Here is a 144,179-nt window from a genome sequence, read left to right as displayed (position 1 = left end):
GTTGTCAGGTTAAATTTTCTTTTTTTTTATAATGTTAGAACAATAGAGTGAGAATAGTTTATCTATTGTTAGAAGTCTAAGGTATATTTTAATAAGAAATTTTTCTTATAAGTAATGAGAATGATTGTGGTGGTCTTCCTTCTCTTTGTTTGTATTCTTGGGTGACTTGAGTGACTATCCACTTGTCACTATACTATCATTCTTAAGCTCTCATGGCCATGCTTTACATTGGCATCACAATACTTGATGGGGCACTCTTCTTCTGAGTGCCTACCACATGAACATTTTATGCACCACTAATCATTGAATTTAGGTCGTCCTTGATCCATCCTTGAATGCCTAGCTTTTTCAATTCTTTATTAATCTATACTATTAGCACTTCTTTCTTTTCTTTTGGCATGATAGGAAAATGCCATTCGTTGGTTATTTCTAGAGTGTTTAGGAGTTTTTACTAGAATATATTTTACAAATTTTCTAATCTATTAAGTACCGAACAAATAGAAAGCATGAAAAACCAAGGCAAAAACAATGACCCAATAATTCAAAACCCATCAAACCATGGTGTATTATATCTCCTCTCCATAGAGTTTTATTATCACTTTTCGTGGCTCTCATCATAGGCTTCATCAATGAGAATCAATGATTACTTCACTAAAGAGTGAAAAGTCTACTAAGACAAAATATATATTATAACTATTTTTATACTCTTAAAAATTAAATTCAAATTTAAAGACTCTAAATAATGTAATTTATAACTTATAACCTTGTAGATTTTTGCAAATTGCCTTTTTTTGTTTGATTTTAGTGGCTAAATGACTTTATTTGGACATTGGATGTGAAAGTTATGACACTTTTAAAAATGTTGTCAAAAATAGTTTTTCCAGTGAAACTACCTTGGAAGGTTTCCTACAAATGGATTTCTTTGGAGAATTTTGGGTCTTTCCCATGGCTTTCTCCACGTAGTAGGAAGAGCAAGGTATAATCAGTATGCAAAGTTCCGAGGCTTTTTGTCACCTACAAATATATTGGGGTTGTCATTTGTAGTATACGTGTAGCTTAGGACCTTGAGTCGTATTCCAATGAGAGACGTAGGCTTAAGTGTGGCAAGAAAACATAGTGCATGCATGTGTAAAAGGAACGTGTATCATCATGGTTGAGGTAATGAAGGCTTTCACCTTCATTGGGGGTTACAGGGTTTAGGAGGAGTTTAAGGGTTAGAAGGAGGTTCCAAGGTTTAGAAGAAGGTTTCAGAGTTTAGAAGAGGTTCAAGGGTTAGAAGGAGGTTCCAAGGTTTAGAAGGAGGTTCAAGCGTTAAAAGGAGGTTCCAAGGTTTAGAGAGAGATTTGAGAGTCTAGAAGAGGTTCCAGCATTAGAAGGAGGATCCAAGGTTCAGGGTAGAGTACATGGTGGAGAACTCGTCTCCCTCGTAGATCATGGAGATTAAGGGTTGAGGAACTAAGGGTTTAGGGGGAGCATAGGAGTGGGAGAGGAATAAGGTGTAAGAGCATGGGGGAAAGAAGAGAGAGGAGGGAGGAGGAGGTGGAGGAGGAGGGAGAAGGAGGAGAGGGAGGAGGAGGAGGAGGAGGGAGGAGCAGAAGGGATGAGGAGGGAGGTGGAGGAGAAGGGAGGAGGAGGGAGGAGGAGGAGGAGGAGGGAGGAGGAGAAGGGAGGAGGAGGGAGGAGGAGAAGGGAGGAGGAGGAGGAGGGAGGAGGAGAGGGAGAGGATGGGTTGCAAAGTTGGAGGAGAGAGGAGAAGGAGTTGCGAGGTTAGGACACACTTTTGGACGTGGAGTGCAAGGAAGCATGGACACTATTAGCCGAAAAAGAAATCAAGACCAGAGGCTAGAGGCTAAGCATGCCAATGCTCGAGGGCCATAGAGGAAAGGAGAACATGAGGGTGAAACGTTATCATGGGAGGAGAAAAGGAATTAGAAGGGGAGGGAATGAAGAGGGAGACTATGACACAAGGGGAAAGGGAGAGGGGGAAGAGAAGCGTGTACATGATGGGAGGAGGAATGTAAAGATGGAGACATCAAGGGAAGAGGACCATGCTTTATTTCAAAAGGAAGGGAAGGGAGAAATCAAAGTTCTATCTAGGTGGCTTTACAAGAATGAGCGTGTCTCATCAAGGAATAGCCCTCTCCTTTTATAGCCAAGAGAGAGGGTCTCTCTCAATAAATGCATCCTCCCACATGCATGGTGTGTGTGGAAGAGTCTCCCATGTGGGCTAGGTGGTTACGCACTCTCAATTGTGTGCAATAATGCTTGGCCACATTTTTCCACATATATCAACTCCCATATCCCAAGTCTATGATACTCCCTTGGTGTTTGATGTAGGGCAAGGCGTCGGGTTTCATCTAGCTTCTCAAGTTGCACCAACCGGGCCTCTACATGTTCATCTTTTGTCATCCTCTGTTCTTGTGCCAATCTCAAAGCTGGAATCTCTATCTCTAGTGGTAAAACGGCCTTAGTACCATATACCAACTCAAAAGGAGTGTGACCTGTAGATGTTTTATGAGTTATGTTGTAAGCCCATACAGCTTCTGTGACCTTCTGATCCCACTCGCTCCTATTCCCTGTGGCGATTTTTCACATGGTTTTACAAAGGAGGCCATTGGTCCGCTCAATTTGACCCATGGATGCTGGATAATAGATGCTAGAAGTGCGATGATCAATACCCATGCAATCCATGAGTAACTCCACTGCTTCATTTAAGAATGGACTCCCATGGTCGGAGACTATTTCCATGGGTGTCCCAAACCTTGTGTAGATACGTTCAAATATGAAATTTGAAAGTGCCTTACCATTTGCAGTGGGGAGGGCGATAGCTTCAGCCCACTTAGTGACATACTGAGTGGCTACCAAAAGATGCCTCCTTTTGCAGGCAGTCATGGGCAAGGGCCCGACAAAATATATTTCCCACTTCTGAAATGGATGGATGGACATCACTGGGTGATGTTGCCCACGATGCAAATCCTTCCTACCAAGGAATTGGAATGGTTTACAAGTTTTGCAATACAAAGTGACATCCTTGAACAAGGTCGGCCAATAGTATCCAGCATGTAAAATCTTTTTAGCTATATAGTCACTAGCATAGTGGCCTCCACAAAATCCATCATGATAATGCTTCAGTACCTTAGGTACTTCCAACTATGAGATCTCTTCATGGTTTCCTATTATGACAAGGTCGTCCACATAAAGGACCACGACCATACACCTGCCTCCTTCTCTGTAGATATACAAATTTGCATCAGATGGGCTCTTTTTGAACTCGTTTTGTAGAAAGTAGGCATCAATCCGCTAGTACCACGCTCGTGGGGCCTGTTTCAGCCTATAAATTACCTTCTTTAGTTTACAGACTTTACCTTCTAAACTGGGGATCACAAAACATGGTGGTTGTTCCACGTATACCTCCTCCTTGAGATCTCCATTCAGAAAGGCGGATTTTACATCCATCTGAAACACGAGCCACCTTTCCTGTGCTACTAAAGCTAAAACACTGTGAATTGTGGTTAGTCGAGCTATGGGAGCAAAAGTATCTTGATAATCAAAACCATGTACCTGTGTCAATCCTTTTGACATGAGTCGAGCCTTGTACTTATCCAACGTGTTGTCGGACTTGTACTTGGTCTTGTACACCCACTTGGTGCTGATTACCTTGCGTTTTGGTGGTTGCTCCAAAAGGTCCCAAGTGTTGTTCTTGTTAGATAACAATGCTCCACTCTCATGTAACTATGCAGGAACCAGCTAACTCTACTTGTAAGCCCCCATATGAGGAGAAGGCATTTCAGTAACTCGGTTATGCGGTAGGTCCTGGTTTGGACACCAGATGGGGGCCATGTGTGGCCTGATGGCTGGACAGAGTTGGCACACTGCCAACTAAGCTAAATGCAAGTGCAAGAAGACATCCCATGACTGACCGCATTGAGGGTAGATGGAGCATTTCTCGGGGCAGCCCACTCTTGAGTTGCAGGGCCCGTTTGGAGTCCTAGATGATCTCGGATGGCTGTGGACCAGAACGGCAATTGTAGGTTAGTTGATCTATTTTGCACACCAGTTCTATTGTGTGCTCAGTGGCCTATCGACCCCCAGTCGACCATTTTGGGTGGACTGGGTCGGTCATCTAATTGAGCCCAACCGACTATGACTGATGGCTATACAAGAGCAAGCCTGTGAAGCCCATTTTATCACTGGCTACAACAAGGTTTTTAGTAAGTTCAAGGAATGGCACGTAATGGTCGAGAAAGAAACGAGGAAGAAGGTAAAGGTGGAGAGTTCACATCAACTGAATTCGAGACTTACTACAAAATTCATGGGATCAAGAGGCAGAAACCCCACCACATGCATCACAATAAAATGGAGTAGCAGAACGCAAGATGTGCATCATCTGTGAAATGGGCAGGAGTATGATGAAAAGGAAAGATTTGCCAAAGACTTTCTGGGCTGAAGCATGTAACACTGCAGTTTACATTCTGAATTGTAGCTACAGAAAAGCTGTGAATGGCAAGATGACTCAACTGCAGGCCTTTTTCTGGTAACAAATCTTCAGCTGCACATTTCAGAGTTTTTGGATGTGACTGTTTTGTGCATGTCTTTGATGCTAACAGGACCAAATGGGAACCGAAGTGCTGGAAATGTATTTTCTTAGGCGATAGTGAAGAGGCAAAGGGTGACCATCTCTATAACCCTGTTACCAAGAAGGTAATAGTAAGTCGTGATGTGGTCTTCTCAGAAGAGCCACATCAATTGGAGGAGGATGCTTCCTTCCTAGACAACCAAGACTAGGATATCCATCCAGTACCACCACCAACAACAAACCGAACCCCCCCAATGGTGCTTGGGAGGATTCAAGGTAAAGAAGATGAAGAAGAGCCTGCAGAACCACAACGGCAAAAGCCATTCTTGAAGTGGGTAAAGCAGCTTTTGGACAGTAGAGAGCCTCCAGCCATTGAGGAGGAACCATCCGAACACCACCAGTCCAAGAGATTGGAGGAGCAAAGAAGAGCGCAGGAACACTTGGTCAACTATGCTTTGATGACAGAAGTGATCTGTGCTGATGAACCCAAGTGTCTTGAACAGGCACAGGGTAATGATAGGTGGATGGAGGCTATGTAGTCAAAGTATGGCTCCATTATGAAGAACAACACTTGGGACCTTGTGGATCGTCCACCAAAACATAAGGTAATCGGCACCAATGGGTGTACAAGACTAAGTACAAGTCCAACGGCATGTTGGATAAGTACACAGCTCATGGCAAAAGGATTTACACAGGTACATGGTTTTGATTATCAGGATACTTTTGCTCCCACAGCTCGACTAACCACAATTCGCACTGTTTTGGCTTTAGTTGCCCAGGGAAGTTGGGCCGTGTTTTAGATGGATGTAAAATCTACCTTGCTGAATGGGGATCTCAAGGAGGAGGTATACGTGGAACAACCACTAGGTTTTGTGATCCTCGGTTTAGAAGGTAAAGTCTATAAACTAAAGAAGGCACTTTACGGGCTGAAACAGGCCCCATAAGTGTGGTACTAGCAAAATGATGCCTACGTTCTACAAAATGGGTTCAAGAGGAGCCCATCAGATGCAAATTCTGAAATGTGCAGCTGAAGGTTTCTTACCAGAAAAGGCCTGTAGTGGAGTCATCCCATTCACAGCCTTTGTGTAGCTACGATTCAAAATGTAAACTACCGTGTTACATGCTTCAGCCTAGAAAGCCTTTGGCAAATCTTTCCCTTTCATCATACTCCTTCCCATTTTGTAGATGATGTGCATCTTGTGCTCTGCTACTCCATTTTGCTGTGATGTATGTGGTGGGGGTTTCTGCCTCTTGATCTCGTGACTTTTGCAGTAACTTTTGAATTCACTTGATGTGAACTCACCACCTCTGTCTGATCTCAACTTCTTCAACTTCCTCCCCGTTTCTTTCTCGACCATTACATGCCATTCTTTGAACTTACTAAAAGCCTCATCTTTAGTCTTCAGGAAGTGTATCCATATCCTTCTACTGTAGTCATCGATCAACATCATGAAGTAGTAGGAACCACCCAAAGCTTCCATCTCCATCTTTCCGTAGAGGTCTGTGTGAACGACCCTTTGCCCTGCTGGCCTCTTTAAGAAAGGCCTGCCGATGCTGCTTTCCCATCATGCAAGCTTCACATACATTAGGCAGATCTGTAATTTCTAGTAGGTTTGCAATCATTCCACTTTTATGCATCTTCTTTAAAGAACTAAGGTTTAGATGACCAAACCTCTCATGTCACAGCTTAGTGTTGCTCACATCATCATGAGCACTAAAAGCTGAGAGTTCATAGATGTTGTGCCATGTACCTTTACCAATGACCTTCCCTTGAAGATTAAAATCTGTGCACCATTCTTATCGAAGTTAACTTTGAGGTCCCGATCCCCGTGATCGCAGAAACAGACAACAAGTTCCTCTTGATATCTGGCACATAAAGAACATCAGACAAGTGTTGTACAACTCCATCTTGAGAGCAATCGTACCTTTTCCTTTTGCTGGACATTTTGCATCATTGCCGACTGCTACCAGAATGTCATTCCCTACTGAATGTAGAAAGGTATACCAATCCTTCCGATTGGTCATGTGGTGCGAGGCAACACTGTCAATAATCCAAGGTTCATCTGTAGGTACATGAATTGCCTCCGTGCAAATCTCCTCAATTGCTATGAAAGCTCTACTGGTACTGCTTGCACGCTATTGCTAGACTCTTTCTTTACTCCGTTCTTCTCATCTGCAATCTTCTTCCAGCACTCATTCTGCTTGTGCCCTGCCTTGTTGCAATAGAAGCACTTGATCTTCTTCTTTCTCTTTTTATCATCAGAAGAAGATGGGTTACTAGAGTCCTTACCCTTACCTTTCTTTGATCCAGCCAAGAAAGCTGAATCTTCTCCAGTCCTCATCTTTTGATGCATCTCCTCCTCCAGAAGCATTGCACTGAAATTCTCAAAGTTGAGGGGTGAATTTCTATTCTACGTATTCAGTGTCATAACAAGACTGTCGTACTTTGGTGGGAGAATCCATATGCACCTTTATGCTAGATTCTTGCTGGTGATGGTGATGCCGATTGCAGTCATTTGATCGTGTAAATTCTTCACCTTGGTGATGAACTTCTCTGCCGTTTTAGACTCAGACAGTTTCTTGTTCGTGAGTTGAGTCTCCAGATTCTGAATTCATGTTTGATTCATGGTCTCGTACTAATTTTTCAAGACCGTCCATGCCTCCTCCACTGTGGTGAGATGTTGAATTAACACCATGACAGAATCACTTACACTGCAGACAATAGAACACAGCACATCTGCATTTCTTCTTGTCCACGTGAGAATCTAATCCGTAGTTGGTGCTATCTATTGTCCTACATTGGCTGGATTCGGTCTCACAACCAGCTTCACGTCCACCCCAATAGCAATATCCCAAAGCCTATATGCACTCAGGAGTGGTCTTCATCTTGAACTTCCAGAGTGGATAGTTACTGCCATCCAACTTTTCGCTTTCCCCAAACAGTGGGATTCACAGTTTTGCGGGCTGGGCCATCTCTCACAATCTGCTCACAAACAGAAACACACTACCAAATCTTCTTGCTAGAGCCCAAGCTCTGATACCATGTAAGAAAACAATACAATGTCTGTGCTCAACAGATAATAGGATCTCGTATGCAAGAGAGAAAAGCAGATAGTATGGAGAATCAAAATTTTGATTACTATAAAATTGATACAATAGATGGTGCACCCTTATGAGTTCTTTCGAGCCTCATTGTGGCAGTCCTTATATGATGCCTTGCATGAGGAAGATTTGGATGTTTCTTGCATTCAGCTTTTCTTTTACTATTTCTAATGAATAGGGCATCGGCTCTTTTCTCAAGCACTGCCTTGATATAAAATGGATGTTTCATAATATAATTTTCTTAGTTTCACTCAAAAAAAAAAGTATATGAGAGAGAGAGAGAGAGGGGCATGTGTGTGTGTGAGAGAGAGAGAGAGAGAGAGACCAAGCTTCAATGGCATGTTGGAAACAGTAGAGGACCGGAGGCTAGATGCTAAGGAATCAGGGTTGTTGTAGCTAGTGATGATGATGGGCTTCACAGGCTTGCTCTTATATAGCCACCAGTTGTAGTCAGTTAGACCCAATTGGGAAACCGACCCAGTCAGCCCAAAATGGCTGACTAGAGGTTGTCTAGGCCACCAACCACACATTAGAACCATGGCGCAAAATAGAGCAACTAACCTATGGTTACCGTTCAGCCCAGAGCCATCCAAGATCATCTAGGGCTCCAAATGGGCCTCGCAGCCTGAGAGTCGGCTGCCCCGAGAAATGCTCCATCTACCCTCAGTGCAATCAGTCATGGGATGCCTTCCTGCACTTGCATGTAGCCTAGTTGGGAGTGTGCCAACTCCATCCAGCCATCAGGTCACACATGGCCCCCATTTGGTGTCCAAACCAAGACCTACCAGATAACCGAGCTACTCAAATGCTTTCTCCTCATATGGGGGGCTTACAAGTAGAGTTAGCTAGTTCCCGCATAGTTACATGAGAGTGGAGCATTGATATCTAACACAAACAAGTACTCAACAGTAATGCATATGTGCCACGTCCAAACGAGTACTTAATAAATAATCCATATGTGCCATGTTGAAATGAGTACTCAAGAAGTAATCCATATGTATTCATATGAAAGACATTGAACCTTGCCACGTGCAAATGAGTATGAATATAACCATGTCAAAATGAGTACTCAATAAGTAATCCATATGTGTCCATTATGAAAGCCAGATAAATATGTGTCACATCCAAACGAGGACTTAGTAATAATCCATGTACCATGTCCAGACGAGTAAATATGTGTCACATCCAAACAAGGAGTCAATAATAATCCATGTACCATGTCGAGAAGAGTACTCAAGTAGTTAGCCATATGCCACATCCAAATAAGTACTCAAGCAATTATCCATATGTGTTCATAGGTATTGTCACGTGAAAGACATTGAACCTTGCCATGTTCAAAAGAGTATGCAATAAGTAATCCATAGATGCCACGGCCAAACCAATACTCATTAAGTCAGCCATAGGTGTTTATCATGAAAGACATATAAGTATACCTCACCACATAAAGGGCGAAATAAAAGTATTCCTTGCTTGAACCAATAAGTAAATACATACCATAGGTCATCAATAAGTTAATCGACAAAGAAGGAAGAAATCATTGGTCTAGCAAGACCTTGCATGCACTCGTAAATATAGATGACTATGAAAAACAAAGTAGATATACTCATCCTATAGGTATCAAATGTGCATTTAATCGATTGGGTTATATCTAGGCATCTGTGCAAACCTGCATGTACTCAGAGAAACAACTGAGTGTGATGAAAGAGAATATATGAGCTCACCTTGGAAATAAACAAGTGCCTTGAAAACGACAAGAAAACCTGTGAGAAGCACCTTTGCATATGTGAAGTAATGTATACAAGGAGTAATAATATCAAAGCTAAATAGAAAAGAAACATTGAAAGAAAACATGTTAGAATGTTAACAATGTAAAACATTCAACAAGTCCTTTCCTTTCATAGGATGGACCAACTTATGAAAGTGAAGCTAGTGCTGAATACATGACGAGCAAGTCAAGCAAGATGTTAGCTTATAAGAGAGAAAGAAACATTAGATGGACATTTTCTTTTGCATATCAAGCATACCTACATGATATTAAGCCTACTACTCCAGATCAAATACAATGGATAGCCTATGGGCATGCTTGATTAACAAAGATAAAAGAGAACCTGCTTTCAAAATCTCGAAAGTAACTCTTACCTTCAAAATAACATAAAACATTTAGGAAATCAAAAGTAAATGATAAGATAATCGAAGAAAATATAGCCTTCAAAACAATACAAAATATTTTGGAAGCTCCTTTGAATCAATCAACTCATGCTGAAAGTAAAGCTTCATATAGAATATTTGGCAAGTCTCTTTAACCGAGATTTATGGAAACTTGAAGGTGTAGTTAAACTTGCTAGCAAAACATAATAATACATGTATTATCATTGTGAATAAAGCACCAAGCATATGAATGTAGTGGAATACAAATAACATAACCTTTCAAGTAGAATATTAACAATAAGGAATTGTACTAAACTATGATGATATCACGGTTCCCAATCATGTACAACATTAAAGAAAGTTGATTTATCTTTATACCAACAAGCAAAGAAAAGCTCCAACACATAGATGTATGTCATAGTGATTATTGAAAAACAATCAAGTTTTATGAGGCACCCGAGTATAGATATTGATAGAGCTCTTTGGTTGAAGGACGCTCTATGAATGTTGAGTAGGAAAGCACGTACACAAAGACTCAGCAAGTGATGAACTAAATAAGAAATTGGTCAGTAAAGGATGCACTAAATAAAAACTAGCTTGATATATGTGAAGCATCATTGGCTTTTACTTTTGCAAAAGTAGCATGAAACCACAAGTGATGAAGTACTAAACTCTTGTTTTCACTGATGACCTAAGAGAAATCAAAAATTGCTTTCATATGATAGATAACCTTTTGTCCAAGTGATTTTCTCAATCAACTTTCTAGTCTATTGAACTCATATAATTATCACTGCAAAAGCATGTAGATTGGGCTACTTTACTCTTAACGACAAGATTGAGACTCTACTTGGCATCGATTAGATAAGATCTTGATCCCTAAAGATTGACTACACTTACAACAACGACCCTGGATTGAGACTCTACTTGGCATCGATTAGATAAGATCTTGATCCCTAAAGATTTGACTATGCTTACAACAACGACCTTGCGCTCTTGGGTTTTATGGATATGACCAATGGGTGTTGGGTCTCCTCTTCATCTAAATTTTATAGAGTCCTATAGCTAAAGAAGTTTTCTTTATGTGATTGAGCATCTTATTTCTTCATGTGGGAATGTAAAAGCATGATATGCCACTGTGTTAAATCCAAGGGAACATAAATACTGAGTGCAAGATGGTGTGATCAACTGGTGGAGACTAAAAGTGGGAGGGCGACACCGTATTAGGAAGCGTCTTATCATTAAGTATATATATATATTTATATTTATATTTATATTTAATTGCTTTTGCTTTTGCTTCAAATATTATTGATTCTATGAAAGCATGAACCTTTGCCATCCTCATGTCCTAGATCAATTCTTCTCTGTTATGAGTGTTCATCTTCCTGTCCAAACACTCTTCTACCAGTTTATTGACAGCAGGCAACAAAAATAAATAATGATAACTTTCTTACTTGAAATCAAAATATAGTGATCCAACCAGTCAAAATAACCGGTGCATATGCTTCAAACAAGCTTGCATGGGTCGTTTTCATCAATCATGACGATAACACTAATTTGCAATGCATCTTTGATAACTTTTGCATATCAACTCAAAACCGAGCGATCAAGTAGTCAAAACGATCAGAAAGAGCATTCTACGAATGATCGTGTTGTCAGATTGATTCAAAAAACATATTGATTTCTCCTCACAGTCACACTAGTCTCTGATACCATGTTGAGAGGAAGAGAAAGAGGAGAGAGACGAACACAAGAATTGTGTTGAGAGGAAGAGAAAGAGGAGAGACACCGACACAAGAGTTGCTCCCAAGAAAGTGATTCTATTCATAGATCATAGGAATATAAATAGTTGAGGACTAGGGCAAGCTATATATAGCTCTAACACCATAATGCTATGCTTTACACATCAAACTATGTGAGCACATGTTATGGAACCCCCATTAGCTGTATGTGATAGATTAAAATATTTTTTGATTATAAAATATGGTGCTCAATGTCCTATCTATAGAGAACATTTTGGACATTTTTTTTAACATTAATATCAATGGAAGTATTGACTCTAGTACTTTTCTAGAATGTTTTTTGATGGAAATATCAACAAAACAGAGCATGGTCAATGATTAAACAAGATGGGTTCACTTTTTGGCATATTTTTTTCTCATGTATGGGTTATGGTATTTTAATGATCATGTGTAACCTTTGTAGATGTCTTTATGCTCATCAAAGACCGAAGAAGAGACTAGTAGAGCAAATTTTTATCAACAAGTCCTATGTGATTATGCACGATGCAAAGCACAAAAAAGGAGATCATGCAACATATCAATAACACACATAAAGAGATATGGTCGCTTTCAACCATTACTAGAGATACAACTAAACGATGAGCCATATTTTAGCTTCTTTATGAGTGAATTCATTAAATTCATTTCATGTACTAACTTTTTGTGCTTGTATGTGACTTATGTGAGATGATTAACTAAATTATTTTCATGTAGGGAGATGAAATTTTTCGGGAAGTTTAAGATCACACACACTGCATAATCATCCTCATGAGTCGATGTTGACCCAAGGATATCAAAACACTCTAAGGGAAGATGGAGAGGTAGAAGAGAACCATAAAAGAAGTGGTGAAGAGGAAGATGCCTTGAATGAGGATGAAATAATGGAGGACATGATAAACACTTACTTTGATGCTCCTTCACCCCAAAATGAAAGAGATGAAGATGTGGAAGTGAATCGGGAGCATAACATGAGTCCTGAGAGGAGAGCTTGTGATGTGAAGCATCATGTTGTATGAGGGGGCAAGCCATTCTCGTCTTGCCTCCATTCTTCTGATCTTAAATTTACAAGAAACTTATGGATGATCAAACACTAGCATTATGTCCCTCTTTCGGTAAGAGTTTGGATGGAGTCCAAACTATAGTTTCAAGCAAGTACTTCCAAATTGTTGCTTCAAATTCATTGAATGGGTCAATGTCCCATGTTACTCCAAACACTACTTCCAAAAGGAAATTGAATAGGTCAATGTCCCAGGTTACTACAAACACGACTTCCAAAAGGAAATTAAATGGGTCAATTGTTGCTTCAAATTCATTGAATGGGTCAATGTCCTAGGTTACTCCAAACACTACTTCCAAAAGGAAATACGATGTCCAACTCAAGAAAGTATGCAAAGAAGATGCTGGCATCATTGGGAATGGATTACGAGTCAATTCATGCATGTACCAATGATTGCAACCTTTATAGAGGAACACCTGAGCACTCTATAACCTATCCACAATGTGGTGCATCTCAATATCGATAAGACACACAAGGAGACAAGATTATGAGAAAGGTACTATGACACATGCCAATCTAAACACACATCGTGCACTTGTTTTGTTGTGAATCATTAGCTGGACTTATGGATTGGCATTCTTGCAACACTTGATGGATGGAATATTGAGGATCCCTATGGATAAAAAGGGTTGGAGACACATAGAGAAGAGCTTTGGTCTTGAGCCTCATCATTTGTGTCTTGGTGGGCTAGCTATGGACGATGTTAATCCCTTTGGACATCAATCTAGATCGTGGTCCATATGGCCAATAGTATATTCCTCCTTGGATGACCATAAAGAATGGGCATTTGGTGTTGGCACTCATTGTGCCAAGCAAGCACAAGGTGAAAAACATGGATGTGTATCTAGCCCCTTTGGTGGATGAGTTGCAAATAATATAGAATGTCATGGAAATTTATGGCATTTAAAAGCCTTTGGGTCAACATTTTTTAGTGAAAGGTATTCTAATGTGGACCACCATGATTATCCTGGATCGCATGATTGCTCAGGGACTAAATTTCTATTCCTCTCCATTCTCTTTTGCCTATTATAATGCAAGATGTAACTTCTGCCGACGCTCTTTGCATTGGTGGTCTTTCACTTCTACAAGATGTAAATTGTGTCCTTGCATTCTTCAATAGATCTCCAAGTGTTTGGATACTTTTAACTGATCAAGCTCAACTTTTACCTGCTCAGCAAATTTAAATTTCTGGTACCTTTGTAGACGAATTGTCTTGGCATCTAGTATCAACAAAATTTGGTGATGGAAAATATTGGGTGGGACTTGGATATACTACATAAAAAGATTTTGAACTTCATGGAGTTTTTCATCTCAATAAGATTTGTTTTACCAAATCAATGCGAGGCTTCTATGTGGTTACTCCTTCATCAGTAGCCAAGTAATAATTGTTGTGCTTTCAGGTAGTTTTCATTCATCGCTACTATCTTTTTTGAAGTTCTCAAGATACAGGTTCTTTTGCTCCTTGAGCTTATTATCCTTGATCTTTTATATGTTGGTAGCCACCTAGGAAAGATCTATTTTATCAATAGGAAAGATGTGCATCTTCATTAAGCGAGACTCTATACCTTTTGGGAACTGATTCATCACCTTCTAAATCCTTAGGTTGGTAACTATGTAGCATCTTGCTCAGATTGATTGAAATCTATAGTTTGGTATCTTGGTTTTAATTGTCATCACCGTAGAGCCCCAATTCATGCAATATTTTGGCACTTTTCAATCATGGTCTTCCCAACAAAATGGGTAGGAATTCATTTCCATAGCAATAAAAATTCGACTAAGAGTGTAATGAATTTCAACAATTGTGTTGATGACATCATCAACATTACTTTTGGTTCCATTGGTCTTTGATTGGCCTTTAATTGGCCGATAGTACCCTAAAATGATATGGCTTTATATTTTTTAGCTTTAGGTGTTTAACAACAGCTTCTGAGATGATATTCACTCCTAAGCCAGCATCCACAATGACTCTTAGAGTCTATTGTTTCCTAATTTTGGAAGTAGATAACCAAAACTGCCTTGTTTACCACAAGGGTATCAATCAATGGAATGGTGACCATAGAATCCACTACTAATTGTGCAGGCTTTTACTCTACTCAATAAGAAATTCATGGCAATAAGGAGCAAAATTTCTAAATCTCATCCATTGTTAGGCATTAGGGGAGAAATGGGGTCTGAAAAGGGTGTCATAAGGAATGGATTAGGGGAGCATTAGTGGGCTAATGGAAGCCCCATGGGGCATCCCAAGGAAACCTAAATCTCCCTACCTAGTGGGTTAGCCCAATGGAGCCCATCGGTTGTCATCTTGATACATCAATGATGGGAGCTCTTCCAAATTCATACTTTGAATTTTGAATTCCCTGCCTCCCTCCCTCCTCCTCCTCCTCCAACTCCTCATCAATATTCTCCTCCATGCCTATTACTCCCATGTCTGGATTTATTACTCCTCCTCTATGCCTTCTCTTGCTTCATGGCTCCTCCTCCTTCTCCTTTATGACTCCTCCTACTCCGCACCTTCTCTTGCATTCTTCTCATCCTTCATGCTTTGCTACTTCTCCTCTATGCCTCCTCCTACTCCATGCCTCTGGTCCTCCTCCTCCTGCATTGTGCTCCTCTTTCTCCAAGCCTACATGTTCCTCCTCCTCCTCCTCCTTCTCTTGCTACTGCATGCCTACATTTTGCTTGTCTAGCTCCATGCCTACATTCTCCTCCTCCTCCTCCTCCTCCTCCTCCTCCTATTGCATGCCTACATGCCTGCATTCTATTCCTCCTCCATGCCTACTGCTCTAGATCTCCATTCTACTCCTCCTCCATTCTTGCTACTCCATGCCTACATTATGCTCCCTCTCCATGGTTTTTGCTCCACATCTCCTCCTTCCTCCTTTGCATTCCTACCTTACCTTGCATCAGGGCCTCCTGAGCTTTCCCTTCACTCTATGACTACTCATGGCACTATTGGAGGACATCAGGGACCACTAAACCTCTTCTTATTCATTTCTTATGAGGGCCTTTTCAGACTCTGTGACTCTACTGATGGCAATATTTGAGGACATCACCAACAAGCACCATGTGAAGATAATAGTTGGAGGCTCGATATGTAAGCACATGTAGTTTGGGGAGTTAGGAGAACTTATGAATAGCTCCATAGTGTTTGTTTGCAAGGGCTTACTCTTGAATATCCATGGTGGTGCATTATTTCTACTGAGATTCACTTGTGCTACTTTATTTTTGCTAAGGTTCACTTGTGCTCTTCCTTAGGAACTTCATGGAGGATGTGATTGGATGATATTGACTCTTCATGCAATTTATTGAGACCCAATTATGTCATTGGAATGTTGAATGTCATTGTGTCTTTATGATGCAAGATTTCAAGGGTTTCAAGGGCATGCTAATTCATCATGCTCCATTCCAATGTGTTGCATGTGAGATCACATGGAATTAAAGTTGGATGTGTGATTTGATACAAGTTAACCTTAACGGTGTTTCTACTAGGTTAGATCTAGGGACTACTATCTCGGCAATTCAAAAAAGAGAGATAGATTGTGAAGCTTGTTTGTAATATATTTTGTAATACAAACATCTATTTATAATAATGTTCTCATCCATCTATGGTGAATATTTTGTTTGTAAACCTAGTGCAAAAGTGATAGTTGTTTTAATTAATTGCTATTGTTCCTCATATTCCATGGAAACGTTATATCATATTCCATGCAATTAAGTGCTCTCAATATTGTGTCTACTATTTTAAATTCAATGTAGGGAAATATGATGAAAATCTCAAGTCAATGAAATGCTCTAGGCAACTTTGGGGGACGAGCATTTTCCGAGCAAAAACGTACGAGCGATCTGAGCAGTGGACCTTTAGTTAAGTCTAATTTGATACCTTCAATATATATATTTTTTCAATAAACATCATGTACAAAAAAATAAAGTAAAAATAATATTTCTTCCAAACAATTTATAGTCAAATGGTCTAGAATCTCAGGAAGATTGAATTGAGAGACATGGATAGATTTCTATAAAAGGACCATTCAAACACACCAAAAGTAGAATCTCAGGAAGATTGAATTGAGAGACATGGATAGATTTCTATAAAAGGACCATTCAAACACACCAAAAGGTCACCGAAAACTATAGTGTGGTGAGTAATACATTGTTCATACACAACTCTTAAAGAAGCTGTGGGCAACAAAATACTGTTTACATACATATAGCTATATTGTGTCAAGCAAATGACTATCAAAATGCACCCAAAAAGTCAACACAAGCTACAATGGTCATACAATATTTGTATGCACCTATGCAAGTTCCTTTGATATAACCACAAGTAGAGATAAACACCCTTCTTAGCAAGCAGGTAGAGCTTGGTAGAGTTTTTGCCTACTTAGTGCAGATTGGTGAATGAACATGTGTATCTTCTCATCTAGACCCAAGTATTGCATATAAATGTAATACAGATGTTTGCATGGGATATATCTGTTTTGCCCTTGAGAATGGCCCATAAAGTCCAGACATGTGCATGATGGGAACACTGAAACCACAACATTGTACTTGCTCCCTTTTCTACCTGATCCTGGAGTGGAAACTAGGTACTCCACATGCTCTCTAGGGACAACTATATTAACATTGTGAACAACACATTCCAAGGAAATAGACTTAGCTATCCTTGTTCTCATTTCACATGTCACCTCAGTTACCCATTCCACAACCATGCCATCCCTTGTGCTCGGTCTACTTGTTAAATCAGCAGATTTGGCCCTAGTGCATTGCTTTTTTAATCTAAATCCTCCAGCTACTAATAACCTCATTTCTTCCTCATCCAGGCTTGTCCCCTTCTCAATAGGCCACTCCCTCGGCACCTCAGGTGGTTTTCCTTCAATGCAATTTGATGGTGTCCATGTGTGGTCCATGTTATCCCCACAAAACCAAATCAATTGCCTTCGAATGCCTGCTTTGGTGTTGATTCTCCCAAAAAAGCTAGGTGCAGGAACACCTCTCTTTCCCGTCCTACCCTTGTGATCTATCAATTTGTGGCATTTGATTCCTTTGTCCTCTAAGTATCCTTGACATCTCACCTCACTACCTGCATTAGTTCTTCTTATAGCCCACATAGTCTTGTGTACTACCTCTTCTTCAACATATTGATTTGTTTTCAAGATTGGTGTGGTATTTTGTTTTCTCTTTCTTGGCTGATTTACATACTCATATTCTGGACGATGTGAATCATTTGCATACACTGCTTCTGAGAAAGATTTTGACCGCTTCCTTCTCACAGTCTTCAAATCACCCATACAATCTTGACCTCCAATAGTTGCATCCACCTTGCTAGCCACCTCATTACTGAGATCAATGAACTTGCATGAGTTGCTCCCTATGTCCCCATAAGAGTGCCTTCGAGATAGCTTTTCCAAACTAGGTCCACAACCCAAGTGTAGTCCCTTTAGATATTCTGTGTATCTTGCAGTTTGCAGCAAAGCACCCGTCATATCTGTCTCACAAGCATTTTTTAGTGTGACATATTTCACTCCGTCATTCGATGCCAACCAACTTCCATGGACTGACTCTGCAAGGTTGGCTCTAGGAACTAAAAACTGGTCAGATCCCTCCATGCCCTGTGTGTGCCACAACATAGATTAGTTTCCAATAATCAAAAAACAATAAAGTTGTGAATGAAATAACAATAGACCTACCTTGAGAATGTATTCTCCCCAATGAGCCACTCTTGCATGCCACCACACAATCCATGTTTCTAAAATGGAGATGTCCTTCTTATGTGCATGATGCTTGAACCACGAACGGAGGTTTTTCAACTCGATGTCCGCAGCTTCTTGAGATGGAGCATTCTTCCACTGTCTACACCTTAGCTTGAACTCCTCACGATCAAATGATGGAAGGAACTTAGCATGGTTTTCCAAGCTTTGCTCCCAATGGAATAAGCAAGATCTCTCTTTTTCTTTGAGCACCTTATTGGCATCACCATTGAATACCATTCTAATTGCACGCCAATTTGCTTGTGCCTCATCAGCCATAAACCCTTTAAATTGAGGCTTTGGGAATCCCTCCTTCTCCATGACTCTATTTAACATTTCCCAAAAAAGGATCTAGGCTTCTGTATCCTCAACCTTGAAATCCCCAATAGCAATAGTTTGTAGCTCTTGAACAAAAGGGTTGTAAACATGGCATGCCATTGTATTCCAATCATGCATACGTTTGACAAAATCAAAGCAAACCCAGCACGATCCTAACTCTCCACCTGGCCTCATCTTGTTCACTAGATCAACACCACTACCATGTCCCTTGGTAGACATCTTGAAAACATGACATCTTTCAAAAGAAGAAAATTCAAGTTGTCCAGGGAACACCATGCTCTGAAAATAATCATATACACACTTTCTTTTCAGTTGTAAAAGAGCATCATAACCATCTGCAAAGGATCCACTTTCAATTTGGGCCTCCCTTTTCCAACGTGCGAGCCTATAGTTAAGAACATGTAGCATCAAAATCCCATTACTTATTTTTCATAAAAACTTGAGTACTTTTAATCACATTAAGAGGACAAGTATGCACATACCTTCTCTTGTCCAAAGTTGGGGTAATCTTCTCTAGTAATGATGTCAATTCAGCATCACTCATGGCTTTCGGATCATCTTGAATGACGGCATCCAATATTATTTTTTTTGCTAATGTTTTTTGCAAGGCTTTAGGTCTTCCCATCCCATCTCTTTGTATGAGCTTAGTCAACCTAGCCTTAACTTCCTTCACAGCACCTCTAGAACTTCCTTCACCAACGGGATGCAAATGATACCCTGAGTGTATAACACACCTCTTAAATTGTGTATCACCCTTGGGGTGTGGGTAACATACGAATAGCCTACATGGGCACTCTTGCTCGCAGAAAGGACGAGCACCACAATGCAAACACTTAAGAGTACTATTTTCGCCAACATATGATCTTTGAGGACACACTCGTGAAAGTCTCCCTTGCCAATGCTTCTCATTGGCCTCTTTGGTTCTCTCCAAGTGAGGACAAAATATGTTTTTGCATTGTAGATGCCCACCACATCTTCGAATTCTAACTAAACCATCAAATCCTGTCATATTACTTGTTATATCATCCGTCCAAACATGGCTGTCGTATTTGGTTTCTGTCCCCTCAGCACGGTTAGGGAGGTCCGAAGCGGGAAGCTCAAACAAAATATTGCCATCATACTTTACTGGAAGTGCATCAACTTCTTGTATTGTTGTTACAATGTCCATAGCTTTTTTGAGTGCACTTCTTGCAGGAAGGTTTTTCAAGAGAGGAACCAAACTCATAGTCTTATCGGATTGTTCATCTACTTGTTTTTTATCCGACACTTCCTTACTGATTTCTGTCAAAAGCTTTACACCTCTAACAATGAAGGTGGTTCCAAACTGAGTGTCAAGATGAAACAAGGACTCCTCACCTACAAAGGGAACCTCAAAGGACAAGTCGTCACACTTGCTATCAAGTAGTTGATGCAAAGAGATTGAGCTCGGTGAAAGTCCAAATGCTAAGTGAAGGTATTCCCTACTAATGCGTGCAACACCATTAGTTGTTGCGACTTGCAGTGTCTTCGACCTATTGTCATTGGACACAAAAATCCATGGAGCTTGTGGAACACAATCTCCCTACCAGTGTTGAGATCTATTGCAAGCAAACGAGGCACAAGTGAGCAAGCATGTGAGCAACAGTAGTTCACGCACTTGTCTCCTTTCGAACTCTATACTGACCAACTCTGCACTTGTAGTGCAAAAGCATAGAAAGAGGCCATCATTGTTCTTTGATACTAAATCAGCTAGACGATCAAACTCATAATATAACGACATTCATTGCCACCGCCACGTCCCAAGCACACAAATCCTTGTAACCGCCAATTCAGAAGAATCTACTCATATAATCAATTCACAACATTCAGTCTGACCGCCCACGTTCCAAGCACTCAAGTTGGCACCCCATTTATCATTCATTGAAACTTTCTCTAGGATGGAGAGGATGGGGAGTCATAAAAGAGCCATGTTACTCAAGGTTGATTTTTCCAAGGCTAATGCACACGAAAAAGAACCACTACAAATTAGTTTCGCTGGCGAAACTATATTAGCAGATGCAACTAGCTCAAAGAATGGATGGGAGGTGCTGACGGAAGCTTGGATGGAGGGTTTGTCAATTTCACTACACTAGCAATCTTCAAGTTTATGGGAGCTGTTGCTTATATCTCTTACAATTTCGGCAATGAAAAATATCAAAATGTCAGTACTTTACTTTAAACAATGGAAAACATCATCTTTAGGATATCTCTTACAATTTCGGCAATGAAAAATATCAAAATGTTAGTACTTTACTTTAAACAATGGAAAACATCATCTTTAGGATACCTTTGCCGAAGAGGCCTTAAATGGGTGTGTATCCCTAGTCTAATTTTTATTCTAAAAACAATCATACCAAAGGATGGAATAGTTGCGAGAGAAAAATCATGGACATGATGCCATCATTAGATCTAATCAAATAATAGAGCTCAAGAAGGTTAATGGATTGAAGGTGGTAGGAAAAAGTAAAGACATCGCCAGTGAAACACTATTGGAAGCCATTTCATTTGGAGTTCACAACTATAGTTTCGCTGGCGAAACTAAACGGGGCAGAAAAAGGGGCTTAGCGAAGGAGGAAGGTCAAAGGGAAACGGAGAGGGAGAGGGAGAAGGGGAGGCAGAGGCAGAGAAGTGAAGACTAGTTTCGTTGGCGAAACTAGTTGGCGAAACTAGTTACTAGTTTCGGAAACTAGTTTCGCCAACGAAACTAGTGAAGTAGTTTCGGAAACTAGTTTCGCTGGCGAAACTAGTGAAGACTAGTTTCGCCAGCGAAACTAGTCAAGACTAGTTTCGACTACCCTAGGATGACACCTCCTCCGCCTATGCCTCTATCTCCTCCAAACACCTACAAACGCCCACGCCTACGCCTACGCCTCTATCTCCACCTACGCCTACGCCTTTATCTCCGCCTACGCCTTCAAAAGCCTCCGTCTCGACCTTTATCTCTGTCTTTATCTCTGCCTCCAAACTAGTTTCCGAATCTAGTTTCGCCGGCGAAACTAGTCTTCACTAGTTTCGCTGGAAACCAGTGAAAGAAACTAGTTTTGCTGGCGAAACTAGTTTCCGAAACTAGAAGGAAACTAGTTTCCTAAACTAGTTTCGCCAGCGAAACTAGTTTCGCTGGCGAAACTAGTGAAGGAAACTAGTTTCGCCAGCGAAACTAGTTTCCGAAACTAGTTTCACTGGCGAAACTAGTGAAGGAAACTAGTTTCGCTGGCGAAACTAGTTTCCGAAACTAGAAGGAAACTAGTTTCCTAAACTAGTTTCGCCGGCGAAACTAGTGAAGACTAGTTTCGCCGGCGAAACTAGTCTTCTCGCCATTGAAACTAGTTTTCGAAACTAGTTTCGCCAGCGAAACTAGTTTCGAAAACTAGTTTCGCTGGCGAAACTAGTGAAGACTAGTTTCGACTAGTCTTCACTTCACTAGTTTCGCTGGCGAAACTAGTGAAGACTAGTTTCGCCAGCGAAACTAGTTTTCGAAACTAGTTTCGCTGGTGATGGCCTCATAAAACAGTGGAAGCTATCCAAGCAATCTGTGGGGCTACCGAGGAGTTACGGAAATCAAACGAACGCGTAGGAGAAAGGGTCTTGACTCTTGAGAAAAGGCAAGCTTTTGGAGTAAGGCTAAACTAGGTCTATGGCTCATTGGCTATGGCTACGGCGATGCCCTCGTTGAATTGGCCCCTTGTAATAAGGGGGTTCTTGAATCTTCACCTAAAAATACGGTTTTGCGGCTGCCTCTGAGATATGGAATATGAGCTACTAGAGGCTGCCACTGGCCAGGCTTCGAGACGGCGGGCTATGGCGGGCGCGGCCCTCATTGGGTCCCTGCTCTGGGGAATGTCGGCGACGAAGAAGCAAGGGCCTTGAGAAATGGCTTGGGTTGGGGAAATGGGTTGCTGCGAAAATGGCGAAATAGCCACGGAATCTATGAGCAAAGCGAGCTCTGGCAAGGTCCTGGTCCTGGCTATGGCGGACCTTTCTGTTTTGCGCAGGGCTCCCCAAATGCAGCAAAGTGCTCAGGAAGACGACCCTATTATTAATATAATTATTATTATTATTGATTAATGATATTTTCTTTTCTTTTTCCCAGTTACCGGCACCTGGCTCCCCCGGTTGCATCCCCAGTTGTCACCCCAACACGTCGCCCTGCCTTCCCGTGCACACCAGCCCTTCACCGGCGCCTCCCGGTTATTGTCTGGTTCACTTTTCCATTTCCACAAGCAAAAGTCCTTCTTCCTTTCACTTCATCTTCTTCTTCTTCTTCTTCATCTTCTTCAAGAGAACTTGAGACCTCGGTGTTTTTCTGCTCTCCATGGTTGCCTGCCTCTCGCAGGACTAACACCTCCACAAGCTGTCGCTTTCCCACCTCCATCACCGCCCTCGTCTCCACCGCTAGTGGCTTGCTTGCCATTCTCCAGGAGCCCTACCCCGCTCTCAAGATTCACGCCCTCACCAACATCAACACCTTCGTCGATTACTTCTGGCCCGAAATCTCCACCGACATATCCAGCTTGTATGGTTTTTCGGAACCCCTTTTCCTTTTTTCGCTTGCTTATGATGTGCAGTTTGGAGGGTGTTTAGGGTTCTACTTTTGTCTGTTTTTCTTATCCAAGCAATCTGTGGAGGGATTGCTTATGTACCTCCATCCAAAAACAACGAAAAGCTTGGGGTCTAAGTTGTGGATGTCCACCCAAAAACAACGAAAAGTAGGGGGAAACTAGTTTCGCTGGCGAAACTAGTTTAGGAAACTAGTTTCGGAAACTAGTTTCGCCAGCGAAACTAGTTTCCTTCACTAGTTTCGCCCTCGCCCTCGCCCTCGCGTCGCCCCCCTCCGCTCTCAAGACCTCCAGCCGTGACATTACCCGGAAACAGGACGTAATTGTCTCCCATGTTCGGTAGCTTACGGTTTTGTAAGTAAAGAATGAAGTGTCTCACGAGAGCTCGGGGCATGCTCGTCATCACCTGTAGAAACCATGAGAAAACTGCTGCCCTCACACGCTGGGGGTGCTTGGGGGAGCGCGAGCTCGGGACGCAGAATGACTGTGATGGGGAACCGAATCTGGAACCATGGATTTGTTGGGGAAGCTGGGGGAACAGCGAACTCTGGATGTGTCGATGTCTGTGGAAAGGGGAGAAGGAAGGTGTGGTGATTCTGTTGAGCAAGAAGAGGAGGAAAGGAAGGGACAACGGCAGGCTGAAAGGGGAGGGAAAGATTGAGGAAGGAGAGTGAAAGAAAGCTCTCAAGACCTCCGCTTCCTTGGACTGGCTCCGGCCCCTTCGTCCTCCACGAGTTCGGAGATCCCATGGATTGGGCCGTCCGCCTCAGCGTCTCCCTCGCCTCTGCTGTCACCGCCTATCGCTTCTCCTACACCATGGCTGCCCTCGCTTCTCTCTTCTGGCTCTGGGCTCCCATGTGGTCCGTTGCTTTCCGCAGCTGCCATCTTCGCCTTCGTTTTCCCCACGCAGGTGCTCCTCCTTCTCTTCACGATTCTTCTCTCGTGCCTCCGATTGCCTCAATCATGCACTATGACTGCAATTGAGCCTTTTCGCAGGTGTTTGGCGGGCCAAAGTTCTCGCCGTAAAGTCCGTTCGGCAGTCATTCCCTCGACCTGCTGACACTCCCTTGCAAGAGTTTTTCCGTAATCTCAGGCCATCTCGATCATCATTACGTATATTGATCGGGGATGATAGCCCGGCACGTCTACAGGTTGGCATCAGTTAGTCTTATTCGTAGAGGAGAATTATCTACCCAACTATCTAGAGCACCTTTCCCCTGATTTCAGGAAAGATCGACTTCAAATCAAGGCCATTCGGCTTTTACGAGTTACCCCTCTTCCCAAGTTTCGCTGGCGAAACTAGTGAAGACTAGTTTCGCTGGCGAAACTAGTCTTCACTAGTTTCGGAAACCTTTATCTCCTCCACCTTTATCTCCTCGACCTTTATCTCCTTTATCTCCTCGACCTTTATCTCCAAAGCTTTATCTCCGCTTGCATCAAACCTTTATCTCCTCGACCTTATCTCCAAAGCTTTATCTCCGCCTCCAAAACTTTATCTCCACCTCCTCGACCTTTATCTCCGCCTCCAAACGCCTCCGTCTCGACCTTTATCTCCGCCTTTATATCCGCCTCCGTCTCGACCCTCTGCCGCCATCCCTTCCCCTCTTGGAACATCTCCGCCATTTCTTCCCCTCCTTGAACATCTCGCGAGGATTTTGCCGCTCGAGAACTGCTGGGAGCTTCCCCCCATCTTCTTCGAGGCAAAATTTTGGAGCAGGCGTAAGTCTTCAAAGCTTTGCAGTAAAATTGTAGTTTGCTTCTCGATTTCGGTCTCCAAGTCGGAAATTTTGAATCGAAAAAGCTGAGTGTCGCCTCTGCTTCTTTGCCATCCCTGCTGCAGTCTCCACAAATCCTGGTTTGAAGGGGGTGTTAGGAGGCAAAACCTTGATAAGGTTCAAATACTTTGGAGAGAATGTCGAATGTTGTAGATGGAGTACTTGGTAATTTATGCTCCCCACGTTATTCAAATACTTCTCGATTATTCTCGGCTATGGTTTCGCCAGCGAAAGTATGATCTTGTCTTCTTCACACAGTGCTAGTTATAGTTGAAGGGAGCCTCACTCATAACACGAAATGTTTATTCTTAACTTGCATTTTGTTATCAGAATATTGTATTGAGGAACTCCATTTTTTTCAATCATTTAAAAGAAGTTTCCTTTGGCAAAACTATGAATGGCATTTTTATTTAATCATTTGAAAGATGGTTACACTCTATCATTTTTCATTTAATCATTTCAAAGATGGTTTCACTATGTCATTTATTTGTTTTTCTTCTTGTGTAGGTGAGCTTATTGAAAGTTGTGCAACAAATGCCTCCAGTAAGTTTGGTTTCTTTTTCTTTTTCTAGTTGCATTTCACCTTTGCATTTTTGCAAATCTTGTAATTGAGTTCTTCGAATGTGTAGAGAAAGAAACGTGATGTGTCTAGTCCTATCACAAGAAAAGGTGGTAAAAGGAAGAAGCAAGAGTCAGAGGTCAAGAATGAACTGAAGGAGCTTGAGCAAGTTGACATTGAAAATGATATTGAGGATCCTGGGGACAACAAGGATAAAACTATAGATGATCCATCCAACAAAGTAGGAGTTAAAGATGATGTGGAGGATATCATTCTAGAGTGTGTTGAGAGACCTTCAGGTGCAGATATTTTAGAGCTTCTTACAGTAACTAAAGAAATTCCACCTCCTCGAATTCCCTTGTGTCGTTGTCTCATAAACCCAGTTGTGCGTCAAATTAGGAATGATTTGACCATTTTGAAAAGAGCATTTGAAACAGAGGGATACATTCCGACCAAAGGATCTTTTATTCTATCTATCAAAATGCCTGATGGGTCTTCCAAGGATGTTGATGATGTCACAAGAGAACGTTGGGACAAGAATTGGAGCTTAGTTAATGATGAGTTTGAATTAGAGATAATTGGCACACCATGGAGCTTTCTATCAAACAAAATGTTCTTTGTGTGGGAAGGAAATCATCGTACGGCATCTTGGATGGAAAGCATAGAAGAGCTTTACACAAATATCAAGTCTAGACACATTAGAGTGCAAGCTCAGACAAGCTTGGGCACTCTTGCTCGTGCTCCTGTGAGCTTCCCCCCCCCTACCGCCGCTCGCTCTACCTCCCCTTAGCTCCTCCTCCCGCCGCCACCACCTCCGCTCCCTTCCCTCCCCTTCCGCCCTCGCCCCCCGCTCCCCCTCCCCCTCACCCGCCGGCCACCTCGCTGCGCCCCTCCCCTCGCCTCGCCTCGCTCTCGCCCCCCCCCCTCGCTGTTCTCTCTCGCCCCCCGCCGCTTCGCTCCAAACCGCCCCCCCCTCACTGTTCTCCCGCCCCGCCCCGCCGCGCCGCTCCATCTCCCCTCACCCCCCGCCGCCCCCTCCCTTCGCCTCTAATCCCCCCTTCTCCCCCGCTCCTTCTCACCTCACCCTCGCCGCCCCCTCCTTACGCCTCCACCCCCCCCCTTCCCCTCGTCTCAGCCGCCCTCTCATCCCCCCCTCCGCTCTCATCCACTCCGCCCCCCTCCGCCCCACCTCGCTTCACCCCTCCCCCCCCCTCGCTTCGCCTCACCCCCTCCCTCCCCCGCTCTGCCTCACCCGCCGTCCCCTCTCACCTCACCCGCCCCCCCGCCTCCATTTCGCTCTCCCCGCCCCCCGCTTCACCTCTCCGCCCCCGCCACCCCCCCCCCCCGCCCTCCCGCGCCCCCCCCGTTCCCCGCACCCCGATCCCTTCACCCCGCCCTCCGCTCCAACCCCCCCGCCCCCTCACCCCGCCTCACCCCCAGGCTCCACCTCCCGCTTCGTCCCCCCTTTTTTGGGGTGGCAGCCTGTTCATACTCCCCATCGGAAGCTTGCAGTTAGTCTTGGCGGTATGGCGGCCCCCTGCCCGGATCCGGAGGCCCAGTCGGACCCTCCCTCTCCAGATGCCTACCGCGTTATCCTGACAGAGCGACAGTCATCTCGTGTTCAGGAGGTTGCCATTGACTTTACGCGTACCTCTGTTTACGGTAGAGTCATTGGTCACTCCCCCTCCAGGTTAGCCATCAGGGACTAGCTCCAGTCCACTCTCCTGCTAGAGGATGGCCATATTGAGGAGGTGGCCCTTATGGGAAGGGGCATCTTCTGGCTCAAACTCTCCACTGAGAAAGCTGTGAGCAACCTGATTGCCAGTTCCCCCACCTCGGTGGATGGGAAGATTATCATGATAGTCCCGTGGTACCGTGGATTCAGCGCAGCGGAGTTCGATGCTCGGTTCCGCATACCTCGACACCCAGTGACACTTGTTTTTCCAGGGCTTGCTGCAGAGTTGCGCCCGATTGTCAGGGACTTGGGCTCCCATTTTGGCTGGGTTATGCACGACACCTTTGCCGACGCGGTGACCACGGCGGGAGCCCCCCGAGTCCGAGTGGCGGTGGCGGATCCTGCGACTCTCCCTGCTGTGATCGAGATTGTGACAGGTGCCGGCAGTATCACCCAGAGCATGATAGTCACCGGACAGCCAGGTCAGTGCCTGCGGTGCCACGGCTTTGGGCACTTGGCGGCTGCTTGTCCACGGTTCGCCAGCTCGTCTCAACCTCCCCCGCCCCCGACCCCTCCGCCCCCACCCCCACCCCCTGGACAGCCACGTCAGGAGGAGCCGAGACAGCAGGAGTCGGGTCCAGAGGTTGTGGGCGGTTGGACCGAGGTTAAAAGGAAAAGGGGAAAGAACAAGAAGACTTCGGATAAAGGCAAGGAGGCAGAGGTTACCCTTCCTGCAGCAGCACCCCAGAGACCTGTCAGGCAGCTGCCCCAGGGGTCTGGGAGAGCTTCTTCTTCGACGGCAGCCCGCCCTCCACAGCCTCAGTTCCCCCTCTCTCCCGTTCCCCCGCCCCTTTCCTCCCCGCCCCAGCCCCCTCCCCAGTCTCCCCCCCCCCCCGTCGCCCGACCCGCAGTTTCAGCCCCCGCCTCCTCTTCCTCAGTCTTCTCTTCCTCCCTCTCAGCCCCAGCTCCAGCTGCACCCCCATCCCCCCCCCCCCCTGGTCCCCCTCGCCTCTCCCTCAGAGTTAGCTGCACCACCGGCTTCCCTGCCGTGTGTAGCCCCCGCTCCACCTCCTCCACCTCCTCCGCCAGTCGCCTCCGTGGAGTCAGAGCTGCCTATCCCTCAGCCTCCTCCCCCTCCCCCCTCGCTGGCAGGACACCCGGAGTCTACACCACCAGTGGAGCAGGCTTCCCTTCCCGCTAGCCCCTCAGTGGTAGACTCAGTTGGGTCTCAGCTCCATGAGAGAGAGCTTCCGCGAGACTTCTACAGATCTGGCCCCTGGGACTACCTGGATGTAGCCGACCTTGGGACCTTCCCGGCTTGTCTCGACATCAGTATTTTCCTGCTCCGCAAAGGGGCGGATGGGAGGATTGGTGCCTTGGCTCCCAGGGATGGCCCTAGCTTCGCTTTCACGTTCCTCAGTGATGGCACCGAGACCTGGACAGACGACTCGGTTTGGGAGGCTCTCAGAGAGCAGACGCACGCCCAGGTGTGTTCCTGGATAGGCCCGTCCGGTGGGCAGCTCCTCGAGACTCAGTGGTCCGAGGGCGACGTGCGCTTGCGGTGGCGTTGCGCCGCCAAACGCTTCCGACTGATAGTGATCCTCCGACCTCCCCTGTCATGGCCTCTCCCCCAGGATGTCAGAGCTTGGTCCCCGCAGAAACTCCGAACCTTCTACGGGATGACCTCTTCAGAGATCTCGAGCTGGCTCGAGAAAGCATTTGTTCATGGCACCAAAGGCCTCTCGCCTTTGCTGAAGGTGTTGAAGAACGGGCAGGACGACCCCGTCTCCCCCTCCAAACCTTCTCATAAGCGGCAGCGCCTCCATTCCGATACGTCTGGTTCTTCTTCGACTTCGACCGCGAGCAGACAGTTGTTCGCAGCCCCCCCTCCCTCTCCATGAGCTTACACCTCGTATCCTGGAATGTGAACGGGTTTCACTCCTCTGGCACCCGTGGTCCCAGGAAGCTCATTTTGCGGCAGGAACTTCAGCCTGCAGTGATTGGTCGTTTGGATGTACTTCTGCTCCAGGAGCACAAGCTTTCTGTGGCTCATTCCCGTAGCTGCGGGAAAATTCTCCCTGGACGGTCCTACACTTACTGGGAGCCTTCTATCGGCGCTCAGGGGAGGAGTGGGGGTTTCTGTACTTCCGTGTGCGAGCAGTTAGCCCAGGGAGTTTTTGGTCACGGCACGTTGATTCCTGGCCGAGCCCTTTGGGTAGGCCTGGACCTGGAGGGATCCAAAATAGGCATCCTCAACATTTATGCCCCCACAGACCTCCGTTGCAGAGCCACCTTCTGGAGGACACTTACAGGGATTCTTCCAGACATGGATTCCTGGATTGTTGGAGGAGACTTCAACAACCTGGAGACCCTGGAGGACCAGCAGGGCAGAGGCCCGGAGTTCACAGGTATGGCCCAGGCAGAGCAGTCAGCTTGGGACTCTTTCATCTTCGAGACGGGAGGGAGGGACAGCTGGAGAGACCCGTCCTTCCGGCGTTGGCACGGGAGCCTGGACTTCTCCTGGGGCTTCCGCAGGGAAGGAGGCAGACTCCTGGAGAGGCTTGATAGATTTTATGTCAGTGACTGGGCCATCAGCAGAGGCGGCCAGGCGGGTATAGTTCCAGGGACGACACTCTCCGATCATGCGCCTGTGCTCCTTTCCTTAGATTCGGCAGCCCAGACCCTCCCCTCCCGATCTTGCAGGATTCCCGACTCCATCTTCTCGAGGGTGGACGTGCGCAGTAGCATTTGCAGTCTTTGGGACAGAGATTGGGGGGAGGGCGTGGATCTGGTAGACTCAGTCGCACAGGCTCTGCAGGAGTCTAGCCAGATCTGCCAGCTCGCAGCTTTACAGGTTCGACAGGATTGGTGGGACAGAGAGAGAGCTCTTCGGAGGGACCTCGCCTCCATTCAGCGACTCCAGCAGGCTTCCCCGGGTTCGGAGGAGCTGCGGATCCAGGCCCTTCGAGCCAGAGCCCTCCTGGAGGAGACTTTCCAGCGTCGCTCCGAGTTTTCCTTTCACGCCTCTCGCTCCTTTTGGGCCCGAAAGGGTGACCGGATGTGCAGGGAGTTCTTTAGGACGCATGGCCAGAGAGCTGCAGGTGATCAGCTTCGGAGTCTCAGGACAGCGGAGGGTCACATCGTTACGGATCCAGGGGAGGTCCTGGGGTTGGCCACGGACTTTTACAGGACCCTCTTCCAGCAGGAGCCGCTTGCCCCTCGTGCCAGTCGGGCCCGTGAGGAGGTGTGGAGGCACATTCCATCCCTGGTCCAGCCTAGCATGCAGGCGACGTTGTTGGCGCCTTTCACCTCGGATGAGATGTTGGAGGCCTTGATGGCTATTGATGGTCAGAAGTGCCCAGGTGAGGATGGGCTATCCCGAGCTTTCTTCACCTCCTTCTGGGACCAGATCCATCAGCCCCTCCTTGCAGCTCTGCAGGGGATTTTCAGCAGCGGGCAGATGCCAGAGAGCCTTTCCTCGGGACTGATTTGCCTCATCCCGAAGGGAGGAGATAGACAGGAGATCCGCCAGTGGCGTCCGATCACTCTCCTTACCACTGCCTACAAAATCCTCGCCAAGATGATCAGTGCCAGAGTTCGACCTCTACTTCCAGACCTCGTCCATGACACTCAGACAGGCTTTGTCCAGGATCGTAGTATCCTGGATAATGTCTTCACCTTTTCAGAGGCGGCGGAGTGGGCTCAGTACAGCGGATCACACCTTGCCATTTTACTTCTCGACTTCGAGAAGGCCTACGATCGCGTGGATTGGTCCTTTTTGGAGGGGACTCTGGAGCGGCTAGGTTTCCCGGCAGGCTGGATTCAGGGTATCTCAGCTTTGTACAGGACAGCGTCCAGCAGGGTCATCATTGGAGGCAGGATGGGTGAGCGATTCAGCTTGGAGAGATCAGTACGTCAGGGCTGTCCCCTGGCTCCTTACCTATTTCTCTTCTTCGCCGAGGCCATGACTTACTACCTTCGGGCGAGGTCCACAGGGCTCAGGGGTGTTCGCCTTCCACTCCGGGAGGACACGGAGCTTCTGGACTCAGAGTACGCAGATGATACAGCCCTTTATGTCCAGGACGATGAGAGGATGCTAGAGAGGGTGCGGATGGCCCTGGAGGTTTTCTGCTCGGCCGCTGGTGCGAAAATCAACTGGAACAAATCAGTTGGTTTTCTCACAGACCCGGGGGCGTGTTCTCAGTGGGGGCGATTTCTGGGCTTCAGATGGATTCCACGTGGACAGACAGCTAGATACCTTGGCTTCCAGGTTGGCCTAGACATTACGCCAGCTCAGCAGTTTCTCCCGGTGCTAGATTCCATCCGACGGAAGCTGGCTTTCTGGAGCACTGCTAAGCTTTCCCTTGCAGGTCGTGCTTTGGTAGTTAACCAGGTCCTTCTAGCCACGGCTTGGTATGTGGCTTCCTGTTGGTGCTTCTCGAGATCCAGCGTGGCACAGCTCAGGAGGTTGGTTCGGAACTTTCTTTGGTCTGGGGAGGATGGGCATAGAGATACCAGAGCCAGGGTTGCTTGGCAGACAGTCATTCTTCCGCAGGCTGAGGGTGGTCTGGGGGTCATTGATCCAGAGCTTCAGAGTCAGGCCTTGTTAGGCAAGCTTATCATCCGCGGTTTGACCCCAGGGGGGCAGACGTGGAAGATGTTACTTCAGCAGGGAGTCGGCTCTTGTGTCCCGCGCCGAGGTGGAGAGTGGCTACCGTCCTTCAGGTGGATCTTCACTTCCGCCCCGCTCACTCAGCCCCGCTCCCCACTCGTTCGTAGCCTCCTCATGGTTTGGAGGCGGCTCCGTCTCAGTCTCATTCAGTCCCAGCCCAGCTGTCAGGAGGAGATCGATCGACAGCCGCTCGTCTGGAATGGGCAGGTCAGAGACGCCGAGGGCCTTCAGTTGGGGGAGAGATCACATATCAGGTGGGACGGCTGGATGAGGGGGCCAGCCCGGTCCCTTCGAGTTTGGAGGGATACGTACAGACATCTGGAGATGGCCGATCTTGCAGACGCAGCTGGAGGTGCACGCGGAGTCCAGGCGAGACGCACAGAGATCGACGGTGCGATCCCAGCCGCTTGGTTGGCTCCACCTGAGCCTCAGGTCCTCATGCCTGGAGACACCCACTGGCTGGGACAGTTCACCCCCCGTGGCATCCCACTGGTGGTCGCAGGACGTTTGGATGACTCCTCTATTGCCTTCTTCGCGGTTTCAGGGGATGGACGACTCAGGAGAGAGGATGCGCTCATCGACCCCCTACTCCCGTGGCAGAGGGTTAGGGTCGTAGGCCTTCTGGGGAAGGTCTGGCATACCGACCCTAGTATCGAGCAGGACCAGCTGCAGCTTTGGCGACTTTGGCTCTGGGAGGGGCGGGCCTTGTCAGAACTTGAGTGGGACCCAGGAGAGTGGTGGTGGCCAGAGATTGTGACAGGACAGGGGCCGACTTCCTTCTTCGCTTACAGTACGACTCTGGGCAGGCGAGTTCTCGGGAGGATGCAGAGCCGCCCCCCCACCCAGCGTCCTAGCTGGTACGCACAGGGTATTTCCAGGTTCTTTTTGCAGGCATTCTGGAAGGCCTTGTGGGAGAGCTGGCGGCCGCGGAAGATCTCATACTTCCTGTGGCTTCTTACCCACAAAGTTCTTCCAGTGGGGAGCTGGTTGAGGCAGATAGGCCAGGACGGTTGCTGCCAGATTTGCCATGCGGATGAGGAGTCACCAAAACACTGCCTGTGGAGCTGCACGCGCGCCCAGGAAGTGTGGAGGTGGACTTTCGGGCTTCTTGCTCGAGCAGCACCAGAGCTAGGAGTGATCACTTGGGGCGCGTTCTGTTGGTGCAGCACCGCACCTGGTCTTCATCACTTGTTCGAGGCATGCCAGCAGGACCCCACTTTCCTTATCACACAGGGGACGTGGGGGCCGCTCGAGGGTATCCCACAGCACCTAGCAGAGGCTGATACAGGAGTTCGGGAGCGGCAGCCAGTCTGGGAGATTATCAGCAGCATTACAGGATGGCACATCTGGACCTCGCGCTGCGCGCAGATCCTTGGTGGCACCTCCTTCTCGACTGCCCAGATCATGGCGGAGATTTGGAGTGAGATTATTCATACCCTCAGAGGCCAGTGGGACCAGATTCAGGGAGACTCCCGGGCCGGTCAGGAGAAGCGGAGACGCTTCCTCCAGGCTTGGGACACACAGAGCCTCTTCTTCGAGCAGACTACGCAGGGCCTTCGGTGGCACTACTCACCACCCCGATGGCTGTTCATTCACACTCAGCATATCCCTCCGTGAGAGTATGATCTATTATGCTACCTTTTGGGCTGCGTCCGGTTTGTGAACGCAGCCCGTCAGCTATAAGCTGACCTCTTGTATCTTGTTTTCGAAGTAATATAATTAGCACTGTTTTTTCGGAAAAAAAAAAAAGAGTGCAAGCTCAAATTATTGAACCAGAAGCAAAGGATGAGCTTAAGCTTGTTGCTGCTCTACAAAGATTTAACTTGTAAGCTTTGTTGTTTATGTTTACTATATTGTGCAAGAGGGTTGGATTATTTGAATAATCCTTGAGATGGTAAGTGCTTGTAAATGAAACCAATTTTGATCCATTTAAGTCAATGGTTGCAGGCTTAATGAAGATGCAATTGTTGTTACTAATCTCAAGGATTATTTGTACCACACAAGCACACTCGTATCCTGTGATGCTCAATATTTTACTCAGGATTTTAGTGAGGAGGAGAAAAAAGCTATTGAGTTGGCAAGACAGAAAGAGGTTGGAAGTGGACGAAGGGTGTGGTATCCCCTCACCCAAACTATTCTTGGGAGGATGGTATTTGCTATAAGTATTAGTTCTTTAGTTTATTTATTTTGCTTTGTGTTCCAATAACATTATGATGAGATTATCTGTTTATGTTGAAAGGGGAAATGGAAATCAGATTTTGAGGCTCAATGCAAGAAATTGCATTCTTCCATGCCAAAGGATGAGAGAGAGTCCAAGATTCATGAGATTAAGAAGACTGTGGGAGCAACATATCGAAGAAAAATTACACGGGTAAGTTTTCAATTTACCAAATTTTGTATTTATAGATCACAAATTTGAATTTGTAGTCCACAAAATTCTACGTTTTATATCTCAGATATTTGAATTTATAGTTTGCTAATTTGAATTTATAGTTTTCAAATTCTAATTTTACAACTCATAAACCACAATATATGATTTGAAAATTATAAATCTATAGTTACAACTTGCAAATTTTTAGTTTGTACTTTGAAAACCTTAATATATGGTTTGTTGTGTGTATCAAAGTCTCTTCTAAAACTTTACTATTTGGCAGATGCTTTCAATAGTCAATCCTTCCCATGGCAAGGAGTGGTTTAATATCCTTTGGAATTTACCATTTGAGGATACATCAATGAAGATCACTTTGGAGAAGCTTTACCAAGTATCAATTGCAACCTGTTCCAAGGCAAAGCAACTATCTATTCTTTCTCTTTTTGGTGCAGATGACAATCTAAAGGAGAGTTATGGGATGCCTATGACTGACCATGGTTTCATACCTTGGCTTGCAAAAGAAGTATGGATGGACCATGTGTTGGCAGATGCTGGGCGATTGCTTTACCAAGTGATGAAATCATCAAGCATTGAGGGTGCAGCTACACTTCCAGACAGTCCTTCTATTCTGGAATACTTTGATGGCATTATAGTGAGACACAGGCCTTTTTTGTTTGAGCCTTTAGCTTCATTGATGACAGTTGCTGTTGTTCCATCCAAGCAAGTTGATCTTACAAATGCCAGCAGACGATTGGTTTACAGGTGCGTTTTGGCTTTCGTTTTCAATGGAAAGATATCTTTGTAATACCTTGCATTCTCTTATATTATCCTAAAAATTATTTAGGTATCTCCATTATCTGGCTGCAAATAAGAGTCTTAAGGTGGTACCATCCATTTGCAAGGCTTGGACTATGCTTGCACCTGCTACTTATTGCATGTACACCTCTCATATTTTTAGAGAGAATAAGCATAAGGATGGTCATATATTGCTTACGGAGTGGGAAAGGAAGCACTGCCCTTGGTGGATCGAGATGAAGGCTGGAACATGTATCGAGGAAGAGAAGGAAACTTATGATCGCCATTTAAAAGGTGAGTGCAAGTCAAACTCGGGTTCGTCGGGCAACATGGATGAGGCACAAAAGAAGAGGCTTGAAGAGGAGCAAAAAGCAATAGTAGAAAAGCAAAAGGCAAGTCATGTGACTCCAAATAACAAACGTGGTGGAAGACCTAAACCAACGGGCACTTCTAACACAGGTCTATTTTCTTATAACTCTTTCTTTCATGTTTCAAAGTGATTAGAAGCTTCCTACAAATTTAATTTAGGGTTCTTTGTTATTGTAGACGATGATCCACGAAAGGAGGAGTCTCTTCTTAGTAAGAAAGTGTGTAATACGGATATGGTTTATGTTCCTTTGTCCACTTTCTCATCATTTGCAACTCGTATCTCACAAGAAAACTACAAAGTTTGGGAGTATGATTATGTATCACTTGGAAAAGAAGTTAAGCAATACAAGTACGATGGGGCTTTTCAAATCATAAGAAATTTTTACCATGAACTTGGTGGCATGAAGAAGTCACGCAATGGAAAAAATGCTGCATGGAGTGTGGATTTTTGCTTGATTGACCTTCCTACAGGATCTATAGTGAGTGGAATCAAGGGTGGAATCCCTGGATGGAACATTCTAAATGAGGAGCATATCTCATGCTCACTTGCTATTGCTTCATCTGTGATGGATGATTATGGATGGACATTGGTGATGTGTTCACCTGTATCCACTTCATTCGTTGAGCGTTTGGCAAGACAAATGAGACTAGAGGTTTCTTCTAGGTGAGCAATATATCACAGTTGATAATGTCTGTTTATGTGAATTGCATTCAGCTATTGGTATCTTATAGTTAGTACATGTAGATGGATCGTGGAGACGGGAGATTGCATTGATGTTGCGGATAATGTTGGCTTTGGTGTCAAGGTATGTCATTTGGCTATTTACATGATTGTCATGTTCTTGTTTGTTCGTATTTTAGTATTCTCCATTAACTTTTTCAATCTATATTTCATGTAGATTACTGCCTTTCAAATCCTATTGTTCTCTAGGATTGGCAAGAAGGCACATCACTATCTTGATAGGGCAAATAAAGTTTCCCAATCCCTTAAGGTGTGCATGGACAATTATTTCATCACTCATTACTTGCCTTCAAGTGTACGGTGCATAAAAGAGGGAAAGGGTGGACAGTGGCGTGGTGGGTTGGAGAAGAGTAGCTCCATGATGTTGATGTTCATGGAGTTGTTGTGTCCGATTGGAGGCTCTGTGCTTGAGCTTGGTGCAGGTACAGCACCTGGGATGAAAGCAGCAATTCACTCAGGACGTCCATGCATGGCAGTGGACAATGACAAAGAGATTTGCACAGGATACTTAGAAGGCATGCTTAGAGACAACTTCACAGAGGCAGGGCCTTCAAGTGTGAATCAAGCAGTCCTCATGATAGATGATGAGGAGACAGACTATGACTTTGATGCACCTCTTGATTAGTGAGTAATTTATTTGATGTATGTGTATAATTTAAGCATGGTTAGATACTGACTAATTGAGCTTAGTGTTCTGCCTTGCTATGCAGAAGATGTGGCTACCCAAATGGCAGGAGATAACACATTCGATTATGAGTTGGTGGAGAGGCATCATGGACGTCTAGACTACATAGATGACTTGGCTGATGAGGTCTAGAGAGCATGTCCTGGCTTTTTATGGATTGATGCAAAACTTAATTTCTCATGTTTTCATTATCATCTCATGTAGACCTGGTTTCTTATGGATGGATAGCCATTACCTTCTTATGCAAACCTTAACTTCTTATGGATTGATAGATTATGGCTTCTGAATCATGTGATTTTAATGTTCTTTGACCTAATAATATGAACATGTCATAGTTGTTTTGGAAATGTATGGCAAGTTGTAATTTTTAGGTTTGAATTTTTAGGTGAATTCATAGATTACATCTTTGATTGTTAAAATATATATCCGTCCCTCTATTGAGTTTCGAAAGACTAAAAACAAATAATTGTTGGCAATCTCACAAGCTTGAGGGGAGGTATTAATAAGCATATCTACTTAAAAGTGAACAATGCCACTAGTCCTAATTTTGTTGGCATGTTGAGGCTTATAGAAAATACAATGAATGTGCAAATATAATACACACAACTGCATCATGAGAGCATTCAAACCAAGGGTATATGTCTTTGGCTCTTTGTACCTTGGTACATGCATGCAGTTAATATGAGCGCTGTCGATTGAGGTTTTTAAAAAAAGATATTCCATAAAAAAACATTCATTCAAGTATAACTCCATTGAGTGTTGCTCGGATAATCCGCTCAAGGGTTTCCGCTCATAATATGTACGCACCCGCAACTTTGGCCACATCAACTATCATTTCTAGAAAATATAAAAGGAATTTGACCACAGTGCAAAAGGGAAAGTTGATCAGGTGGCATGAAGTGTCCAAAAACACCAAAACCTACTCTCTCTCTCTCTCTCTCTCTCTCTCTCTCTCTCTCTCTCTCTCCCCTCGTTCTTCCTTTTCCCTTCTTTCCTTCCCTGTGGCCATGCAAGGGGCTACAAAAGAATAAAATAAAAATAAACTAAAATTACGACCTTCCTTGCCCTCTGCTCCCCCCCTTCTCTCTCTCTCTCTCACTCTCTCTCTTCCCCTTACCTTATTTCCTTCCCTAAGCCTTCCCCCTCCATTCCATCTCTATCCCCCTTCCTCTCTCTTTTCCTTCTTTTCCTCTCTTTCCCCCTCCATCAAGATGCATCATTTGAAGGTGTGTTCTTAAAACGCTTTTGAAACTATTGCAAGGTGCTTATTGTTGGCATCATTATAAAGTTCTTTGAGATTATACCATTGTTGCTTTTTAAAACTTTGAAAGGTGCTTATTGGCACCGTCATTAACTCTTGGAGATTTTAGAGTTCCAAAACTCTAAAAAGGTTTTTATTAACACCATTATTAAGTTTTGGAGATTTTAGAAGACTCTCATCATAAACTAATCTCATGCATGGACCTTAACTATGTATATTTGTGTGTGTGTTGTTATGGATAAAATTGTCTAAGGAAAAAGGCATTAATATGTGTGTGTGTTTGTATATGTGGCAATAGTATAATAAAATATGGTGTGCATAGGGCCCAGGGTTGAGGTGGTAGGGCATGACCATGTGCCACCCTTCCATGTAAGAGGACCCATAAGGTGTGTTGTACATAATCCATGGTGGTAATATTATAAAATGTAAGGTGGCATGGCTCCTCCATGTGCCACCCCTCCACCTAGGCTGCATTTAGTGAGTTATGGCACAAAGTCCATGGGAGAAGTAATATAAAATAGGTGGAGATGGATATTATATTGGGTTATTCCCTCCATATAGGATAGGCCCATGTGGGGGAGGTATAGAAGGTCCAAGAGAGTGAGTTAAATAATGGGGAAAGTAGGATGAGGTGGCAAGATTCCTTGTGCCAACCCTCCACTTGTCTCCTAGAGGTTTAAACATATTATAAAATTGGGAAGAGACCAAGGGAGTATCATAGACTTGAGATATGGGGCTTGATTTATGTGGAAAATTGAGGCAAAGGGTTGTCGCACACAATTGAGAGTGTGTAACTGCCTAGCCCACATGGGAGACTTTTCCACACACACCATGCATGTGGGAGGATGCATTAATTGGGAGAGACCCCCTCTTTTGGCTATAAAAGGAGGGGGCTATTCCTTCATGAGACACGCTCATTCTTGTAAAGCCACCTAGCTAGTACTTTGATATTTCCCTCTCATCCTTTCTTTCAAATAAAGTATGGTCCTCTTTCCTTGATGTCTCCATCTTTACATTCCTCCTCCTATCATGTACATGCTTCTCTTCCCCCTCTCCCTTTTCCCTTGTGTCATAGTCTCCCTCTTCATTCCCTCCCCTTCTAATTCCTTTTTCCCTCCCATGATAATGTTTCACCCTCACGATCTCCTTTCCTCTATGGCCCTCAAGCGTTGCCATGCTTAGCCTCTAGCCTCTGGTCTTGATTTCTTTTCTGACTAATAGAAATGGTGTGGCTGCTGGAATCGAATCTCCATGGCTAGTGGCGAATCTTCTGCTCGTACCGGTCGCATCTGCAAAACTATAGCATCTGTGCTCCTTCTAAGCTCCTGCGCATGCATTCGATTCGCGTGTCTACTATGTTCACCCGCGCGACAGTTTTTTGGGCTCCTATGTCTTCTGGTCGTGGACAGTTTTCTCACTTCGCGCATCTACTGTGTTCACCCACGCGATAGTTTTCTGGGCTGCTGTGTCTTCTGGTCACATATAGTTTTCTCGCTTTGCACATCTATGTGTTCACCTGCACAACAGTTTTCTGGGCTGCTACATCTTCTGGTCACAGACAGTTCTTCTGAGTTTCTAAAAAACTGTAACAGCAAATCCCGCACCCCCGCCTCTCCTCTTCTTCGTCCTCTCCTTCTCTTTCTCTTTCTCTTCTCCTTCTCCTCTCCTCTCCTCTCTTTTTATTAAAGAGTAGGATTTGAACCCAAGACCTCCCCCTTCACAAAAGGGAGACTTATCATTGGGCCAACAAGTTGGAAGTGATGAAAATGTAATGATTTTTGTTTATATATTGAAATCTCGGGAACTGTAACTCTCTAACCATGCAGAGTTTGCTCTTGCTGTAAAAAGCAAAAGTACTTCCTTTCATGTGCTCTATTCACATCTCCTGCTAGATCGCCGATCCAAAACTTCTCCAAGTTCACTTCACCGACGCACGCCACATGAGGAGGGTGGATATTTGTCACTTCTCGACGCGTTTAAGGATTTGGTGCCTGGTCCTCTGCGCCTTACGGCTACCAATGCATGAGATCTCTTCCTTGATCTTCATGTCGACCTTCAACGGCTCATTGTCCAGTGCATTGTTCAAGGAGATGACGGGTGGAATGATACACCATGGATGATTCATGGTGAAGAACTACTGATACACTGGGAGAACTTTGATTTTACTTCTACTCATTGTGCGGTGATCGAACTACTTGCTGCTTCAGAGGTAATTAAAACGGTGTCCTTCATCGAAGGGTGAGATGCTTCCCAAGCTTGGGGGGAGATTTGGTGCATCTACTTGTTAATTCATGTGGATAAGCTCGTCCTGAATGGTTTATTCTCAATCTCACTACAAAGCTTTCTAGGCGTCGGCTATGGTTGGTAATGTTTCGACCAAGAAATCCATTTGTACCTAATCAACCTTTTGTGCCTCATTTTGAGCTTCAAGTTGTAATTCTTTTTGGTCTAAAGATAAACTATCAACAAAGGATTGCAAGTTTATTTGGTGCTGAACGTTTGGCTCAAGTGTTGAATTCTCCCCACCCTCTCCTCCTACCTATCTTGGACTACCGAGAAACTTGGGATGTCCAAATTTTAGTCTTGGTGCGATGACATCTTAGATCCTTCAATTTGATGGAGCTTACAAACCTTTGACCAAGGCCGCTGGCGTGGGTATGAAGCCCACTTCATCGAGTGGTAAGGAGTATTATTACAGCAAGTCTACACCTGCAAGTACTTGCAATCAAGCTAAGTACTCGGCGCTCATTTTTGGGCTACAAAAGGCACAAGAGCATCATGCCAACTTGAAGTGCAAGGAGATTCTCAACTAGTGTGTGAACAAGTTAGTGGAAGGTGCGGAGCAAAGGCTTGGTTCCATGACATCAACAAGCATTGGAACTTTGCAACCAATTTGAAGAGGTAAAAATTCAGCATATCCCTCGAGCTCGAAATCTAGTTGCTGATTTCTTGGCACGTGAAGCTTGTACTTCAATCACACACGACGCGAGTGGAAGCACCACCCCAACAAAGCCGCAAGCCATGAAGGAGGGTGATCATTTGTAAGGAATGCAAAGGTTGTGGTCATCACGAAACTAAGTGTTGGGCATACTTTATACGAGTTCACCGACTTCGGAAGATCATCAAGAAGGTCCTCAAGGACATTGCTCAAAAGAAGGATACCAGACTGCACACCCCTTGAAGAAATAGCATGGCGACTACAAGAACTGGAAGAAGCTGAAGGTGATGTGCAAGCTCTCCAACTGTTGACATTTGTCATGGCATTCTTGTTTTCCTTGATGAACAACCTCATGCAGCACTACGTCTCTAACCCTCGCTTGTAAAGATGGATGTGATATCATGAGGGTTGATCCTTTTAAGATTGTCTATGTGCTATTCTATGCTGAAGATTCTTCCCGTGTAGTATTTCACAATACACCAGTCACACCCTACCCTACCTATGTGTGCTTTGTGGATGTATCTTCACCCGATTTTCAGTTCAAGCTTCCTCTTTCTATTGTTTGTCCATGGATAGCCTCATCTTGCCACTCTCTTTTCCATCTTCCAAGAATGGCTGACATTCTTGTGTTCTGTGGATGACTGGAAGAAAATCCAAATGAGTATCTTGTGGCCTTCAAGTGCCGTTGTGTTTCTCTCAACTTTCTTATTGAAGACAGATGGCTGTTGGTTCTTGCCACATTTCTAGAGGTTTGGCTCAAGTGTGGTATGAGAAGCAGGCCAAAGATGTTCGCCAAAGCTAGCCAAGGTTAACAGCAGTAATGATTGAGTATTTCGACAAAAAAGAGGAGCCGGAGAATGTGTACCCGCAGGTGGCAAACTTGAAGCAGTCAGAAGGTGAGATGGCACGTCGATATGTGGATCGAGCGGTCATGCTCCTGGACCGTTTAATTGCCACATAGGAGGACAATGCCGGATTTTGAGTTGGAACGACTCAGCATGTACTGGGCTACCTTGTAGCAGGAGCAAGTGATGAATTCCACCTCAAGCTTAAATGGGAGAATCCAGAAACTCTGGTGCTAGCACATGAGAATGCCCAAAAGTTTGATAAAGTTCAATCTGACCCCGCTTCAGAGAAGATGATTGTCCCTCCACAACCCCCTCAATTCTTGCAACAACAACCTAGGGGGCTAACTCAAGGGCATACCTCCACCCCTCATCAGGGATGTATCCACCGCCTCCACCTCAAATGTATGTTCCTCCCTTAGATGCTTACCCTCAACAAGGTGTATACTCTCACCCTCCGCCTCGAAGATTTCCCCAGCCTCGCCCATGAGCCCCCCTCCTTTCTACTCCCTCGGCCCCTCCACCTAAAGAGGCCCCCCCTGCAACAGAACTTGGAGTCAATGACCTATAGCCAAGGCCCTGAATGATCTTCGGCTTGAGATGGTGGGCATCAAAAATCAAGCCAACCGCCCTCCAAGAGACCGTGCTAATGTTGTATGCTATGAGTGCCACCAGAAGGGTCATTATCACACAGAATGCCCCAATATTCCAAGAGTGAATCTTCTAAGTGAGTCTAGCACTGAGGATTCTGATGTAGAGATCCTTGACCTTGGGAAAAGAAGTCATACCACCTCGGACCCCTCTCCAAACCATGGATCGGGCCGCCCAAGGAAGAAGGTGTCCTTCTCAAAGCCCTCAGATACTGAAATGGCAGACCCACCAATAGAGAAGACTAAAAGATCCCGTAGGAGTAAGTGGTCGCCCTTGGATTTTCCCATCAGCTCGGGGCAAGAAGACTATTTGATCGTTCAAGACCTTGCTCATCGTTCTTTAAGCATCACGCTCCCTCAAATAATAGCATTAAGCCCTAAGGTGAGACGTGAGCTACAACAAGGGCTCTCAACAAGGAGGAACAATAAAAAGGGAAAGGTAACAGAGGTATATTCTATCTCTGAAGAAATTGATTGGCACCCACACACAGTTGATGTCATCATAGATAATTGCCGTGTCAAAAATGTGTGTGTTGATGGGGGAGCTACATGTAAAATCATGGTGCCCCAAATCATGAAGAAATTGAATTTGAAATGTACAAGACGTTCCTCCACTCGAATCAAGGTAGCAGATGGTCGACGACTTGCCACCTTGGGAGTCATTGAGGATTTGTCCATCACTATCAATGGGTTGAACACCACTATCAATTTCTATGTAGTGGACATTGAAGATATAGGCAGGAGTTACCCAGCCATACTCGGGAGACCATGGTTGAGAAAGAGTGATGCACTCAGCTATTGGAAGATAGGACACATCTCTTTTAGTGCTTCTAAGGAGAAGATCTCCGTGCAACCTGGTGCCATGGAACCAAAAGAAGAAGAGGAGCAAGACAGTGATACTCTCTCATCCTCGATGTCTGAATCAATGGAAGAATCAGACGAGGGGGAGGAATTCTCAGAGGAGGAAGTTGACATCATGGGGGTGTCTCCGACCTCGCCATCTACAGAAAAGGTAATAGCTAGTCCTCAACAGCTTGAGTCTATGCTTTCCCCAGACCTCACTCCGAGTGAGAAAGACAAGTTCCTAGAAATGTTCAAAGATTTCCTTGACCTCTTTACAACTAGCTACCACCACCTTCGCCATGTGACTACCATAGAGCACAAGATAGAGCTGAAGCCTGATGTGAAGCCTATGGCTCAGAAGTATCGGAGATTAGGGCCCCTGCAGAGGATGCTTTGTGCTCAGAGTTACGGAAGCTTGTAGAGGCTGGGTTTATTATTCTGGTTCACAATACTGAATGGGTTTCTCTAGTGGTAGTCACCCCAAAGAAAAACAAGTGGCGGGTCTGCATCGACTATAAGAAACTCAATGCAGCCACCAAGAGGGATCATCATCCTCTACCCTTTCAAGACCTCATTCTTGAGAAGGTAAGTGGTCATGAGATGCATACTTTCTGTGATGGTTACTCTGGGTTTTATCAAATCAGAATTGCCGAAGAAGATGTGCTTAAAACCACATTTGCCACACCCTGGGGGACATTTGCATTCAAAGTAATGCCATTTGGCCTCACCAATGCTCCTGCTACCTTTCAAAGATTTATGCAGATGGTGTTTGCTCCTTATTTGGGGGATTTCTTGGAGGTGTTTTTAGATGATTTTTGTATATTCTCGTCACGTAAGGAGCATGTCATGAAGGTTAGGTTGGCCTTCCAAAGGGTCAATGATGCAAACGGTAGTCTCAACCCTGAGAGATGCACCATTGGAACCACTCAAGGGAGGTTATTGGGACATATTGTCTCATTCAAGGGCGTCAAGCCTAACCGCGAGAAGGTAGAAGCTATCCTCAAGCTCTCCCTGCCAACAACCAAATGTCAGGTATGCTCATTTGTCAATCTAGTAGGATACTATCACCACTTCATTAGTCAATATGCTGCTTTGACATGACCCATGACTATGCTATTAAAAGATGGGGTTGATTTCTCTTGGGATGAGGATTGTGATCATGGGTTTGCACAAATCAAGAATGCTCTGGCTTCAAAACCCATTCTACACAATTCAGATTGGTCAAAGACTTTCTATATCAATCTTGGGTTTGGTAAGCACACTCTTGCAGGTATTCTTCTCCTGCAAGGGGAGGATTGGTTCATGTATCCCGTTCGATTTCCTTCTCGACAATTGCTCGACACTGAGCGACGCTATTCAGAGGCTGACAAGCATGCCTTGTCTTTGGTGTTTTGCATTGAGAAATTTAAGCATTATGTGGCTGGAAAGTCCTTCATTATACTCACTAGCATTGGTCTTGCAAAGCAGGTTCTTCAATCACCAAATCCCATGGGCCAGTGGGCCAAATGGCTGGCAGTTCTACAAGAATATGATTTTTCTTTCAAAATTGTAAAAGGGGGTTGTTCCAACTTGAAGAATGCTTTGATTGACTTAGAGGAGTGCCTTGATGTAACCCTTGTAGCAGCCATAGAAGTTGGGGATCCATGGTATGTGGTATCTACAGGTTTCTGACTGCGTTCTCCTTTCCTCCAGAAAGTACTAGCTATGAGAGAAAGAAGATCCGCAGAGATAGTAGGCGCTACACCCTCCTTGATGGGGTGTTGTATCGTCAAGGCATGGATGGGGTACTAAGATAGGCCATTGATGCAGATGAAGTGCCTAAGGTATTGAATCATTATCATGATGGATTTTGTGGAGGCCACTATGCCAGTGACTATACAGCTAAGAAGATTTTATATGCTGGATACTATTGGCTGACCTTGTTCAAGGATGTCACTTTGTATTGCGAAACCTGTGAACCATGCCAATTCTTTGGTAGGAAGGATTTGCGTCCTGGGCAACATCACCCAGTGATGTCCATCCATCCGTTTCAGAAGTGGGGAATAGATTTTGTCGAGCCCTTGCCCATGACTGCCCGCAAAAAGAAGTATCTTTTGGTAGCCACTCAATATGTCACTAAGTGGGCTGAAGCTATCGCCCTCCCCGCTGCAAATGGTAAGGCAGTTTCGAATTTCATATTTGAACATATATGCACAAGGTTTGGGACACCCATGGAGATTATCTCTGACCATGGGAGTCCATTCTTAAATGAAGCAGTGGAGTTACTCATGGATCGCATGGGTATTGATCATCACACTTCTAGTATCTATTATCCAGCATCCATGGGTCAAATAGAGCAGACCAATGGCCTCCTTTGTAAAACCATGGGAAAAATGGCCACAGGGAACAGGAGCCAGTGGGATTAAAAGGTCACTGAAGCCGTGTGGGCTTACAACATCACTCATAAAACATCTACATGTCACACTTCTTTTGAGTTGGTGTATGGTACTGAGGCCATTTTACCACTAGAGATAGAGATTCCAGCTTTGAGATTGGCACAAGAACAGAGGATGACAGAAGATGAACATGTAGAGGTTAGATTGGTACAACTTGAGAAGTTAGATGAAACTCGATGCCTTGCACTACACCAAACAGAGATCCAAAAGAATTGACAAAAGACCCGCTTGGATGCTAAGATTTGCAAGGGATGGGAAAGACACTTTGCTGAGGGGGATGTTGTACTATGCTTTGATAATAGATTGGACCACCAAATGGATAAGAAGTTTCTGCCACTGTCGACTAGTCCATACAAAGTCATCAAGGAACATAGCAATGGGTCTGTACAAGTTCAGGAGCTGCATGAACCATATGGCAAGAAGGTGATCAACAAGCGTTACCTCAAGCCTTTCTTTGTGCATGATGGACCTAGGCATGGAAATGCTATGCATTCCCTGCCTGGGGGGGGGAACTGTTATGGATAAAATTGTCTAAGAGAAAAGGCATTAATATGTGTGTGTGTTTGTATATGTGGCAATAGTATAATAAAATATGGTGTGCATAGGGCCCAAGGTTGAGGTGGCAGGGCATGATCATGTGCCACCCTTCCACGTAAGAGGACCCATAAGGTGTGTTGTACATAATCCATGGTAGGAATATTATAAAATGTAAGGTGGCATGGCTCCTCCATGTGCCACCCCTCCACCTAGGCTGCATTTAGTGAGTTATGGCACAAAGTCCATGGGAGAAGTAATATAAAATAGGTGGAGATGGATATTATATTGGGTTATTCCCTCCATATAGGATAGGCCCATGTGGGGGAGGTATAGAAGGTCCAAGAGAGTGAGTTAAATAATGGGGAACGTAGGATGAGGTGGCAAGATTCCTTGTGCCAACCCTCCACTTGTCCTCCTAGAGGTTTGAACATATTATAAAATTGGGAAGAGACCAAGGGAGTATCATAGACTTGAGATATGGGGCTTGATTTATGTGGAAAATTGAGGCAAAGGGTTGTCGCACACAATTGAGAGTGTGTAACCGCCTAGCCCACATGGGAGACTTTTCCACACACACCATGCATGTGGGAGAATGCATTAATTGGGAGAGACCCCCTCTTTTGGCTATAAAAGGAGGGGGCTATTCCTTCATGAGACACGCTCATTCTTGTAAAGCCACCTAGCTAGTACTTTGATATTTCCCTCTCATCCTTTCTTTCAAATAAAGTATGGTCCTCTTCCCTTAATGTCTCCATCTTTACATTCCTCCTCCTATCATGTACATGCTTCTCTTCCCCCTCTCCCTTTCCCCTTGTGTCATAGTCTCCCTCTTCATTCCCTCCCCTTCTAATTCCTTTTCCCCTCCCATGATAATGTTTTGCCCTCACGATCTCCTTTCCTCTATGGCCCTCGAGTGTCGCCATGCTTAGCCTCTAGCCTTTGGTCTTGATTTCTTTTTCAGCTAATAGTGTGTGTGCGTATAATGCGTACGCACGTACATATGTATGCATGTACCTATTTATGTACACATAGACACACTAACACACACATACACACACAGTTTGTCCATGGATTTAAATTATTTTTATTTATTTAAGTTATTAACAAGTTAAGGAAAAGTTAAACTTTTAAATGAGGATTCTTAAAAATAAAAGTTTATACTAGGATTTTTGCACTATAAAGTAATGTAAGAATTATGTTTCTTAGTTTTGCATTATTATTACAAAATGATAGTGTAATTAAATAAACTCTTTGTTCCAAAATGGTAGTGTCACCTTTTGGTTTGGAAAGCATATTTTCCTAAAGTAGATTTTTTGAATAGAAATTCAAGTATAAAAATGAATCGAGACCATGCACCAGGCTATGTAAGATGTTACGTTAATTTTCATAATTTTAATTTTATTTGCTTTAAAAAACTCTCATGTCACATTAAATTTTATAATTTTGATTTCATTTCCTTCAAAAAAACTCTTAAAATTTGCTTGTTTTTATGTTTTTATCTATGTTTTGAAGAGTGGGTTTTTCTTAACTTTTATCCAAAAACTAGTCTAAAACTATCTATAAAATGAATTTGTACATTGACAAGTCCAAAATTAATGAAATACGTGTTTCATTGAGGTCTTCTTCTTCATGTAAGAGATTTTCATTTGTGAGAGAGAGATCTCCTAGTGTTTGAGAGTTCTTCTTTTCTTAGAGAGATATTCTAGTTCTTCTAAGAGGTATTCAAAGAATGAGAGAGACTTTAGTGTGTGAAACACATAGAGTCATTTCTATGTGAGAGAAGTCTGCAATAGAGAAAGAATCATTTTCATGGAGTATTGAGGGAGTCGTGCTTGATTCGAGAAGCTCTTTACTGAAAATTGCTGGTAGTTGTTCGTGATGGCGAGCTGCTATGTGGAGAGGTCATGTTGGTTGCTCAGACAACTCTAGGGTTGCACCCCATGAACCATCTTGGAGGCTAGTAATAAGGCTCTTGACTAACATTGTGATTCGGTTCACAAAGCTTGGCTCATCGCAAGGCTACTACACAGTTCCACTCTCCATACAAAGGCTCCAAAGGTTGTGTCTCCAATTCCAAACATCACTACAAATGACCTCAACACTCTGCAATGAGAGCTCCACATTGAGCTCCATAACAAGCACCTCAAATAGGACTCTTAGGGACACACAAGGCTCTCTCAACATGGCTTACCCTACTACAAATAGAGCCTCTCCAACCATGACATACCAAGCTCTACAATTCCAGCAACTTCAACCGAAGTAAGCGGCTCATAGACATAATCGACTCTCACATTACTTGGCTCTATGGCAAACCACACATCAGATCAACACCTATCGTCATCACTCAAGCCGGATACCTTTATCCACTCAAGTTGATGCAACACCTCAAATGTCTCTCCAGCTTCAAACACATCTCCAAGCAATAAAGCACATCATAAACCGCCATGCAACACAACTCTTCCAATCAACAAGCATGAGAGACTACAATGAACACAGCAACAACCAAGATCCTTTGACTGATGACTAGGTCAAGGGTTAGCTAACAGCTACCTCCATCTATGTGGACGATGCACCTAGTCAACCTAGCTTGTAACACGACCCTCATAGCCATGCAATAGCAACACCTAAGCAAGCTACAATGACCATGGGTAGTGCATCCGTGCCTCTAATCTTGTATCTCAACAGCCTCTGCCTAGAGATGCCTCCAATGCCAAACCAACCAGCACTCAACAAGCCTCCAAGCTGTACATGACTCCATGAGAACAAGAAACTCCACACAAAAAACCTCACGGCAGAATAAGCAACTCCACACAACCAACCTCATGGTAGAACAAGCACCAAAGCTCAATCAAGATCCATTAGCTTCCTACTTCTAGAAGAGCAATCATTTCTCGACCCACGGCTCACACAAGGAGTCATCATCAAAAATCTCTCTTGTCACCACATCATCATCAACGATGGACCTCCATCTCTCCTTCTCTTCTCCAAGTATCTCTATTGGTTGACACATGGCCCATTGAAAGAAACCATGGTTCAGGTGGGTCATACTTTGAGTTTCTCTTAGTTTATTCAAGTCTGGTCCTTACCTAAGTTAAGGAGGGTTGACACTAGGTCAACCTTCTAGATTGTGTTGGTTAACTCTATAGCAACACAAGGTAGATAAGAGCTACCTTGGGTCAAGCCAGAGTCAAGAGGCTTGATCAAAGTTAGGCCACATGGCAGAGTCAAGAGGCTTGATCAAAGTTAGGCCACATGGCAGCCTCATCCAATCGGTGTTGCATTATATCTTATCCACTCATGGCACATCACCTACCCACATGGCAATGCCATGTCAGCTCTAGCTATCACCTCATCTAACACGTGGCTAAGCCAACTCACTAATACCTTAGCATCAGTGCCTCACAAGCACACTATGCTTCACCATATGCACCCACTATCCACATCATCAGTGCATCCATCATCATTTTTGGGCCCTCTTGTGATTAAAATTTTGTCTTTCTTCCGAGGGTAGTATCTTTTCATCCACGTGGAATTTGGAGGCACTCCAAAAATCAAAATTGCTCGCGAACTCATGATCTATTTTTGACTTTGCATCATTTGTAGAAACCTCTTCATTAACACCCCTCCTTATCAAATCGCTTCCCTCTTCATTGACACCCCTCTGATTAGATTCCATCCTCTCCAAGCCCACCAGCACAAACCAAATCAAGATAAAATCTACATGGTACAACTTCAAAGATATGCTATTAGCAAGATGAAACACAAGGTCTGCAAGTTGAAAAAATCACTTTATGGTTTGAAACAGGCTCCTCGTGCATGGAATACAAGGATTTATTGTCACTTTCTAACATCTAGTTTTCATCCATCAAATTTAGATCCATCTCTTTACATCAGAAAGATTGCAGAAGACATCCTTCTGTGGGGGTTAAAGGTCACTGTGCCTTCACCCCAGTTATGTACAATACTCAAACACATATATAAATGAATGAAAAAGAAGATTAGGGTGGTTCTGCACCCACCAAAACTTGTGTGGCTCTCTGTCTCCCTCTCTCTCTCTCTCTCTCCTTCTTCCATTCTTGCTTCCGTTGAGAGCACTCTCAACTGGTATCAGAGCTCAGGTGATCTAGCTGAGCGTGCATGAATGCTTGAAGCTCGACAACTCTGTGGGAAGAAGGAGAAGCTCTGTGGGAAGCTTTGTGGGTGACTTTACTTGCATCTGAGTGTGCAGAGACCTTGGAGGCACCTTTGGAAAAGTCACTTTGGCTTTGCGAAGTGGTTTTGAGAGCCTGTTAAGTAGTTTGAAAGAAAAAAGTCGTTTTTTGAGCTTTTCTCTATTCCGTGCGACGACAGAGACTCCATATTGATTGTAGAGGCAACTATTGGTTGCTTTTGGTGTCCACTTCACTTCAGGAGCTTGGAAACACCTTCATTCTTGAATCTGGGATCATTTTATTGGATTTCTGACTCACTGTGTCAGTTCCTGCGTTTTTTGCCTGGGTGTTGGAACTCAAGTTTGGAGCAACCATTTGCAGATCTGTCAGTTCCGGTGGACTCAGGAGGTTCTAAAACTTATATGTTACTCATCATTCGCACTCCGGTGGAGTTTACAGATAGCTCTCTTTCCAATAATGTTTTTCAGTCTGTGTGTTGGACCCAGTGATTGAGACCACGGTTTCCAAAACCGTCTGTCCCATTGCGTTTCGGACGCCCAAAAACCCCTACCTATTAGTTTTTGTGCGATTCGGTGAAGGATTTTCAGAGTTATAAATCTCTGTGTATTCGATTTCGTCTCTCTATTATGCATTTTTCATACTAAGGTTTTGAAACCTTAGATTTATGCCACATGGCAGTGGATAAGTGTTGACTCCCATTTCTCACTCATCGGTTGGGATTTTGGAGTTCTGGCAGAAGAGAGATATTTGCATATTTTCTTGTTGAGTCTGATTATGCAATGGCACCCATGTTTTGAAGCATCTCAGGTTCTATTTTTAGTAGCGCTCATTACCGTGGGACTATGATTTCTTGAGCATACCTTATGCAGATCACTCTGGTTGCAGTTTGAGTAGTGTGCACTCATTTGTGGTATGCATTGGGTTGCAATGGATGATTTATAGGCCATTTGGATGCATTGCGGTCCTTGTTGGATGCGCTGATAGGCCCAAATTGCCTTGTGGGATGCTATTTTTTATGGACGCTTTGCACATGGATGCTATTTTATGCTGAGGGACAGCTTTGACACATTGCAAGTGATGCACTGATAGTGCTATGCTCTCTTGGATGAGATATTATTGATGCATATGCCAGTGGACGGTGTTTATGCTTGAGTCATTTAGCACTTATTGGCATTTCCTTTTGGGCCAGATTTGCTCATATGGATGCATAGTATATGCACATGAGTCAGATGCATCTTTTGATGCCTTCAGCTTTGAGTTTTGGTGATATTTCACTCTATTGTGGCATACACATTTGGGTGCACCTGGTATTTGGTGTGATTCTCTCTTGAGGCACTAGCATTTGGGATTTTGCTTTATTTGCATCATGGCATCCTCTTCCATCTCTGAAAAGGAGTTTTTCAACATTACAAAGTTTGATGGGACAAACTTTTCTTTGTGGAAAGAACAAATAAGGGATGTGCTTATTCAAAAGAAGTAGATTAGACCCTTGGCAGGTATTGAAGCTAAGCCTGCAAATATGTCTAAGGATGATTGGAATGAGTTGGATGCATTAGCAAAGTCTACTATTAGACTTCATCTTGCAGAGTCAGTTTATTTCACAGTAGTAAATGAGCAGACTACTGAAGATTTGTGGAAGAAACTGTGTGCCACTTATGAGAAGGAAACTGCCTCTAATAAAGTTTACCTCATGAAGAGGTTGTTTGAGCTGCAGATGAAGGAAGGGGTCTCCATTGCTTCTCACTTGAATGAATTCAATATTATTTTCAGCCAGCTTCAGGCTCAGAAGATGAATTTTGATGTGGAGACTAAGGCAATATTTCTCTTATGTTCATTGCCATCCTCATGAGATACCTTCCGTACAGCTATCATTAACTCTGCACCTGGTGGAGTACTAAAATTTGATGATGTTGTGGGTAGCTTGTTGGCCGAGGAGATTAGACGGAAGTCTATGGATGGCAACAAGCAGGATGTAGCCTTAAATGTGCAAAGGGGTAGATCACAGTTCAGGGGGAAGTCCCAAGAAAGAGGGAAGTCTCGTAGCAAATCTAGGGCACGGAACATTGAGTGTTACCACTGTGGCAAGAAGGGCCATATGAAAAAGGATTGCTACAAGCTAAAAAGAGAGCAAAGGGATAAGAAAAAGAATGCAAATTGGGGTGCAAATCAAAAGGAAGAGAGTCCAAGGGAGGACAAAGAAAAAGTGAAGATCGAGGAGATTAATGCAGTCACACATGATAGTGACAATGACGTTCTCTTCATGTCTAGTTTATCTGCAGAGTTGCTTACCACTTCAGATGATGCATATTCCCAGGATTGGATTTTGGATTCTGGTGCTTCATTCCATGTTACTCCCCATAGGGAATGGTTCTCCACTTATGATAGTGGAAAGACAGGTTGTGTGCATCTTGGAAATGACTATGCATGTGACATAAAGGGAGCAAGTGACATAAAGTTTTCTTTTGCAAATGGGTCTGTATTTGTTTTGAAACATGTGAGACATGTGCCTAAGCTGACCAAGAGTCTTATTTCAGTGGGTCAGCTAGATGATGCTGGTTTTCACACCACTTTTGGCTTTTAGAGTTGGAAAATTCAGAAGGGCTCTATGCTTTTGGCCAGGGGTGCCAAGTGTGGGACTTTGTATCCCTTACATGTATCAGGGGTATTTGATCATGTTGTTGCAATAACCGAGCAGCCAAGCACTTCTTTGTGGCATTGCAGGTTGGGGCACATGAGCCAGAATGGAATGAAACTCTTATGCCATTTGGGTTATGTACCGTATTTGAGTTTCTCTGATTTTGAATTTTGTGAGCATTGTCTCTATGGGAAGCAGACTAAATCAGCCCATAAAAGAAGGGGAAAGAAAGAGTTTGAAATGCTTAATTTGGTGCATTCAGACGTATGTGGTCCCATGCCTACACAGTCATTAGGCGGGGCTGAATACTATGTGACATTCATTGATGATGCAACTAGAAAAGTGTGGGCTTATGCTATAGCTCGAAAGAGTGATGTGCTCCAGGTATTTCAGAAATGGCTGGCCTTGGTTGAGAATCAGTCAGGTAGAATGCTTAAATGCCTATGGACTGACAATGGTGGAGAGTATCTCTCTCATGACTTTCAGCATTTCTGTGATACACGTGGGATTAAGAGGGAGCTCACATCCCCTCGTACTCCAGAGCAAAATCCAGTTGCAGAAAAGATGAACCGTACCATTCAAGAAAGGTTGCAATGCATGCTTTCCAATGCAAGTCTTTCTGGTGGTTTTTGGGCTGAGGCAATGAAGACTGCAGTGCATGTGATCAATAGATCACCTAGTAAGAGTTTGGATGCTGGTATTCCTAAAGAGGCATGGAGTGGCAAGAATCCCTCTTACTCTCATTTGCATATATTTGGGTGTGAGGCATATGCACATGTGCCAAAAGAGCTTCGAAAGAAGCTAGATCCTAAGTCTAGGAAATGCATCTTTCTGGGTTATGGTGAAAGTGGAGAGATGGGCTATCATCTCTGGGATCCAGAAGCAAAGAAGATCATACGCAGCCATGATGTGGTCTTCAATGAGAAGAAGATGCATAAGGCACCCATGAGGGATGTGGAAATGAGGAGAATCACTTTCCAGGATGTGAATCCACCTGCATATGTTGATAGACAGCAAGCTGTCCATGCACCAAATGTGCAAGAAATGGTGCCACCAAGTACTCCCATAGGTATACAATCAAGGGTAGATGATGGATCATCTATTGGTGGAAATGATGAGCCAAATGTGGCTGATATGCAAATGGGACAGCAAGCTGAAATGCCCTTGAGAAGATCATCTAGAGTGTCTAGACCACCTGATAGGTTTGTTCCAGGGGTAGACTATGTGATGCTTACTGATTGTGGGGAGCCTTCTTGCTACAAAGAGGCTATGATGCGTGAGGATCAATGCAAGTGGGAGTATGCTATGCAATCATAGATGAGTTCACTTATGAAGAATAAGACTTGGGACTTGGTTTCTTTGCCACATGGAAAGAAAGCATTGCCATGTAAATGGGTCTACAAAATGAAGGTCACAAGTGATGATGTGCCTAGGTACAAGGCCCGTTTGGTTGCTAAAGGGTTCAAGCAAGAGAAGGGTGTGGACTTTGATGAGATATTCTCTCCAGTTGTGAAGATGACCACACTTAGATGCATGCTTGGACTAGTGGCATTAGAGGATATGGAGCTTATGCAGATGGATGTCAAGACAGCTTTCTTGCATGGGGATTTGCATGAGGAAATTTACATGGTGCAGCCGGAAGGCTTTGAAGAAAAGGGCAAAGAGCATTTAGTTTGCAAGCTGAAGAAGAGTCTCTATGGTCTTAAGTAGGCGCCTAGAGAATGGTATCAGAAGTTTGATGCTTTCATTCGGTCCCAGGATTTTAGGAGGAGTGAAATTGATCACTGCCTCTACACTAAAAGGGCTAAAGATAATAGCCTGATAATCTTGGCACTATATGTGGATGATATGCTATTGGCTAGCAAGAATACTTATGAGCTAGATGCTTTAAAGGCCAAGTTGCATGAGGCCTTTGATATGAAGGATTTGGGACTTGCAGGTCATATTCTTGGTATGCGCATCACGCGTGATCGGAGTAGGAAACTCCTTTGGCTTTCACAAAAAGCGTATGTTACAAAAGTATTGCAGCGTTTCAATATGGAGGGGGGGAAGGCAGTGAGTACTCCATTGCCTCCATATGTGAAACTGAGTCATACAGATAGTCCCAAATCAGATGAGGAGAGGGCCATGATGGCCAAGGTTCCTTATGCATCAGCAGTTGGGAGTCTTATGTATGCTATGATAGCTACTAGACCAGACATTGCATTTGCAGTGGGAGTTGTTAGCCGGTATATGGCTAATCCAGGAAAGAGGCATTGGGAGGCAGTTAAGTGCATCATGAGGTACATGAAGTGTACCAAGGAGATGTGCATCTACTTTGGTAAAGGAGACATGCGTGTACTTGGGTACACAGATTCAGACTATGCAGGGCATGTGGATAGTAGGAGATCCACTTCTGGTTATGTGTTCACCTTTGCAGGTGGTGCAGTGTCGTGGATGTCTCGCGCACAGAAGTGCGTTGCTTTGTCTACCACAGAGGCTGAGTATGTTGCAGCCACAGAGGGTTGCAAGGAGGCTATATGGCTTGATCGGCTAGTGGGAGATTTGGGGATTCATATAGGTGTACCGACATTGCATAGTGATTCCATGAGTGCTATTCAGCTAGCACGGAATCCGGTCTTTCATGCAAAGACCAAACACATTGAGGTCAAGTACCATTTCATTAGGGAGGTACTTGAGGACAAGCGCATAGAGCTTGTCAAGGTTCATACAGACGATAACCCTGCAGATATGCTGACGAAGAGTCTACCTAGTCAGCGGTTTGAGTATTGTCATGTATTGATGGGCATTGGATAGTATGCTCACTGGTTGTTCTCCCTTAAAGGCACATTGTCCTTTAAGTGGGAGGTTGTGGGGGTTAAAGGTCACTGTGCCTTCACCCCAGTTATGTACAATACTCAAACACATATATAAATAAATGAAAAAGAAGATTAGGGTGGTTCTGCACCCACCAAAACTTGTGTGGCTCTCTGTCTCCCTCTCTCTCTCTCTCTCCTTCTTCCATTCTTGCTTCCGTTGAGAGCACTCTCACCTTCTTGTATTGCTTTATGTTGATGACTAATCATCACTGGCTCCAATGGACATCTCATGTCAGAAACAAAGAGTCAACTCACCTCAAAACTTGACATGAAGGATATGGGAGAACTCCATGATTTTTTTGGAATAGAAATATGGAGAAATGCTACAAGAATTATAATTTCTCAGTGCAAGTACACTCAGAAGGTACTTAAGCACTTTCACCTACATTACTGCAAGACACTCCCTACTTGTATGGAATGCAATATCGATTTGTCACCACTTGACACTTCTCTAGCTTCAGATCCTCAACAATATAGAAAGCTCATTGGCAACTTGATCTACTTGATTGTCACTAGACCAAATATCTCATATGCAATTGGTGTGCTTAGTCAATTCATGCAAAATCACAAGAATTCTCGCCTCCTTGCAATAGCAAAAGAGAGTACTCAAATACCTTCATGGTACATGGGATCATGGACTACATTATGACAAGCCATCTGACTTACACTTCCATGGATACGCAGATGCTGATTGGGCAGGAAGTGTAAATGATAGAAGACCCACCGATGGATATTGATTTAGTCTTGGCTCTACCGCTTTGTCATGGTAAAGCAAGAAGGAACCAACAGTGGCACTATCTTCCACCAAAGTAGAGTATAGAGGATCCACCCATGCAACATGTGAATCAATTTGGTTCACAAGGCTTAAAATCCAAAAATTGTGTTTTTTAAAGCACCCTCTTCTTATGTAGTGAAATTTAAGAGGGGGTGTTGAAAATGGTGTGTAAATTGCACCATAAAGTTTATGGGAAAAACTTTTAATAAACCCTAACCCTAGCCCTAAGGGGTCCATGTATACCTTCTCAGTTTTCATGGAATACAACTTAGTGTACAATTAGTAATCTTGTGTGCACTCCTCTCTCTCCCTCTCTCACTTCCACTATCATCATGGAGTGAGGTTGGTGTCACCCATGAATTGCTAGCAAACAATCTATTCTCCTCCTTCTACGTGAATGCCTACTACTATCATTCCCTTGTCAACTTCCTTTTGGGTGATCCAACTGAGAGATTTTGCCACAATGGAGAAGAGCAAGGGAGCTAATGGGACTAATGGGCATCCCTATCTAATTAAGCTCTTGAGAGCAAAGGAGGGAGAGACTCTGCCATTTATTTCAACTTTTTTTCTCGCTTGAAGAAGGACTTTCACAAATTTTACAAAGTTGGGCCCACTCCCCATTTTCTTTAGTGATGATAAAATAAAACCCTACTCCATTCTTTCATAGGCTTTGTTGAAATCGATCTTGAGAAAGCCCACTCCATTCTTTCCTCTACGTGTTCCAATCCCTCCCAAAGAGTGAGAATTGCCTCTAAGCTATGCCTGCCTTTAATGAAAGCCTTTTGGTCTTCTCGGATCCAAATTTGCATCTTGTCTCTGAGTCTTAGTGCTAGTGACTTTGTGAAGATTTTGTAGCTAGTGTTTAACATTGTAAGGGGGCACCAATTCTTTAGTTCCATATTAGGACCGCCTTTTGGGATTAGCTTGATCATCCCAGTGTTTATTCTTGGGTCTAGAAAGCCTTTATCAATGGAATCTTCCCAAAGGTTTAACAAGTAAGGGCCAACTGTGTTCTAGAAGGTTTGGTAGAATTCAATTGGGAGCCCATCTTATCCAGGTGTTTTCCCTTTTGCCATTTGGTCTACACTTTTTAATTTTTCTAAAGTCAAATATTTGTCTAGGAAAAGGGTATCAAAGGTTGCTACAGCCTTCTACCTAGCCATATGGCAAAGAGTTCTGTTTCTTGCTTTCTCTGTAGTGATGACTATATTCTCCTAGGATTCTTTGAAAATGGGAGGCTACGGTAATTAGAATCTACTTAATCAAAAAATCATCTTGAAAAATGTAGTCCAAAGTTTCCTGAGCGTATTTTTTCTTTCAAATTTAGAACAGATCCTTGTTGGTTCTATCTCCCTTGCTTGCCCACTAGACTCTTGTGTAAATCCTTGCATGAGATGTGTCTATTGTGGCTTCTACACAAAGCTCTTCTCTGCACTATTTGAGCCTTTTTTGCCTTGCCTCAGTGGAGTCACTCTCTAAGATTCTGATGTGATTTTCAAGATCTTGTCTTCTTTTGCTTCTAGCTCAGTTACCCCTCTTTTTTATTGCTTGGAGGAAGATCTTGGTCCTTTTTTTTGTTGTGCTCCATTTATCCATTGTGCTAGATGAGCCTCTAAAGACGTTCTTCCAAATGTTGGTTACTTTGTTCCTAATGTAGTGGAGATGGAAGGAGAATGAGTTGGCTTTGAACCCCTTAAAAGAATTGGGATAATCCCGAGTTTTTAAAATCTTTTAGTGTTTAGTTGTGGGATCTAGCATTTTGTTGCACAGCTGAAGCACTATGTGCTCGCTATCCGTACGTGTGTAGTAGTGTGTGCACCACTTGTGTGATGAGTGTGTAGTAGTGAGTGCACCACTTATATGATGAGTGATGATATGTGTAGCAGTGTGTGCACCATCTGTACACATGGCTGGATATATGGTTATGGCCATATGATTGTGTAGCAATGTGTGCACCACTTACATGAAAACAGTATGTGTAGCAATGTGTGCACCATCCGTATGATCTTATGCATGTGTAGCATTGTGTGTACCGTGTGATGGTATGTGTCACATGTGTGCACCATCCATCTATGATGTTTTGATTTTGCATCACTTAAATGCTGAAAGATTGAATAATATTGGTGATTGATTCCAAGGTTTCTTATGCTTAAAATATTTTCATTATTGATGGATGTTGTGAATTCATGGGAAGAGTAACTAATCGAGCGATGGCTATTGGTGGCAAACATTTTTGTGCACATAAGGCGCAACCAGTGATGTGGTGAATAAACTTGAGGCTTATTAAGAAAGCCTAGTTTTTGAAATTACAAATGCTCATGTACATATTTTAATTTTTGGAACATTAGAGGCTTAGCTCAAGGTTATTAACTAAAGTGGGAAGAACAAACTCTATTTCTAGAAAAGGCAAGCTTTTTTGGAAAGGTTGTGTGTGGCTTATCTCCAACTAGTGCACGAGGAGAAGGAAATGAGCTTGTATCAGCAGTTGTTGTTCAAAATTGTTTAATCGATCAAATACATAGGAAGTGGAAGACAAGCACCACTCCTATGGGGGGAGATCACACCCATCATCTTTTCCATTTGTGAGTTTTGAAGATCGTGCATATTCTTGTGTATAGTTTTCATTGTGTTATTAATGATTTGCAAGTCTCACAAACAATTCCCATTGTAGTTATGTGTCTTTATTGTCACATACCCAAGCTAAAAGAGATATGTGCAAACATGACAAAGCATATCTTGTTATGGTCATCAAGGTCGAGGCTAGTCCCATGACTGAAAAAATTAAGCAAGAGTCTATTGATCCTCTTCTAGCTACCTATGTTGATTGTTTTATGGAAGACTTACGCCCTCACCTTCCATAGTCTAGACGAGGTCTAGACCTGAGAACCATAAGATTGATCTTATCCTAGGTAGTGCTCCGCCATGCAAGGCACCATATAGACATAATCCTATTGAGCAATAAGAGATTCATTCTCAAGTAGAAGACCTTTTGGCTCAAGACTTGATTTGACCTAGCAGTTCAGGTACCTCTTGTCAAGAAGAAAAATGGGACTTTTCGGATGTGCATTGATTACCGTGCCTTAACTAAAATAACCATGAAGAATCGATACTGCATTCTGAGAGTCAACCTTCTTGACAAGTTGCAAGGAGCCGCAATATTTAGCAAAATTAATCTTAAGTCAAGATATCATCAAGTGAGAGTAAACGAGCCTGCTATTTTCAAGACTTATTTTAAGGCCAAAACCAGTCACTACAAATTCCTTGTTATGCCTTTTGGCCCAACTAATGCACCTTCCACATTTAGTTGAATGATGAATGATATTTTCCTAACCTATCAGGACATTGTGGTAGTTTTCTTCAATGATATCATTGTTTATAGCAAGGAGTCGAGAGGAACATGAGAAATACTTGGATCTTGTTTTCTCCCTCTTACACGAAAACCAACTCTATGCCAACCTAGAGAAAAGTTCATTTTTCCAATCTAAAATTGAATATCTTGGTCACATTGTTTCAGATGAAGGTATTTGAGTAGATCCCAAGAAAGTAGAGGCATTAGTGAACTGGCCACAACCTAAAGATATTCATGAGTTACGATCTTTTCTAGGTCTATGTAGTTTTTACTGAAGATTTGTTAAGAATTCTGCACACAGGGCACATCCATTGACTAAACTTCTACATAAGACTCATGCTCTCTTGGGAAGAAAAACACACTTTAGCCTTCCAGTGACTTAAAGAGGCAATGTCCTGAACACCAGTTTTGGCCATGCCAAACTTCACGTGACCTTTCTTTGTCATGGTCATTGATGCCAATGTGTAGGGTCTTTTGGTTGTTCTTATGCAAGATAACCATCTGATTTCCTTTGAGTCACGTAAGTTGAAACCAGCAGAGCTAAATTATTCCACATATGATAGAGTTAGCCGCTGTAGTCCATGCCCTTAAACTTTGGAAGCACTATCTTATGGTTGGTTTAGGAGTTACTTATTAAAATTGATCACCAAAGCCTTAGACATCTCCTTACTCAACCTGTGATCTCTGATAGACACATAAAATGGGTTGCCTTTATTGACCGTTTTAAACCAATGATCAATACCAACCAAGCAAAGAAACCTATGGCCTCATATTCCATTCATGATGACTACCTTTTTTATGAAAAATCGCTTGTGCATCAATGCATCATTTTTTCATTTAGTACTAAAAGAGGTGCATCAACCACCCTACATGGGCATAGAGGTATCGTTGCAACATATCAAACTATAGTTCAACATTTTTTCTAGCCCAAGCTTAAAGTTGATGTTGAATCATTTGTTGCACAATGCCTTATTTGCCACAAAGTCAAAAGCTACAAGGGCAAATATGGGTACGTTTTTTTGGCGAGCATGTGCAAAAATGGCTCTCTCTCTCTCTCTCTCTCTCTCTCTCACACACACACACACACACACACACACACACTTGTTTCCTCTCCCCTGTCTTGGACTCCACTCTCTTCCCCCTCCCTCTATTTTCTCATCTTCCCCATCTCCTTTCCTCCATGCTCTCTCTCTCTCTCTCTCTCTCTCTCTCTCTCTCTCTCACACACACACACACACACACACACATTCAAGTAATTATTAGTCTTTCTTTTCAATGTCATGGCACTAGACGCTCTCTCTCTCTCTCTCTCTCTCTCTCTCTCTCTCTCTCTCTCTCTCTCTCTCTCTCTCTCTCCCCATTGAATTAAATTAGTTTTTCTTGTCATTAATATTGTGCTATAGTAGTCCTCTCTCTCTCTCTCTCTCTCTCTCTCTCTCTCTCTCCGATTGTCACATTCCATTGATTTTTTTTCCTTGTCATTGTTACTTCCCTATGTGTGCGTGTGTGTGTGTGTGAGCGAAGAAAAAATTATCTATTTGTATGATAAATGTATGCCACAATATATATATGCCATATATATAAATAAGAAAAAATAAAAATAAAAGCAACAGAATAAAAAAATCAAACCAAAACTTGTTAAGGACAAAGGGAAAAGGTGATTTAGGCCCAATAATTTAAGGAAACAACAACAAATTTCTCTATTAAACTATGCATGTAAGACAAATAAAAATCTAGGGGACAAAGAGCTCCCTTGTGTAAAAGAGCCTAACTTATCAAGCAATTACTAGAATAAATCAATTAGACAAAGAATTAAAAGGAAAACATTAAAAGAAATTGAATTACTTTAAAATAGCAATTTGGTTGACTCTTTGAAAACATTAATCAGTTTACATTATAGTGTAAGTTTTAATACAAAGGCAGCAAAGAAAAATTAAATTTAGACAATAATTAAGAAAAGAACTTTAAGGGACACCAAAATTATAAGATAACTCCAAAAAGCTAAAGGAAACACAAATAGGTGAGGGGGCCATCCGTACCCTCCTTAAAAATAACCTAAAAGTATTAAATAAGGAACTGTCCATTATCTTTTTAACACATAAATTATTGTAATAGGTTATATACATATATAAAAAGTGAAAGAAGGAAAATTTTTCAACTACTGAGGAGTTTAATGGTTTAACAGAAGGAAATAAGCAATAAAAATCCAGTCAACCCTACAATTGACTACACAAAAGAACCTTAAAAGGGAAGAATACTTAAGAGCATTTTTATGATAAGGCTTTTAAAAACAACATGTGTCTACAGCAAGTAAAACCATGCCTCAACACGTGACTTTCAAGAAATTGAAGACTTAGGACCAATTAACACTCAGGATCAAGAAAATGAAGACTTAGGACCAATAAAAAAAAGCAAGCTAAAAGAGCTCGAACGAAGGGTAGAGTGTGAACCTAGCCAAACCGCCATGCAAGAAGGAAGCACTAAGGGAGCTATCAACATAGATTGTTAAGAAGGCCGCATACCAGTGCACAATAGTAAGGAACTGGAAATCCGTAAGCATGATAAGAGGTCCAATGCAAGCTCACTTGTCAGCTCAGCACCACACAACTAGTAGAGTAGCAACAGCTGTGAACCCAGCTTCAACCACTTGTGAAGAGACTAAGAGAACTAGCACACCGAGAGAGGGTGAACTGTAGAGATATAAGTGCATGGACTCTACAGAGTACTGTAGCTAGAAGAGTCGTAAAGGTGAAGAAGTGGCCAAGCAAATAAGAGAGGAGAGGACAAAGAGAAGGGCTAAAAGTCGTGCTAAGGTTACGAGAAGCGAAGTGGAGCGAGTCTTTGAAAAGAAGAGGACTACGCATCTGAGTAGCAAATATAGCCATGGAGAGGAAGAACACGGCAGCGAGCTCAAGGGCGCATGTAAGTGATAGCAAGAGGAAGAGCAGTAAAGGGAGCTAGCGGACTAGTGCGCACTACCAGCATGAGCAAGAAGGAACACGAATCCATTATAACTAGAGCAAGTAGTGTGCCACCAAACCAGCCATTACATAAGAAGCATTGCCATGCAATGAAGTTGAAGGTAGGTTGGAGAAATGGAGACAAATATAAATAATATCATGCTCTTAAGTAGGAAGGTAGAGGGCAAAGTGAGCTAAGGAAGACTTGTCGGAGAATCAACCTTGTAACATATCAATAGTGGCAAAGAAAACGCTTACAAGGAGTGCCTTGGAATACACTTTTATTTGTGAGCACCTTTATTTAATCCTTTCTTCCTTCTCATGTAATATTTACTTTAAGTAATTCATTTATTTTTTTGTAATTTTATTCTCTATCTTGGCCTATCTTTTTTTTTAAAGAAACCTTTTATTTATTTCTTAATTATTAATTAAAGTAATTAGCTTTTAAATTTTAGTTAAAACAGTTATGAACTGACTAATTCAAATTAATGTTGTCAAAGTGTCAACCTAATTGCTTTTATCTTTCCCCATTTAATGCCTTGTCAAAGTAATTTGCTTGGTTTAGAAAGTAAGTTAAGATTTTTCACAAGGGAGTGGTTTTCCCCCCTTTCAAACTTTCCTTGATTTACCTGATGGTTTTTGTTTTGCATTTTTTTGGCTAAACCCCTTTATCACCCTCACTTCTATTTATTAGCCTCTAGAACTATATTTTAAAGTTCATTTTTAGCATGAAAATATAAACCCCCTTGCTTAAATTCATTTTATCAAAGAAATCCGAAGGTTTGTTCAAGTTCTTTGGTCAAGCGATAACAAGCCGAGGGATACAAGCATTACTTGTCTACCCAAATTCAACTTCATTGTTCTAACAACTGGTTGGTTTGGATGGTGGTAGGTAAGTGGACCCTGACCTTGGAACCTGGACTACCTAATGGATTCAACACCCTTTTCCAATCTTGTGTTCCTATTTTAAACTCAATTTGATTATAAATTCTCAATTTTGGTAGAAATTTTGCAAACTCTCAAGTTTTTGCAATTCCCAACTTAGATGTCATGAATATATTTGCACTTTTCTCATATATAACTTTTTATCCAAATGGTGGAATTAGTTGTATGGCTAATTTATGGATGGGACTATTAAATCTAAACACACACACATACACAAATTTCCCAAATAGCCTTTGGTCAGGCTATCGCCATACAGTTAATTCACATTGATTGGATAACTCTTTACTATGTATAATTCGTAGTCATGTTATCATTGGATAATTTTTGGCTTGAGATAAATATTTTTCAATAGGTAATGTTTTGATTCCATTTAATTTGATTACTAATTATTACTTTTTATGCACATAAACATGGCAACCACCCTACTATGGAACTGGGATACACTTATGCTAGTGACATCACTTTTTGACACTTATCATATTGATCCATTTTTTCTCTACACACTACTAGGTTGGGAGTAAGTTCCACATGGTGGGCTTACTCCCCACCATGTAGTCTTACCCTCTGGGTTGGGGGTGGGCCACAAACACGCACACACATTTTTCTCAAAAACATTTTTCACACGCACACACACACATCTCCCTGACTCTAACCCCAAAACCACCCCTTTGTTGTAAGCTAGATAGATTTTGATAATCACCATAAAGGGAATCCTCTCTCTCTCTCTCTCTCTCTCTCTCTCTCTCTCTCACACACACACACACACACACATTATCTTTTCCAAACTTACCCCCTAGTTTTGGAACCTCCCAAAGGTTGTTGGTTCATTGATGAGCCTAGTTTTAAAACTTACTATTCTTTTATGAGTTTCTCTTATGACTGTTAAGTTTTAACCTCTTAATAGCTTACCTTAAGCTTTTTCAATTTGGTAAAGTTTTCACCCTTCATTTATATTAAGTTATACTCTTCTATTTGAAAAATTTTATCACCCCCAGTCCCTTTGTTTCTACTTTAATTTGCTTTTAAATTGTTTCCTCCCTCTTAAGTTTTCTTATTTCATCCCCAACCGCCTAATTTTTAATTTTTATCCCTCTTTTGTACCTTTAGTAATTCTTATATCTACTATACCCTAATATAACCCCTCTAATTTTCCCCTGACCACCAACCCCTCTAATTTTTCTTCCCTTTTATATCCCCCACTTTTTTCTATTAATTGTAAACACTCACTTAGCACTCTACTTTTGTACACTATGACCCTTTTCAGATTAGTTACCTTACAGTAAATACATTGATAGGGATATATATATTTATTTATTTATTTATTTATTTATCTCCCTTCTTAAATATGAATTGGAGTCACTATATATATACATAAATTTATATATAATTAACCCTTCTACACACTCATACTTACATCTACCTTCTTTTACCAACAAGCTCTACTCCATTGTATTAAAATTGTTGCTACCCTTGGACCTTTCATACACTCCTGTACTTAACTTATTTAACTACCTAATTTTTGCCTAATGGACCCTTTGTCTTGTTTATAAACTTTAATATTTGGCTTCATGTTACCCAGTACCTTCTACTACCTCCCTTATCCCCACACTTGTTACCCAGTACCTTCTACTACCTCCCTTATCCCCACACTTGTTACTATTGTTAAGCATTCCCACCCCTAAGCCCCACTTACGATACCTCTCGTTAACCCTACTATACCTAACCTCGTGTTACACCTTGGCCACCGCGAAGTGTAGGATGGTAGCTCTAGAGTATATAAGGATTCTCAAGAGTTGTGAATGCCAATTTTGAGAATGAAGTTACAAATCACTATACAATGGATTGTTATCCTACAAGGGTAAAGTGTGTATTAATAATACAAATGACATAAAGAATAAATAATCTTATATGAATGTAATGATAAACTAGTGTAGATCATCTTAGTATTAGAGGACCTATGGGTTGGTAAATCAAAATTTTCATTGATGAAAATGAAAGCATATGCACATGATTATGTAGTAAATTGTCAACAATGCTAGATTAATAAAGCTAAATGATTTAAGGTTGGAGGCATTCTTCATCCAGATTCCTAATGCTGAGTGGGAAAGAATATCTATGGATTTGGTTACAATATTACCCCAAACAAGTAGAGAACATGATCTAATTTGGGTAGTAGCTTATCAATGTACTAAATACTAAGACAAATGTGAAGAAACTTAAATAAGTAAATCGTAATTAGTACAACAATTTATTGATTAGATATTCAAACTTTATCATTTACTTAGTGACATAATCAGCATCACCAAGACTCAAAGTTTACTGCACACTTCTAGCATACAATTTTTGAGAAAATGGGAACTACACTTAAGCCCGAGTTGGTGTGATCAAACTCAAAATGAAAGGAAAATAGAAATGGTGAATCAAGTTATGGAGGATATGTGGAAGGAAAATGTCTCCAAGAGACCATCAAATTGGGAGAGGTGCCTTCCAATGATGGAGTTTACCTATAATAGTGCTAAGCATTTGGTGACAAGATATAGTCCATTTCCAATCCATTGCCTTAGTTCTTAAAAATTGAAGTATAAAGTGCAAAATAGTTTGTACTAGACATGCAAGGAAATATATGCATAGGATAAAGATTCCATAACAGGGACTCAAAATAGAACTAAGTTTTATGCAGATATAAAATGTACCCTTACGATTCTTAAGGAAGGTACGTGGGTGTATCTCACATTTCCAAAACTAGACTTTCAAACTTTGTAGACTTGAAAATATCTAAATATGTCCCACATATATTGCGATCCTTTTTGCATCTTTAGGATTTAAATTAATGCTATAGCATAGAACTCCTTTTCAAAGTTAAGGTTTCTCCAAATTTTTATGTGTGCAGACTCAAGGAAATACTTGAAGATGGAGATAATTTAGAATCTCCTACAAAATTGATAGAACTAGAATATTTGAACTATTTTCCACATGCATCTAAAAAAGGAAAAGGAATCTCTTAAATAGAATCACTACTGAGTATAATATTCAGTGGAAATATAGGCTTGATAAAGATTCAATTTGGGAAAGATATGATAACTTGAAAACAAGTTTTGCCATATTTATTTATGTGGACATTAATGTCTAAAAGTGGAAGCATGTTGCATCCATAGCTAACCCAAGGTCACTAGTGACTCACCTATTAGTCAAGGGAGACCCATTATATGTATACATGTATATACATACATACATACATATATATATACATACATACATATGGGCTAAGTGTTGGGACATTGATTCACACTTGGATAGTGTCTCCTACTAGAGGTAGGGCAATGGATGTCACCAAAAAGACACACATCCTAGCCCTCAGTTAGGATACCTCCACATCCTATAGAGGCAATGTAGGGACATTGATTAACTTGGGTAATGGTTCCTACTAGAGGCATGACATTGGAGGTCACCAATAAGGTACGCGTTCTAGCCCTCGGTCATGAGAGCTCCACATCCCATACCATAGTGGCCCCATCCACAAGGGATTCTTTAGCGTTGGTTGGTCAGTTCCAAGATGCACACTTGAGCACTGGAGGCCACCCAAAAGATACACTAGAACATTGGAAGTCACCCAAAAGATACACGTCCTAGCCCTTGATTGTGGAGACCTTCAAATCCCATAACATAATTGGATGATGAGTTTTAGAATGCACACTTAGTTCAGTTCCTAATCTGTGGTTTCATGTGGATGATCTTCGAAGCTAACTCGATGAAGGAGTCATTTCGACACAATGGAAATTGTAGTTGTGATTGACATTGCATGGAGTCCTCTAATCCAAAACTTGAGGATCCCTTTATGTCTATGAGACAAGTATATTGTGAGGAGTGAGATCTTGACCATCAATTGAATCATACTCCAAGTAGAAATTCTTACCATCATTATAAAGTAAGCAAAAAAGCTTGACATTAGTACAACAACATTAGCACAAGTTGAAAACCCATCCAAATCACCCTATCTCAAGTTACACATAAGTTCAAGTTGAAAACCCATCCAAATCATGCTAGTTCAAGTTACACATCACCTCTTCCTTTTTTGAATTTGGAAATGAATGGATGGATCCCTTTTATATTTTTGTAAGTGCAATCAATAAGAGGGGACATGAAGGGAACAAGTGGGTGATGTATTGCTATGGACATAGTTGGAGGAATGACAAAGAAGTGCCCACAGTAGTGGATCATTTGAGAGGGTCATTGATCATGAATGAGTGAAATAACTAGAACAATTCCTCCAATATATATGCCTTATGAACTATTTTATCGACATCAATTACCTAGGATATTAAAGGTTCTTAATTGAAAAATAAAGCCACCTTCTTATTATTTGATCATTCTACCAATTCTCTTATATTCCAAACTTTGAAAGGATGTAGCCAAGAATAGATAATATCCATTTTATTTCATTGACATTAAGGGTTTTGAAGTCCTAAGATAAAAATTTACAAGGAAAAGTTAACCTCTAACATATTGATAATTGACAAGTTTTCTTAAATGCAATAAATGTCAAGAGAAACAAATTCAGCATGGCCTCATAGGAGGCAGATGTCCAACTCTTTGTCAAATTATATCAAAAGGATATTGTGACATGCATTTGCAAGATGTTTCTTAAAACATCATGATCCAAGGGAAGCATGCCAACTAACCTATCAACAATTTGGTAGATGATACCATCACAATCTTTTTGTCAACAATCACACCAACAACACAAGGAGCATAACAAGATTATCACATTTATCCATTACAATTTAATATTTTTTAATGACCTCAGGAGTAAGTGAGAAGAAAAAATCAAAGGTTTACACATGTTATGACAATTGATAACACTGGGAATTTAGGAGAGGAGGGGAGTCATAGCAAAGAATGGAAGGGAAAGTGTAGACACTTAGGTTGGCAATTTCAAAATCTATAAATTTATGAAGCACTCAAGAAAAGTTGCATGTAGGTTGCACCTTATGTGGTGAATTACAAATAATATCTATGGCAAATAGTAGAAGTTGGCAAAGAAGAGGATGGGCTACAATATATGGTGCATCCACTGACAAATAGTGATATGTGAAGAAGGATGTTGATAGAAGTCCATGGATAAATCACTAATCGATGCACCCACTATATGTGTGGTCCCACATATAAAAATTAGTGATCATGACATAGGCATTAGAGATAGTAAGTTAGTGAACTTGGAACATTAAGAAGGTAAACTTGTAAAGGTGTGGAGAGTCACATGTTATGAAAAACGGGAAAAAAGGTAAGATTGATGGACTATGTCACATTCTCTATGATTGCAAACAAGCAACATGGATGATGACAAGTCACAAGGTAGACTAATAATAGGATCAATAGTGAGGAGGGATTTTAATATGAATAAGTACTAAGCAAGGGGAAATGAAATGCTATAGATACATACACGTTTCTCTAGAAAAAGCCTTTGAAAATCAACATAAATAAATGTTAGCAAAATAATCCACAACGGCCCTTGACTTAATCATTCCATTTGCTCTCTGTGCCCTTAACTCATAATTGAACTTTAGTTTTAGGGATCTTCAGATGCCCTATTTAGCATGAGAACCAAATAAAAGTGTCCAATATGAAAGCACATACATAATGCACTAAAATGCTATTACTAAAATCTCACTTGCTTGCAATAGTTTTTATTAGAACTGAATTCTAAGGTTGTAGACTCCAAAATCATCATAAAGTTAATTTCCCAAAGTAGAATAGCTTACTAAATGGGGGCATTGGCTTATCTAAATGAGAGATTTAAATAAATTATATCAAGAGGCAACGTGTAGATTTGCACACCTTGCATATACAAACAAGTAATTATTGTAAAAGAAATACCAAGTCACACAAAGGTGGCAAAAAGCAAGTGGAAAGTGTGATGGAGGGTAGTCATTGTGGAGTATGGATGAGATAGAGTAGGCGATTTGCACATTCATGAAAAGAGTGGTTGGTGAAAGTTGCATGTCAAATGATGGACATGAGGAGGTAGATGCTCATGACTTGTCAAAATAAAAGGCTACATTGAAATATACAAAACGAAATACTTATTGGTATATGGGTGCTCAAGATTGGCAAGATCATCATAGCTCTATATTGGGAAATTGGTTGCAAAGCAATAAACTAAAATGAAAATGTTAAGCAAACCAATCAAGAAACCCCCTCTTAATCCCAACTCTACCCTAATTGGATAATAATTTTTGTTACAGGGAGAGTTTGGGGCCTCTAGAATTGAAATAAAAAGGCCATGGTATCGATGCTACATGGGAGGCTTATCATAAGATTGGTTATCAAGAGTGGTGCAACATACTAAATTGATGCCCTAAGTCAAGATATATGAAGAACGCATAATCATAATCATGAAAGAAAGTGCAAAGCATGATATGTTACATACACAAGGAAGGCAATTGTTACAAGGAGAAAAATTACAAAGTTACAGACCTTGGATTATTGCAAAGAGGGTATCTGTAAAGATCCATCCCTTACATCCACCACTAAGTCATTTTGCTACATGCAAGTATATTGCAATCAGGTTATGCAATATGTGGGGTGAGAGTGGAAGGTCCTCATTTTCTGCTAAGTAAATGGCTATAACCTCAATGGGGCATCCATTCACAAATAGGATCCATTTGTTATAGCTATGTCAAGAAGATTGAGTAGGGGATGGTGGATGTTGATGGAGCATGAATAATAAAATCTAAGAAACGGCATTAATTTGTATTGCTACTATTTACTTATGAGATGCTCAAATTTTAAATATAAAATAAGAACAACTTTAAAAAAAAAAGTATAAGTAGCCGTATCATATTAATAGGGGGGGATGCCTTGAAAAAAAAAACCCTACAAAAGGTGGCCAAACAAATGGGCAGGGCCCTAGGCCTCTTCTAGCTGTGAGGAGGATTTTGACCATGATAAGCACTAGGGTTTCAAAAAAGAGTGAGCACTAGGGTTTCAAAAAGAATGAATTTCTCTCAAGGATGATGGATAGGATATTGGGTAGCCATTGTGGTTGCATCACAAATATATCCCTTTGTCACCTAATTTTGATTGATAGATATTTTACCTTGGTAAGCTTTACTTGGAGTATGGATCATGTTGTTTTTGATCAACATCTCACAGGAGTAGCGTTGAGGGGAGAAGAGGAGAGTAATGCATACAAGGAGTTGCAGTGAACCAAAATGAGGAAAATTCCATTGGGAGGAATTGCATTCTTGAAAGTCCATCAAATGTGGGCCCACTTTGTGTCTAATTTCTTGTGTGTGACCCTTCGTGGACATCGTATATGCATCGTTCTCTTAGAGCGTATTCAGGCGAGAGTGGTGGTTGGTGACCACCTTAGCCTTGTCAAGAATTGGTTTTATGGATCATGTTGTTTTTGATCAACATCTCATAGGAGTAGCGTTGAGGGGAGAAGAGGAAAGTAATGCATACAAGGAGTTGCAGTGAACCAAAATGAGGAAAATTCCATTGGGAGGAATTGCATTCTTGAAAGTCCATCAAATGTGGGCCCACTTTGTGTCCAATTTCTTGTGTTTGACCCTTCGTGGACATCGTATATGCATCGTTCTCTTAGAGTGTATTCAGGCGAGAGTGGTGGTTGGTGACCACCTTAGCCTTGTCAAGAGTTGGTTTTGCTGCTGGCCCCTACTCCAAAGTAGGGACTCCAACCTGATGTTCCCCATTTGTGAACTCATCTTGGTTTTTGGCGCCCACGTACTTTGCAACCACCCCTCTCACACGAATAGGCTGTGAGGGGTAACATAGGGAAGAGTCAGTTAACCCACATGTTCTCGTGAGTAGGAGGAAGTGATGTAAGATACCCAAGGTCTCAAAAGAGGCAAAGGGGTTAAAGAGGTAAATGAAGCTCTCTAATGATGTAATTAAGGTAAGTAAGCACATTGATCCATCGTTGTCTTCGTCAATAGAAAGTGCCTACATTCTCGAAGGTCCATTTGGTTTGGGATCTGGGAGTCTCCTTTGAGATGGCATTGTGTCCAATTTCTTGTCTTTGACCCTTCGTGGACATCGCATATGCATCTTTCACTTAGAGCCTTGTTATTGTCTTTCATGTTTTTTCTTGCTGGCTGCTGGTGGTTTGTGGGCCACCCTGTCCTTATCAAGGTTGATTAACAGTTGGTTTTGATGTTGGCCCTATTCCAGAGCAAGGACTATGGGACCAACCGCAGAGGAGAGGGCGAAGGAGCAATCAGATCTTCTACGAAAAGCCCCCGGGTTCACAACCGTCTTACGTGAAGAGGCTCTAGGAGGAACATAGGGAAGAGCGAGTTAACCAACACGTTGAGGTGAGGAGGAGGGAGGAAGTGATGGGGAGACCTCCAAGGTCTCAAAAGGAGTGAGATCTCTAATGATGTAATTAAGGTAAGAAAGCTAAAGGATTAAGCATCGTCGTCTTCGTTAACAGAAATTCTCTGCGACTATTGCGCCAATTCCTTCGCCATTGCCATCGCCATAGCCGACCTCCCACCTGCTCCATCCTCTTCTTCCCCTCGCAGCATCATCTCTACCTCCCCTTCCACCTCTTCCCCCCCTTCTCTCCCTTCTCCATGGCTAAGGATCCCGTCCGCGTCCTCGTCACTGGCGCTGCCGGTTTGATCCCCCTCCCCTCTCTCGAATTATTGCTTTCCAGCTTGTTTAGACTCTTTTTTCCCTTTTGGGTCTGTTTCCTGTATCCGTTCGCATCTCCTCTGGCATCTGATCACTCTCTTCCCCCTATGTTAGCCCCACGATCTCGCAATTCTCCTGTTAGCTAGAACGGAATCCTAGCTAGGGATCACTATGATGGTAAGGCGACGGTAAGAAATGATCTCTTGTACGGCGATACAAAACTGAAGCCAATACATTAGAGCACCTCTCATCAAAGATCCATAAGGCCCAGATTCAGTTGGGATAAAGAAGATGCTGCAAATAAACATGTATGAAATCACAGAGTGCCGACGTTTTAGTTTGCCAAGCACCTCTTATTAAAGATCCGTAATGCCCAGAGGCTGGCTTGATATGATTAGTCTCGATTTTTCCGAATTACGAACGTAACTTAATATTAGTGGAGTAAAAGTGTTGTTCATGGGAAGGACAACTATTCTTTATTTATTGAAAGCTTGTGAAAGGCCACCATTCAATTTGGTTGCGAACCTTTTTTTTGAGTGGGGATTTCGTAATTTCCTATGCACAATTCTCGCCTAAGATTTTTAGATCTGTTTACTACTATTTTAAGGACTTGGCTTGCTGCCTTCGAGTACTTGCAAAGTGAAGTTGTTGGTCAGTGCTTTCCTTATGATCCTTTGATGCTGATTCATGTGCAGGTCAAATTGGGTACGCATTGGTGCCCATGATTGCGAGGGGAGTCATGTTGGGTCCGGACCAGCCTATCATTTTGCATATGTTGGATATTCCTCCAGCTGCAGAGTCTTTAAATGGAGTGAAGATGGAATTAACTGACGCAGCATTTCCTTTGCTAAAAGGTAGTTAAATATGCTAGGGTTCTCTTTTATTGGATCTGAGCTTTTGTTCCTCCAACAACTGTCTTTCACTTGGCTGGATTTCAACTTGTAATCCTTTGAAAGTTTTGATGTCTGCTACCTATTGCAAGTTTTTCAGAACTGTAAGAGTTCTAAGAGGTGTAAGGTTGTATTGCAGGTGTTGTTGCCACTACAGATGTGGTGGAGGCTTGTAAAGATGTGAACATTGCAATCATGGTGGGAGGATTTCCCAGAAAAGAGGGTATGGAGAGGAAGGATGTTATGTCAAAAAACGTTTCTATTTACAAGTCACAAGCGTCAGCTCTTGAACAGTATGCTGCAAGAAATGTGAAGGTAAATTTTCTCAATATGAATTTACTGAATAAAGAAAAAATGTTAATGCGCTTCTCAAATGTAAGGCAATGCCCAACTCATGGTCAGGCACAATGGAGGTTTTTAGTCTGGTCAGTGGGGCATCCACAATTTTTTTTGCATGCATGCCAAGGGACCTGAACAGCCGATACCCTTTTTAAGTCCCACCGAGAAAGACCAACGATGTATTTAAGGCCATCTGTACTCCTATGAGTTATGGGTGACTTGAAAGTAGTAATGCAGTTTTAGCATGTGTGTTGCATTATACTCTGAATATATTTCTCCTCACCTTCTTAGTTTGTGTTCTTTTCTGTGCACAGATGCTTGCTTGCCCTTCTTCTCTTCCAGTCTTTTCATTGATGTCTTTCATTTGGGCAGCCACTTGGCCATGTGCCTAAAAGGATGTGTATCAATAATTTTGGTTTCTTGCTATGCACAATTATGTTTGCCAAGCTGGATTTTCGGCATCTATATTTATATGGCCTTTGGATCTCGAAGAGAGGTGGTGTCAGCTGATTGATGCACTTTGCAGTGAGACTGGCTTGTGTGTTTACTCACCTGCCATGCCGGGAGATGTTCTTGTTTAGCATGCTGAATGCATGAATTTTTTAATGCCGAAGTTAAATTTGAATCTATTCAAACTAATAACACACAAGAAATCAATTTCAATGTTGCTCTGCCTCCCCTTGCATATAATTAGGCTTGCTGTGATCAGCCTTGTTTTGATTTCATCTGAGCTTGACACTTTGAGAACCCATATGAAATATCCTATATCTGACTTGGGTTTACATTTTGGTTCTGATACAACTATGAGGTCTACATGCAAAATATGCTACATAAGGCAGGATCTGTGTTTGTGAGCCAATACCTCTAGATTAGATGTTGTAGACGCTACTTACCTGGTGGTTTTGGAGAGCTTTTTCCCTAGTGAAATCTTGTAGCTTTAGAGGCTTCCACAAATTTTGAGAACATGAACTGCAGAATCTTTATGAGACTTATTTGATGTTTCAGGTTTTGGTAGTTGCCAATCCAGCAAATACAAATGCTCTTATCTTGAAGGAGTTTGCACCTTCCATACCTGAGAAGAACATTACATGCTTGACGAGATTGGATCACAACAGGGCACTAGGCCAAATTGCAGAGAGGCTGGGAGTACAGGTCTCTGATGTTAAGAATGTCATTATCTGGGGTAACCACTCATCATCTCAATACCCAGATGTGAATCACGCAGTTGTTACCACTGAACATGGGGAGAAACCGGTGCAAAAGCTTGTCGATGATAATGCCTGGTAATAGCATAATTTCAATGCTAGGTTATAGGATGCTTTCCGTATGTTTGAAACAGAAGAGGTTGTTCGACTGATTCTAATGTCCATGGATAGAACTCAAAATATTAAAAAATCCAGGTTCAAAATTTTAAGTGGGGGCCTGATAAAAAGGTGTAAATGAATGAAGGAATGTGTAGCTGCACAACAAGGATACAAAAATACCTCATTGATGAAAATATTGCTGAGAGTGACGCACACACTCTTGTGCACACATCACCCAGGCTCTCTTTTCTATGCATGTATTGCGTTTGTGGTGGTTTTCAAATTCCAATTCCAAGTGTTTGTATGCCTTAACTACCTCCAACTCCTTCCTCTTAAGGTTGAAGGGGGCTTGTTTCTGATGCGTTCCAATGATTATAACTGTTGTCTTGGCAATGTTCACCTGCATACCTGAGAACAGAAAGTGCTTGTGCATCTGGGTGCCTCTCAAGACCCTGCTTGTCTTTTGTAAAGTGAACTACATCATCTGCATATAGTAGCAAAATAAGGTTGTATCCTGCATTGTGATCTTTGTGCCATTGTATATCCAGATCCAATCATCTAGTTCATGGATGAATAGGCCAAATAAAGTCGGGTAGAGAGGGCGTCTTTGTTTCGCTTCTTGTCGCTGCTTATGTATCTGAGGCGGTCTTGATAACTCCACTAGTAGTTTGCCATGGAGATATGTGTGTGTATGTTTGTCAGTTGGGTGTTTATCATTTCTTCCGTTCCTTCTTGCATCGATCTCTCCAAGATGTGCATTCTCTTGGAGACCTTCCTCTGGCACAGTTAGAAGTCTTTTACTACTGTTTTTAGTTCTGAGTAGTAGCTGTCTCGTTTTGAGACAGCTATGAATGTATAATCTTTCTAATGAACACTGCTTCTTAACCCCCCCCCCCCCTTTCCCAAAAAAAAAAAAGAAAGGAAAGACAAAAAATGTGTGTGTGTGTGAGTGTGACGAGGGTATCAAAAACATGTTTCTTGAGTGTCCAACACTAACGTTAGCCTGTTGGCATTTGTTGGCCTGCCCCTGAGCTAGGCCTTAAGCGATGGTCATTTCTCTAAGAAGCGAAAATCCAATTTTAGTAATTTCGAAAATTTGGCCATCATTTTCTCCCCCTTTCTCTCTCTCTCTCCCCTTCTTTTTTCTTCTTCTTCTCTCTCTCTCTAAGCTGCTTCTTCTTCTTCTCTCTCTCTCTCTCTCTCTCTCTCTCTCAGCTTTCAGTTTGCAAAGGCAGGCCTCTTGAATGCATTCAACTTGTTTTCAAAGACCTAATAAAATCTCCCCCTTCCTTAAGGCGTGCATCCACACAAGTAGCCCATCTGCGATCGCATGGCACTTCAATGCCCCTGTATTTGAAAGAATCTACCACCTGTATGGGCTGCCCCTGGCAGGCGACGCTTGGTGGGGTATCCATGTGTGTTCTGACAAGCATAGCCTTGCTTTTGCCCACATTGATTTGCAAGCCACTGGCTCGGCAAAAAAGATCTTAAGTGTCCATCTACTGCTGGGCATCCGCTGTATTTCTGGCCTATCTGTGTATATCAATAGGAAGATGATTTGGGCACATTCGTTTTGTCCCCGAATACCCTCCTTTCTCGTATGTGTGGGGATAATTTCCTCAATTTCCTCAAGTTGGTCAATGCATAGGCCAAATGGTGTGGGAGAAAGGGGCAGCCTTGCTTGGCCCCAATGTCATTGGGGAAAAGCTCGTAGAGGCTTCTGTTCATCCATTGGGTTCTTACCTCTCATAAAGTCTATGGATGGACAGCATACAGAGTTTATTAAAGTCTTCGGAAGACCAAAGGGTCTATGAGACGAAAAATGAGCTGTGAGGTGGTGTCTCTAAATAGGCATCAACACCCATGATGAACACTAGAGAAAAACCATGATCATAGCGATATCGATACATAAAGAGAGAGAGAACTCTTTGAACTCATGGAGAGGGTGATGGCTGGCGTCACTGTGATGACCATTTGGGGAGGGGTAAGTGAATCTACGTGTATTCCGGTGGGTCAACGAAACCCTCCAATGTGATATGTAAGCTGTGATCTCTATAGAAGATGATTTTCACTCGCTCGGTCCCAGCTAGGTCCGGAATGTGTGTAGCTGTAAGAGATCCTCAGGGATCACTTGGTTGACCTCGTGTGACAGGAGGGGAGAAAATGGAGTGTCCATACTGTACTGGAAGGGAGGGAGTCTATCCATGTGGAGCCCTAGTTCCTCAAACCATCTCTTTGTGCGTGCATACCAGCATCTCTGGTCACCTCCTGTTGAAAGTGCCATAGAGGAGAGAAGTGTAATCCCCATACTCCTTGACTCGGTAATAGGTGAGTCAACTTGCTCTCCCTTTATGGTTTTGCAGCTACACACATTCCGGACTTGGTTGGGACGAGCGAACTCCCAATGAAGCTCAGCTTCTACAGAGATACATTGCTTGCACATCACAGAGGAGGGTTTCATTGGCCCACCAGGATATATGCAGATCCACCTACCCCACTCCCTGAGGATCTCTAGTGGGCAGTTTCCCGTCTCTTCACATAGACTTCATATCGAGAGCGGCAAAGCAGAGGGCCTACCTAGGAAGAGGTGCATATGCACATTATGTGAGGTTGAGATGGAGGAGCACTTCATCTTCACGTGCCCTCTTTACCATGGTCATAGGCTCAATACTCAAGCCACCTTCAAAAAATGGAGGTTTGAAATCCCCTCCCTTGAGGCCTTTACTTTGGCAAGAGGCCATAGGTGGGCCTTTTAGAGATATCTTTCTACCTTTCCACTAGGATAAGACATCTAAAAGTGTCAAACTTCAAAAATTTCCTCCTCCCCTCCATGTCCTTGCTCCTCTAGTTGATCTCGTATGATAGGAGGGGAGAAAATGGAGCATCCATAGTGTACTGGAAGTGAGGGAGTCTATCCATGTGGAGCCCTAGTCGCTCAAACCATCTCTCAATGCGTGCATACTAGCATCTCTGGTCCCCCCCTTGCCGAAAGTGCCATAGAGGAGGACAATGCTAGCCAAGGTAGTCTGCTACGCCCAAAAGTGTAATCCCGTACTCCCTGACTGGGTGCAGATACGTGATGACCTGAAATGCAGCATGTAGCTGTAATGGGGATGACCCAAACTTAGCCTGAATGATCTGGTGAGGAAAGGACGGCTTACTGCGAATCATCCGCGATAGCATGAGAACCTGTAGCCGTTCCACACAAGCCCACTCTGTATCCAACAAGTTGGGCGCCCAAGGGCTGCTATACATCCCTGCTGGGTGGACCAAGGAGTCAAAAAGCAGCCCCTTGGTTTGTGGATCCTGAAAGTGTGAGTGGAAGCATTGCCTCTCTAGTCTGGCCAATGAAGTTTACTTCTTGCCCAGGCGGGCTTGCATCGTGGGTCTCATAGTGAAGATGGGTCCGGAGAAGACGATCCCCAGATACGTGTATGATGAAACTATCTCAACAAGTGACCCATCAAACGTGAACTGCTCTTGGTGCATGACGGCTCGAGATGTATTGAAGATCATAACCTTGGTTTTACCAAGGTTGACCTTCAACTCATGAGACTCACAAAAAAATTGTAGTGCATCAAGGTCTCAGGACCGTATCAAATGTTTTGCAGAAATCCACAAAGCAACAGTAAATCCTCTGCTTCTGTGCCCTCGCCTCCTCGATGATACACCTGAGCGTGAGAATGTGATCCATAGCTCCATGATCCCGCCGGAATCCAACCTGTCCTGCTGCTCTAAGTCCTCGACACTCTACAAATCGACTGACGTGGGAATCAAGCACTAATGCATAAATCTTGGACATGACATGTCCAATCATAATGGTCCGTAATTCTCCGGGCTCATGGGATCCCTTGCCTTGGGGATGGGTGAAATAGTGGAAACCCCAAACAAACAGCTTCATTAAAGAGCTTTCCTAAGATCGGGGTAGGAGGTTAATCCTGTATGCAATGAACTTAGTGCGTCCTCATGATCCTTGACTCGGCCATTATGAAGTTTCATTACGGCATCCTTCACTCCCCCTTAGTGAAGAGGGTGCAGGATGTGGGGCATGGTATATGTGAGAGGTTAGGGACTAGCTGATTTGGGATGTCATATAGTGTGCGTGCATAGTTATGCCAGACCTGAGTGTCAGTGAGTGTGAGGGGGACCGTCCCTCTAGAAATCTCCGCCAAAAGTCCTTAGAACTGAAAACAAAAAGTGGGGAGCTGAATAGCCCATTTTTCTTTTAGTTTCAAAAGAGAGTTTGTTTGAGTATACTTGTGCTTTCTAAGTTAGAAATGTATTTTTGCCTCTTTGTAGAAACGAGACATAAGTGTAAAGGGCCATTTAGCTTTTTATGTTTTAAATAAGAGAGAGAGAGAGAGAGAGAGAGAGAGAGAGAGAGAGAGAGTTTCTAGTTTTTTGGAAGTTTTTGTTTCTTGACTTGCTTGTTTATTTTTGCTTAAGTCACCTGCTTCGTTTCTTCTTTATTTCTTGTTTTCATTCTCTTTTGTTTATTTGACGTATTTTAGTAAGCACTGGGTTTGCCCAAGAGACTCCGTGGGTCTTTAGAAACCTAGTATATCTTCCTTTTGTTTTTCATAAAAGTTTTTGTTTACCTCTTTTTTCTTCTCTTTCATTTTCTCTTTTATTTTCTTTGTAGAATTTTGATCTTTAGAACAATAAAAATTCTAAATTTGTATGATTGGACTTATTCTAGTCTTACAAAGGTATATTTTTCTATCACCTTAGTGGACATGCAAATTCTTTGAATTTTCGTCCAAGTGGTGATCAGCTGTTCAATAACATCATTTTATCTTACGTGGGTGCAGAAGCCCCAACAGCTAATCTTATTCTCATTTATTCTTATTATTATTTTAATTCTTTTCTTTTTGTTTACATTAAAAAAAAATAAAAAAAAATATAAATTCTGTCTCTCTCCCCCTTAATTTTATTTCTTTAAAAAGTATGCTTTTGCGTTTTGTTTTAGTTGCCCTCCCCGAGCTATTACCCAACTAAATCACCTACCAAAGAGACAAGACCATCACTAGAATTTCCAATGTTGTTCCGTGAGGTCAAACGATCCAACATTGGGGAACTTGCTTGCACTCTCCCTGCCCATCCCAAGGCAGTTTCTCCCTTGCTATATCCCCTAACTCTAGCAGGAGCGAGACTAGTATTTAGGGGGGGACTTGCTTGCACAGTCGTTACTCGTCCCAAGGTAAGTCCTCCCTTACTACTACAAGGGAATGTCATAGGAGCCAGATGACATCCCAGGAGATTGCCCTGTTGGTTTCCAAAAGGCGAATTCATCATAGCATGTATCGCTAATGCCAATATATCTTTAAACTGGCGATTATAGTTAGAGTTAGCCAGGGCCCCAAGGCCACTGTAAGAGCTTAATCAACCTAGAAGCACCAAAGAAAAAGAAAGAGAAAAGGAAGGTTACCAATAATTTAATAAATAAATAAATAAAATAAAATTAAAAAAAAATAAAGTAGTCATACAGTGAAATAAACCAAGGACAAAAAAGTTAGAAGAAACATATATAGAGAAAGGTATAACTTTTTAGCTAGGTCAAACATGAATAATCTTCATGATTTTGAGGAAGGTAACATTAATTGGTCTAACCTTAAGGCTTTATTAGTTAGCACTCATTATACTAATAATAACATAAGAATTCTTAATAAACTAAGACGTCTTAGAAACAAGCATCTCAAGACTTCTATTTCTATTAGTCCTATTCATGCCACGCAAGTAATTTATGTTGTCTATAACATACATAGTAGTAATATGCTTTATGTAGGACAAACCTATAGGACAGCTTTTATTCGTTTTCAAGAACATGTTAGGGAAGCTAAAAAAGTTCATAGGAAGAATTCCTTAATTGAGAATTCAAAACCCTTATATGCAGCAATGGCAAAGTCTGGTTTTGAATCTTTTCGTTGCTTTCCCATTGAGCATATAGAGGGCCATTTTAATAATGCCAAGGACTTTTACAAGGCTGCTCGTCCTCGTGAATTGTTTTGGATGAGAACTTTACACACTTTCTTCCCAAGAGGTTTTAATTTGGAAGGAAAATCAACTCTCGTAAAAATAAAAGAACCTCTAAAAAGAACCCTTTGAAGTGGAGAACTCATATCAAGCCCTTCAAGCCCTTTAACATTCATCATTACCAACATAGTCATACACCTATCATCGTATGGAAACCTAAAGTTATGTTACGAGGTTGTCCTAGCTCTCCTGCAATCTCACATGTAGTTCGTGAGTTGCCTCCCTCACTTCCTCTTCCTCCACTTCCTCCTCCTTTAGTTCCTTTAACTTCCTTAGTTCCAAGAGTTTTTGCTTCTCGAGACTATAAAAGAAGGCTACTCTACCTAGATAGATTGATGTCACTGGGTCTTTTTTCAATAAAAGTTTTTGAAAAATATAATGTCAAAGTTCTTTTTAAACTTCAATACACCTTGGAAAACTTCTCTTTTAAGGATTTGAATCTAAATAAGCTCCATTATATACAACTTAAAACTTCGTTGGATCGCTTCTTAAAAGTAAAAGCTTCCTTTCAAAGCAAAGAAGTCTATATCTAAATAAGGACATCATATCATTCAGTACGGGTCCAGTACTGCGAAGCGGCGCAGGTTGCCATGGTTGGCCCTGTCTTCATCCATGGATCTCACACTTCTCCCTCACTTGACAAGATAGGCTTAAACTCCATTTTGAAGTCTCCTGAAGTAATGGATTCTCTCCCTCATTTTGTGAGAAGAATTTGGAAGCATCCAGTATTAGCTTGGAAGTATGTAAAAACTTTAGGACAAAAGGCTTTCAACTATGGAGAGATAGGTAAAAGACTTTCAGAGCATTCAAAATCTTCTATCCTTAAAGAACCTTGTTGTTGTAAAAGTAAGAGATTCCAAAGCTTTATTGATGCGGATTTAGGACATGTAGTCACAACTGATACCTCAATTTTGCTTTCTAGTAACCTAAGAGACCTTTTCATGAAAGGCACGAAATTTCGATTGTACTCTTTTAAAGAGTCTTGCCTTTTAAAAGCTATCGATAAGGGAATCTCAAAGTTTGTTTTGCAATTAGAAGAATGTTTAGGAGTTAAAAATATCATATCAGAATGGAAAGGGAAGATTTTGAAGAAAGTTGCATTGAAACTAGAAGTCCCTTTGGTTATTTGCTCAAAGAAAAGTAACCATCTTTCTAAAGAAGATGAAACTCTTCTTCGAAAATTCCATAGGAATTTTGTCATTTCTTATTTGGACAAATGTTCCAATAACTTTGTTTTTATTTGCAAAAAGTTTTACTTAGAATGTCTTTTGAGAGAAGTGAACTCGTCTGCCAAAACTTATGCCGCTGCCTTAGTTTCTCAAAAGGATTTAATCTCAAAACATCAGAGTTTTTGCAAGTCTTCTGGGTTTGTTTGCAATCCAAGCATACCTTTTCTTTGTGCTGCTTGGAAGTTTCACAAAACTCCAAAAAAGCCAAGATTTATTGCAGCTGCTTGTGAGACTACTTTGACGAATGTCTCTAAATGGCTAAGCTACTGCTTCAAAGCCATGTTGCCTAGTGTCCATGAACTTTGGAGGGACTTATTAAAAGAGGCAGATGTCCCCTTGAACTCAAGTTGGATTTTAAATGACTCTGTAGGAGTGATTCCTGTTGTAAAATTTTTTAATTCCTCTCGAAGCATTCAGGAAAAAGAGTCTCCTATTCTCCTTCAAACCTATGATTTTACCACGCTTTACACAAAGTTGAGCTGGAAGACCTGAAGTTTAGAATTAAAAAGCTAGTGGCTAAAGTTTTCAAGCTGAGATTTGACAAAGATAGATGCAAAGTGCTAAAAGTTGAGAAAACAGCCTTATGCTTTGACTTTTTGTGGCTAAAAAATAAAGATCATGACATAGGTTCTAAAAAGAAAAGATACACAAAGGTAGTAAGTGTAGAAGATGTTTGCTCTTAGATAGATTTTCTTCTAGATAATCTTTACATCACAATAGGTGATTCTTTGTTTCAACAAGTTATAGGAATCCCCATGGGCACTAATTGTGCCGTCTTTTTAGCAAACTTTTATCTTTTCACTTATGAATTTGAGTTTATGCAACGTCTTATTTCTATCAATACCTACCCTATCATTTTACATAAGCTTAGTCAAGTTAGGCGTTTTATAGATGAATTATTTGTACCAAATGTAACTTTCAAGACTTTATGTACAAAGACGCTAGAGCTTTTGGAGAAGGAATCTGTCCTCGTGACTCTTGTGAACTGAACTGCACTTCAAGAGGGGATTCTTGTGTTTTCTTTGATCTTAGACTTTCTCAATCTACCATAGGATTAGAGGTTGATATATATGATAAACGTGAACAACCTGAATATAGTCGTTTACACATTATAAAAATGCCTCACATTGACTCAAACATTTCGGATTTGGCAAAATATGGAGTCATTTCTTCCCAATTCCATAGATTTTCCCGCCTTTGTACAACTAAGGAGTCTTTTATCACTCAATGTAGTAATTTGATCACTTTACTATTACAAGAGAGGTATAATCCAAGGAAAATAATGAAAAAAGTTTGCACATTCTTAGATATGAAGTCTTTTATCTATGGTGTTTCGGCCTTAGGTTTGTTTAGAATGATTGAACATAAGCTGAAAACAAAAAGTGGGGAGCTGAATAGCCCGTTTTTCTTTTAGTTTCAAAAGAGAGTTTGTTTGAGTATACTTGTGCTTTCTAAGTTAGAGATGTATTTTTGCCTCTTTGTAGAAATGAGACATAAGTGTAAAGGGCCATTTAGCTTTTTATGTTTTAAATAAGAGAGAGAGAGATCTTGACTTGCTTGTTTATTTTTTCTTAAGTCACCTGCTTCATTTCTTCTTTATTTCTTGTTTTCATTCTCTTTTGTTTATTTGACGTATTAACCCAGTATAGCTGCTTATGCTTGGGCACTGATGACGACATAAGTGTTGCTTTGCTTGCTAAGTATGTCTTCCTTTTGTTTTTCATAAAAGTTTTTGTTTACCTCTTTTTTCTTCTCATTCATTTTCTCTTTTATTTTCTTTGTAGATTTTCGATCTTTAGAACAACAAGAATTCTAAATTTGTATGATTGGACTTATTCTAGTCTTACGAAGGTATATATAAAAAAATGTTTAGTAGTTCCTCCTCGTTCCGGCGAACGAAATCTAGTTTCTTTCTACGTACTAGTCGATGATACTTGCGTAGTGTCTTTGGTTCGCTCGGAAGATTGTTTTTGGCTTCGAATCTGAGCTGACGGCGTAAAGCCTTGCACTCATCATTGCACCAGCTATTACAAGGTATGGTCCCGGTTGGTGGTGGATGGGTGGAGCGAGTGGTGTGAGGGAAAGCGTGAAGGGCAACCTCGTGTAGTGAGCGGGTGATCAGGGCAGCATGGTCCTTTAATAGGGGTTTGAAGTCAATATAAGCGAGAAGTATGTACAAACGGCCTGAGTAAATAGGTGAGTGATTGTGGTCGAAGCGTATGTCATGATAGGTGGAGTAAGAAATCAGTGGGGTGGAAGGTGCCGTGCGATGGGGAGTGGAAATACTAAAGAATAAGTAGGTATGATCAGCTCCTGGGGGGAGAGGTGCTACAGAAAAATCAGTGATGCGAGATGTGAAGGCAGGGGATCCCATGATGTAACCAACAACGTTAGAGCCTCCTCCATGTTGAAAGCATGTGAGACCACCTAAGGCGGGGCATCTAACAGACCATTATAAATAATAAGATCATGCTTCCTGGCAAGATCCAATAGGGCCTGCCCATAAGATGTCACCGGACCTCGTTTGTTAGCTGAAACCCATAACATACCTGCTCCCTCAAGGTCAATGTCTGGCAGTAGAATGGAATCATCCCTGAAGTTGAGGAGTGGTATCTGACGGGCGCCTATCCTCGCGTTGAAGTCCCCAACTAGGAGGACTTCTCTGCGGCTCAAGAAGTCAACAATGGACTGATAGAGCGTTGCAAATGGAGATGTCTCAGTCTCATCTCGAATATCTCTAGCAAATTGGGAGGTCTTGGGAGGGAAGTAGCATACTGCAACAAACAAATCCCAACTGTCCATGTGTCGGATCCGGATCCAAAGAAACTTGGAATGTGCATCGGCAAAGTGACAACTTCTTCATGAAAATAAGATGATGAATTCACGATTTCCTTCATCCTCTCTCTCTTTCTCCCTCTCTCTCTTCTTGGTAACAACTCTGTATGTTGCAGATACAACCTTTTAGGCAATTCTCTGGTAAAGTGACAACTAACCACGAAAACTTGTTGACAATTTCATGATTTCCTTCATCCTCTCTCTCTCTCTCTCTCTCTCTCTCATACACCAACTAGGGCCCAAAACCAACAGGCTGCCCCCCCCCCCCCTGGGATTTTATTTCCCAATGAAAAAATCTGAGTACAATGTTCTCAGCCAGAGGGTGCCGTATCCAAATGTTAGAAAATCAGAAAATACAAAGAGAGATGAACTCTCTACTCTTGCAAAGTGCCGAGTGTCAAGACTACAGCCACTAACTAAACTCAGGCCTTGGGTTGGATCTTTCTAGGCCTTCCACCTCCCATGGTTACTTTGCTTTGGTAAGGTTCTTCCTTGGCTCTATAAGATTAGGGCATTTTGACCCCTCTTGGTACCTGCAAACATTTAAATGATAACCCATTAATTGATAGCTTTTGCATGTAAGAGAAAACTTCAGACTAGTCCTAGTCTCTGTGGGCATCCCCACCAAGCAAACCAAAGCGTGTGCCAAGGCGCCTTAATTATAACCAATTCTCTCCAACCGAGGTTGGAATATCTTGGTTGAGTAAAGTTGAACCCTCTTGGCCTAAACCAAGTCTCTCGGACCGAAGTCGGGCCTTCTTGACAAATTAAAATAACTCTTTGACCATAATTAAAAATAAATGAGGAGCTCTTTAATTATGATGAAAGAAGAGGTCAACTTTGTACTTTGGACTATTTACAGCTTGGTGACATCCCCTCGGCTTCTAATCAGTTGACCTCAACTACCCAGAACTTGTGGATAATTAGACAACATGTCTTCATCCATCCACTGGGTAAAAGTATTGCGGAATGTTGTCTTGTGTGCATCCAGTGGTTGTATGCGGACTTGGTGATAGCCACCTTTTAGATCTATCCTACTAGCTCCATTCAGTTGATCCAGCACATCATCTATACGGGGAATGGGGATCTATTCTTGATGGTCATTTTGTTTAGTGCGCGGTAATCAATGCACATACAGAAGGGATCATCCTTCTGCACTAATGGAGAAGAGCTGGCCTGAATTAACCCTTTGGACAGCAAGTCCTATACCTACTTCATAATCTCCTCTCTCTGAGTGGCACTGACCTTGTAAGGTGGTCTATTGGGTGGCTCACTACTAGGTAGAAGCTCTATCTAATGATCCTTTGGTCTCTCAAGGGGTAGCTCCCCTGGTCAGGCTTCTGAAGAGCAATCTTTGAAGGATATAAGAAACTGAAAATTTTCTTTATCGGCATCATTCATTTCAGTATGTACTTCCAAATCTTTTTCTTTAGTGGCAAAAACATCAGATACAATGGGAATAGTCTCCCCTCTGTTCTTGGCAATGATCCGTTGCATTTCTCCCCTATGTACAAAATCTAAAACTCGTTCAGGAAGAGACAACTTCACACCCCTATGGTGAAACCAATATACTTGAGTAGGCAAACGAAGAAGTCTTTCTGATCCACATAACTCTGTACATGCGCACGAAGTTTCCCAATCAAAGAGTAACAGGCATAGTGTCCCCATGAAACATTTGATCAGCATCTAGGGCTTTGCCTAACTCTTCGGTCTTGATACGAGCTAAGCCCTTTGAAATAAAGGTATCTGTTTGCCCTTAGGTCAAACAAAACGAGTGGTTGTTCTTTGATCTTGCCCCAAGCAAGGCATAGTGCTCTCTCTCTCTCTCTCTCTCTCTCTCGGGTCACTAACTCGTCCCAATACATCCTGGACTCCTCCCGCCACTGGTCTCGGTGGTCCTTGTGGTTTCTTTTACTCCCTTGAGAATGAAGGCCCCTTAGGGCACTGGGCAGCCACATGCCCCTCGTTTCCACATTGGAAGCACTTCCCCTCTCCGCAAAAAATGACATTCTGGTCGCCCTTATAGGGTCCTGACATCAGAGTGCCCCTTGGCTTTTGAGGCGGAAATCTTTTTTTCTCAGCCTTGGGGAACTCTTTCTTTTCTACTTGGTAAAATTAGGTTCTTTTCTTTTAGTAGTCCTTGCATGCAAAGATGGCATAGTGGCAGGGTCTTGCATGTGCATAAGATTGGCTATACATGCTGAGTGCATTATTTCATGTATGACCCTTTTAGACACTGGGTATTAACCATAGGCTGTATCTTCGGATTGAGACCAGCCCTGTGCTTCCTGAGTTGGGCTCTCTTGGAGATCTTTTTGAAAGGAGCGACTTGCAAATAGGCATCCCAAAACCTTTGATGATAGACCTCCACTGTATCCTTTGCATCGATATGCAAGCTCTCCCAACCAAGGAGGACGTGGTTCCTAAATTGCTTAAGACTAAACTGTTTATAGAAGGCTTTCTTGAAGCCCTTCCATTTCTTTGGCGCTGAGCCATTCGTAGTTTGGGCAGTCCACCATGCACGAGCTGTCCCTGTCAAATGGAAGATGACCATGCACAATTTGGAAGATTTAGAAAAGTTTTATGTACCAAATGTGGCATCAAACTGCCTGATAAACTGCATAGCCTTTTCTATGTGTCTGTATTGGCCATTAAAGGTGACAAATTTCGAGATTTCCACCTTCTTTGAATTGTTTAGGCTTAGAGGCCTTTGCTGCATCTCGCTTGTGCTCAATGACCCCTTTCCCTCACTACAAGGTCAATCTGACTGGACATTAAAATCGGTGGCACGTAGAATGTAGTGAGAGTGTAAACCAGGTGTAGGAGCTAAGTAAGGCTGCCTATGCTCATCTACTTTTATGACCTGTGTCATTACATTTTAAATCTTTCTTTTGGCTGACTAATCGCCTACATTGGAGACTTCTAATATTTGTTCGGTCTTACCTCTTGTTGAGAAGTTTTGGGGGGCATCCTTAAAACGTATCTCTGATTCAAAAAGTCTTGTTGCTTTGTTTCCATGCTTTGTTGGTTGCATACATGCATGGCCTCTCTTTCCATGGAGTTATTTGCCATGTCCCTGTTTTGAATCATGGAAATCGCAGGCCTGTTTGTAAAGGACTGATGCTCTCAATGATTCATGTGTATATATGGTGGATTTAATTACCGTGATCCATAAAATCTGCTTTTGTAACATGGATTGAGTTATTGCTTGAAGTAGTTGAATTTCTTTCCCGATTCAATCTGAGTTCAAGGTTTAAACTTTGGTTATATTTATATGATGTAGGTTTCATAGGTATATAACTTTGATTAGACTGTAGCCAATGATGACCTACACATAGTTATTGAATTTCAAACACTATAAGATGTTTTTTATTATTGAAAGTTGCACTTAATTTCAGTTTCTATACTAAAAATATGTTCAAAAAATTATTTGATGGTGCTGACACTCAGCAGACTACAACAGAGAATTTAAGAATTGGAATATAGTCAAAGTCATGGAAGCAAAAGAAGAAAGAGGTATTTCTTTTATCAGACTTAGCTTTTGTGACTCTTTCATTCATCATATCGACTTGAAATCTACATAGAAGAAGATCAGATGCAGGTATTGCAAGCGGCTTGGGCACAAGGAAGCAGATTGCTTCAAAAGGAACTGGAACAATCTAAGTGTCATGCCAATCTTGAAAACACGATCAAAGCAATCTTGAAACAAGCGAAGACCAAGAGGAGATCCATGCTGTGAATCTGTGATAGCCTAGGTCAAAAACCTCTCGTTTTACGACAAGGTCGACTATGATTGGGCATTCTAGAGTTTTCATGTTTGAGTTAAATTTCAAGAAGGGTTCTCTACCTTGGGTAGCCCCCAAGGCTCTAGATTTATCTTGTACCCAGTTAGGAGCTAGGGGGTTGACAAAAATGCTGGTCTTGCCACCTCAGTTGCAGTGTGTGACTAGAGGACTATTGTGACATGGGAGGTGTCCATGATGAGTTGGCTTCGACACATCCTGTGATGAGAGTGGGAGGTAGCATCCTTCTTTCGTATTGGGTCTCACCACCTTCACTCCGAAGGGGGGTTTATTTGTTATTTTTGAAGCTTGTACTATAAACGGGGTTATAGTTTTGTGTGTCAGTATGAAAGGGGTTGTGGCTTGCTAGCATAGTCACAATGAAACATGTCTCATTGGTAACGAAACGTTTTGAAACTTGCAACACATTTCGAAACTTTTCATTTACCAATGAAACATGGAATACCTTTACTTGCACTAACCTGAATCGAAGATAGTGTAACCAGAAAACGTGTTTTGCCCATTCGAAACGTTTTTCGGCGAAACGTTTCGCCGAAATAGGCGAAATGCCAGTGCGTTGGGTGAAACGCCTTGGTGCTAGACTGTTATTGTTTTTGACTCTTTTGAGAGTGCTCAATGTGTATGTGTGTATCTGAGAGCTCTTTTCACAGAGAGAGAGAATTTGGAGATAATTATTTATGTTTGATATATAATTTACAAAAAATACAAAATTTTAACCCGCTTTTAGACGAAACAGCTGGCAAAATCTAGAAACGTTTCTTGTGACACTAAACTAGTAATAGCTTGCAGATTAGAGTACATCCATAATCATTGGGCATTATAGGCATTGCATGAAGTCATTTTGTGATTTTTTAGCAGCATACTATATGTATGCAGGGCATAAAATTTGCATTTTTAAAGACCCAAATATTCAAAATGAAATTTTGAAATGCCCCTTGTTTTTTTGAAACGTTTCACGTTTCTAAGTATTGAAACGTTTCTTTGAACTATGTTAACGTTTCTTTGAACTATGCTTGCTAGGTGTGCCAGTGTAAACATGTTTGGTTCGGTAGGTGGTTAGGTGTCTGTATTACATCATCTATGATGTCGTGAGATTCCTATCACTAACATCATTAATGACGTGTGTGTGTGAAGATAAGGCTCCCTTTGCCTATAAAATGAGGTACCATGTACTTGCTATCACATGAATATACGAACACACACTTGCCTCAACACCTGTCTCCATCATGTAGTTTGCCTCTGACTTCCAGTATGATGCCAGTGATAAGAAAATCACAGACATCATAGATGTTAGATGATGTAATACACATCCCTAACCACCTACCAAACCAAAACATGTTCATAGTGGCAAGCGTACTAAGTTACATCGCCTTTCACATTTACACACAAAACTGTAACCCCATCACACTACAAGCTGTGAAAATACCAAGAAACCCACTTTGGAGCAAAGGTGGTGAGATTCAATATGAAAGAAAGATGCTACCTCCTAGTCTCATCACAGAATGCGTCAAAGCCAACTCATCATGGACACCTCCCATGTCATGATAGTCCTCTAGTCACACATTGCAACTGAGGTGGCAAGGCCAGGATTTTAGTCACCCCCCTAGCTCCTAATTGGGTACATGATAAATCTAGAGCCTTGGGGACTACTCAAGGTGGTGAGATTCAATGTGTCAAAGCCAAATCATCTTCTACTAGACTCAGCCCTTTTCGATAGTCAGAATGCTGCTTCGAATGAGGCTTGATGAATCTCATGCTTGTTCTCAAGTTTTAAAACAAGATCTACTCTACGTGTTAGAGGGAGAGTTCATGGAAGGACATCTCATAGAGCGAAGCTCATCTGTGATAAGCTATAGCTGTAGTTGGTGACTCTCATGACTGAACATCACAGGACTGTTTGTTTTAAACAGTTGCCATGTTCTGTTCATAATTTTGCCACTACCTTACTTATGATTTTGCTACTTACCTTTGAAGATATCAGGCTCAATATTAGAAGAAGATTGCATTGCATGCCCAAGCAAGTACAAAGGTAAGCCTAATGGGGGAATTTCCAAGAAAGGCAACTCAAAAGTTGATTCCTTAGGTTCTTAAGTCATGATGGGATATCTTTATGGCCCCTGGGCTATACTGGAATGGTGGCATATCAACCACTCTGAGGCTTAAACAATGTGTGTGTGTGTTGTGTGTGTGTGTGTGCGTGAGAGAGAGAGAGAGAGAGAGAATCTGAGAAGTTGGCTACCGTGTTCTAGAGTGAAGAATTCCTTGCATCTGGCTTTTCTGTTTATTGCACTTTCATGTTTAGAGGCTACTTTTTTATAAAGTATTTATAACATTCTCCCTTCCAGCAGATGAGCTAATGCCATAATGTTTACAAAATGCACAGGTTGTCTGGTGAGTTTATCACCACTGTGCAGCAACGTGGTGCTGCAATCATTAAGGCTCGTAAGCTGTCCAGTGCCCTGTCTGCTGCAAGTTCTGCATGTGATCATATTCGCGACTGGGTGCTTGGGACTCCAAAGGTATAAAAAACTCTTCCTGGAGCTGTGAACTTGATTGGCTATCAAACTCACAGTTTGTAGGATGAGGTTTAAAACTGGAGTGTTTGTTTTGTTTTTACAATATGAGTTTGGACATGTCTCTGGATATGTGCAGAATGAGATTGGAATTGTCTTCCTTTGAATTCCAACTTCTCAACTAGAAACTGGGACATTCAAGCCTGTGGGTCATTCTTGTCTTCTACTTGTGCTGTGATCTGACCTATGTCATCTCTATTGCAGGGAATATGGGTGTCAATGGGAGTGTATTCAGATGGGTCGTATGATGTGCCACCTGGTGTGATTTACTCTTACCCTGTTACTTGTGCCAATGGAGAATGGTCTATCGTGCAAGGTTGGTTCATCATATTGTTTAACTATGCAGGATGTGCTTTGATCCTATTCTAGATTTCTGATTCCTCTTGTAATGGGCTCTGCATTTGGTAAGAAGGTTTGGAATAGTCATACTTACTTTTGTCCTTTAATCAAATGGTGATTCTAACAGCTTGTAGATTACAACTCACAGAAGCATAGGCTTCAAAGGTGATTTCTTTAAGAAGCCTGTAGAATACAGCAGCCATGCAAATTGCATGCTCTTTGGGCATTTCCTCCACGGAGAGATATAATTGTAGATAAGAATTGACTTGGTGGATCCATGACGCATTTTGAAAGTTGGTGCCATGTGGACCCAAGTTTCACCATCTATTGAGCATTAGAAATTGCATGTTGTTTAGCATGTACCTTTAGTTGGCTACCATAGCAATAGTGGTGCCTTAAAGTAATTGCATGAATTTTTTCCAATGTTCCTTGTGCTCTTTTTCATCCACATTTTCATTTTCTATTAGCACGACCCTCTATCTAACTAGACTTTGCAACTTGTAGACAAACCAAAGCAAGAGCTAATCTGTAGATTGGAAATGGCTCTTTTTAAGAATAGAATATGCCTATCTTAAGAAGCCCCTCAATACTGAGCAATATTTCGACTAGACCATGCTTTAGTTGCAGTGTAATGTCCAAGGGCCACCATCAATCATAATGTGGATGTTGAGACCTAGATATGAAGAGATCTAGCCATCATAGTGCTAATGAAGCTATGGGTACTCCTATTGTTAACAAACTGGTATGCATATCTTCCATTTAGCTTGCCTTTAAGCTTATTGTACTTGGAAAGTTGGCACATCAATGCATCCTTAGAAATTGGACGAACCTAATTTAGAAAAGGATGGGATGGAAAAATGGTTTACTAGAGCTTTAATGAATGACAAAAAGATTGTCAATCAATTCTTCTAGTGTAGGGAGAAGTGGGTACTTGGGCATAAATAACATGCAAGATTTAGATCATGGGGATAGGCAAGCTTTTCCCCATGCTGCAATGAAACATATTTAAAAAAAAAACGTTTCTCAAGGTTTGCATTTTTCCAAACATCCTACTTTTTTGCATGGCAATTGAAAAGAAGGCAAACTGTTGAGATTGCTCTTTTGGCACATCATGGAGGGGCTCTCTCCTGTACACCCTCTTGCTTGCAATTGTGCAGCTCTCTTCTCCCCCTGTGCAATACTAGCTCTCTCTCTCTCTACAGATCCTCATGCTGTGAATTTACCGCAGAAATACTCAGTAGAGCTCTCTCTCTCTCTCTCTCTCTCCACACTGCTAGGGCCCATGACAACATGTTGGGCTGGACCCCCCCGAAGGTATTTTATTTCTTGAAGAGAATCTGTTACAAGAGTTCAGCGTAGAGCTGTCTGATACATCCCAAAAATCCAAAACGTGAATCATTCATTACAAGAGCTTCAAGCTCATTTCAAAATTGGCAACATGCCACTTGTCTAAAATTTAGACTAATTCCTATTACATGCCACTAAGGGCCATTCTGGAGTCTTCAAAGCACTTGGTCACACGAACCGCCTCCTAGATGTTTGTTAGGCTCCCGTAGCACTTAGGAAAAATAACTTTTCCTAGTACCTGCAACAATTAATTAAAGCGCACCACCATGGCACCCATTAATTGTTAGCGCTTTTGCATGCAAATAACACACTGTGGACTAATTCTAGTCACGGTGGGCGTCCCCACTGAATACATGTGCACACCTAAACAAATATAAAAATATATATTTATTCTCTGGTTGACCGGAGTCAACACTCTTGATCATAATTAAGGAGCTTTGACCAAGGGTCGAGGCACCTTAATCAGCATTCCGCACTACATTCGGGTTGTATGAATACTTAGTGATGCCTTTTGGGTTGATAAATGCTCTTCGGCTCTCGTAGGCTACTACATGTCCATTCTGATGTAATGCAGCCCCAACACACTCTCCACAAGCATCGCAATCAACATCAAAAGGTTGATAAAGATCCAGGACTACAAGAATAGGCTCTGTAGTCAACTTCTCCTTGAGTGTATTGAATGCTTTCTTGTGTGATATTCCCCATGTGAAGGCTGCATTTTTCTTAGTAAGGTCATGTAATGGAGCTGCGATATCAGCAAAATGCTTGATAAACCTTTTGTGATAAGAACACAGTCCTAGGAAACTTCGAACTTCATGCACAGTTTTCAGCTCTGGCCATTCTTGAATGGCACGGATCTTTGCTGGATCCATCTGTTTCCCGTTCTTGGATATTATATGCCCCAGATAATGGATTTCTTCCAAGAAGATTTCACTTTTCTTGTTGTTTGTTTGCATAGACCTGATGATTTCTCAGCTCTTGAAACACTATGGCAAGATGTTCCCTGTGCTCTTCCTCTGTCTTTGAAAAGACTAGGATATCATCAAAGAAAGTACCTGTGAAATGCTTGTACTTTCGGAAGATGCGATCCATCATTCTATTGAATGAGATATTTGGGAATCTATGAGAAAGAGTTATTAGCTGTAATTCATGCCATTCATACATGGAATTCATGCCATTCATACATGGAAGCATTATCTTTTGGGTGCAGATTTTACTGTTAAAACAAATCACCAAAGTCTGAGATACTTTTTGACTCGGACCAAGCTTTCCGAGAAGCATATGAAATGGGAAAACATGCTGTCAATGTATCATTTTCAGATTGTCCATACCCCAGGAATTCGGAACAGAGTGGCAGATGCCTTGTCCCGAAGACCCCAGGTCAATAATGTGACTATTGCTTATCATCAGGACCTGGAAGGCATGAGGGAGCAATATGCTAGTGATGCAGATTTTGGTGAGATTTTACAGCAAATGCAAGAGGGGCAATCCACCAGTCACTATTCCCTGAAAGATGGGTACCTAATGAAAGATGATTGCCTATGCATCACCCAGGAGATGAGGAAAAAGATTTTGGAGGAATGCCATGCACCTCCTTATGCTGGACACAGAGGAATTACAGCAACAACTCTAGCACTAGAGAGGTATTTCTTTTGGCCAGGGATGCGGAAAGATATACATCAGTTTGATACTGAATGCCTTACTTGTCAGAAAGTGAAGTATGACAGACGGAAGGCACCTGGCCTACTTATGCCTCTTCCCGTGCCTCAGGCACCATGGGAAAGTATTACAATGGACTTTATTTTTGATTTGCCAAGATCAAAGTCAGGGAATGATGGGATTTGGACTATCATTGATAGATTCAGCAAGCAAGCTCATTTCATTCCGGTTTGCAAAACCATAAAGGCAGATCATATGGCTAAGCTTTTTATGGCACAGATCTTTAAGCATCATGGTATGCCTAAGTCCATTGTTAGTGATCGAGATCCCAGAATGACCAGTCTATTCTGGAGAGCTTTATTTGATAACATGGGGATGAATTTGAATTTTTCTTCTTCTTTCCATCCTCAGACAGATGGTCAAAGTGAAGTAGCAAATTCTACAGCATTAGATATGCTGAAATGCTACGTGGGTGACCAAGGTTCAGACTTGGAAAAGTATCTACCATTGATAGAGTTTGCTTACAATAATACAGTACACAGCTCTACAAGGAAAGCCCCCTTTGAGGTCATATATGGGATGAGGCTGTATCCTCACTTGGTGATAGCCACTCTTTAAGTCTATCCTACTGAAAAATGAAGCTCCATTTAACTAATCCAACACATCATCAATGCGTGGAATAGGGAATCTATTCTTGATGGTCATTTTGTTTAGTGCGCGGTAATCGACGCACATACGGAATGAACCATCTTTCTTCTGTACTAGCAGTACAGAGGAACAAAAAGGAGACGAGCTGGGCTGAATCAGCCCTTTGGACAGCAAGTCCTGTACCTGAGCCATAATCTCCTCTCTCTGAGTTGCACTGACTTCTGATGATCTTCTGGTCTCTTTGGGGGTAACTCCCCTGGCAAAGCATCGGAAAAGCAATCTTTAAAGTTTACAAGAAACTGAAACTTATCTTTGTTTGCATCATTCATTTCAGCATGCATATCATTCTCTTTTTCTTTTACAAAGACCATGTACGCGGAAATTGTAGACTTTATTGCTTTACCACATGTGACATCAGATACAATGGGGATAGCGTCCCCTTTATTCCTGGCAACTAAACATTGATTTTTCCCCCTATGCACAAACTCCAGCACTCTTTCAAGAAGAGTCAACTTTACTGCCTTGCGATGAAACCAAGGCATTCCCAAGACTACATCATGATGTTTCAGTAGAGAAATGAAGAAGTCTTCCTGATCCACATAACTATGTACATGAAGATGGAGCTTCCCTATCAAGGGAGTGACTGGCACAGGTTTCCCATAGAACATCTGATCGGCATCCAAAGCCCTGCCCAACTCCTTCGTCTTTATTCCCAGCCTCAGGGCTAGGTCCTCTGATATGAAATTATCAGTAGCCCTTGGATCAAATAAAATTAGCGCTTGCTGGTCTCTGACTTTGCCCCATGATAGCAGCAATTCTCGTTCTTTTGGGTTTGAAACATGACCCAGTATGTTAGGAATTCCTCCTGCCATTGGCTTTTGCGGTCCTCGTGGCTTCTCTGCCTCTTTTCCCTTCGAAGTTGAAGGCTTTTCTGGGCACTGGGCAGCCACATGCCCCTCTTTGCCGCACTTGAAGCATTTTCCATCTCTACGGAATTCAGCTATCTGTTCAGGTGTGAATAGAGATTTGCCTTTATAAGCCTTTGAAAACTGAGTACCCCTCGGCTTCTGAGGCTGAAACCCTTTCTTTTCAACCTTGGGATACTCTTTCTTTTCTGATTTTGAAAAATCAGTTTTCTTTCTTTCGGCACGTCCTACATGCAAGGATAGTACCGTGGATGGATCTTGTAACGGCACAAGACTAGCTACTGAAGCTGAATGCATAAGGTCTTGAATGTTCTTTGCCCCCAAAGCATTCACTACTGCCTGGATTCTTGGAGTGAGACCTGCTCTATACTTTCTCATTTGGGTTCCTTTGGAGATCTTTTTGAAAGGTGCAATCTGTAAATAAGCATCCCAAAACTTTTGGTTGTACACATCCACTATATCTCCTGCATCCATATGCAAACTGTCCCAATCTCGAAGAACATGGTCTCTAAACTGTTTAGGCATAAACTGCTGGTAGAAGGCTTTCTTGAAGTCGTTCCACTTCTTTGGGGCTGACCCATCTGTGGTCTGTGCAGTCCACCATGCACTAGCTGTCGTTGTCAAGTGCAAACTGACCATTCTGAAAACTTTTCTGTACCTAATGCAGCATCAAACTGCCTGATGAATTGCAATGCTTTGTCTGTATGACCATACTGTCCATTGTAGGTCATAAACTTGACAGATTTACCTCCTTCTTTAAATTCCTTGGTCTCTCCTAGTCACGGTGGGCGTCCCCACTGAATACATGTGCACACCTAAACAAATATAAAAATATATATTTATTCTCTGGTTGATGAGGATTGCCATTGGACAGATGTGGGTTTCATCCCATCAGTTGAGAATGAGGCGGAGAGAGTTGTAGGTATACCCGGAGAGCAGAGGATCTGCATGCTATGTACATTGGGGACGGTTGGACAGAGGAGTATTTTCTTTGTACTTGCCCACCACTGTTTCTACCTGGAGGGGAGTGGCTTCGGTCCACTATCACGACTAATCCATTTCCATGACCAGTTCTGCATTGGGCTCTATTTGATGGAGATGCGCCGGCACAAGGAGACACTACTGCAACAGATCGGAGAGCACAAGACATAGAGTTTGACTGGGCACTGTGACGTGTCATAGACTTCTATACATTTGAGTCAGCTCCAGGACACAGTAGAGTAGAGGAGGAGCTAGCTGATATGAGCGCAGCTTGGATCAGCCGACACGGTGCCATCGAGAGAGGAACGCACTGCTTTCCCCAAGGGGGACCGACAGAGACGAGGGGTTACTCTGGACTTAGCTCAGAGAGTTCAGAGATTGAGGAGACTGCGTCCCCCACCACAGCACGAGACAGCTTGACAGACGCAGATTTGAGATATTTCACAGCTCACCAGAGAGGCATCATTGTGCTAGGCTTTGGATCAAGTCCCAGCTCCGTGATTGACTTGATTCAGTTTGTACTTGGTTGATTATGATTTTGCTAGCATAGATTAGTACTCAGCAAGGGCCCTAGCGTGCCCTTGGCTCCAGCCCATTGAGGCTTATATGAGTCTACTTTTTTGTGCACTTTGTCCCATAGGCCCGCGGGGCCTTCCACGGATGTTAATACCTCTCTCTCTCTCTCTCTCTCTCTCTCTCCCCTCTACATTGGACCAATGTAACAAAGAGAAAGCCTAACTCGCTCTCTCTATACTCAATATAACTGAGCTGAGATGAAATATGCACTCAATTACGTGTGGAACTGTGGAGTGATTGTGAGACTCGGAGGGAGGAATATAAATGGCCTCTGATGAGGGGAACAATAAATGAATATCTGTCTGCCCAATAGGGCTGAATACATCTAAAAGAATAAGTACTGTATGGAGGGAACAACTCTCACTGTAAAAGAGGAAAGAGAATACTGTATACAGGGAGATACCCTCACTGTAGAGCTGGAACTGAGGGCTGCTGAGGACAGACCCTATCTTTTGCTGTACCGGACTGAACTGGGCTGAGGACGAACTGAAGAGGGACTGGAAGAGGCTGCTGTATTGCTGCAGACTCTCCTGCCCTAATCCTGATCCTTAGAACTTCGGCTGGCTGAAGGCTAGAGCCCTATAGGAGTGGATGAAGAATGAGGACCAAGGGGATGCCTTTTATAGGCCCCCTTCGGCCCTAGACCTGGCCGACTAAAGCCTGGTTGCACCAGCCAGCCTGCTGCTGATGACCGATCTGAAGCGACCAGTCTGCTGCAACTCTGATTGCCACTTGTTCTGATGTTACCATCATGTCCCCAAGCCCTTGTTCTGATGTTACCATCATCATGTCCCCAAGATGATATTCACTGCTTGAGTAGGTATGACCCTGAGTGGCCAACTATCTACCCACCTTGAGATCTCAAATTGGTTGAAGTGACTTCCATGTTGCTCTCCACCTACTGTCCGGGAAATGCGGCACTAAAGGCAATGGTATCCGATCTGCATAAGAGTCAACCAAGCTTGCTTAGCTGCTTTGCTGGAAATAATGTCCTCGGAGCTCCCGCTTCCTAAATCTACCAAGATGAGGACCTTCTGACTACCAATCTGTTCATAAAATTGAAACATTGTGGGAAACTTACAAGGCTCCATTTTCTGCTGATCTTCAAGCTCCTCGATGACCACTAATGTTGTCCCTGTAGGAGTTGAAGCTGTGGATGAACCACCTGATGTGGCTCTTTCTGCTTGAAGCTTCTGGAAGTGTGGGCAATCCTCCTCCTTGTGACCTGGCACATGACAATGGAAGTGGTGGCTCTCTTTGGCATAGGTCGCTCGTGTCACTGCATTCAAGTACCCGCCATAGCTGTCCTTATCCTTGGCCATCTAGCTCTTCTTCTGCTGCCCATTCCCACGATCACCTAACGGGGAGTCCTGGGACTTCTTATTGTTCACCTGCTTGGATCTTGGACCCTTGTGCATGAGGTCGAAATTTTGAGCAAGCTCGTATGCACTCTCATAATCTCGTGGTTTGAAACCATGAACATACCACTGGCTGTACACATCCCATGGAGAAACTTGCTCAACTTCTGGCTTTCCTTCAGCTGCAACACGTGAGTAAACGTTATTGGCGTAATGATTCACTGTCTCGGTGTTCCCCTAGCGTAGCTCTAGGTGCTGAGGTGGCAAGAACCTTGTTATATACACACACACACACACACACACACACACACACACACACATTTTTTTTTAGTAAAATCTAGTGCAGTGTATTTATATTCTCATACATTTACAAGATGGGAAGTCTCCAAAATGGAGAGTATCCCAAAGATCAGAAACATAGAAAGAAAAGCTCTATGCAAGAAGCATGTATATCACCCTCATGGCACGCATCATATAAGGATTGCCGCAATGAGGCTCGGAAAGATTCATATGACTTGTGAATCTGCCGACCCAAGTATGCCAAATTATGCTCACTCCAGATTGTCCAAAGAGCCCAATATCTCACCCATGAGAGAAATAGTGAGTATTGAGACAAAGACCTCATAAATCTGCCAAATAACCAAAAGTGTTTTCCCAAATCTGTGACTCGGGAAACGGAGCCGAAGATGATCTGAAATTCTCCCAAGGAGGTTCCTAGAACCCGGGCAGTGCCAAAGCAAATGAGGGACAGTCTCTGAAGGAGCCTGACATCGTAAACATGTGGATGGTGCAATGTGACGTTTGGCAAGTGTGATTCCCACTGACAATGTGCCTGTCATGCATCTCCAAAGAAAAAGTCTTTGTTTCAAATGCATTTTACACTTCCATAATATTCGGAGATTCTTCTGCCACCAGGAGAGGGGCTTCCTGATATGCCACAGAGTATTAGCATATTGCTGAATCCATGGAGCAGGCTGAAGAAGCTTGTAGGCTTTAATGGAGGTCAAGGTAGGCAAAGGAACAGGATGAGAGCATGTAGCAGAGGGTTGCAATTGCCAATCCATAAGCCTGTCTGTGCCAGCCATAGGAGGAACAGGTAGAAAAGGAAGTAACAAATCAGCAATTTTTTTCCATATCGACCTATGATGCATTCCCAATGCATAAGAAGCAGTGGCCTGAGGAAAAGATAAGACATAGCCCTGATCATCTACCACATCATTGATGTATCTAATTCCCAATTTCATGAGATTATATGCCCGAACAGGTTCCTATAAAGCAAGTGGAATGTCAAAGATGGCTCTCCAATGAATACTTTCTTTCCTCATTGAGTTTGTCCCCGAGCGATTATCGGGAGCCCATTTGACCTTAGAAAGTACTTGTTTCCAATCAAGTTTCAGAGCAGTAGAGAAAGGACAGCTAGGTATCTTACCTACAAATCTCCCAATGACAACCTCCCCCTCCCAATGATCGGTAGTCCAATGGCCATAAGCAGATGTCCTCATGTTGACACACATGGATGCTATCATACAAGTCCATGGCTGTTGTTGACGGAAAAAAGTATGGAGCATAGTCGCCTTCCTTGCAAGTACATGATATCTTATATTGAGAACATTAAGTCCACCATCCATCCTAGGAGAGCACACCATTTCCATCTTCATCAGTCTCAATGCTTTCACAACAGTTTTTGTCCTCCATAACAGCTCCATAGCTTGAGACATAAAGGCTGAAAATTCTCTGGAGGACCAATGTAGCAAAGGCAAAAAGAACTGAACATAGGACATTACAATGGATTGTACTATTCTGAGCCTGACATGAAGTGGCCAAGTAGAGATTTTCCAATATTCCAGTTTATGTTGAAGTCTTTGGAAGATCCATTTTAACTGCTACTTCCTGGTGATATGCCATCCTATAGGATATCCCAAATGCCTGACTACATCTTTGGAATGCACTACCTGACCTGGCGAGAGAATAGAATGCCAGTCACATTGTTTCAGGGGAAGCAATTTAGATTTGTCAAAATTGACATGCAATCCCGCTGCTAATCCATACAATGATAGTGTGGTCATAAGCATGTGAACTTCCCGAGGAGAGTTCTGTGGCATAAAGAAGGAATCATCAGCATATGCTTGTGCCAAAAAAGATGCAGCCCCAGGGATTTTAAGACCAGTTATCTGTCCTGTGTTGTAAGACGATCAAGATACATTAAGAGGGGATGGGTCGCAATGGCATAGAAGATAGCACAAAGAGGGCAGCCCTGTCTAACTGATCTAGCCAATGTCCATGACCGAGATAGATGACCCCCAAGAATGCACTGAGAAGTAGAGCGAGAATAAAGCCAATAAATTGCATTTGCTATCTTGGGACCACAGCCCAACTTTGTCATGATTTGAGAGATAAAATCCCATTGAATAGTGTCAAATGCCTTAGCAATATCTACCTGCAATATGAGCACATCTTGATGCGAGTACTTAGCATATTCAATTGCAGTCAATGCATTGGAGATATTGTCATGGATTTGTCTTCGGGGCACAAACCCATACTAATGAGGATGAAGGCCCGCATTCAGTATCTCGTGAAGCCTATACACAATCATTTTGGCAATGAGTTTGTAAACTACAGGCATCAAAGTAATAGGCCTCCAATTTGACATATGGTTACACATATGTTTTTTGGGCACAAGTTTGATTATGCCATGCTTTCAAAGGTGCGGCAAGTGATTTTCTTGCCAGGCAACATTGATCATTTGCAAAAGGACATCTTTCAAATCATCCCAAAAAGAAATATAAAATTCCACAGTAAGGCCATCCTAGCCAGGGGACTTGTATTTGCTGAGGTGGGACAATGCATTATCAAGTTCTGTGTCAGTAAAAGGTCTCTCCAATGTAAGTGCATCATCCATTTCCACTATCTCAGAAACATATTGAAGAAATTCAGTCCTCGCATCAGTCATTTGATTCGATGGGGAACTAGGAGCAGAGAACAATTTCTGAAAATAATTTTGGCATTCATCTTGGAGATCAGAGAAGAGTGCGTCCGAGAGCCAGCTAGCTTCCTTACCCTTAGACATGAGTTTTTCTTTCGAGTAGCATGCAGGCCCTGGAAGAAGGCTTTTGATGAGCAGCCCTTATCCATGAGGGGCTTCATTCTTGCTCTGATCATTCTCAGTCAGTTTGATCCAAGCATTTTTCTGATTCAGAGAGAGGCCTTAAATGTGAAAATTCAGTCAATTGTTGTGCTGTCCTTTTTGCCCATTTAACCTCATTCCTCCATTTAGTCATATGCCAGTTTCCATACTCCCTAATAACATTATGTATACGAATGACAAAACTGTCCCAAGCATAATCCATGTCCTCCTAGGCATGCAAAAGCAAGGGATGAATTGCAAGTCTGATCATTTGCTGGAAATATTGATGTTGGAGATAAGCCTGATTAACATGCAGTAATCTACTGGAAAAAGGTGGCAAATCATCCAGTGGCATACCAAGTTGCAGATTTATCCATAATGGGGCATGATCTGACAAGCCCAATGAGAAATCTATGAGGAGATGAGGGCTAAAATCTGCATATTGTTGTGGGTAAAACAAATACCATCTGTCAAGTCTTGGCTAGTATGTAGTAAATGCATTATGATGAAAAGTATATCCAGGCACTGACCCTTAGAGAAGCAGCCATAAATCTTCAGCCTGCATAGAAAGAAGCATGCTATCCCATTTCTGCCTTTCTGATGATAGCATATGAGATCTTGAAGTGGTGTTATCTCTCAGCAGAGGGGAATTATTAAAATCTCCACAGATAAATGCATTAGATCTCCATGGATATTTGCTTAAAGAATCCCATAAAGAAGCCCTCATGGTAGAGGTCTGGGAGGCATAGACTGATGCAAACTCAAGAATATCACCATTGACATTACATTGTATGACCATCCATCTGCCACTGCTGTCATTGAAGGCTAACTGAGGCTCCAGCTCATGTCTAACCATTATGCATACACCTGAGTAGGTAGTGGTACCAGCATAATATATATCATAGCCGCCAAAGTAATCATGATGACCAGCCTTAGAGTGTTGATTATGCTCTTGCAAACAAACAATATCTGGCTGCATTTTATGTACATAATTCCAGAAAAGCCTTCACTTTGAGACATTGCTGAGGCTCTGTACATTGTATGTAAAGCACTTGAGTGTTTGATGCATGAAAGAGATATATACAGAAAAGTATAAGTATGAAACAAGATATCAGAGAGGCAAAGCCTCTGCCTGCATGGGCTGCATGCCTTCATGATCCATGAAAGATATAGCATTCTCCCCTTCTTCAGAATCACATATGGGGATGCCCTTCTTCAAAACCCCCACCTAATTTTGAAGGACAGGAGCTGAAGTGGAAGCGTGTCCTGGTGAGGGAGAAGAGGCATCCCATTGACGAGATTGAAAGGGGCGTTGCTTCAATACAACCACCTTTTAGGCTGTTGAAAACCATCCCGATGTGTTCCCACAGATTCCTTCATCTTCTCTTTTTCTTTTTCTTTTCCTTTTCCAGCAAGTGATTGCACCTGATTGATTGGTTTGGCATTCTTTGCTCCATTTCTATTTGCTGCCTTAGCTTGCAAATTCTCATTCTTTTCCCGTGTCTGGGGCGGCAAGGCATTAGGAGGGGGTTGATGCAGAACCATTGGGCATTCAGAGGCTAGATGCCCAAACTTGTGGCAGGCAAAGCAAGCTCCTGCAAACACACCCCATTTCAATTCAAAATGCTTTTTCCCCAATTGCACTCCCTCAACTTCCATTGCAATAGAAGGAGGGGTAGGTGTATCAGTGTCCCAGAGGATGTAGAACTTGTTACGGTTTCCCATGGGGCGTGGAGGACAAATGACCTGTCCCAAAGAAGCAGCCAGGCCAGGCAATTCCTCATGCATATAATCCTGGAAATTAACAATCTCAACCCATACAGGACAATGATGTCGTATAAGACTTTGGTAATCCTTATTTGGGGACCAAGGCATAACATGTACCATCTGCTTCCCGTAGAAGAGGGGAGAGAGCTCAAGTAGCCTTTGCTTGCACAAAGCATCTGATAAGTGCACCTCATAAAAGCCTCTAGATGCAAAATAGACACCCTCTACAAAGCATCCTCCAAGGATGGACTTGATCCACTGTGCAACATCACTGGCTGCTGGGATTCTTCCTGGAAAGAAAATTATTACCACGGTTTGAGATAGCTTCTTGAGAGGATTCACGAGGGATGGCAATTTCAATTTGTATGTGACCTCTGGAACTAGTTTGCCTCATTCCTGTCGTGACTGCTGAAAGTCATCATTAAGTGTATCAAACACATATTGAGCTTCCATAGGAAGCTCTTCATCTTGTGATGCAGTTTGTGAAGGACGACGCTTGGCATCTGCGGGTCTTTTTTTTCGAGCATATGTGCAAACATCCGAACCTGAAGCCATGATTGAAATATGGCAAGGGAAGAAAGAGCTGTACGGAGAGATATAGAGTGAAAGATAAAGTAGACAGAGAACTGTACGGAAAAGCACAGGAGGAGAAAACCCATGGAATAAACTGTACAAAAGATACTATACGGGATGAACTGTACGGAACACCAACGGGGCTGTACGCAAAAGTCTGTATGGACAACGATTGATTGCACGGAAATACCAATGGAATTTGTACGGAAGAGGCTGGGTTGTACGGAGAAGCTGACGGGGCGCTGGAAAAACTGCGTTGTACGGAGGGATTGACAAAAGTGTATGTACGTACGGAAAAACAGAGGTCAGAGAAACTGTACGGGCCTGCGCGCAGATCTGCGCAGAGATGGCGAGCCTACCCACACACAGACACACACACACACACACACAGAGAAAACACACACACACACACATCCACCTATTAAGGGAAACCTTTTCCAACATCATGGGATTGACAGATCCAGCTGACCTGCTGAACCCATTTGCTCTTGCGTGAGTGTAATGATGTATGACACCCATTGCAACAGTGGTTCTCACTTGGCGTCAATGTAATGATGTACTATGCCCTTTGTAACAGTAGGTCTCACTCGTGTGAGTGTCATGATGTAGTATGGCCTTTATACTGTGAGAGATTTAAATCCCCAACCACGACCATAAATTTGAACCACCCTTCTCTTTTACTGGCCAGGGCTTGTTTTGAATACACTTTGACTAACTTGTCCTTCTCAGCCCCCCTCACTTGTGCTACCCTTACCATCTTTTCTCTCCTGCACCTGGGAGCAGGGCCTGCAATAAGAAGCTTGAGCAATAAAGCTCCATTGCAAAGTGGCACGCACACCCCCCCCCCCAAAAAAAAAAAAAAAAAAAAAAAAGATTCAAACAAATATTGGAAATGACAGGAGAATTTTACATGATGTGCATAAAGCCGGGCAGGCAAGAAACTTCCCTAAGTAGTGCCAGGAAACATCCAATTTGTTATTGTGAAGATCAAAACCCTCAGGGAAGAAAGAGCAGTTTCTGTATAATGCAACGAGTTCAATCCAGTCAGGTTTCTAAATTCAGTCAGACACAGATAGCATTATTGTGAGTGAATTTCTCAGAAGGATGTATTCCTTGGCAATCTACCAATCCTAGGAATCAACTAGATTTGCCCAAGTTTCCATTTTTTAGCAGACGTGTGTATAGTTGTGAATGTGAGTAGTAAGCTTGTGATTTGCAGAATGCTTCAATAGTGTGAAACAATGTGCACACGAGAGAGAGAGAGAGAGAGAGAGAGAGAGAGAGAGCGAGCGCTAATTCTTCCATGTTTGACATGTTGTGATGATACATTCAGGCTTGCCTATCAATGAATTTTCAAGGGCCAAACTAAATGCAACAGCAGATGAATTGGTTGAGGAGAAAGCAATGGCATACTCCTGCATCGGAAATTAGGCTCTTATTAAGAGATTAATTGTCCAATACAATAGGAATTGGAAGGGCCACCTCAAGGACAAGCATTCTCTGGATTTTGCCTTTGAAAGTCTCTGGATAAGAAGATCCTGTCATGGATGTTTATTTAATGACAATCTTGTGGAAATAAATCTAAATGTGTGCGCATATGTTTGGCTTTTTGAAGGTTGTCCACCGAGATCTCTTGTTGCTGCATCGTTGCTTCAGATTCTGTCTAGTTTTATCTTGCTTTTCTCATGCTTGAACTTAGTTGATGTCATTCTGGATACGTTCACTCGCAGGATTCAAATACCTCCATTCCTTTTCTGTTAGATTTGTTGTTTTGTTGGGGCTGGTAGCAAGCCTCTCTCCCTCTCTCCCCCTCCCTGCCTCCCTCCCTCTCTCTTTCTATGCACACATGCACAAACAAATGCACGCCCATGCGTTCTCAAGTGGTCCTACAGGATTCATCTCTCCACTTGGATTGAGTTTACTTAAGAGGTCCACATCCCATCATTGCCATGTTCTGAAAATTATGAACAAGGTTCATCTATGAGTACTTTGATGCCCTCTTTGTTTTTGTAATGTGATAGATGACATGATGAAGGTCATTTATCTAAGATGTTAAGGCCTCTTTGATGCGTATGTTCTTGAATCATAGCTTGGCAATCTTCAACGGCATTGTTCATGTGTCGTAAACCACAACCCTCCCCCCGAAAGAGAAAAAAAGGCAAATAAAAGTTATAAATAGCTTTTGAAAGTCTTCCGATTGTGTATTTTTATAAGGAGGAATATCTTAGAAATTGTCTTGCGTCTTTGAATACGTGTCTAGCTTCTTTATTAATTCGACATCATGTATCTCTATGCTTCATCAAGGTACTAGAGTTTGTTGCTAGTGGGTTTTAGCGATGAGTGCTTTTGTCTTAATGCACATGTCGATTCTTTGATCCTCATATACCTTATTTGGCATTAAGACTTAGGATCCAACATTTGGACTTTAGTATCTAGTATCTATCTATCACCTTAACAACAATGCTTTAACATTTGGACTTTAGTATCTACTATATCTATCACCTTAACAACAATGATCATGGAAAAATGTGATTGATGACTTTTCTATTTTTAGTGTATAATAGATGACAAAAGTTATTTAAGAATGGAAGGCCTCTTTGATGAATATGCTCTATTTGCCCCTGAGCCATAGCTTGGTAAGCTTGAGGTGCATTTTTGATGTGCAAGCACCCCCCCTTGCGCGATGTGAATAGTTTCAAGTTCCATTACATGCCTTTATGTGGTTCGGTAATTCTAAAAATCATCTTGAGCTCAAAGTAGCTCTTTGAAAATATTTTACCTATGTATTTTTTTTAAAATAAAAAAGAAGACATCTTAGAAGACTTCTTGCATCTTTGAAGGTACATCTAGCTCCTTGATCAATTTGACCTCGTGTATTTGGATGTTTATCAAATTGTTTGGAGTTTGTTGTTAGATATATTAGAAATGAGCGCTCTTGCCATCAATGTACATGAACAATTGTTAAGGTCATAGCGAGATAAAAAATCTATGAGAACAAACATAAATCTTAAATCCTAAGTCTTGATTCAAATAAGCGAATTGCATTGTTGGTGTGTAGTGAATCCACATCCTATGCCTTGACCTTCTCTTGAGATGAAGGTTTTGACCTTGTCTTATGAATTGCATTTTTGCCTAAACATTTTCCATTTGTAAAAGGTGATAGGTCCACAAGATGCTTCCTCTTTTGGCATGGAGACCTTTGTCTCCATTTGAGGCATTGTTTTGGTTTCTTCAAGTCTATTGCCTTTGGGCATTGTATCATCTCTTCTCTAGGAACTTGTCTAGGTGATTCTTTGGTATCCTCTTATCTTCAAAGTCGTTGTGTATACTTGGTTGGGCCATGTTGATTAGTTTGGTTGGGGATGTGTGTGCAATTGTGGCGGGGTAGCAATTTCCTTGATCTTAAGTGGCAATTTCAGCAGACTTTAAGTGTTGTGCAAATGCTACCTTTGGTTGATTTGGTGACTTGTGGTCGTCGTGCATTGATCTATAACAAAAGAAGGGGAAGCTCTTCTCTCGGTGCCCCTCATCAATCCATTCCCACTCCTCGACTTGCAATGGTTGATTTGAGGGGAGCATATAGTAAAGTGTGGTGTTCTGCCTTAGTGAGGTGACATATGCTTTAGTGTAGTTGATCCCCTCACCCAGTGTTCTATATCATCGTACCCACATATGTTTCATTGAGCTCTCTCTATTCATAAAGCTTGAAAATGGCTTTGCCTTAGTGAATATTTGCCAATTGATCTTCAGAGAAATAGTGGATAAAATGATTTCTTCCTTGACTTTTCTTCACAATGATGTTATATTCTTCCTCCATGGCTTGAACCTAGCGTTTTGAATTTATTGCTTTTGATGTAGGTTTCTTGAAATTTTACAAGACATAGCATAGACCTTGATGTTTCAGCATTTGTCTTGAGAAAGTTGTTTTCTTTTTTTTACAATTTTCTACTCCTTTGGGATTGAGGTTTTGATATTGATGTAGATTGGTCACCTCTTTCTTTTTAGAAGAACTTGTTCTTTCACTTGACTCCTAGCTTTTGTTATTTATACATCTCCTTCATTGCCTCTATTTGCACAACGCTAGTATCTAAGCATTTCTACTCTCTGTTAAATAGCCCTTTTGATGCACATTGTATTAGGACCGTGATGTTATTATCGTTTGGCATTTCTTATAAGACGACATCTAGATTAAGAAGCATATTTTTGGTTACTAGATTGTACGACATATATGCCATTTTCTCATTCGTGTATCTAATGATGATGCATTTTTCACTCTTTTATGCAAAGAGAGAAGTGTGTATGTGTGAGAGAGAGAGATAGGTAGAGAGTGAGAGACACAGATTGATTGGCCCATTAACATCTTTCTTTGCTTTCTATGTAGATATCTTTCCCTCTACCAAAGTTTAAACCCAACCTCTGGATAGTCTCATGGGAATATTTCAAGCTTTCCATTCAAATATCGGGGAATTAATGTTCTCAGGATGGAGTGCTGCCTCCTTGACAAAGTCTAGTATTTTTTTCTATAATTCATGTTACCAAGTTTCTTGAAGAGAAGGTGCATATGGAAGCCTCCGTCCTATTCCTCTCCCTAACTTTGATAGTCTAGAATGGCCTCTTCCTGATCCATTCTCTATAGATGCATTTAGAATGAAGATGAGATCAGATATTCAATCATCAATGAAGTTTACTTTTGGTTCAAAATCTGTGGGTGTTAGTTGGTTCATGCCCTCCATTACATTTATTTATTTTTTCAAATCGGTATGTAAAGGCCTAGAAAATGAATTTCTTGATAATCTTGTATACCCAATGTGGGATGTTTGGGAGGGTTTGCAGAAGGGAGACCATTTTTTATGTATACTTACTAAAGAAAGTATAGTAATAAGATATCAAGTAGTGCAGAGTATTTGCTACATGAGATACGCTTACAGACATTGGAAAAATAATCATGGCACATGGATACCTATGGATTGTGATGTAGTGGACACCATAGAGGTAGAGGTATATATGCCCAATGGGGATATCCAATATCTTGAGGTCATAGATAGTTGGAGCTTGAAGCACCTTTGAGAATACATCGCTGTCATCTTTGATGATAGTGATTTTTTCTTTACACTAAATGGGAAGATAGTGAGAAGGCGACTCGAAGGAACATCAATGCTTGAGAAATGGAAGCCTCCTTATAACTTGTCCATTCATACTCGTATTGAATAAATGTAATAGTTTTTGAAGTGTGATGTCATTTGTACTGGCAATGAGTCTATACTTAATAAAATTAGTAGTTTTTGATGTGTGTTGTGTGAAAATATGATATAGTTTTTGAAGTGTGTTGTAATGGCACTTGAATACATGTAAAAGTTTTGAAACTGTGTTGTAATAGTTTTTGACTAAATGTAATAGTTTTTGTTAAGTGTGATGTCATTTGTATTAACATAGGGCCCCTTAAATTCCAAATTATTTTGGGTGGCGGGGGGAGGCGAGAGTTGGATATGATGGCAAATTATTTAGGCCAATATATTACATTGTCCAATATTTTATTACCTAAATTGTAGTCGGACCTTTAAGGTATTTAAAGAGTCTGAAGTCAACTATATAAAGGGCCATTAGGTATGACATAGCCTTTATTGTCCTCACTTCCTAGATAGGCTACTCTTGCCATCTTCCACAAACCTCTAATGGCCACACCCCGCGAGGCATACCATGACTTTGTCGCTTCTACTCATCATTTGAGTAGAGAGGCAGAGTTGTATGACATTTTTGATCGTTAGATAGATGTCATCGACACAGTCCACAAGCATCTAGACAAGATGTTGACATTGAGGAGAATCCCGATGTGGTTGCGAAAGCTGCCGTTGCTCTAGATAGGTCTAGTGCAACTTTGGACAAGGGAAAGAACACAATAGAAATAGAGTAGATGATAGAGTTGGTTGTGGTTCCCGAAGTAGGCGGGACATCATCCCCCACACGATAGCCAGAAGAGGAAGAGGAGGAAGGAGAGCAAAAAGAGGAGGACAAAAGTATGATGGATGAGGTTTTGATGCAAACCCTTCTGTATATTTTGATTGAAAATAGAGAATATTTATTTTTATTTGACATTCGATACATTAAAAAATTGAGAGAAGATTAAGTACTAGGGGCACTCTCTGCTTGGGAGAGTAGTAGTAACTTAGGTTACCCAGAAGAGAGGTTGGATAGGTGCACAGATTTGGCACCTGCAAACACTTTGGAGCATCTGATCTTAACTGTGTGGGAGGAAATGCATGACTCTACTAATGCAGCAGTTACAGAGACGAAGTTCTGTGAGGTCCAAGAAAGATTGGAGGCAGAGAGGGTGTAGAAACACTAGAGAGTTGAAAATACTGTAGAGGCCTCATCATCGGCACCACCTTGAGCAATTGATGAGAGCAAAAGCTCCATCGATATAACTCGGTCGGGAATGGACGAACAAGATGTTGCCCACATTGTAAGTTCATGATTTTTTGTCAATATGAATGAATTTATGTTCTTAGTTGGCATTGAGAAGATTATTGATGTTATCTCAATTTTCAGGATGTCATCGAAGTTGATTAGCAGTTTGCGACACGTAAAGGGGGTCAAGGTGACAACATCAGTTCCCTTCTACGTGCAAGTGTATTTTGGTGAGGCGGGATTCTCGGCACTATCTACTTTTGGAGAGAAACTAGCAGGAAGAGTCATGGCCATTGTCGCTATGGGTGCTTCGGTAGGTGTTTATGATGCTGGGTAGCTTGTAGAATCTTTCAGTAAACCCACTGTTTTTTCAACTCAGAGGAGAGTAGCAATAGTAGCTAAAGCTAAGCAAGCAAATATTTTGTAAAAAGTGCATATATTGGATGCAATATACAAGAAATATTGTATAGACATCAAAATTTAATATATATTTCTCTTGTTTTCCAGATGAGTGGTGTTTTGCATTATAATTGAGTTTCATTTCTTGGATTTTAGTGTATTCTTGTATTCTCCAAAATTTGCATCAACTAGGGCTTGTTTTTTAATTAAAAAATTCAAGTAAGACATGAGGCTAGAGCAAGAGGGAGAGTACTGTACATGAACTTGATGAACTGCAAAAGTGGATAAGTATAAATGATACTATGAACTTCCTTAATGGCAATGATACTATGAAATTTCTTAATTTAAATATACAGTTGATTTTGAAGAAAAATGCATTCCCTTGTCAAACCCAAACTTGTGTGCAATCCATGCTAAGAGGATTACGATCATGGAAAAATCCATGTAGCTGGCAAGGTGGATCAGAGAAGACCCACAACATAGGCCATAGATCAGATTTTTTGTTGTATTCACTATGGACACCAATTTTTGTTGTCAAAAGCAATTTTGTGCAAAGATGGTTGTAAATATTTTTTGTAATAGAATACCTTTGGAAACTATGTTTCTTGTAGATTTTCAACTTTGAGCTTTCATTTTCAAGTGGAATCTTGCTTTGTATTATTTAGTTCCATAAATGACGTATGTACATCAATAATCATGGTAGAATGTAATTGATTATTGATGACAAATAATCAATACATTCTATGTAATTGATTGTTGATGGCTAATTGATTATTGATGTCACTAGTATGTGATGGGGGATGCATCCCCCAAAAACAAAAAACAAAAAAAGGCCCCAAGGGGCCTTGGTGTGTATAGGTGTGACTTTGGGCTAGACGAGGTCCCCGTCTAGCCCAAAGTTGCGCATGTGCACACCACGGCCCCTTGGGGGGCTTTTTTTTGTTTTTTTTTTGTCGTTTCATTTCTTGTGTGTGTCATGGGTGTGTGTTTGTGTGATGGGGGAAGCATCCCCCCCAAAAAAAAATAAAAAAAGCCCCCGAGGGGCCGTGGTGCATGCAGGCACAACTTTGGGCTAGACGAGGGCCCCGTCTGGCCCAGAGTATGCATTGTTCTTATTTTGGGTATATGTTGTGAATCACGATGCCGACTGCACAATTCAAGGTGCCGACTGCACACTTCAAGGCTTCTCTTTAGCATTCTTTTCTTTCGCATTCCGTGTCTAGGATGGTTCTCATATCCAAACTAACAAACCTCTTTTGTCCATCTCAATCATTAGTGCAAGTCATTGGTCAATCACATCCACCCACCATAGTGCCACCTCCCCACAATTGAGTGCCACCTCCACATGCAATTGTCAATTCATACCAAGTAGATACATGCATGTTGCACATCAGCACATCCCATGCAATATTTTTTATTATGCTTTACTTGTAAAGCTTGATTAAAAGTTAAAGTTTTTCTCATATGTTAATTAAACATGAATTTGGAATTCAAACTCTCTTCAAACGCCAATTTCACATATTAACAAGGAGACCTATGTCATGGCCACCTTCCAATCAAAGAGGCAAAATTTTTTCCCAAATCAATTTTGCTTCTTCATGCTTGAAATGTTTCCCAATTTATATACCCATATCTTGATCATTAGCATTCAAATTTGGGACCCACTTTGAATCACGGTTTCATATATCATGTTATTCACATAATTTTGATGCCATTACAACCATTTTAATCCATTGTTGCTCATAGCTATCAGTGCATTTGTCAACATCTATGAGCATACATTACCATTTTGTATCAAACTTCATTGCAGTCATCACCAATGCCTTTAGAATATAAGAGCGCACTTCTAAAGCGATTTTGGCAATTCCTAGCATACTTTACAATAGAATATATCTTTTAATAGTTTCTGATAGTACACTTGGATTCTTTCAAGTGGTTTTCGATTCTCTGAGGCCCAAGCTTCAGTGCTCAAGGCTAACCCCTTGGCACTAGCTTCTAGGAGTATTTTTCTATCATCTTTCACTTTGGGTTTAGATCCTATGGAGGAGGATAGTCAGTTCCCCTCTCTGTTTATTCAATTTCTCGGTGTCCCTTAGGTGTACCATCAACACCTTGCTACCATTGGAGTGGTCACAGAGATCCCCCCCTCCCTAGCCTATTGGGCCTTCTTCTTCAACGGAGTTGGTTAGATGGAGTGCCTAGAGCTAGGGTCATTGTTTCTAACCCTAACATCATGGATGACCACATTATGCTTTAGCTCCTAGACGGTTCTTTTTTCCACAAGAGGATTGAGATTACATGCATATAGGAATAGTGCAGGATCTATAGGACCCTTGGGCATTTTCCTAGAGATTGTACAAGGAAGAAGAAAATTCCCAAGACGTCTTCTGGCATGGCTCCTCCTCGTAACACTCCTCTGGCACCAAATGCTTGTCTTGCATCTTCAATGCTTGCTACTAGAACTTCAACAACATAGTCAGTTTCGACAGTACATCCATGACCCTCCTCATGTTCTCCACCATTGTCTCCCATTGGGTAATTGTTATGGTTGTCACTCCACGAGCATTCCACCTTCTGCAATTCAGGAGGAGGCCTCGCGTACCCTGATATCTTCTTTGATTACGACATGAAACATTTTGTTTTGGTCATGACTAAGGCTATCGTTTCACCAAATATAGATCAAGAGAGGCCATTAGGAGCCTCATCTCCAAGAAGAGATACCTCACTGGTTCTAGATGTGGGTAGGACTAATGATGATTCTCGTACACATATTCAAACTCCTAGCCCTTTACCCGAGTAGCCCCCTTCCTATATTGGTGTTTGGGCTTCCTCCATTGATACAGGAAAAGAAGCTTCCTCTCCTTCACCTTTCTCGAGTGTAGGAATTCTTTACACTCTGGTGTCAGGCTTGTTCCTTAGGAACTCTTTTTTTATCTTGGTGGTAGATATAGTGGAGATTGGGGAGGAGCTTGTTCCCTCCATATTTGGGGACGTTGTTATTGGATTTCCTGTCCGATAGAGCATCTTCTTCCATAGGTGTGGGGATCCTTTACCCCTTGGATTTTACTCCCCTTAGTAACTTTGGGAGGAGGGCTCCTCATTTAGGAGAGGTTTGTTTCCACCCCACTAGGTCAGGTAAGGTGTTCCACCCAATCTCCTCCCACCAATGAGGATCATCATATAGGGCCTTGGTGGTGTGCCACATTGCCACCATAGGTAGCTAATTCATAATCAACTTCATCCAAGTATTAGTGGAGATTTAATTGATATTCTTTTATTCAAGGAACATAGATTGGATACCAAAGATTATGCCAAGTCAGGTAAGATCTTTTAGGTTACACTTTTTCTACAGTTTGCACAAGGGAAGGTACATGCATTTTAGTTTCATACTCTATTCTCCCCTTGGTTGTGTGACATCCTCTCTAGAGCTCAGTGGATCCTTCTTATGATTGGGGGATGCAAGATTGGCTTCCTTAACATTCACGCCCCTAATAATAGAGGGCATCATGTCCTTATGTGGAAGGAGTTGCTCTCTTGGGCACTCATTGTAGATTCATGGGTTATTGGAGGTGACTTCAACATGGTGGAGTTTCCCTTAGTTAAGAAAGGAGATAGAGAGAGTGGCATTCACTCCTTGGAGAGATCAGCCTGGGATACCTTTTTATTTTAGTTCAGCGGTGATAGAGGTGCGTGGTTTGATGATGACTTCCACACTCAATCATAGTCACTCCTATTTTTGTTGTCAAATAGGAGGTTGTAGATGGCAATCCATGCATGAATTGATAGATTTATGTTGATGATTGGGCTTTGGATAGAGGTGGGTCAATATGCATTTCCACTAGGGTATCCACTTCATATCACATTCTCATGGTATTGATGATTTTGGAGCCTCATTTGATAGGACAGTCTACCAGTCTCAGGATTCCAGATGCCATTTATTTAGAGGATAACCTCACAGAGATAGCAATGTAGATTCGGATTTGTCATGTGCAGGGTGGAGTGTCATCCCATTTTGTAGCCATGGACTCGTGTTAGTGACTTTTATCATTCAGTCTACCACCAAGAGACATGACATTCTCAGACGTGAGTTGGTATTTGCTAGCCCTGCAAAGGGAAGAGAAAAAATAGCCCATAGGTGCTTGGATCCAAAAGCGCCTTACTACAGCAAGGGCTCATTAGCAGAGATTGCTAGATTAGAGAGGAAAGTATACCTTTCATGCACATGAGTCACAACTACTAAAATTAAATTTCTTTACATACAATTTTAGAAATTATAACTTAAAAAAACATATTGAACACATTATAAATCTAGATTTGAGTCATTTTGTTAAATTTTTTAAAAACAAGAGCTTATGCTTTTTTATTATGTCTTAAGATGACTTACACCTATCTAAAATGTGTATTACATTTTCATATAGTATTCAAAATTATGGAGAACTCCAAGAACATTATGGACCTCAAGCTTAGAGCATTTGTCCTTATTGTCACCTTGAGTTACAATGGGAAATAGTATATAGCAAATGACTTCTGAGAGTGGACTTAAATTCAGATGGGTAAGAGGCTTGCTTTGGTAGCCCTCAAGTTAGGCTAGCATGGAGCCATGACTAAGTGTGGTCACACCAAGTGCCAACCTCAGAAGGAAGTGGTGGAGCGTTAACTGAGCACCATTTTTGTAGTGGAGGTGTAGGAGGTTGCAGCATCACTACCAATCAATGGATGTGGGTTGGCACAGCAAGCGCATATCCATTTATAAGGTAGTTTTGTTAGGTAGTTGATATGTTTGTAACAGGCAGAGAATAGAATAAAAGACTAGTGTGCCAAGTTCTATTCCTCTAACCTAAGCTTGCTAGGATAGGGAGAGTTCATTGTTGCAAGCCAAGGTGGCTTTGTTACACTCAAGATGAGTTCTAATACAAGATGGTACTGTTTACTCATGTACTCAACTCTATTGATGTCATGCACTTCATCTTCCTTTAAGTATTCTTGTGTGTGTGCAACTCAGTATTCTCTCATCATCACATGATTCTCTTGTGAATCTTGTCATGTGTTCTACACCCAAGCACACCATCCTTAGGATTGCAAGAGAAGGCATCTTCATCAACATAGCACTGGGTTGGGTTAACATCGAGCACCTTTTTTTAGTTAGCCTTTGGTGAGGGACCCAAAGCGTCAACATTTTGGCTATTCTGCTATGGGGAAGGGTCAATTGAATTGCAAGTTGATAAGATATCAAGTTAGGATATTTAGAGAATTGATTTAGTAAGCTCAGTATTGAGGTCAGTAAGGTTCATGTTAAACAATGACAAAGTAAAACAATTTCTAGGAATCATGGGCTACTATAGGAATTCCTCCAAGTCACTTTGGATGAGTGGCATCATCTAGTGGCATGCTTGAAGACTAGCTTGTGGGATATAGAGAGTACTCAAATTGCTACTCAGAAACTTTTTGCCTTCGTCAATGATCTTGGGGTTGAGGATAAAAAGAAACTCAACAATGGATTTCAATTCAAAACAGAGATAATTTTGGAATCTAGAAAGCTTGTGGGGTACAAGGGATTTTCGTTTGAGGAATTCCTATTTGATGATACAATGTGGGACAAGCCCCATCTCTTATTCATTGATGAAGGACCAGCCAATGATATTTTAGAATACTACTTAATGCCATTACTAGAGTGGGATTATGTAATATTATCATTTTTGTTGGTAAAGAAGACAAAGAAGCCATCCTTTTTCCTAAGAAAGATAATATAATATAGAAACTAAGCTCTACAATGGTGTGTATCCAATGAATAGAAGTAAGAGAGAATGTGGCTTCAAGCTTTAAAATATAATATCTTGAATCCTTCATCTTACATATGCGAAGTCCATACATTGATCACTCTCTATAGAATAATAAAAGAGGGAATTCTAAGAGATTGTCTACTATTGGAAGAGCATGAAGTCCCTAGATGCCTCTATCATAGACTAAATTTTTTACAAAAGTCCATGCAAAAGTGGATGTCTTTTAATTAGTATGATGGGAATCTTTGCATCTCTATAATAGGAGGTCGCCTTATGTCAAATGTGATGTTTGTTTAAAGATCTTACCAAGAAAGGGTGTCCTACAAATATTATTGAGAAAAAAAGTGCAAGCTCAACTGACAACAAGGTACAACAAAGGGCAAAAAGTCTCACAATTTGCTAATGAGGATGTAGGAGATGACGTAGAGATAGTCACACATTTTGAGATGAAAAAGGAATGAAAGAATGAGGAAGGTGAGAAAGAGGACACTGATGATGCTTCAAAGGACAGTAATTTCTTATAGGGTTACCTAAAAAGCTCACAACAATACCTATCACTATGAAACCTTATCTTTTCTTGTATTTTATTTAAAGGGAATTAATATAAATGTATAAATTTCATAAACTTTCTATGTTTTTATAGCAAGAGGAGGAGGAGGATGGTGAGGAGGAGAAGGAAGAAATGATTGCATTTGAACAAGTGCAAAAAGATATTCCATCCCAAACTTCTCTATTACAAGTGGTACAAAGTTATTTATCACTAAATTACAATAGAATTCAATGTTACAATCAATTTGGATCGATGTTGGAGCTTTCTTATGGCTTCAAGAGAGCATAAATAATGTGGTAGGAGTTGGAAGTACTAAGAGATGCATTTGCACAAACCTGAATTCTAAAATTTTTTGACTTTACATATTCCATGATTTTTTCTCATTATAACACCCTATCTTGGATCTAACAAAGAATTATTTTCATTATGTAATCGGTACATGGTAAGGAGCTCAAGGAAGCAAACCAAGTTCACAGTGTCTTGCTAAGAGGATCAGTGTTGCTTTCTTTTTTTGAGTTTGGGAGCAAATCTCTGCAGGTAGCATAGTCGGAAAGTGCAAGAGTGCACTATCTCAGATTGAGACACCCTTCACGATGTGGCGAGAGGGTAGTATATGGTACGAGAGATTGGCATAGCCCTTAGTGACATTATTTTTCTGATTTGAGGTCGTTTCAGGGCCCCCGTTTTGGTGGCGGAAGTTTTTCTGCAGGCACTCAAAAAAAAGTGGCTTGCTTTGGCTGTGCAACCATTGTTTTGTAGGTCTATCAAAAGTTGCCGTAGAAATTGCATCGTATGCCTATGCATAGAGATATTGGGAGTGACAGTATCATTCTTATTGCCTGTTGATGCAAAATCGTCACTAGGAAGTGACTGTGTGGTCAAATACCACTTTCGTTAGTTTTGCAGATTTGCCTTGTGAGGCAAAAGTTGTGTTTTTTGCAGTGACAGAATATTTTATAGTGTTCTGTAATGGCGTCTGACTCTCTTTCATAGATTGTCACTGAAAAGCTTGACAAGAACAACTTCCAAGCATGGAAGATCAGAATGACGAATTTCCTTGTGAGAAAAGGCTACTGGGAGTTCATTATAGAAAATGAGGAAGAACCAATTCTTCCTAATGTTCCCAATCAACAGGAAATGTAGGCATTTAAAGCCTGGCATGAGAGAGCCAAAAAAGTTATGTACTGGCTATCTATCAATATTTCAGATTCTATGATTGTGCATATTCAAGATGCAAGCATGCCAAAGGAGGCATGGGATACTTTGGCAAAAATGTACAGCATAAATATGCAAGCCAGGAAAATGCAGCTCAAGCAGGTGCACAATATGCAGAGAGAAAATATGAGCATCAATGACTACCACATGAAGGTGAAGAAAATTGCAGATGCACTTGCTTCCATTGGGTCGCTAATGGAAGATGATGATTTAGTTTCTGTGACCTTGAATGGTCTAAGAAAGTATTATGCACAGTTCCGGACATCCATTGCCATTCGTGAAAAATTTCCTGATTTTGAGTTGATTGCTCTTCTAATTTTTGAAGAGCAGAGAAATGGTGGTGCATCTTCTTTAGGAGGAACTTCAAAAGAAACTGTCTTCTACTCAAATGCTGGAAGAGGTAGAGGCAGAGGTAGAGCAGGCCAATCTGGAGGCCGTGGTAGAAATAAAAAAAAGTAGTAAATTCAAGAAAACTAGTCCTATGGAGGAGGACGTGGTAACCATAGAGGCAGGGGGAGCCAAAGAGGTCATGGTGGATGGCAGAGAGGCCAAAATGCAAACAGTAATGTTGAATGCTACTATTGTGGTAAAATGGGTCATATGGCTAAAGACTGCTACAAAAAGTAGAATGACATTATGAATGGAAAATTGCAGCAAAGCAATTATGCATCCTCTAGTAGATAGGGTGTTGACAGAAATGAGCATTTGTTTATGATGCAGCACATGACTAATTCTGTGATAAGTGCAGAAGAAGGCAATGATGTGTGGTATGTTGACTCAGGTGCATCAAACCACTAGACAGGTCATGCAGAATGGATGCAAGATGCAAGGAAAATGGAAAAACCAGGATTTGTGGAGACTGGTGATGATACTGCACATCCTATTGTGTAGATTGGTAAAATTCCTTTGTCTATGCAAGATGGGAAAAAGAATTCCGAACATCACCAAGAACCTAGTTTCTATTGGTCAAATGGTTAAGCAGGGCTTGCAGGTCAGATTTGATCCTCACGGATGCTTTGTTGAGGATATGAAAAATAAAGGTCACTTGATAGCAAAAGGGAAGAAAAAGGACAGGATGTTTACATTGGATGCAGACATTCCTGAATTGAGGGCAGCAATGTTTGCACATGGGATCGGTGTAGTTGCAGATATTGATATCTGGCATAAATGCATTGGTCATGTTAATGTACGATGACTTAAATTAATGCCAGCTCAAAATATTATTGCAAGATTGCCCAAGTTCAAGGTTGCAGAAATGCATAAGATATGTGAAGCCTATCAATTTGGAAAACAGGCAAGGAAACCAGTTCTTAGACATGTTCAAGAGAGTAAGAGGCCATTGGAATTAATCCACTCTGATATGTGGACTACTAATGCTGCATCTATTGGAGGCTATCATTATTTTGTCACTTTTATTGATGACTACAGTAGAAAAGTTTGGGTGTATTTTATGAAAAAGAAAAGTGCTTGGGCATTTCAAAACTTTTAAAGCTATGGTTGAAAAAGAAACAGGCTTGCAAATAAAATGCCTAAGGTCAGATGGAGGGGGAGAGTACCTCTCAAATGAGTTTGCAAGGTTCCTGCAAGAGCATGGCATAAAGTAGCAATATTCATGCAGTCATACCCCATAGCAAAATGGACTTGCAGAAAGGAAATACAGGCATATTGGAGAGGTATCTTGTGCCATGCTCAACGAAGCAGTTGCTACAACAGTCTACATAATGAATAGGACTCCCACTGCAGCAATACATGGCATGACTCCAGAGGCAAGGTATACTGGTAGGAAACCGGATATTTCTCATTTGAAAGTTTTTGGTTGCATTGCCTATGCTCATGTGCCAGATGAGTAGAGATCCAAGTTGGATCCAAAAGTTGAGAAGTGCATCTTTATTGGTTATTCTCTGCAACAAAAAGGGTACAGATGCTATAATCCTTCTATTCGTAAGTTTACAATGAGCAGAGATGTTTCTGATGAGATGAGCAGCTGGTATAAACCAGTAAATGTGGTTGATGATGTAGATGCACAAAATGGTAATGCTGCATAGAATTCACAGCAGCAATCACAAAATATTAGTGGACCTATAGTGTCCTCTAGTAGTGGTTCACATACTTCGCCATGGATAGGCAGATTGAGATCAGGAGAATCTCCTCAAAGCAATGTAGATAGTGGTATGCAGGTATCATGAAAAGGAAAAGAGAAAGTAGATCAGCCCATGGTTGATGTGAATGCAGGTCACTCTTATGTGGATGGTGAATCCAGTGGCTCAGAATATAGCATTGATGATGAGTTGGGTATTCCTTCTGTTGTTACACCTAGAGTAAGGAAGACCAGGGATGTTTTGAGAGCACCTGGTAGTGAGCCTATTTTTTGCAAGTCTACTAGAGTCAAGTATCCTGTGGATAGGCTGAAATATGATGGATTTACAGCCATTCACTATGCCTATATGGTCAAAGTGATACAAGAACCAGAATCCACTTCTTTTGAGAAAGCCATGGGAAAAGAAAAATGGGAGAAAGTCATGGATGAAGAAATGGATGCCTTGGAAGCAAATGCTACATGGGAATTGGTGCCTTTGCCTAAAGACAAGAATGCAATTAGATGCAAGTGGATCTATAAGGTGAAGCACAATGCAGATGGTTTTGTGAGTAGATACAAGGCAAGATTAGTAGTCGAGGGGTATGCACAAACATATGGCATTGATTATGAAGAAACATTCAGTCCGGTTGCAAGGATGACAACTGTGAGAGTAGTCATTACTATGGCTACATCGAAGGGATGGTCTTTACATCAGATGGATGTAAAGAATGCCTTCTTGCATGGTGATTTGCAAGAAGAGGTCTATATGGAGCAGCCACCAAGTTATGTGCATGCTGTTTAGCTTGAGTTTGTTTGTAGATTGAAGAAAGCCTTGTATGGCTTGAAGCAAGCACCCAGAGCATGGTCTGACAAGATAGGACAATATCCTGTCACTATTGGCTTTCAGATTTCCACAGTAGATTTCTCACTTTATGTGAGAAAAACAGAGAAAGGTATTATGTTGCTTATCATTTATGTTGATGATTTAATAATCACAGGTGATAGTGATGAAGATATCCTTCATGTGAAAATGCTATTAAAGCAGAAGTTTGAGATGAAGGATTTGGGAGAGCTACGTTACTGCTTGGGCATGGAGGTGATGAGATCCACAAGTGGGATATGTAGAGGCAATATGGATTGGACATGCTATCCAAATATGGGATGACAGGCTGTAAGCCTATTTCAGTTCCTTTGGAGCAGAATGTGAAGCTGGCTGCAGATGCAAGTGAGCTTCTGGAAGATCCTACTATGTACAAACGCATTGTAGGAAGTTTGATTTATATGACTATTACCAGCCCAGATTTGAGCTCTGTGTTAGATACCAATGCTACACTCTCATGTAACTACGCGGGAACTAGCTAACTCTACTTGTAAGCCCCCCATATGAGGAGAAGGCATTTGAGTAGCTTGGTTATCCGGTAGGTCCTATTTTGGAACCAGATGGGGGCCATGTGTGGCCTGATGGTTGGACGGCTTTAGATAGAGTTGGCACACCACCAACTAGGCTACATGCAAGTGCGGGAAGGCATCCCTTGACTGACTGCACTGAGGGTAGATGGAGCATTTCCTGAGGAAGCCCACTCTCGGGTTGCAGGGCCTGTTTGGAGCCTTAGATGATCCTGGATGGCTCTGGGCTAAACAGGGACCATAGGTTAGTTGCTCTATTTTGCACACTGGTTCTATCGTATGGTTGGTGGCCTATTTTGGGATCGACCCCCAGTCGACCATTTTGGGTGGATTGGGTCGGTCACCCAATTGAGCCTAGCCGACTATGACTGGTGGCTATATAAGAGCAAGCCCGTGAAGCCCATTTCATCACTGGCTACAACAACCCTGATTCCTTAGCATCCAGCCTCCATCTTCTACTATTTCTAGCATGCCATCGAAGCTTCTTTCACAGGAGTGCACGGTTGGGAGGTAGCGCCATCTATTGTATCAGTTCTACAGTAATCAAATTTTTGATTTTCCATACTATCTTGTTTTCTCTCTTGCATACGAGACCCTATTATCTGTTGAGCATAGACGTTTTATTATTTTCTTACATGGCATCAGAGCGTGGACTCTACCAAGAAGATTTCGTAGTGTGTTTTTGTTTGCGAGCAGATTGTGAGAGAGGGCCTAGCCCACAAGACTGCAAATCCCACCGTTCGGCAAAAGCGAAAAGTTGGACGGCTCTAACTATCCATTCTGGAAGTTCAAGATGAAGACCATTCTAAGCGCATATGAGCTTTGGGACACTGCTACTAGGGTGGATGAGGCCGGTTGCGAGACCAGATCCAGCCAATGTAGGACAACAGATAGTACCAACTGCGGATGAGATTCTCGTGTGGATAAGAAGAAATGCAGATGCATTGTGTTCTATTTTCTGCAGTGTTAGTGATTCCTTCATGGTGTTAATTCAACATGTCACCATAGCGGAGGAGGCATGGACAGTCTTGAAAAATTAGTACGAGACCACGAATCAAACGTGGATTCAGAATCTATAGACTCAACTCGTGAACGAGACGTTGTCTGAGTTTGAAGCGGCAGAGAAGTTCATCACCAGGGTGAAGAATTTGCGCAATCAGATGACTGCGATTGGCATCACCATCACTAGTGAGAATCTAGCATGAAGGTGCATACGGATTCTCCCACCAAAGTATGGCGGTCTTGTTATGGTGCTGAATACGCAGAACAGAAATCCGCCCCTTAACTGTGAGGATTTCAGCATGATGCTTCTGGAAGAGGAGATGCATCAAAAGATGAGGACTGGAGAAGATTCGGTTATCTGGACCGGATTAAAGAAAGGTAAGGGTAAGGACTCTGGTAACCCATCTTCTACTGATGATAAAAAGAGAAAGAAGAAGATCAAGTGCTTCTATTGCAACAAGGCAGGGCACAAGCAGAATGAGTGCCAAAAGAAGATTGCAGATGAGAAGAATAGAGTAAAAAAAGAGTCCAACAATAGCACGCAGGTAGTACCAGTAGAGCTTTTTGTAGTAATTGAGGAGATTTGCACAGAGGAAATTCATGTACTTGTGGATGAACCGTGGATCATTGACAGTGGTGCATCATGCCACATGACTGGTCAGAAGGATTGATATACCTCTCTACATCTGGTAGGGAATGGCATCCTGGTAGCAGTCGGCAATGATGCAAAATGTCCAGCAAAAGGAAAAGGTACGATTGCTCTCAAGTCAGATGGAGTTGTAAAATAGTTGTTTGATGTTCTTTATGTGCTAGATATCAAGAGGAACTTGTTGTCCGTTTCTGCGATCACGGATTGGGACCTCAAAGTTCAATTCGATAAGAATGGTGCACAGATGCTGGATCTTCAAGGAAAGGTCGTTGGTAAAGGTACACATCACAACAACATTTACAAACTCTCTGCTTTTAGTGCTCGAGCAAATGTGAAGAACACTAAGCTATGGCATGAGAGGTTTGGTCATCTAAACCTTAGTTCTTTGAAGGAGATGCATAAAAGTGGAATGATTGTAGACCTACCAGAAATTTCAGATTTTCCCGGTGTATGTGAAGGTTGCATGATGGGCAAGTAGCATCGGTAGCCCTTTCCTAAAGAGGCCAACAGGGCAAAGGCTCCTCTAGAGCTCGTTTCACACGGATCTCTGCAAAAATATGGAGACGGAAGCTTTGGGTGGTTCCTACTACTTCATGATGCTGATGGACGACTACAGTAGAAGGATATGGATATACTTCCTGAAGACAAAAGATGAGGCTTTCAGTAGGTTCAAGGAATGGCATGTAATGGTCGAGAAAGAATCCGTGAGGAAGGTGAAGAAGTTGAGATTAGACAGAGGTGGAGAGTTCAGATCGACTGAATTCAAAAGTTACTGCAAAAGTCACAGGATCAAGAGGTAGAAACCCCCGCCACATACATCACAGCAAAATGGAGTAGCAGAACGCAAGATGTGCATCATCTGTGAAATGGGCTGGAGTATGATGAAAGGGAAAGATTTGCCAAAGACATTCTGGGCTAAAGCATGTAACACTGCAGTTTACATCCTGAATCATAGCTACACGAAGGCTGTGAATAGGATGACTCCACTGCAAGCCTTTTCTGGTTAGAAACCTTCAGCTGCACATTTCAAAGTTTTTGGATGTGACTGTTTTGTGCATGTCCTTGATACTACCAGGCACAAATGGGAACCGAAGAGTCGAAAGAGTATTTTCTTGGGCTAAAGTGAAGATGCAAAGGGTTACCATCTCTATAACCCTGTTACCAAGAAGGTGATTGTAAGTCGCGATGTGGTCTTCTCAAAACAGCCACATCAATTGGAGGAGGATGCTTCCTTCCTAGACAACCAGGACCAGGATATCCATCCAGTATCACCACCAATAACAGACCGAACTCCCCCAACAGTGCTTGGGAGGGTTGAAGACAAAGAAGATGAAGAAGAGCCTGTAGAACCACAATGGCAATGGCCATTCCCAAAGTGGGTAAAGCAGCTTTTGGATGGCAGAGAACCTCTAGCCATTGAGGAGAAACCATCCGAACACCACTGGTTCAAGAGATTAGAGGAGCAAAGAAGGGCATAGGAACACTTGGTCAACTATGCTTTGATGACAGAAGTAATCCGTGCTGATGAACCCAAGTGTCTTGAAGAGGCACAGGGCGATGATAGGTGGATGGAGGCTATGCAATCGGAGTATGGCTCCATAATGAAGAACAACACTTGGGACCTTGTGGATCAACCACCAAAATGCAAGGTAATCGAAACCAAGTGGGTGTACAAGACCAAGTACAAGTCCGACGGCATGTTGGATAAGTACAAGGCTCGGCTCGCGGCAAAAGGATTTGCATAGGTACATGGTTTTGATTATCAAGATACTTTTGCTCCCACAACTCGACTAACCACAATTCGCAGTGTTCTGGCTTTAGCTACCTAGGGAAGTTGGCCCGTGTTTCAGATGGATGTGAAATCCACCTTTCTGAATGGAGATCTCAAGGAGGAGGTATACGTGGAACAACCACTAGGTTTTGAGATCCTTGGTTCAGAAGGTAAAGTTTGCAAACTGAAGAAGGCACTTTACGAGCTAAAACAGGCCCCACGAGCATGGTACCAGTGAATTGATGCCTACTTTTTGCAAAATGGGTTTAGGAGGAGCCCATCTGATGCAAATTTGTATATCTTCAGAGAAGGAGGTAGGTGTATGATCGTGGTCCTTTATGTGGACGACCTTGTCATAACAGGGAACCATAAAGAGAAGATCTCACAGACGAAGCATTTGCTAGGAAGAGAGTTTGAAATGACAGGCCTCAGACTGATGCATTTCTTTTTGGGGATTGAAGTTTGGCAGGAGCTAAAATAGATCTTCATTTCATAGCTAAAGTATGCTGGAGAGATACTGAAGGCATTTGGCATGGCTAAGTGCAAGATAGTTGGTACCCCTATGGAGGTTGATGCGAAGCTCTCAAACAAGGATTCATCACCACTGGTGGACGAAGTGAAGTATAGAAGGCTTGTGGGTAGCTTGATTTACGTGTGCAACACACAGCCGGACATCAGTTTTGCGACTGGTGTACTAAGCAGGTTTTCCAATAAAAGCCCCAGGAGAACCATTGGAGGGCAGGGATGCGGGTGCTGAAATACATCAAAGGCACACCTGATTATGGCATCACCTATACCAAGGGCAACATCTTGATCGGATTTTGTGACACAGATTGGGCAGGAGACATGGATAGCAGGAGATCAGTGACAAGATATTGTTTCTCACTTGGATTTGGAGTTGTATCATGGGTTAGCAAGAAGCAACCCACAGTTGCTCTTTCTTCTACTGAGGCCAAGTACAAATCTGCATGCTTGCTTCTTGCGAGGTAGTGTGGTTGAGGAGGATTTTGGGGGACATGGGTGCAGTGTAGAACAAGCCTACGTAGTTATCATGTGACAATCATAGTTGCATGGCGATTGCAAAGAACCCAATGTTCCACGCTTGCACAAAACACATTGAGATTCAATATCACTTTGTACGTGAGCTCATCATGGATGGAGAGGTCGACTTGGTGTACTATATCCGACTACAGAGAATGCTACGGACATCTTCACAAAGGCTCTTGGAAGAGACTTACTGGAGAGGCATCTTCATCGCCTTGGCATTGGGCCAAAAAAAGTAAGTTCACTTGTGGGTGGACATTGAGGGGGGGTGTTAGATATCAATGCTCCACTCTCGTATAACTACGCGAGAACCAAATAACTCTACTTGTAAGCCCCCCATATGAGGACAAGGCATTTAAGTAGCTTGGTTATCCGGTAGGTCTTGGTTTGGACACTAGATGGGGGCCATGTGTGGCCTGATGGATGGACGGCTTTAGATAGAGTTGGCACACCACCAACTAGGCTACATGCAAGTGCGGGAAGGCATCCCTTGACTGACCGCATTGAGGGTTGATGGAGCATTTCCCGAGGCAACCCACTCTCGGGTTGGGGGGCCCGTTTGGAGCCTGAGATGATCCCGAATGGCTCTGGGCCGAACGGAGACCGTAAGTTAGTTGCTCTGTTTTGCACACCGGTTCTACCAAGAGGGACCATCATCCTCTTTCCTTTCAAAACCTCATTCCTGAGAAGCTAAGTGGTCATGAGATGTATACTTTCTGTGATGGTTACTCTGGGTTTTATCAAATCAGAATTGCCGAAGAAGATGTGCTTAAAACCACATTTGCCACACCCTAGGGGACATTTGCATTCAAAGTAATGCCATTTGGCCTCACCAATGCTCCTGCTACCTTTCAAAGATTTATGGAGATGGTGTTTGCTCCTTATTTGGGGGATTTCTTGGAGGTGTTTTTAGATGATTTTTGTATATTCTCGTCACGTAAGGAGCACATCATGAAGGTTAGGTTGACCTTCCAAAGGGTCAATGATGCAAATTGCAGTCTCAACTTGGAGAAATGCAGCATTGGAGCCACTCAAGGGAGGTTATTGGGACATATTGTCTCATCCAAAGGTGTCAAGCCTAACCTCGAGAAGGTAGAAGCCATCCTCAAGCTCTCCCTGCCAATAACCAAACGTCAGGTACACTCATTTGTCAATCTAGCAGGATACTATCACCACTTCATTGATCAATATGCTGCTTTGACACGACCCATGACTATGCTATTAAAAGATGGGGTTGATTTCTCTTGGGATGAGGATTGTGATCATGGGTTTGCACAAATCAAGAATGCTCTGGCTTCATAACCCATTCTACGTAATCCAGATTAGTCAAAGACTTTGTATATCAATCCTAGGTTTGGTGAGCACACTTTGGCAGGTATTCTTCTCCAATAAGGGGAGGATCGGTTCATATATCCCTTCGATTTTCTTCTCGACAATTGCTTGACACCGAACGATGCTACTCAGAGGCTAACAAGCATGCCTTGTCTTTGGTTTTCTGCATTGAGAAATTTAAGCATTATGTGGTTGGAAAGTCCATTATAATATCTAGCAATGGTCTTGCAAAGCAAGTTCTTCAATCACCAAATCCCATGGGCCGGTTGGCCAAATGGTTGGCAGTTCTACAAGAATACAATTTTTCTTTCAAAAATGTAACCCTTGTTCTTTCAAAATTGTAACCCTTTTTCTTTCAAAAATTTTCTTTCAAAATTCCAAATTGAAGAATGCTTTGATTGATTTAGAGGAGTGCCTTGATGTAACCCTTGTAGTAGCCATAAAAGTGGGGGATCCATGGTATGGCGGTATCTATACGTTTCTGACTGCTTTCTCCTTTCCTCCAGATAGTACTAGCTATGAGAGAAAGAAGATCCCCGGAGATAGTAGGTGCTACACCCTCTTTGATGGGGTGTTGTATCGTCAAGGCATGGATGGGATACTAAGACGGGCCATTGATGCAAGAAGAGAGTTTGAAATGACAGTCAGACTGATGCATTTCTGTTTGGGGATTGAAGTTTAGCAAGAGCCAAAACAAATCTTCATCTCACAGCTGAAGTATGTTGGAGAGATACTGAAGGCATTTGGCATGGCTGAGTGCAAGACACAGTTGGCACCCCTATGGAGGTTGACGTGAAGCTCTCAAATGAGGACTCATCACCACTAGTGGATGAAGTGAGGTATAGAAGGCTTGTGGGCAGTTTGATTTACTTGTGCAACACACGACCGGACATCAGTTTTGCGACTGGTGTACTAAGTAGGTTTTCCAATAAGCCCCGAGAGAACCATTGGAGGGAAGGGATGTGGGTGATGAAATACATCAAAGGCACACTTGATTATGGCATCACCTATACCAAGGGCAACACCTTGATTGGATATTGTGACTTGGATTGGGCAAGAGACGTGGACAGCAGGAGATCAGTGACAGGTTACTGTTTCTCACTTGGATTTGGAGCTGTGTCATGGGTCAACAACCCACAGTTGCTCTTTCTTCTACTGAGACTGAGTACAAATTAGCATGCTTTGCCTCTTGTGAGGCAGTGTGGTTGAGGAGGATTTTAGGAGACATGGGTGCAGTGCAGAACAAAGCCTATGCAGTTATCATGTGACAATCAGAGTTGCATGGCAATTGCCAAGAACCTTGTGTACCACGCTCACACAAAACACATTGAGATTCAATATCACTTTGTACATGAGCTCATCATGGATGGAGAGGTTGACTTGGTGTATTGTCAGAACACCAAGTATGCCCAATGCCAAGTCGATGAAGATGCCTCTCCAGCAAGTATTTTGAGACTTGCTGGAGAGGCATCTTCATCGACTTGGCATTGGGCCAAAAAAGTAAGTTCACTTGCGGGTGGACATTGAGGGGGGGTGTTAGATATCAATGCTCCACTCTCATGTAACTACACAGGAACCAGCTAACTCTACTTATAAGTTCTCCATATGAGGAGAGGCATTTAAGTGGCTCGGTTATCTGGTAGGTCCTGGTTTGGACACCAGATGGGGGCCATGTGTGGCCTAATGGCTGGACGGCTTCAGATAGAGTTGGCACACTACCAATTAGGCTACATGCAAGTGTAGGAAGGCATCCCATGACTGACCACATGGAGGGTAGATGGATTGTTTCTTGGGGCAGCCCACTCTCAGGATGCGAGGCCCGTTTGGAGCCCCAGATGATCTCGGATGGCTCTGGGCCGAACGGGGACCATAGGCTAGTTGCTCTATTCTGCGCCACGATTCTAACGTGTGGTCGGTGGCCTATTTTAGCTGACGACCTCTAGTCGGCCATTTTGGGCCGATTGGATTGGTCTCCCAATTGGGTCTAACTGGCTACGACTAGTGGCTATATAAGAGCAAGCCTGTGAAGCCCATCATCATCACTGGCTACAACAGCCCTAATTCCTTAGCATCTAGCCTCTTTCCTCCTTCGCACACAGGAGTGCACAGCTGGGAGGCAGCGCCATCTATTGTATCAGTTTTAGAGTAATCACATTTTTGATTCTCCATACTATCTGCATTTCTCTCTTACATACGAGATCCTGTTATCTATTGAGCACAGATGTTGTATTGTTTTCTTACACTTCGGACGTGATCACCCTTCTTGGATGCCCATTTTCTTGGTTAATTCTGGATGTTCTTTGTAATCTCAGATGCTCATCTTTTTGGTTGTTCAGTACTTTTGGATGCAAACAGGTTGTAATTTCATTCCTGCTATGATTATGTAAGTTGTGTCTAATCTAATCCACACAAGCTTGCATCTTGTCATACGTGTGTGGCTTACTCTCGTTGTATTTTTTGTTGCTCCCTCGATACTTCTGGCTGCCCAGTCGTTCGGTACTTCTGGGATGCCCAATTGTTCCTATTTTCGGTTGGTCGGTACTTCAGGTGGCCCAATTGTTCAATACTTCTGGGATGCTCAATTGTTTGGTACTTTCGGATGTCTGGATGCTCATTGTGTTTCTAGATTATTGGTTCTTGATTTGCAGGATCATTATGGGCTCGTATTTTTGGTTGTTCGGTACTTTCGGCTCCCCAATTGTTCGGTACTTCTGGGATGCTCAATTGTTTGATACTTTTAAATGTCCAGATGCTCGTTGTGTTTCTAGATTATTGGTTATTGATTTGTAGGATCATTATGGACCTTTCTGTTGTTTTGCTATAGCTTTCTTACACTACCCAAGAGACATTTCAGCCCTGGCTTTATGGTCAAATCGCCCCTCCATACTCATCTTTTGTGTGACTGAAGCAATTTCCTCATACATTCATCCTTGGTACAATAGAAATGGGCACTTGAATATTTCTTGTGTTCATATACACTGCATGAAATCGGTCATTTTATGTGGATGAATTGTGCAAAACATGAAGACATGATTATAAAGGTTTGAGGAGGTTTGACCAGATTGAACTTGGAGACAACAAGCTCTACTATTTAGATGAAGAGCTCAAACATCGAACTTGAAGATCTCAAGCCCTGATTATGCATCATCACTATGTCAAACAAGTTGACATTTCCAGGAAGAGTTTTCTATTTTTCACACATACTTTGCACTGTGTCATGCACCAAATGTAGTGCCTATACTTCGCACTGTACTATGGACAAATGCTTGTCTTATGCCCTTGTACTATCAACATGCAATTTACACTATATCATCTAGCATTACACTGTATCATTCAAATTGGCATATGGCCATCCTTGTATATATATTTTCACATAGATATATATAGTGGCTCGGGCTTTTCCCTTGTACTCCCCAAGGGTTTTTTCATCCATAGCTAGAGGGCCTAGTTTGAGTGGGGGTGTTAGAGCTATATATAGCTTGCCCTAACTCAGCCTAGTCCTCAACTATATACATGCCTATGATCTATGAATAGAATCACTTTCTTGGGAGCAACTCTTGTGTCGGTCTCTCTCCTCTTTCTCTTCCTCTCAACAACACAACTCTTGTGTTTGTCTCTCTCCTCTTTCTCTTCCTCTCAACATATGGCAGTGCATTATGATTATTTATGAACCAAAAGAGGGGATGCATGGGAAATGTTTGTTCTTGACCATGCAAATGGGATATAGGGATGTTTTTATCGAATCTATGCTTAATATAGTGTACCTAGACATTGATTTCAATCCAAAAGAAGATTTTAGCTATTAAGTCAACCAAGCAAAACAAGATCCTTGGTATATCGACAATGGTGCATCATCTCACATGACAAATCATCAGGAATGGTTCACAGAGATGAAACCATTAGAAGGTCAGAAAAATGTCATCTACACAGCAACAGATAATACACCAAATCCAGTTCAAGAGATAGGTGTTATCCCTATGAACAATTTCACTGGTATGAAAGGATTGGTGAAAGATGTCTTCTATGTTCTAACACGGTTGCATGGATACTGTGATAGTGACTGTGCCGGAGATCATGAGACCAGGAGATCGACACAGAGATATGCATTTTTCCTTGGTCAATGTGCTATATCATGGCTATCAAACAAACATCCAACTATTTCTTTATATAGAGCACTCACTACAAGTGCATGTGAGGCTATATGGCTTAGAAGACTATATTAATATAAAATCTTGGCAAAAGTTTTCGAGATCATTTTTTTAGTTTCACAATAGTAGTAGAATGTAGTACTTTTTTATATATTTTCACTTGAATTTTGAAGGAAAAAACGTAAATTGTGGCAAAACTTTAAATTTTTTTGCATAAAAGTTTCAAATCTTGGAGAATGTTTCAAACATTTATTTTTATTAGGGCATACAAACTTTTGATGGCAATTTTCCAGTTTAGCTTCTTAGCAAAACTAACTTGAAAAAATCATCCATGATGGGATCTGATGATCATTGGATTTTGCATGGGCCTCAATATAGGTGAGTTTAAGTCCCTTGCAATGTATTGTGGCCATTGGGTCCCATTTCCTTGACTAGAGTACCATCGAGGCATTATTTTGAACCAAAAGCAGGGATGCATGGGAAAAAGCATGGAAATGTTCATTCTTGACCATGCAAATGGCCATGATATTCTACATGGGCCTCCATATAGATGATCTGAAGTCCCTCACAAAGTATCGTGGCTATCGGGTCCCATTTTCATGATTAGAATACCATCGAGGCATTATTTTGAACCAGAATAGGGGATGCATGGGCAAAAACATGGAAATATTTGTTCTTCACCATGCAGTGAATGGGATCCGATGTTCATGATATTTTGGATGGGCCTCAATGTAGTTTAATTTAGGTCCTTTGCAAACTATGGTGTCCATAGGGTCGCATTTGCTTGACTAAAATACCACCAAGGCATTATTTTAAACTAGAAGAGGCGATGCATGGGCAAAAACATCAAAATGTTGGTTCTTGACCCCTGGTGTGACCCTTGGTGCGGCAACTTAATATGTAATATGTTACTACCTTCGTCCAAAATCCAAGGTATGGGGGGCCAAGGTCCATATATAATATGCATGGATTTCCTTTAAAAAATTCAAATGCAAGCAAAAAATATAAAAATTTCGTGTCCCTCCTCCCACAAAATATAGGTATATATCTTGAAAAATATGCAAGATTTTAAGATTTGTACATATTTTTCATAATATGTGAGGCCCAAGGGGGGGGGGGGGGGGGTCTTTTGGATGAAGGGGGGTAAAACAAAAAATACACTAAAATATGAAAACCCATCTTCTTTCAAGTTAATGTAACTTTTTCATGTGTTATCCAAATTTCAAGGTGTAAAGACATATTTGAAGCTCTTTTAGTGTAGAACGAAATCATGTTGATTTGAATAATTTCTACTCATGGCATATTGTTAAATTCATCTCATACTCAAGATTTTGATAGGTTTTCTTACTAAAGGGAGTTGGCACCCCAGGTCTTGATCATGCAAATGGGATCCAATGGTCATGATATTTTTCATGGGAATAAATCTATGTGATTCTATGCCATCGTGTCCCATTAGCATGACTAGAATACCACTGAGGCATTATTTTGAACTAAAAGAGGGGATGCATGAACAAAAACATGGAAATTATTGTTCTTGACTATGCAAATGGGATTTGGTTTATGACACTTTGTACAGGACTCAATCTAGGGGATTTTAAGTACCTTGCAAAGTATAGTGGCTATTGGGTCCCACTATGCATTATTTAGAATAGGGGATGCATGGGCAAAAACATGGAAATATTTGTTCTTGACCATCAAAATGGGATTAGATGGTCATGATATTTTTCACATGTCTAAATGTGGGTGAGTTTAAGTCCCTCATAAAGTATCATGGCCATCAGGTCCCATTTACATGATTAGAATACCACCAAGGCATTATTCAGATCCCAAAGAGGGGATGCATGGGAAAAAATACAGAAATGCTTGTTCTTGACCATGCAAATGGAATAAAATGTTCATGATATTTTGCACATGCCTCAAACTAGGTGAGTTTAACTCCCTTGCAAAATATAATGGCCATTGGGTTCCATTTGCATGGCTAGAATACCACTGAAGCATTATTTAGAACTAGAAGATCCGATGGTCATGATATTTTGAATGGGCCTCAATGTAGGTTGTGAAGAGTTCCTTGCAAAGTATTGTAGCCATCAGGCCCCATTTGCATGACAAGAATACCACCAGGTCATTATTTAGAACTAGAAGAGGAGATGCAAGGGCAAAAACATGGAAATGTTTGTTCTAGACCATGCAAATGGGATCCGATGATCATGATATTTTGTACTAGAATCAATGTGTATGATTTTAAGTCCCTTACAAAGTATCATGGCCATTGGGTCCCATTTTCACCACTGAGGCATTATTTCGAACCAGAAGAGGGGATGCATGGGCAAAAACATGGAAATGTTCGGTCCTTGACCATGCATATGGGATATGATGGCCATGATATTTTTCATGGGCCTTGATATAGGTGATTTTAGGTCCCTCATAAACTATCTTGGCCATTGGGTCCCATTTGTATGACTAGAATACCACTGGTGCAGTATTTTGACCCAGAAGAGGGGATGCATGGGCAAAAACATGGAAATGCTTGTTCTTGACCATGAAAATGGGATATGATGGTCATGATATTTTTAATGGGCCTCAATATTGGTTATTTTAAGTCCCCTTCAAGGTATCATGGCCATTGGGTCCCATTTGCATGACTAGAATCCCACCGAGGCATTATTCACTACAAGGCATAGGCCATTTTCCGACGGAAATACCGACGCTTTTTACATTAAAAATTTTTTTTTTCACGGGCGCAAAGGTCGCTATAAAAGTCGTTAAAATCGTCGGAAAAGGAGCGTCGCTATAAACCGTCGCTATATAGCGACGCTGTTAATCGTCGCTATATAGCGACGATGTAAACGTCGCTATATAGCGACGATATAAACGTCGCTATATAGCGACTCTATTAATCGTCGCTATATAGCGACACTGGTAAACGTCGCTATATAGCGACGATTAACAGAAGGTAAAAAAAATGGTTAGTGGGGCTAAACAGGGCCAAAAGGAAGCCCTGTTTAGCCCCACTAACCATTTTTTTTTTTTTGTAATTACAAAAGAAAGTTTTTTATAACAAAATTTCCCTTGCTTGCAGGGTGATACAAAATTGTTCTTGTGAACGATGAGGAAGAAATGCATATACATATACAACTGTGTTTGAAACAAAATTACCCTGTGAAAGGGCGATACAAAATGGCTCTAACGAGCGGATATGAAAAATGCTACTACCACTACTAATCCGAATCCGAATCCGAATCGTCTTGTTGGGCTGTTCCCTGGTCCTCGGCACCTGCATCTTCTCCCTCGTCCCCGACACCTGCGTCTTCTCCTTCGTCATCGGCACCTGCGTCCGATCCTTGCCCCTGTTGATCGCTCGTCTCTGATGATGGGACGCTTGAGCTTTGACCCTGAGACTGAACCAAATAAATCGAAAATTAGATTGGAACTTAAATTAAAAAGTGAGATTACAAGCAGGAGTAAACTTATACCGTGCGAGCAGCCACCTCAGCCCAATCGACTGTCGCTCCCATTGCCTCTTGCTCAATGAACCACGGCTTGGTTCCTATCCGAAATGCGCGCCGCGTCTCTGCATCCGTAGGAAGACGACCCATCGCAGCTTGCTGTGGATCCAATTTACGAGAGTTAGAGTTAGCTAAAGTGCATGTAATATGTAAGTAAAAAAAATAGAACAATACATTAAATGGAAAGAAGTAAACTTACCACGGTTGCCTCGAACGCATACCGTCCACCTGCACCAAAGTGCGAAGTACCTACGACATCCAGCCGTCTCTTCGCAGCCCTCCTCTGACCCTCGAACATTTCAGGATGGTCCCTATTCTGCTTCTTCAAGAACTTCCAATCAGCTTTGTCTGCCCAGCTGGGTTTAGACAACCCCTTTGTAATGGAAGTACGCATGGTTGATCTGCGATGCTTTAGGACCAAACCCATGTGCTCGAGCATATAACTGTTATTAAACTCCACATTTGGCGGATTAGGAAATCTGAGTTTTAACTCATCGATCACCGCCTGCTTCTTTTGGCCATCTTGATACCGCCAATCGATATTTATGCCGCTCTTGAAGTGATGACTCATCAACCGCCTCATGGCGGCCATCACTGCTTTGCCCTTTTTGTCTTCTATTATCTCTCCGGCAGATGTGATTTGATAGGAGAGATCCCCTGATGAGTAAGGGGGACTGACGGTAGCAGAGTCTGAAGGAGTGGAAGCTGCGCGACCGCTTCCGGATCGAGGAGTAGCTGTGGGAGTAGGAGAGGGAAAGGGACCTGACTGATACTGTGTCTCCGGACCAAGTGGAGACCTAAAGGAGCGTGAGTGTGCTGACTCGTCTACATCTCCTGAGTCAGCACAACATGAGCCGCCCATCCTACTCTTCCTTCCCTTGCGGGAGGCATGCGCAGGTGATGATCCCGCGGTCGAAGGGGCACGAGGGGATGGCTGGGCTGTACGTCCACCCGTCGGTGTAGGGGAAGGAATTGCGGAGGTCCTCTGAGAGAGCAGAGAGAAGAATCTCGCTGCCTCCTCATCGCTCATCTGCGCTACAAACTCGTCGGGAGTCCCAACAAATCCATGCGCGGCTAGCAAAGGAGTCCCCTGAGGGGTAGTGGCAGTGCTACGTGGAAGAGGGGTCGGACCAGGGGTAGTCACAGTGCTAGGACCGAGAGGAGTCGGACCAGGGGTAGTCCTCGGGGTAGTCGCCTGAGAGGAATCAAAGTCCTCTGGAGCATATAGATCGTGAGCTCTCCTCCTGCGAGGCTGTCCGTACTCGTCGGATGAGCGACGTGATCCCATGTCTAACATAGACACAAACACGAAAACAGAAAACAAATAAACAAACATGAGCATTCTCATAGGCATAGGCATAGGCAAGAAGAAAGAAGAGGGAAAGGAAAGAAGAGGGAAAGGAAAGAGGGAAAGAAGAGGGAAAGATAAGAGGGAAAGAAGATGTAAAGGAAAGAAAAGAATGAGAACGAGGAAATAGAGAATGAGAGAAAGGGAAAGAGATGAGGGAAAATAGAGAATGAGAGAAGGGGGAAATGAGAGAAGGGGGAAATAGAGTGGGAAATAGAGAATGAGCTTATGCAAAAATAGAGAATGAGCTTATGCTTCTCTCATTCTCTATTTCCGCATAAGCTCACGCATGTGCATGAGCTTATGCGGAAACTTAAGCATAAGCTCATGCACATGCATGAGCATAAGCATGAGAAGGATGAGTTTCCGCATGCTTATGCTCATGCGGAAAAAGAGAAGGAGCTTATGCAGAAAAAGAGAAGGAGAGAAGCATCTCTCATTCTCTATTTCCGCATAAGCTCCTTCTCTTTTTCCGCATGAGCTTATGCTTATGCTCATGGGTGAGCATGAGCTTATGCTCATGTTTCCGCATATGCGAAAATAGAGGAGGAGAGAAGCATAAGCTTCTCTCATTCTCTATTTCCGCATATGCTCACGCAAAAGAGAAAGAGAAAGAGCTTATGCGGAAAGAGAGAAAGAGCTTATGCGGAAAAAGAGAATGAGATCCGCATATGCTTCTCTCATTCTCTATTTCCGCATAAGCTCCTGCGGAAACTTCCGCATAAGCTCATGCTCATGAATAAGCATAAGCTCATGCTTATGCTCATGCGGAAATAGAGAAGGAGCTTATGCGGAATGAGAGAAGGAGCTTGTCATGAGCTTATGCGGAATAAGAGAAGGAGCTCATGCGGAAACTTGCGGAAAATTGCATGCGGAATAAGAGAAGGAGCTTATGCGAAAAAAGAGAATGAGAGAAGCATAAGCATAAGCATGAATGAGCATAAGCATGAGCTTATGCTTATGCTTATGCATAAGCATAAGCATAAGCTCATGCATAAGCATAAGCATAAGCTCATGCATAAGCTCATGCTTATGCTCATGCGGAAACTTGCGAAGGAGCTTATGCGGAATGAGAGAAGGAGCTTATGCGCAAAAAGAGAAGGAGCTTATGCGGAAAAAGAGAAGGAGCACTTGCGGAAACTTGCGCATAAGCTCTTGCGGAAACTTGCGCATAAGCTCATGACAAGCTCCTTCTCTCATTCCGCATAAGCCCCTTCTCTATTTCCGCATGAGCATAAGCATGAGCTTATGCTTATGCTTATGCATAAGCATAAGCATGAGCTTAAGCATAAGCTCATGCTTATGCTTATGCATAAGCATAAGCATAAGCTCATGCTTATGCTCATGCGGAAATAGAGAAGGAGCTTATGCGGAATGAGAGAAGGAGCTTATGCGAATGAGAGAAGGAGCTTATGCGGAATGAGAGAAGGAGCTTATGCGGAAAAAGAGAATGAGAGAAGCATATGCTTCTCTCATTCTCTATTTCCGCATAAGCTCTTGCGGAAACTTACGCATAAGCTCATGCGGAAGAATGAGCATAAGCATGAGCTTATGCTTATGCTTATGCATAAGCATAAGCATAAGCTCATGCTTATGCTCATGCGGAAAAAGAGAGGGAGCTTATGCGGAAAAAGAGAAGGAGCACTTGCGGAAACTTGCGGATAAGCTCATGCTCATGAATGAGCATAAGCATGAGCTTATGCTTATGCTTATGCATAAGCATAAGCATAAGCATAAGCATAAGCTCATGCTTATGCTCATGCGGAATGAGAGAAGGAGCTTATGCGGAATGAGAGAAGGAGCTTATGCGGAAAAAGAGAATGAGAGAAGCATATGCTTCTCTCATTCTCTATTTCCGCATAAGCTCTTGCGGAAACTTACGCATAAGCTCATGCGGAAGAATGAGCATAAGCATGAGCTTATGCTTATGCTTATGCATAAGCATAAGCATAAGCATAAGCATAAGCTCATGCTTATGCTCATGCGGAAATAGAGAAGGAGCTTATGCGGAAAGAGAGAAGGAGCACTTGCGGAAACTTGCGGATAAGCTCTTGCGGAAACTTACGCATAAGCTCATGCTTATGCTTATGCGGAAACTTGCGGAAACTTGCGGAAACTCATGCTTATGCTCATGCGGAAATAGAGAAGGAGCATAAGCATGAGCATAAGCATAAGCATAAGCATAAGCATGAATGAGCATAAGCATGAGCTTATGCTTATGCTTATGCATAAGCATAAGCATAAGCTCATGCATAAGCTCATGCTCATGCATAAGCTCATGCATAACCTCATGCGCATAAGCTCTTGCGGAAACTTGCGCATAAGCTCATGACAAGCTCCTTCTCTCATTCTGCATAAGCTCCTTCTCTATTTCCGCATGAGCATAAGCATGAGCTTATGCTTATGCTTATGCATAAGCATAAGCATAAGCATAAGCTCATGCTTATGCTCATGCGGAAATAGAGAAGGAGCTTATGCGGAATGAGAGAAGGAGCTTATGCGGAAAAAGAGAATGAGAGAAGCATATGCTTCTCTCATTCTCTATTTCCGCATAAGCTCTTGCGGAAACTTACGCATAAGCTCATGCGGAAGAATGAGCATAAGCATGAGCTTATGCTTATGCTTATGCATAAGCATAAGCATAAGCTCATGCTTATGCTCATGCGGAAAAAGAGAGGGAGCTTATGCGGAAAAAGAGAAGGAGCACTTGCGGAAACTTGCGGATAAGCTCTTGTGGAAACTTACGCATAAGCTCATGCTCATGAATGAGCATAAGCATGAGCTTATGCTTATGCTTATGCATAAGCATAAGCATAAGCTCATGCTTATGCTCATGCGGAAATAGAGAAGGAGCTTATGCGGAATGAGAGAAGGAGCTTATGCGGAAAAAGAGAATGAGAGAAGCATATGCTTATCTCATTCTCTATTTCCGCATAAGCTCTTGCGGAAACTTACGCATAAGCTCATGCGGAAGAATGAGCATAAGCATGAGCTTATGCTTATGCTTATGCATAAGCATAAGCATAAGCTCATGCTTATGCTTATGCATAAGCATAAGCTTATGCTCATGCGGAAAAAGAGAGGGAGCTTATGCGGAAAAAGAGAAGGAGCACTTGCGGAAACTTGCGGATAAGCTCTTGCGGAAACTTACGCATAAGCTCATGCTCATGAATGAGCATAAGCATGAGCTTATGCTTATGCTTATGCATAAGCATAAGCATAAGCATAAGCATAAGCTCATGCTTATGCTCATGCGGAAATAGAGAAGGAGCTTATGCGGAATGAGAGAAAGAGCTTATGCGGAAAAAGAGAAGGAGCACTTGCGGAAACTTGCGCATAAGCTCTTGCGGAAACTTGCGCATAAGCTCATGACAAGCTCCTTCTCTCATTCCGCATAAGCTCCTTCTCTATTTCCGCATGAGCATAAGCATGAGCTCCTTCTCTATTTCCACATGAGCATAAGCATGAGCTTATGCTTATGCATAAGCATAAGCATAAGCATAAGCTCATGCTTATGCTCATGCAGAAATAGAGAAGGAGCTTATGCGGAATGAGAGAAGGAGCTTATGCGGAAAAAGAGAATGAGAGAAGCATATGCTTCTCTCATTCTCTATTTCCGCATAAGCTCTTGCGGAAACTTACGCATAAGCTCATGTGGAAGAATGAGCATAAGCATGAGCTTATGCTTATGCTTATGCATAAGCATAAGCATAAGCTCATGCTTATGCTCATGCGGAAAAAGAGAGGGAGCTTATGCGGAAAAAGAGAAGGAGCACTTGCGGAAACTTGCGGATAAGCTCTTGCGGAAACTTACGCATAAGCTCATGCTCATGAATGAGCATAAGCATGAGCTTATGCTTATGCTTATGCATAAGCATAAGCATAAGCTCATGCTTATGCTCATGCGGAAATAGAGAAGGAGCTTATGCGGAATGAGAGAAAGAGCTTATGCGGAAAAAGAGAAGGAGCACTTGCGGAAACTTGCGCATAAGCTCTTGCGGAAACTTGCGCATAAGCTCATGACAAGCTCCTTCTCTCATTCCGCATAAGCTCCTTCTCTATTTCCGCATGAGCATAAGCATGAGCTTATGCTTATGCTTATGCATGCATAAGCATAAGCATAAGCATAAGCTCATGCTTATGCTCATGCGGAAATAGAGAAGGAGCTTATGCGGAATGAGAGAAGGAGCTTATGCGGAAAAAGAGAATGAGAGAAGCATATGCTTCTCTCATTCTCTATTTCCGCATAAGCTCTTGCGGAAACTTACGCATAAGCTCATGCTCATGAATGAGCATAAGCATGAGCTTATGCTTATGCATAAGCATAAGCATAAGCTCATGCTTATGCTCATGCGGAAATAGAGGAGGAGCTTATGCGGAATGAGAGAAGCATAAGCATAAGAGAATAAGAGGGATGCGTGCATAAGCATAAGCATAAGCTCATGCTTATGCTCATGCGGAAATAGAGGAGGAGCTTATGCGGAATGAGAGAAGCATAAGCATAAGAGAATAAGAGGGATGCGGAAATAGAGAATAAGGGGGAAAGGAAAGAGAGAAGGGAAAAGAGAGAGGGGGAAAGAGAGAATAAGAGAAGAGGGAAAAAAGAGAAGGGGGAAAATGAGAAAAAGAGAAGGGGGAAGAGAGGGTTCCTACGCCCATCACTGCAGCTAGCGCTTAAGGCGCTAGCTGCAGGCAAATGCAAATAACAAAAAGCTTAAATGGAAAGAAGAGGAAGCACTTACCTGTAAAAGTATGTCCCGCTCGGTGTAGTGGACTCGGCCCACAAAAGAGAGACTATGTCCCGCTCGGTGTAGTGGACTGGCCCTACAAAAGAGAGAAAACAACCCATTTTTTCAAATAAGATGTTAGTGGAAAGAGGAGATCACAAAAGCAACTTCTTGAAAGGAGACAAGGAAAGAGAAGATTGAGGAGACAAGGAAAGGAGGAGATTGAGGAGAAGAGAAGGAAGAGAAGGAAGAGAAATACAGAAAGAAGAGGTGAGTTTCTTTCTTTCTTTCTTGAAATTTCGTTTTTTGTTTGAATCCTTTCTAATCAAGCATGAAAACTAGTTTAAAACTTTAGCAATACAAGTAGAAACACTCAGAAAACCAAAGCTAACAAACAAACAACCTACATTGTTGAAAAAAACTCACCTTTTGAAGAACTTTCTTTCTGGAAACCAAAGAGGGAAAGAGGAGAGAGAGGGTGCACAAGAGGTAGGAGGAGGGTGAGGAGTGGGAAATAGGGTAGGAGGTTGCTTGGAATAGATGGGAGGTCAGTGAAAATAGGTGGGAGGAGATTTTGGAGAGCTTAGTTTAGAGATTAGGAAAGCTTTGAGCAAAACGCCGCGGGTTTCGGCGTTTTGGGTTTTAACCCACAGCGTCGCTATATAGCGACGCTTATTCGTCGCTATATAGCGACGTTTTTAATTGAAAACGTCGCTATATAGCGACGCTTTCAATTAAAATCGTCGCTATATAGCGACGGAACAGAGCGTCGCTATATAGCGACGCTTACTGTTTGTTTTTTAATGAGGCCTCTTGTGACTCAAACATGCTATGCCTATAATTGTCAATATCTCCTCTTACTACATAGCCTTACTATATAGGATTTTTTGTTTCAATCCTTACTATATAGCGATGTCATTCTTTTTATATAGCCTCAAGAGAAGCTCAAATTAAACATGCTATGCTCATAATTGTGTACATCTCCTCTTCATGCTTATGTTTTGGTTTTATAAGTGTAGATGGAAGGGACGAGTGGAAGCTCATCCGATGATGCGCCAACGCCCGGGAGCACGAAGTGGCTTATGGAGAGGTTATATTGTCATTGCACTCATTGCAAGCGAGAAGTACGACATCAACGTCGTATTATCATGCGCCACTTGCGGATGTATGGGGAGGAGCCGGAACCAGTACCCCCCGTTGGTGTTGCACATGTTGATGGATCATCGGTAAGTCAAAGCTATTTAAGTTCGCAATCTTATTGTATACCCGGAATTAGAAGATCTTCTATTTACACGAATGAGCTTATGACAGGATGACGAGGGTGACGAGGGTACACATATACCTTCTCACTTTCAACAAGACTATAGTCTCCCAGATGACGACGAGGGTATGGTCGACATGATGGATTCCATTTTTAGGGGCACTACATCCCACGTACACGTGATGTCAGAGTCTGAGGTGAAAATGCGAGAGTTGCAATCAACACAATTGTACGAGGGTGCCAGGATGTCTAAACTACGTGCTTGTCTCTCAATCTTGAATCTACAAGTACAGTATGGGTGGTCGGATACAAGTGTCTCGACCTTAATGAGGTTAGCCCTTGCATTAATTTGATTGACTCATTATTTGGATATTGTTTGTTTTGAGAATCATCATTTGGATAGTGTCTTTGTCATAGGTTGCTCCAAAA

General features: G+C 42.2%; 2 protein-coding genes across 2 annotated transcripts; both read left to right on the top strand.

The window, feature by feature from the left end:
• The first annotated feature begins 35,720 nt into the window (after positions 1–35,720).
• LOC147888106 (uncharacterized) lies at positions 35,721–72,475 on the top strand. Its single transcript, XM_087393292.1, has 4 exons — positions 35,721–36,201; positions 36,283–36,343; positions 36,437–36,579; positions 72,361–72,475. The coding sequence occupies exons 1-4, from the start codon at positions 35,771–35,773 to the stop codon at positions 72,473–72,475; spliced, it is 750 nt and encodes a 249-aa protein (XP_087249418.1). The 5' UTR covers positions 35,721–35,770.
• A 118-nt stretch (positions 72,476–72,593) lies between these two features.
• Positions 72,594–106,739, top strand: LOC147888105 (malate dehydrogenase). The gene is made up of 7 exons (XM_087393428.1): positions 72,594–72,807; positions 73,521–73,679; positions 73,855–74,030; positions 75,060–75,337; positions 91,642–91,777; positions 92,036–92,147; positions 106,463–106,739. The coding sequence occupies exons 1-7, from the start codon at positions 72,765–72,767 to the stop codon at positions 106,558–106,560; spliced, it is 1,002 nt and encodes a 333-aa protein (XP_087249554.1). The 5' UTR covers positions 72,594–72,764; the 3' UTR covers positions 106,561–106,739.
• The last annotated feature ends 37,440 nt before the right edge of the window (positions 106,740–144,179 follow it).

The sequence above is a fragment of the Dipteris shenzhenensis genome, chromosome 22 (assembly GCF_047967505.1).
Source record: "Dipteris shenzhenensis isolate YYH24624 ecotype China chromosome 22, Dip_SZ_1.0, whole genome shotgun sequence".
In the NCBI taxonomy this organism is placed as follows: domain Eukaryota; kingdom Viridiplantae; phylum Streptophyta; class Polypodiopsida; order Gleicheniales; family Dipteridaceae; genus Dipteris; species Dipteris shenzhenensis.
The sequence above is the reverse complement of the archived record's forward strand: the minus strand, read 5'-3'. Positions and strand labels throughout refer to the sequence as shown.

What these genes read in the sequence shown, in the direction of transcription:
- LOC147888105 (XM_087393428.1), top strand. Translation starts at nt 72,765, where the DNA reads ATGGCTAAGGATCCCGTCCGCGTCCTCGTCACTGGCGCTGCCG. An exon ending in CTTGTCGATGATAATGCCTG is followed by an intron (nt 75,338 to 91,641) that starts GTAATAGCATAA and finishes CAAAATGCACAG; the next exon opens with GTTGTCTGGTGAGTTTATCA. An exon ending in AGAATGGTCTATCGTGCAAG is followed by an intron (nt 92,148 to 106,462) that starts GTTGGTTCATCA and finishes TGATACATTCAG; the next exon opens with GCTTGCCTATCAATGAATTT.
- LOC147888106 (XM_087393292.1), top strand. Translation starts at nt 35,771, where the DNA reads ATGGTTTATGTTCCTTTGTCCACTTTCTCATCATTTGCAACTCGTATC. An exon ending in AGACTAGAGGTTTCTTCTAG is followed by an intron (nt 36,202 to 36,282) that starts GTGAGCAATATA and finishes TAGTACATGTAG; the next exon opens with ATGGATCGTGGAGACGGGAG. An exon ending in TACTTGCCTTCAAGTGTACG is followed by an intron (nt 36,580 to 72,360) that starts GTGCATAAAAGA and finishes GCCCTATTCCAG; the next exon opens with AGCAAGGACTATGGGACCAA.